Genomic DNA, 144,179 nt, shown 5'->3' with positions numbered 1-144,179 from the left:
TTGGGATTCATTCATTCATTTATTTAGTCTACATCTAAACAGATAACACTGAATCAAAAATTTGACGCCACAATACACGGTTCGAGGCCGCATCTCTCCATCCTCGGATACGCCTCACGCTCGCCAAGTCGTTCTGCACCTGGTCTGCCCATCTCGCTCGCTGCGCTCCACGCCGTCTCGTACCTGCCGGGTCGGAAGCGAACACCATCTTTGCAGGGTTGCTGTCCGGCATTCTTGCAACATGTCATGACCATCGTACCCTTCCGGCTTTAGCTACCTTCTGGATACTGGGTTCGCCGTAGAGTTGGGCGAGCTCGTGTTTCATTCTTCGCCGCCGCCGTGGTTCATTCTTCGTCTTTTTCCACACTGCCAAAGATGGTCCTAAGCACCCGTCTCTCGAATACTCTGAGTGCTTGCAAGTCCTCCTCGAGCATTGTACATGTTTCATGTCCGTAGAGGACAACCGGTCTTACTAACGTCTTGTACATGACACATTTGGTGCGGTGGCGAATCTTTTTTGACCGCAGTTTCTTCTGGAGTCCGTAGTAGGCCCGACTTCCACAGATGATGCGCCTTCGTATTTCACGACTCCGCGACCGACACGCGATCCGAACGAACTGGAGTTCTTCTTCCTCTTCTTATTGCCATTACATCCCCACACTGGGACAGAGCCGCCTCGCAGCTTAGTGTTCATTGAGCACTTCCACAGTTATTAACTGCGAGGTTTCTAAGCCAAGTTACCATTTTTGCATTCGTATATCATGAGGCTAACACGATGATACTTTTATCCCCAGGGAAGTCGAGACAATTTCCAATCCGAAAATTGCCTAGACCGGCACCGGGAATCGAACCCAGCCACCCTCAGCATGGTCTTGCTTTGTAGCCACGCGTCTTACCGCACGGCTAAGGAGGGCCCTGAACTGGAGTGTTCGCCCGAAATCTTCACACAGTTTTGCACACCATCCACCATTGCTTTGATCAGTCTGGTAAGCTTCCCAGGGAAGCTGTTCCTGTCCATAATTTTCCATAGGTCTACGCGGTCTATACTATCGTATGCCGCCTTGAAATCAACGAGCAGATGGTGCGTTGGGATCTGGTATTCACGGCATTTTTGAAGGATTTGCCGTACAGTAAAGATCTGGTCCGTTGTCGAGCGGCCGTCATTGAAGCCGGCTACGGCTACGAAGCCGGCTTGATAACTTCCCACGAACTCATTCACTAATGGTGACAGACGACGGAAGATGATCTGGGATATCACTTTGTAGGCGGCATTACCCGAGTAGACGAAAATAGCTCAATAATATCAAATGTTGATAAGATAGCAAAATGAGATATGGACATGATTGATATAAGAGATAAAAGATCAGACGATAATATCAAAATTTTGCATTAAAATATCATCAGAAGATCTGCTATGCTATTTGTAATAAGTGATCAATATCATGTGCCATTAGTTTGTTCTTATCCATAGCATATCTTGATATTTAAATGATATTTCGGTGCAAATTTTTGATATTGTTGCCTGTTCTTTTATCTCTTATATCAATCAAGTCCATATCATGTTTTGTTATTCTGTTCATGGTTTCTGCCCGGGTAAGGATGGTGATCGCTCGAAAGTTCTCACACTCCAGCTTGTCGCCTTTCTTGTAGATGGGGCATATAAACCCTTCCTTCCACTCCTCCGGTAGCTGTTCAGTTTCCCAGATTCTGCCTAGCTTTTCCGGGCCCATCTTGATGAGCTCAGGTCCGATACCATCCTTACCAGCTGCTTTATTGGTCTTTAGCTGTTGGATGGCATCCTTAATTTCCCTCAAGGTGGGAGCTGATTGGCTTCCATCGTCCGTTAAACTGACGTAGTCATCTCCTCCGCTGCCTTGACTTTCACTGCCTGTACTCTAAGCGCCATTCAAATGTTCCTCTAAGCGCCATTCAAAATCACCACACGTTCGTCCGTCAAGATGCTCCCATCCTTATCCCGGCACATTTCGGCGCGCGGTACGAAGCCTTTGCGGGATGCGTTGAGCTTCTGGGAGAACTTGCGTGTTTCTTGAGAACGGCACAGCTGTTCCATCTCCTCGCACTCCGCTTCTTCCAGGCGGCGTTTCTTCTCCTGAAAAAGGCGAGTCTGCTGTCTCCGCTTCCGTTTATAACGTTCCACGTTCTGCCGAGTAACTTGCTGCAGCGTGACCGCCCGCGCTGCGTCCTTCTCCTCATGAAACTGTCTGCACTCTTCGTCGAACCAATCGTTCCGTCGACTTCGTCCCATATACCCGACGTTGTTCTCCGCTGCGTCGTTAATGGCTGCTTTGACTGTATTCCAGCAGTCCTCAAGAGGGGACCCATCGAGCTCACCTTCTTCCGGCAACGCTGCCTCGAGATACTGCGCGTATGCAGTGGCGACATCAGATTGCTTCAGTTGCTCTAGGTCGTACCGCGGCGGTCGTCGGTACCGAACATTGTTGATGACGGATAGTTTTGGGCGCAGTTTCACCATCACCAGATAGTGGTCAGAGTTGATGTTAGCGCCACGATATGTCCTGACGTCGATAATGTCGGAGAAGTGCCGTCCAGGCGGCGAAATCAATTAGCCGTAGGCCGTTTTCGTTCGTCAGCCGGTGGGCGCTGAACTTTCCAATAGTCGGTCTAAACTCCTCCTCTAGGCCAAACTGAGCGTTCAAATCTCCTATGATGATTTTGATCGTGGCTTGGGCAGCTGTCGTACTCACGTTCCAGCTACACGTAGAATGCGTCCTTATCATCATCAGTGCTTCCGGAGTGTGGGCTATGGACGTTGATTATGCTGAAGTTGAAGAATAGGCCATTGGGGCAAACGGATGCAAGGGATTTTAAAATAGGGTCAGAGCCTGACAGAGTCTGACATTATTCGGGTAGTCGCTAATGTGAGGCAAGGATGCATTTTATCTGCACTGTTACTTCTTAGTGTTATCGAAAAATCTTGATGGGTGCGATTGATAGTGTACAATACCTTGAGCTGCTTTGGTAGTTGATTGCTGTGGAAACGAATGTGTTTAGGCAAAGATAACGCAGATGATGTCTAAATTTATAATTCTATCTGCCTTACAGCTGGATATCGTGTGCCGAGCAACATAAAAGCCATTGAGCGCCCTCAGGTCCTCTTCAACTGCAAAAAGCCATCGTGTACGCGGCCTTCCACGAAGCCTGCGGCCTCTTCCGGGTTCTCTACTAAATATTAGCTTCGCTTGACGTTCTTCCGGCATACGAACAACGTGTCCAGCCCACCGTAGTCTGCCGTGTTGTATAAGCTTAATCATATCCATCCCTTTATACACCTGGTACAACTCGTGATCCATGCGACGCCGCCAGATACCGTTTTCCCGTTTACCGCCGAGTATTGTCCGCAGCACCTTATGCTCAAACACTGCGAAAGCTCTCCGATCAGCCTGCTTTAACGTCCATGTCTCATCCAGCACCATTTCGCTACCACCACCACTAATGAACCCACGTTGATTGCCAGCAACCATGTACTTCGTTTTGCTGGTATTGATCGTGAATCCAATCCTCGCTGTCAATTCCGATAATATCGATATCGTCCGCAAATCCCAGGAGCATATGCGATTTTGTGATAATGGTACCGCTTCTTTGCACACCAGTTCTCCTAATCGCTCCCTCGAGCGCTATATTGAACAGTAGATTCGAGAGTGCATCACCCTGCTTTAATCCATCTAAGGTAACAAGTGACGTCGATATTTCATCTGCAACCTTTACACTTGATTTCGATCCGTCCAACGTTATACGAATCAGCCGTATCAGTTTCGCCGGAAAACCATGTTCAAGCATAATTTGCCATAATTCATTCCGTTTCACTGAATCGTACGCCGCCTTGAAATCAATAAACAGATGATGTGTCTGCAAGTTGTACTCCCGGAGTTTATCAAGGATTTGTCTCAGGGTAAACATTTGATCCGTCGTTGATCGGCCCTCACGAAAACCTACTTGGTATTCGCCGACGAAGGACACTTCAAGCGGTCTCAATCTGTTGAACAGAATACGGGACATAATTTTGTACGCCGAATTAAGGAGGGTTATTTCTCGGTAATTGGCGCACTCCAGTCTGTGCCCTTTCTTAAAGAGAGGGCAAATGAGGCCGTCCAAGCTAGCAGGCACTTCCTTGTCTTCCCATATTTTCGACATAATATGGTGCAGAACTTCATAAAGCTGCTCACTGCCATGTTTGAGAGGTTCAGCCGGGAGCTGGAGCTTCCCTGCAGCCTTATTATTTTTCAGCTCTTGAACAGCTTTTTCAACCTCATCTAGTGTAGGTGACTCCACAGCTTGTCCATCGTCGCTAATATTTATTCTGTTCACCGATGCACCGTAACTTCCTCTATTCAACAAAGTCTCGAAGTGTTGCTTCCACCTGGTAGCCACTTCCGTTTTATCTGTCAGCAAATTCCCTTGTTGGTCGTTGCACATGACGGGAGATGGCGCTGTCTTTCTCCGCACCCCATTGACAGACTCATCCCGAGCAGCACAGGTCAATCAGAATTGGTTGCAGCAACTTGATTGTGACCAAATCTGATCACATATGAGTTGCAGTAACATACGTGCAACATGTGTGCTGCTAGGGATAGACCCTCCCGCATATCGTTCTGCTCCATTTTTTTTACTGCGCCTCACTAATAACTTGTTCTTCGTACTCTTTTTTCTTCCTGCGGTGGGTTCGTTTTTCGGCTGCTCTTGCTTCCTTGTACCGATCTATATTCGATCGGGTACCCGACACCAACATCCGGCTTCTGGCAACGCTTTTCTCGTCTGTCACTCTCTTACACTCCACATCGAACCAACCCTTCCTGGGTCGCCTCTGTGAAGTGCCTACCACTTCTCGTGCTGTTGTGCTCACCGCTCCATGGATCGACTCCCATAGATCGTTGATGTTGTCGCTAACGTTGATTGCACTTATCCGTTCGTCGAGCTTCTGGCGGTACTCAGCCGATACTCCTTCCGCCGACAATCACTGGATATTGTAACGCAACGTTCGCTGTGATCTTTCGTTCGATACAGTTGACAAGCGTGATCGAATTTTACTGACAACGACCCGAGCAGCACAAATCAGACAAAAATTGTTGCAGCAACTTGATTATGACCAAATCTGGTCACATATAAGTTGCAGTAATCTCTGTGGAACATGTGTGCTGGTAGGGGAGGTAGTGATCAGAGTCAATGTTTGGATCTATGAATGTCCGCACATCGATAACATCCAAGAAACGGCGCCCATCCACCAGAACATGGTCTATCTGGTTGCAAGTTTCACCATTTGGGTGTTTCCAAGTGTGCTTTCGGATGTTCTTTCGTGAAAAGTAGGTGCTACTGATGGCCATCCCTTTATCAGCAGCAAAGTTTACTAGCCGTAGGCCGTTGTCATTGGTAGCGGAGTGAAGGCTCTCCCTACCGATTATGGGACGGAAAAAGTCCTCTCTACCGACCTGAGCGTTAGCGTCTCCGATAACAATTTTCACGTCATGCTTTGGGCACTCTCCATAGGCCTTATCAAGACATTCATAAAACGTGTCCTTCACGTCGTCGGATTTATCGTTTGTCGGTGCGTAAACATTGATTAGGCTGTAATTAAAGAATTTGCCCCGTATCCTCAACACACAGATTCGTTCGCTTATGGGTTTCCACCGCATCACTCGCTTTATCTGCTTGCCCATCACTACGAAACCAACTCCATACTCTGCTTTTTCACCGCCGCTGTGATAGATGTTATACTTGAATACAGTGTTGGTCGTAGGGTCCACGGCTCGGAATTCACGTTCTCCGGATCTGGGCCATCGGACTTTCTGAATAGCGGCCACGTTCACTCCAACCTTCTGCAGTTCGCGAGCCAGAAGGCTCACTCGTCCAGGTTCATTTAGGGTCCTGACATTCCAGGTACCGAGTTTCCAATCATAGTCCTTATTTCGTTGCCGGGTCGGTTGCCAAAAATAACGTTCTCTTTTTCTTCTATCTCCATTTTTCGTGGTATTTGAGAGGCTTCAGTAAGCTACCTTACCGGGGTTGCGTTACCTACATCGCGATGATGGGGCTGCCACCTTAGGTATAGCTGACGCGATACAGCATTTCGTTAATCAGCCGCTGGGTACCAGGCAGACGCTGTTTGAGCCGCACCTCCTGGTGAACAGACGCTCGAGGCGTACCTTCTTACTCTAGCTGATGTCAGAAGGACAACAGTGCCCAGGCTGCACTACCAGCTAAGTACACAACCCTTAGCTGGCGGTCTTTTGTCATCGGACGACCCGTGGAAGCGTGAGATAGGGACTTGTGGGGACCAGAGCTCATAAAAATATTGAAAAAGTAAAATATTGAAAAAGTAAAACGAGAACAAATTCCGCCTAAAAATCTGACTTTAGCGCCAATCCTCAGAAAAGGATTGCCAAATTTCATTTATGGTTGCCCGCTAGCTAGTCGGCCACGTCGTGGTCCGAAAACTGTTCATACGGAATCCTTTCTCTCTTTCAATTCAACAATGGAGCCACAATTACTTTATTCATACTTAAAAACTATTTCGATTCAAACTATCTCACCACATTTATAAACAAAATTGAGTTGACTCAGCAACTCCAAAGTACCGACCGCATTGCGGTCGGTTCCAGTTGTGCGTATAATACCACTCGCCCCTTTCAGCCACACCGCAAAATTATTTAATTACTCTTAGAATTTCGGGTGTAGTGACAACAATGTTTAAGGTATATCTACGATATCTCACGACGCTTAAGCGGGGCGAAGATGAATGCAACGATGCCTGTGAAAGACGCGAATGATCAGTTATTGACCGACCCAACTGACCAGCTGAAATGCTGGTTCGAGCACTTCGAACAACTTTTTCAAGTGCCAGCCAGGCCATCACCACCTCGGCATGATCTGCCTAGGATTCGACATATAACTCGCGTCAATGGCGAAGCTCCATCACTGCTAGAGATTTAAACAGCCATCCAAAGCATGAAATCTAATAAAGCCCCAGGGGTCGATCGCATATCAGCCGAGATGCTCAAAGCTGACCCCATGACATCCGCTCAACTACTGCATCGTTTATTTCGTAATATCTGGGACACCGCAACTTTCCCGGTCGACTGGATGCAAGGTATCTTAGTAAAGGTGCCCAAAAAGGGTGACCTGACTGTATGCGATAACTGGCGAGGCATTATGTTGCTGTGTACCGTTCTCAAAGTTCTGTGCAAAATTATCCTAGCCCAGATTCAGGAGAAGATCGATGCGACTCTCCGGCGGCAGCAAGCCGGATTCCGTGCCGGAAGATCCTGTGTGGACCATATTGTCACGCTCCGCATCATTCTGGAGCAGGTCAACGAATTCCAAGAGTCCATTTACTTGGTATTCATTGACTACGAAAAAGCTTTCGACTGTTTCAATCACGAGAATATGTCGGGCGCCTTGAGACGCAAGGGGGTCCCTGAGAAAACCATTGGCCTCATCGAAGCACAGTACGAGGCCTTTTCGTGTAGTGTGCTGCACAATGGGGTTCTGTCCGACCCTATCTGGTTCGTAGCTGGTGTGAGGCAAGGATGTATTCTTTCACCAAGGATGTATTCTATATGGAGAATGTTGAAAGCTTCCTATATCTCGGAAGCCAAATGGCGTCAGACGGTGGTACCAAGATCGACATAGGCGCACGGATCAAGAAAGCAAGGGCTGCCTTTGCGAGTTTAAGAAATATCTGTAAAACCAGGCAGATAAGTGAACGCACCAAAATACGAATGTTCAACTCTAACGTGAAATCTGTGCTGTTATACGCTAGCGAAACATGGTGTGTATCAGTTGAGAACACTCAACGGCTGCAGGTGTTCATTAACAGGTATATAATTCAGGCCTGGTGGCCTCACAACTGGATCTCAAACAACGAGCTCCATCGTCGTTGTCACCAGAGGCCGATAGCAACAGAAATTCGGGATCGGAAGTGGGGCTGGGTCGGCCACACTCTACGTAGGGGCGGAAAAGATATCTGTAAACAAGCATTAGACTGGAACCCAGCGGGACATCGCAGCAGAGGCAGACCCAGAGGCTCATGGCGGCGAAGCCTCAATAAAGAAATAAAAGAAGTCGACCGAAATCTAACCTGGCAACAGGTTAAAGCGATAGCCGGGCAACGCTCAGGATGGAGATCTTTCAAGTCGGCCCTTTGCACCACCGGAGGTGTACAGGATCCATTAGTAAGTAAGTAAGTATATTTGATTAATGAATTGCAAGGAATATTGATGTTTGAACCGCTGGGAGCATGTACCATATCAAAAATACCCATAGAAGTTAGTTTATGCATGGAGGCCTAAAAGCCTAAACTCCAGGGAGTTCGTAGAAGCCCTAGAACATGTGATAATAACATATCCAATTTGGGTTTTTGGATTGCTGTGATTATGATTATTTAAAATTGTCCAAAAAATCAATTAATTAAGTAAAAAACTAATAATTTAAGCAAAAACTCTTTTTACATCATATTCTTTTACGTCCCCCCAATATGTGCCGTAAAAAGAGGGTTGAGTGTAACATTATCACTCCCCATGGTTTTCTGTTTCCCACATTCTACATTACCTAACCAATACTTCACAACGTACATTATCAACTAACGATGTCACGCCCGGCGTAATTGACCCTTGTTTCAAAACTCTCAAATAGCCCACATGAAATTGTGTCATTTTCAATTGAACCCCTACCGGAAGGAAACGAACCAAAAATTTGGGAGTATCCACCCCATGGGAGCATCCCGAAATATAAAAAAAAGCCTCGGGAACGGACTGGTGTCTCCTCCTCGTTTGACGGTGATGGCGCCTGTGTGTTGTTGCAACCAGTATGGCGCCTCCTCTCCTTCTTTGCCGTCCCGTCACGTCCAACACATTGATTGTTGGCTGCCGTTGTCAAACCTTCTCGCCCAACCGTAGTGAGAAAACCGAAAAACCAGTCAGCCAGCGGGTGATGATCAAATTCGTCCTTGCCCCCGTCGGGGTGCTGCCACATAGCCGCAGCCACTAAGAGAGTGACAATTTCTTGTGAATGTCGTCGTCGCCGGCGTGGCGCAGCTCCCAATTTGTGCGATTGTGGGAAATTTGAAAAGGGGTTTGAATTAGATAATGTTCCCACCAAGTTGGTGTTATTCAAGCCCGTATCTATACTGCGGTGAGACATTTTCAAATTGTATCTAATTGGATTACACCGAGAATTGACAAGCATTGGAAGCGCGTGAGTAACTCCAATGGCATTCAGATATTGTTTATGATCAGTAACCGTTGAAGATAACTTGATTAACTGATTGAGTTGTGTTGGTAGGTACTAAATTTATCGGAAAGTAATGGGAGGTTTTAATTTTAGATTTAATGTAGATTTTGGTAGTTGTAAGTAGATTAATTACTTAACATTAAACACATTCATTCTAAACGGATGCATATACCATAACTCCTTCATTGCAGGGTCTTTTACCATTGCTGTTGAATTTATGTTAAATTTTTTTTTACATTTGGTTAGTTTGATGGAAAATTTGTTAAATTTCCGGTCTGTGTTATAGAATTTCGAATTTTCTTAAATTGAATAAAATTTATTTAAAAATATGTGAAGTATTTCAAATAAAGTGAATGTTTTAATGTATCGATATTCAGATATATAAAATAAGTCGTTTTAAATCCATCAATATCAAAGGTAATGTCGGTCGTGTTATCTACCAAGTAAAGCAAAAGACTCCATTTGGACTCTTGGTCGTGCCTCGTCTGACAACGGGTACAATGATGAGAAAGTGCCCGCGCATGTGCAGTTAGAATTTCAATTAATTGTATTAGCGGTTGTAGAGGTTGCTCAGCTTTTGTTTGGGTGTAGAACTAGATCGGCCCCTTTTTGTTTCCCCCATCCAGAGCCCTAGAGAGGTCATGCTGTTTCTTAATGGGACTTTTTGTTTTGTTGTTCGGGTGGAATAAATAAAATGTTATCTCTACGGTATTCAACCGCAGAATGAAAGACAAGCCTTGCCACTATAGATGGGGTGGCCATGCGCCACTCTTGTCGTTATCATTGTTTTGTGTATTGTTATATCAATTAGCATTCGGATGGTTGGCATACTAATTGATTCTAATGAGGGTCAAACGCCGGCGCTGGTTTCTAGCACTAGATGGTATGGGGGTTCTAAAATTGAAAGAACAGCCAAAAACATTCATGTACGTAATACAGTCCTGGGAACCTAAGGTGACTTTCCTGGGCATAAAAGTATCGTTGTGTTAGCCTCATGATATACGAATGCAAAAATGGTAACTTGGCTTAGAAACATCGCAGTTAATAACTGTGGAAGTGCTAAGTGGAACACTAAGCTGCGAGGCGGCAATGTACCAGTGGGGGATGTAATTCCAATAAGAAGAAAAAGAACACATTTCCAACGTGATTCGCGGGGTGTTTTTTTAATTGGGATTTTCTTCGAAAAACTGCAAGATCAGAATCATCATCCGGAAAGTAATCAGTAATTTATGTATATCTATTCTATTTAAAAGTTCTCAGACGATTTTAAGGATTCCACTCAAGCAATCGGAAATATGGTACCTGGTTGCACTGTTTATTGTATTACAGCGCTTCTAGTGGCACAGCAAAATGTTTGGAAAGCTCAACTCTTTCAGTGAAGCCTCATTTCAAGAGGCCCGGAAGCCTCCTTTCAAGAGGCCCGGAAGTCTCCTTTCAAGAGGCCCGGAAGCCTCCTTTCAAGAGGCCCGGAAGCCTCCTTTCAAGAGGCCCGGAAGCCTCCTTTCAAGAGGCCCGGAAGCCTCCTTTCAAGAGGCCCGGAAGCCTCCTTTCAAGAGGCCCGGAAGTCTCCTTTCAAGAGGCCCGGAAGCCTCCTTCAAGAGGCCCGGAAGCCTCCTTTCAAGAGGTCTGGAAGCCTCTTTCAAGAGGCCTGGAAGCCTCCCTTCAAGAGGCCTGGAAGCCTCTTCAAGAGGCTCCAGCCTCCTTTCAAGAGGCCCGGAACCTCCTCAAAGGCCTCCTTCAAGAGGCCTCGGAAGCCTCCTTCAAGAGGCTCAGAGCCTCCTTTCAAGAGGCCCGGAAGCCTCCTTCAAGAGGCTCTGGAAGCCTCCTTCAAGAGGGCCTGGAAGCCTCCTTTCAAGAGGCCCGGAAGCCTCCTTTCAAGAGGCCTGGAAGCCTCCTTTCAAGAGGCCTGGAAGCCTCCTTTCAAGAGGCTCGGAAGCCTCCTTTCAAGAGGCCCGGAAGCCTCCTTCAAGAGGCCTGGAAGCCTCCTTCAAGAGGCCCGGAAGCCTCCTTTCAAGAGGCTCCGGAAGCCTCTTTCAAGAGGCCTCAGGCCTCCTTCAAGAGGCCCAGAAGCCTCCCCTTTCAAGAGGCTCAGAGCCTCCTTCAAGAGGCCCAGAGCCTCCTTCAAGAGGCTCGAGGCCTCTCCTTCAAGAGGCTCAGAAGCCTCCTTTCAAGAGGCTCAGGCCTCCTTTCAAGAGGGCTCAGAGCCTCCTTTCAAGAGGCCCAGGCCTCCTTTCAAGAGGCCCAGCCTCCTTTCAAGAGGCCTGGAAGCCTCCTTCAAGAGGCCTCGGAAGCCTCCTCCTTTCAAGAGGCTCAGAAGCCTCCTTTCAAGAGGCCCGGAAGCCTCCTTTCAAGAGGCCTGAAGCCTCCTTTCAAGAGGCCCGGAAGCCTCCTTCAAGAGGCTCAGAAGCCTCCTTTCAAGAGGCTCGAAGCCTCCTTCAAGAGGCTCGAAGCCTCCTTTCAAGAGGCCTCAGAAGCCTCCTTTCAAGAGGCCTCGAAGCCTCCTTTCAAGAGGCCTGAAGCCTCCTTTCAAGAGGCCTCAAGCCTCCTTTCAAGAGGCTCTGGAAGCCTCCTTTCAAGAGGCCTGGAAGCCTCCTTTCAAGAGGCTCAAGCCTCCTTTCAAGAGGCCTCAGAAGCCTCCTTTCAAGAGGCCTGAAGCCTCCTTTCAAGAGGCCTGGAAGCCTCCTTTCAAGAGGCTCAAAGCCTCCTTCAAGGCCCGAAGCCCCTTCAAGAGGCCTGCCTCCTTCAAGAGGCCAAGCCCTTTCAAGAGGCTCCAGGCCTCCTTCAAGAGGCCTCTGGAAGCCTCCTTCAAGAGGCCTCAGAAGCCTCCTTTCAAGAGGCCTGGAAGCCTCCTTCAAGAGGCCTGGAAGCCTCCTTCAAGAGGCTCAAGCCTCCTTTCAAGAGGCCTCAGAAGCCTCCTTTCAAGAGGCTCCGGAAGCCTCCTTTCAAGAGGCTCAGAGCCTCCTTCAAGAGGCTCAAGCCTCCTTCAAGAGGCCTGGAAGCCTCCTTTCAAGAGGCCTGGAAGCCTCCTTTCAAGAGGCCTCGGAAGCCTCCTTTCAAGAGGCTCAGCCTCCTTTCAAGAGGCCTGAAGCCTCCTTCAAGAGGCTCGGAAGCCTTCTTTCAAGAGGCCCAGAAGCATCCTTTCAAGAGGCCCGGAAGCCTCCTTTCAAGAGGCCCAGAAGCCTCCTTTCAAGAGGCCCGGAAGCCTCCTTTCAAGAGGCCCGAAAGCCTTCTTCAAGAGGCCCAGCCTCCTTTCAAGAGGCCCGAAGCCTCCTTTCAAGAGGCCGGTAAGCCTCCTTTCAAGAGGCCCGCAAGCCTCCTCTCAAGAGGCCCGGAAGCCTCCTTTCAAGAGGCCCGGAAGCCTCCTTTCAAGAGGCCCGGAAGCCTCCTTTCAAGAGGCCCGGAAGCCTCCTTTCAAGAGGCCCGGAAGCCTCCTTTCAAGAGGCTCAGAAGCCTCCTTTCAAGAGGCTCGGAAGCCTCCTTTCAAGAGGCCCGGAAACCTCCTTCACGAGGCCTGGAAGCCTCCTTTCAAGAGGCCCGGAAGCCTCCTTTCAAGAGGCCCGGAAGCCTCCTTTCAAGAGGCCTGGAAGCCTCCTTTCAAGAGGCCTGGAAGCCTCCTTTCAAGAGGCCCGGAAGCCTCCTTTCAAGAGGCCCGGAAGCCTCCTTTCAAGAGGCCCGGAAGCCTCCTTTCAACAATCCCGGCAACTCCTTTCACGAGGCCCGGAAGCCTCCTTTCAAGAGGCCCGGAAGCCTCCTTTCAAGAGGCCCGGAAGCCTCCTTTCAAGAGACCCGGAAGCCTCCTTCCAAGAGGCATGAATGCCTCCTTTCAAGAGGCCCGGAAGCCTCCTATCAAAAGGCCCTGGAAGCCTCCTTTCAAGAGGCCTGGAAGCCTCCTTTCAAGAGGCCCGAAGCCCTCCTTTCAAGAGGCCCGAAGCCTCCTTTCAAGAGGCCCTGAAGCCTCCTTTCAAGAGGCCCGGAAGCCTCCTTTCAAGAGGCCCGAAGCCTCCTTTCAAGAGGCCCGAAGCCTCCTTCAAGAGGCCCGGAAGCCTCCTTTCAAGAGGCCCGGAAGCCTCCTTTCAAGAGGCCCAGAAGCCTCCATTCAAGAGGCCCGAAAGCCTCCTCTCAAGAGGCCCAGAAGCCTCCTTTCAAGAGGCCCGAAGGCCTCCTTTCAAGAGGCCCGGAAGCCTCCTTTCAAGAGGCCCAGAAGCCTCCTTTCAAGAGGCCCGGAAGCCTCCTTTCAAGAGGCCCGGAAGCCTCCTTTCAAGAGGCCCGGAAGCCTCCTTTCAAGAGGCCCGGAAGCCTCCTTTCAAGAGGCCCGGAAGCCTCCTTTCAAGAGGCCCGGAAGCCTCCTTTCAAGAGGCCCGGAAGCCTCCTTTCAAGAGGCCCGGAAGCCTCCTTTCAAGAGGCCCGGAAGCCTCCTTTCAAGAGGCCCGGAAGCCTCCTTTCAAGAGGCTTGGAAGCCTCCTTTCAAGAGGCCCGGAAGCCTCCTTTCAAGAGGCCCGGAAGCCTCCTTTCAAGAGGCCCGGAAGCCTCCTTTCAAGAGGCCCGGAAGCCTATTTCAAGAGGCGCAGAAACCTTTTTTCAAGAGGTCCGGAAGCCTCCTTTCAAGATGCGCCCGGAAGCCTCCTTCAGAATGCGCCCGGAAGCCTCCTTTCAAGAGGCCCGGAAGCCTCCTTTCAAGAGGCCCGGAAGCCTCCTTTCAAGAGGCCCGGAAGCCTCCTTCAAGAGGCTCAGAGCCTCCTTTCAAGAGGCTTGGAAGCCTCCTGTCAAGAGGCCTCGAGCCTCCTTTCAAGAGGCTCAGCCTCCTTTCAAGAGGCCTGGAAGCCTCCTTTCAAGAGGCCTGGAAGCCTCCTTCAAGAGGCCTGGAAGCCTCCTTCAAGAGGCTCAGAAGCCTCCCTTTCAAGAGGCTCAGAAGCCTCCTTTCAAGAGGCTCAGCCTCCTTTCAAGAGGCTCAGGCCTCCTTCAAGAGGCCTCGGAAGCCTCCTTTCAAGAGGCCCAGCCTCCTTTCAAGAGGCCTGGAAGCCTCCTTCAAGAGGCCTCAGCCTCCTTTCAAGAGGCTCGGAAGCCTCCTTTCAAGAGGCTCGGAAGCCTTCTTTCAAGAGGCTCGGAAGCCTCCTTTCACGAGGCTTGGAAGCCTCCTTTCAAGAGGCTCGGAAGCCTCCTTTCAAGAGGCCCTTTCAAGAGGCCCAATTTGCAAAAAAGAGAGCTAACCGCGGTGGAGGTTGGAACTCGGATTCTGATGGCTTTTCCGCAAAACGTGACCTTTAAGTGGTCTTGTTGTGTAGGGGTTATCACGCCTATCTAGAGAGTAGGAGTTTGAGGGTTCGAGTCCCTCCAAGACACGTGGATTCTTTTTCGCAAATTTCATATCAATTTGTCCATTTCGAAACATGTGCTGTGCATATGCACAGCCAAGATATTTAACAAAAAAATGAATGAATTATTGGCAGTGGATGATTTTCTACCCGCCACTGCTACATCCAGGCGCTATAGTATATGCGCAAAATAGCCAGCATGAGTTAACCGCCCGAATTTGTATGGCGAAATACATCTAATGTGAGTTTTTTTCAAAATTAGGAACTCTCCATAGAAAAATATTTGGTACCGGTTATGTAGGAAGGTGTCCGCTACTACGCCTATCAAATATTTTTTCGATGAAGATGCTTAATTTTGAGAAATCGAACCTTAAATGCCTTTCGCCTTACTGATTTAACTCTGAGTTAACTCCTAGTGTGCAGCTGTAAGCACGTAGAAACACTTATCAAATTATCACAAAAATAAAGAACTGATTTCTACCAGATAAACACAAAAATTGTGAATTGGCATAAACTTTTCTACATACTGTATGTTGGACGCTCTTTCCCAGATGTCGTTTCACGAATGGAGCTCATGCGTTTGATATTTGGGCTGACGGAGTTCAAGCCTGTGTCATGGAGCCGTACACTTATTACGTATGCAATATTTCTGGGTTTTTCGAACCCCCATCCCCCCTGTAAGATGTTTTCCATATAAAAGATTTTTTATTTATATGGCGCGTAAGATATTGACAGACCCCCCCTCCCCCATAAGTGCTTACGTAATATGTGTACGGCCCCCATTCGGATGTTTGCGGCTGAATCGTTTTCAGTATGGTTCTATACTGCTCATGATAGCATATTTGTAACACTAGCATTTTTGTTCATTTTGTAAACAGCCTATGAATCGTTCAGAAAGCTCAATTTACTGCATCTAATCCCATAACAGTAAAATAGGCTTTACTAACATGCTTTTTACTTTACTAACATGGAAATGATTTAGTTTGTGGGGAGGATTGACAAATGATTTTCTAAATCATATGAAATGCAGATATTACAAATATGCGATCATGGGCAGTATAATTGCTAGCATCTCTCGTAGTCATGAGCCGACAAGCACAGTTTGGCATCGCTTAAGTTTAGCGCACTACTCCAGGCAGAAAAAGTGTATCCTAAGATCCAGGAACTCATTTGACCACCGTCGCCGAACGATGATTTTCGGACCGCCGCACACCTCTAGAACAATTGTGATTCTAATATTTGTTTAGAAACACTGCGCCAGCCATTATTTCATGAGGTACCACTTGATGCAAGAACGCTGTCTACAAGAACAACAGCGTGCGTGCTACAATTGGTGGTATCGGTTTCACGGTTTTAATGGAAGCGGCCATATCTCAGGTGTTTGTTGTCCGATCTGTGACATCAACATATCAATCAACTCATGAAAAGCTCTAGTTTCTAAAACATATAAAAAGGGTTTACATTTCACCCAAGTGAAAAATACAAGCGCTCTAAAAATAGCATTTTTGACATGACCTTAAATAAACAGGATTATCTCTCGTATCCAGCGGTCTGACCATGGATTTGAACTAGTTTGCCAAAACTTGATTTATTTCCCCGTCGAACGCTGTCAGAACCAAAGAAATCGGTTAATGTTTCATGGAGTTATAGTAATTTGAATTTTGATAAAATTTTGCTTGTCCCGATCATTCTGTCCAACCCCTGTACATGTATTGTTTACTTTTAGCTATAAATCCTCTCAGCATATCTACGTATGCTAAACAGCATGTTTGTTGTTTCAGTTGGCAACTAACGTGCCAGTGAAAATGCTTGAAAGGCACTTAAACATTCTATCAAAATAAGTAAATTGTGTTACATCTCTCTCTATATATTCAATCATGCTGCTATACAATCACCCATCTGCCTACGGGAATGTTCAATTAAAATGCATATCGATTCTATGAATAGCAAATGAAACAGACATCAAATGAATTTTAAATTGCATAGTTGCAGTGCTATTCCTGCATCAGCCCACTCTCTGAAAAGATCACAGCCTCCAGTGCAGTTGGCAGTCCCACCGGCGCTGATGTTTGCCAATCACACGGGCACATAATATAACACTGGTTTGAGAAATAACAAAAATTAAGATCCCTTCTGTTCTGTTCAATAATCCCGAATTTTTATTGAACCGAGCTATTGCCTCGGACATGGCTGACCACAGAAATTTATATACCACTAAATTACAGAAATGCCACTTCAAGCAATTCTTTCCAATGAACTACTTCAAGGCTAATGATAAAGACACTTGTCCAAAACATATTGAATATATCTAAACCATAACGATGTAACATTACTATCCGGAAACATTTTTGGAATGTAAAAATATTTTAAGTCAGCATTTTGAACACATTAAAATTACGTCTAAACCACGGACTGAATAACACGATATTCAATATGATATGAGATGATAAATTAATAACATGATATCAATTTAGTGCAAATGTCGTATTCAAAAATCCCGTAAACTGGTGTAATTTGCAGGTGTTTATACATAAATATAGAGAAAGTATACATCACTCTCGCCCTGGATAATGTCCAGCTCGATCATTGCCATGGTAGCACCCGAGCCATGCCGTTCAGGCAGTGATCGTTCAGAATGCAAACATCGTGCTCCTTTTCCCCGTGGGTGCCCTCCCAGCCGACCCAAAACGGTGTTGACGATGTTGACGAACAACGAGCGAAACCAGCACGCCTAGTGCGCTTTCCGACAAGACATCCAACTGGTTTTATTTGGCTTCTCTTGCTCTGCTGCTGCGGCGGACTCTTTCACGCCCCCTTTCGGTATCTTCTCACGGCGCAGCGAATGTCTTGTCTGGGTGCACTCTCCCGTTTTGGCTTACTCGACCAACGCGCATGCTTCCGCACGCCGCAGTCGTCCGTCGTCATCGCTGCTGCAGTCAGCTCGCGAGCACTCGTCATGGCAAATTAATTCATGTTTCGTATGCCTCTGGAGTCGTGTTTCTGTTTCACACCCGCCCGGCTACAACTGTCTCACTCTTGCTATCCGCACACTATATCTACATACATGGCGGTGGTTGGCATCACTGCGGTTATGCTTTCCTCGCTAGTCCCGCTAGTCCACCCACCATATGCTCAGCCAAAGCCAACCACCAGGCGGATGAGCAGCCAAACGAACCTCGAAAAACGAGAGAGAGAAGCCACGAAGTAGGCAGGCAGATCTGGAAGTGCGGCGTGCTCAGCGTGTCATGGACGGACCTGGAGTGGAGTGTGGAGTAAACACAACAACATCCGAGTGGGCGCGGTTCTTTCTCACCCACCACTGTGCGCGTGGTCGACCTGCCGCGTTAATGTTTGCATTGAAACAGTAGTTACTAGTTAGCGAGTGAAGTCCGTAAATATTTTAGAAACATTAGATGCTATTCATTTTCAAACTTTGATGTACATACCTATTCTAGAAGGAATGTAAACATCTGAGTTTGAAAAAATGATTTAACCATTACCATATCATTGTAAAAAGCGTTAACTTCACGCAGAAGTAATACACTCATCTCAATAATTGAAATATATATTTACATTAATTGTTGCTTTCGACTGTGATTGATTATTGACGACGGTATTTTTCGGCTATTTCAGTCTTTAAGATAAGCTAAAACGGATTTTGCGTCAACTGTCCGACGTTTCGGTGTTTATTACACCATCCCTGAAGAAGGTGTAATAAACACCGAAACGTCGGATAGTTGATAGACTCAATATATATTTACAGTATTGGACAAAACATGTACAACTGATAGCTAACTAACATGAAAATCTCAACAAAACATTTATTTTCAAAAAACTGAAAATAATTATCTTTACCAGAGGCCGTATGTATCGTGTAACATGCACACTAGACTGGCCCAGCTTAGTATGGGGAGATAAAAATGTTGTCAAATTCCACGAGGCACCCCCCAGGATTGTGTCTTTGGGTGATAAAATGAATCTCTGAAAATTTCAGCTCAATCGCTTGTTGCATAAGCTGGCGCATTTGATTTGAAGTTTGTATGGAGATTTCAGCCAAAATGTATAGGAAAATACAACTCCGTCACTCAATCGATCTGGAAAATGGTTCTGGTTGCTCGATTGACCTCAGAATTGCAGAAACAGCAGTTGGTATGCTACAGAACAATTTCACAGAACATTGTATGAAATTGGTTCTGGTTGCTCGATTGACCTCAGAATTGCAAAAACGGCAGTTGGTATGCTACAGAACAATTTCACAGAACATTGTATGATGATTAAATGAACTTTTATATTGGTTTCGGGTGATTTATTAGGAGCTGAATTGTGTATTTTTCGATTTATTGATCGAATCGCATCAGCCGAAACTTATATAAAAGTTCATTTAATCATCATACAATGTTCTGTGAAATTGTTCTGTAGCATACCAACTGCCGTTTTTGCAATTCTGAGGTCAATCGAGCAATCAGAACCAATTTCCAGATCGAATGAGTGACGGAGGTGTATTTTCCTGTACATTTTGGCTGAAATCCCCATAGGGGCTGTCCATAAACCACGTAGACTCTTGAGGGGGGGAGGGGTTTCGAAAAAGTCTACGATAGTCTACGAAGGGGGACGGGGGGGGGGTATACCAAAAGTCTACGTATACTTTTTAATTAAATGTTTTTTAAGGTGACTCGGGGAGGCATTAAACACCGTGTTATTTTACCTATCTTTCGTCTCTTTCTAGCATTATCACCTCACAACTTTGAAGCGGCGTATTTCGGTTTTTTGTTGTTTGATGTTAACTGTAAATGTATCAGCATGTAGATTGCAAGTAAGCACGCGCCGGTGATACTTTTTCATTATAATATTTGTTGTAGAAAAAAAGTTAAGCATTCAATGGTGAAAATGATGACGATTTGATGATTGTTAGTGCTTCCCGTGTCACCGTAAAAGCGATTTATACAGCAGCTTCGTTTCGCACTTGTTTTCACTTGTTTGATTTTTTAAGGAAGTTCCGTTTTTTTTGCAAGACTTTACCGAAATAATCTCTTGCATTTCTCCTTAAAAATTTAATGAATTTCACTAAAGTAAAAGTCTGAACTACGGCTTAAAACTATCATGGATTTCACCATGAAATTCTTCTGTGTTGAGCAGGAAAATTATTCTATAAAAGTATTTCATAAAAACCTTCGATTTTTTTTTCCAAAATCTTCACCTGGATTATACTGCAGATTCTACTAGAATTTCGTTTGATTTTCGGCTGGAGCTTCTTTGCAAACTATGGAAATTGTGTCGTACTTCAACGGATTTTGTTTTAATTTACAAAGGAAGCATTTTGGAATATCCAAGAAAAAGACTTTGGAATGCCCAAAAGATATTCTTTGGAATTTGTAAATGAAATTCTCCTAAATTTCCGCGAGAAACCCTTCAAAATATTCACTGGAGATTTTCAGGGAAGTCCCCGAAATTTTTTGCTTAATTTCGGAAATTCTTCGGAATTTTCGCAAGGAATTCTTTGCAAAATTATTCTAAATGCCCGTGGAAAATTCTCCTTCGTAAATTTCTTCAACAGTTCTAATGCAAATTCTTTGGAAACATCGATGAAAAATTTCCGGAATTTCTAAATGAATTGTTGAAAGCTTTCACGAGGAATTATTTGAATCTCCCACCAAAAACAGTTTAAGTTTCCACAAAAAAATGCAATTTTTGTAAAAAAGCCCTTCTAATTTTCATGAAAATTTATTCGATTTTTTTACGAGAAGTTCACAAAAAGTTCAACTGAAAATTCTCCATAATTTACACCGAAAATTATTCAGAAAATATTTTTTGGAATGCCCATAAGATTTATTTAAATTTCCTCAAGAAATTGCTCCAAATTTGTAAGCGAAATCAAAAAATATCGTAGGAAACCATTCTAAATTTCCACGGGAAATATTTCGCAATGTCCGTTTAAACTAAAAATTACTTCGGGAAATAATTCTAAATTTTCACGGAAAATTACTCGGTTTTTTAACGAAGAAACTTTTGGAATTTAGAAGAAAAATCTTGGGATTTCAACAGATGATTATTCAGCGGGATATTACATGGAATTTTCAAGAAATGCTTCGGAATTATCACGGAGAATTCTTTGGAGTATTTCAAGGTTATCAATTGGGAAATTTTACAAAATTTCCACGCAAAACTTATTGGAATGTATACTTGACATTCTCGAAATTTTAACTCGAAATTTTTCTAAATTCTGAAAATTCACGATTTTCACAATTGTGAACCGGCGTTGAGAATTATAGGTCCGATGCGTGACAGATTTTATCAGTGGCGCGCCGATGCAGAAATGTAGGCGATGGTGGTGCACACCTCTATGAGGAATTGAATTCAACAGTAATTAAAATAATTGGCTTCGAGATTTGATTTCAGGAGTTATGAACAGAGGATTAAATTTGATTTCGTTTCAATTTGATTTTTGTTTTGTTGGATTTTGTTTAGTGTGATTTTGTTAAGTTTGAAATTCGAATTTTTTTTGTAATGTTTACATGGAAATGCAATTGAATAGCTGAATTGCTTAAAACGTGGTTGATTTCCATATTTGTCCAATTACATGTGATGTTTGGTAAAATTTGGTAAAGTCTACGTAGACATCATGGGGGGGAGGAAGGGGTTTTGGAAAAGTCTACGAAAGTCTACTAGGGAGGACGGGGGGGTTTGAAAAAGTGAATTTTCGGTCAACGTGGTTTGTGGACAGCCCCGTACAAACTTCAAATCAAATGCGCCAGCTTATGCAACAAGCGATTGAGCTGAAATTTTCAAAGATTGATTTTCTCACCCAAAGACGCAATCCTGGGGGGTGCCCCGTGGAATTAGAAAACTTTTTGTTTCCTGGGCCAGTCTAATGCACACATGAGCAATAATTCGATAAATTACAGCTAACGGACATGTTTTTGTTGACAAACGTAATTTTGCGTTGGACAAAACAAATGAAACTTCACGGTTTTCTTTGTTCATTTGTAAAGTTTATACAATCAAAGTCCCAAATTTGTCATTTTACATCATCAGTCATCTCCGGCCATTGAACGGTAAATATTTGAAGCTTTATTCTAAATGTCCCCATTAATATTTGTCCATTAGGAAAATCGTTCTCAACAGTCTTGGATTTGAAAATTGACCAAGAGTTGATGCAGCTTTTCAAGAAGTATTGATAAAAAATAGATTTGTGACAAATATTGTGTGCAGAAATCGACAAAATCGCGATTTTGTGCCGAATTCCGTTTCACAGGAAAGGTTGTGATGAATCAGAAAGATGGGAAATCATTTCTATAGAAGAACCTATGATAGTAAGGTGTAAAAAAATGATTCTTCAATTGATACAAGGGTAGGATAGAATACAAAATACAGAAAGAATTTCAATTATTTGATGCAAAAAGAGGCATCGTGTGACCATATGGTATCCTAAAGGAGGACATGTCCTCCTTTTTCATTAAAAATCAGATGTCCTCCTTTTGCACTAAAATGTCCAAAATGTCCTCCTTTTTAGATATTATGAGAAAACAGTTTTATGAATAACCTTTTCTGAAGAAATTCTAGTTTATTATTATTGAATTAATAAACAATACTACAACAGAGATCCATCCGGAGCACAAAAAAAAAAACGTTGCACACGTTTATGCTTTTTTGGTCTAATCAGATATATTTTCCTTCATAGGTTTTCGAATAAGATCTATGTGAATATCCTATATAAATCAGTAAGTTACAGTAACACAGGTGTTGAAGATATCAAAAAGAATCGGAATTGTAAAAAATGGATTAGGAAAAATTGCATATACTTCTCACCCATCAAATTGCCCTTTGAACGCATCGCACGGTACGTTTCTTGAATATGTGACGCAAAGAGCAGTCGCTAAGTTATGCCTAGAATGGAATGGAAATCTGAACTAATTAAAACAGTTTTGGGTTTCTTCTGTTTAAATGCAAACAGTTTTAAATTTATTCATTTGAGGTGGAATGGTCGTACAGTTAACGGTATCATACCCATTCGCATGCCTTAAATTGTGATTCTCAATGGCATTGAAAAAAATCTTCACTGGTCTACTAGGCATCTAATGTTGACATGTTATCTATTGCTAAATGTTCATATTCTGTGTAATATCGCCGAAAAGGTCAGCATGAGGATATTCAACATTTGTTGACTGTTGATCTTAAAATTAGTTGAAGCTTGAAGCTACCATTTTTCTATTATAAAGATGGTGGTTGCAGTTTATAATTGGAAAGCACTTGAGTAATGAGGGCTGGAAATGTTCCATCTGGAGATGTAATGTTAATGAAGTAAAAGAAGATGCCGTATTTGCCTCTAAAAAACTACTTCCACTAAACTTTAATGTGCATAAGTCTAACAAATCATATTAAAAACAAAAACCGATCGATGTTTTTTATGTCCTCCTTTTTGATCAAATGTCCTCCTTTTTCGCTACGATTCTGGTGAATTGTCCTCCTTTGGGAAAATTTCATATGGTCACCCTAATCGTGTACGAAGTTTACGGCCTCTCCCGGGTACTCTACTGAATATTCAACAATATTCAACCAGTCATACACCTAGTATAACCTGTGATTCATGCATCACACCGCCAAGCGGTGCCCGCAGAACCTCACGCTCTTCCTTAATGTTCAAGTTTCATGGTCGTATCTAGCCACTAGAAGGGTCAAGATAGTATACAGAACAAATTGTCTCCCACAGCAGGTCCACACATTTTGACGTAGGATTACGTCTTTCCGGAACATAGGGGGGTCATTCTGCAGTTTCAAATCTGAGACCGTCACGAAAAGTGGTCAGGAAGTATGGGCTAATAACTCAGCCGTCTTTCAACCGATTTTAAAGATTTTTTAAACTACATCTCATTTTTTCATCATCGTGTGATGATAGTGCCGTTCCTCTGCACACCAGATCTCCTAATAGCGCCTTCGAGTGCAATGTTGAACAATAAATTCTAATGTGCATCACCCTGCTTCAATCCGTCTAAGGTCACAAACGAGGTTGACACTTCGTCTGCAATCCGAATACTTGATTTCGAGCCATCCAGCGTTGCACGTATCAGTCTGATACCACTCCTCTCTATATCGATCACGTAGCAGAATTTGGTAAGATTGCATCTAAAAAGTTTATTGTTAAATTCAATAATAGGCCTATTATTGCATTAAAAACATTTTATTGTGGATCCAACAATGTTTTATTAATGAAACTACAATAGCATTTTAATTTCAACAATATTTGATTTTGTTTTGAACTTGCCTAATTACGAAATTGTGTGTAGTTTTTTTAATTGTACGTCATTTCATTTATTTATTTAGTTTACAACTGAACATAGAACACTGAATCAACAATTTGACGCCACAATACACGGTTCGAGGCCGCATCTCTCCATTCTCGAATGCGCCCCACGCTCGCCAAGTCGTTTTGCACCTGTTCTGCCCACCTCGCTCGCTGCGCTCCACGCCGTCTCGTACCTACCGGATTGGAATAGAACACCATCTTTGCAGGCTTGCTGTCCAGCATTCTTGCAACATGTCCTGTCCATCGTACCCTTCCGGTTTAAGCTACCTTCTGGATACTGGATTCGCCGTAGAGTTAGACGAGCTCGTGGTTCATTCTTCGCCGCCACACACCGTCTTCTTGCGCACCGCCAAAGATGGTCCTAAGCACCCGTCTCTTGAATACTATAAGTGCTTGCAAGTCCTCCTCGAGCATTGTCCGTAGCGTCTTGTGTCTTGCGTCATGTCTTATCACCGTCTTGTACATGACATATTTGGTGCAATGGTAAATTTTTTTTCACCGCATTTTTTTTCTGGAGCACGTAGTAGGTCCGACTTCCGCAGATGATGCGCCTTCGTATTCCACGACTAACATTGTTATCAACCGTTAACAAGGATCCAAATAGACGATTTTTTCGACCACTTCGAAGGTATCCCCGTCTATCGTAACACTGTTTCCCAGGCGGGCCCTGTCGCGCTCGTATCTGCCCACTAGCATGTACTTTGTCTGCGATGCATTCACCACCAGTCCAACTTTTGTAGCTTCACTTTTCAGGCGGGTGTACAGTTGTCGACCGACCGGTCAACGAAGCCGGCTTGATAACTTCCCACGAACTCATTCACTATTGGTAACAAACGACGGAAGATGATCTGGGATATCACTTTGTAGGCGGCATTAAGGATGGTGATCGCTCGGAAGTTCTCACACTCCAGTACACTCACTCACTCTAGTAGATGGGGCATATAACCCCTTCCTTCCACTCCTCCGGTAGCTGTTCAGTTTCCCAGATTCTGACTATCAGTTTGTGCAGGCAAGTGATCAGCTTTTTCGGGCCCATCTTGATGAGCTCAGCTCCATGACCATCCTTATCAGCTGCTTTATTGGTCTTTAGCTATTGGATTCCATCCACAACTTCTCTCAAGGTTCCATCTCCTCGCACCCCGCTTCTTCCAGGCGGCGTTTCTTCTACTGAAAAAGGCGGGTCTGCTGTCTCCGCTTCCGTCTATAACATTCCACGTTCTGCCGGGTACCGTGCTGCAGCGCGACCGCCCACACTGCGTCCTTCTCCTCCAGAATCTGTCTGCACTCTTCGTCGTCTGTCGACTTCGTCCCACATACCCGACGTTGTTCTCCGCTGCGTCGTTAATGGCTGCTTTGACTGTATTCCAGCAGTCCTTAAGAGGGACTCCATCGAGCTCACCCTCTTCCGGCAACGCTGCCTCGAGATGCTGCGCGTATGCAGTGGCGACATCAGGTTGCTTCACTCGCTCTAGGTCGTACCGCGGCGGTCGTCGGTACCGAACATTGTTGATGACGGATAGTTTTAGGCACAGTTTAACCATCACCAGATAGTGGTCAGAGTCGATGTTAGCACCACGATATGTCCTGACGTCGATAATGTCGGAGAAGTGCCGTCCATCAATCAGAACGTGGTCGATTTGTGATTCTGTCTGCAGTGGTGATCTCCAGGAGTACCGATACGGGAGGCTGTGTTGGAAGTAGGTGCTGCTTCTTGGAGGCGGCGAAATCAATTAGTCGTAGGCCGTTTTCGTTCGTCAGCCGGTGAGCGCTAAACTTTCCAATAGTCGGTCTAAACTCCTCCTCTTGGTCAACCTGAGCGTTCAAATCTCCTATGATGATTTTGACGTCGTAGCTTGGGCAGCTGTCGTACTCACGTTCCAGCTGCGCGTAGAATGCGTCCTTATCATCATCAGTGCTTCCGGAGTGTGGGCTATGGACGTTGATTATGCTGAAGTTGAAGAACCAGCCTTTGAACCTCAACCTGCACATTCTTTCATTGATCGGCCACCACCCGAGCACGCGCCTTTGCATATCGCCAATCACTATGAATTCTGTTCCCAGCTCGTGTGTATTGCCACAGAATGATGTGGCCAGCCTGTGTAAATCTTATGGAAGGGGGTCGCGACCCCCCAACTTTGGGAATCAATAGTTTAGAGGATCTATACTAAAAAAAACGAGCAATGGGTAATGTTTTCAACATAACCGCGAGTAGACGTAGGACTTGTATAAACGTAACCTATTTACATTTAACTTTTAACTTTTGGATCTATAGAGTTTGATTATAGGTATTGATATTGGAAAGACAACTTCCATGCTGTGTAGAATTATTAGCAATTTGTGTATTCAAAACTTCTGGAAATAAAACTAATAATTAAATACATAATAAGAATTGCTTTGTTTCTAACTATTAAGCCCTTATTTACTCAAGCAAGTGTAGGGCATTTATAGATCTCTTATTGATGATAGTATTTGAAGTTAAACAATTCTATTAATAAAATTTTCAGACTTTGGCAAAATGTGCTATTTTGGGGGAACTGTCCCGTTTTCCAAACAAAGAAATGCAGCACCAATTTTGTTGCTTCTTTTTGCTACCATGCGTGCTTACTGATGAAAAAAAAATCACAACAATAAGAAACAAGTCAAGGAGCAGTGACCATACTATAATAGAGGAGATACTGCTAATACATCAACGAAAAATTATATAATGTTTTGAATCCAAACTCCATGTCTACGTCAAGTTTATAGATACAATTTCTCAGAAAATAAAAAACAAAGTATAAGATAAAGTTTATTTAAATATTCTTCTGGAAATTATTTTTTGCGGACTTTTTTAAAACATTTACATGTAATTTAGCAAAATTTTCTAATCTAAAATGGATATTAACACTATTGCTGATTGTGCATCTTTAATTGCTAATACCTTCTGCAAATAAATGAAAGATATTATTTTAATCAAATTTTTATTTTCATCAGTGTAGTTGATTTTTTTATATGAAATCAGAACTGTTATAGTATAACCATGTTTTAATGTACATGTCGTTTAGTACCAAGCACAACTTAACATTTGGCAGTCATATGACATGACTCGTTCTCATCCCGGGATCATTTGAATTATGAAACCAATCACGTGAATGAGCAGACCAAATCTCTCTCATTTTATTCTTCTTCATCCACCACCGAACTCCGGGCGATGCGATGGGCGATTGCATCCATCGCAACCGACACCATTGCACGCGACCATCATCAAGCACAGAATGACAAAAAAAATCGCCCACTTCTTTCATGCATATTCGCAGACCCATCGGCAGTTCTACCGCTGGTGACTGCATGCTGTCGCTGTATAGGTAAACACAGCGAACGAACGAACGAAACGAAAAATGCGCGTGCTAAAAGCACGCGCTGCTGTCACAAATTGTAATGACTCGCACGCGGCAGGCACTTCTTCTTTTATACACAAAGAAAATCTTCCGACGGACCCGTAGGCCTGTGACATACCGCATTCTGATGTCCGTGTAAGGAATGCACGGGATTGGTTATATATGAAATTTTTGCTGCCTTTGACAAGAATTGAAATATTCAATAGCTTATCGTTAATAATCTTAAGTTTCAGTGAAATAGGCAAAATGCTGGAGAATGTCCGAGTCGATTGATATATAAATCTTCAAAATCCATCGAAAGATAAAGGCGCTAGTAACGTTCAAAATCTTCCCTTCCAGCGTAACGCTCTCGATTTCCAAAAATCTAAATGACACCCAGTATAGTAAAGAAAGACGTAAGTCCAACGTCAAAAATACGCTAGAACAAAACTACTTTAGTTCTTGATAAAACAGGAGGTGATCAAGTCTCCCCACCTTCCCCTAAGGTTTACCAAAACGAACCCTGCCACACTTCCTATCCCATATATCCAACATCCCAGTGATTTCTCGTGGAAGTGCAGGTCACTCGTCGGCTTCTATTCAAAGTGAGTATCATGTCAACATTTGAATACCTATTCCTTAATTCGGACACGGCCGGCGCTGGTATTGATTATTTTTGGGTCACCAGTTCAAACACATTGAAGATGCTGTTATATATAACATATTTCTATCGACGAGTACTGTCTCTAAATTTCTAATATGACATCTGCATCTAGTCGAATAGGATTGTTATTGCGCAGTTCTGTTTTTTCTATGCGTTCGTCTCATTACAACTAACTTAGATGTCTCGGAGCGAACAAACCACAGTAAAGGCACTGCTGCTGTACCGTTGACCAACAACAGTTGAATTGATGGATCCCCCCACCAGGGTTAGTTCACGCAAGTCGATGTTTTCAATTTAGCTGCTGCTGCCATTATCTTTTGGAATTTATCGGGGATTTTATCTGGGTAAACATTTGACCCCTCAGAAGCCCGGAGCCTTCACAAAAACCGTCTTGTTATTCGCCGATAAATTACTCTAGTAATACATATGTGTAATGTAAAATTTCTCAGTACTTCATACGCTAACAGCTGATTGCAAAGACGATTAAAAATGCAATTCCAACCATTTTTGCAGGTTTCCGGAAATATATTTATTGACCTGAAATTCCGAACTTTCCATAGTATCGATTGTTTGCGGCAAACATGCAGCTGAACGAACGCAAACGGGCTTTGGTTGTATTTTTGGAATTTGGATCTGACCGCTGCTGATATCTGCACAATGCTCCGTGATAATTACCATGCTGCTCCATCGTGCAGCTGGCAGCTTTTACAGGGAACAATGCACCGCAGATCGGTTAATTAGTTTTCTAGCATGGACAGTGCGTGGAGCCACGTAGTACATTATCAGTGCTTCCCAAACTTTTTGGATATGCGACCCATCTAGCAGAGTCCTACATTGCTTGCGACCCACCAGGTACAAAATGTATGTACATTTTCAGAAATTGGATAAACATTCGTTCGAGTTAGATTAGACAAATAATAACAAATGACAATTTTATTTATACCCCTTCATAAGGCAAAATTCTAGCAATTCTGATTCTCTTTGAATTTAATTTTATTTAATCTTTTTTTTTTGTCTGAAATTTCTGAGGTAGACACCAAGATTATGTTATTATTTTTCTTACAGAATAAATTTGTACTGGATGGCTTCAATCTCCTTAAAAAAAAGTAATCCATCATTTTACAAAGAATTTGTTTGGGATCGGTTGAGCCATTCATAATTTTGCTTTACATACCATTTAGGCTCGACATACCTATTATTTATTTATTTATTCAGACTAAGGCCGAAGTCGCCTGTGCGGTATATAAGAGTCTTCTCCATTCGGCTCGGTCCATGGCTACACGTCGCCAACCACGCAGTCTACGGAGGGTCCGCAAGTCATCTTCCACCTGATCGATCCACCTTGCCCGCTGCGCACCTCGCCTTCTTGTGCCCGTCGGATTGTTGTCGAGAACCATTTTCACCGGGTTACTGTCCGACATTCTGGCTACGTGCCCGGCCCATCGCAGTCGTCCGATTTTCGCGGTGTGAACGATGGATGGTTCTCCCAACAGCTGATGCAATTCGTGGTTCATTCGCCTCCTCCAAGTACCGTCCGCCATCTGCACCCCACCATAGATGTTACGCAGCACTCGACATACTTAATGAAGTCTATGACCTTGCTGGGTCGAATGAGCCAGGCTTCATAGGGCTGTAGAAGCCCTTCTCCTAATATGCGGTATCTGATCCTCATCACAATCACAGAGCAGATGCTAAAGTTTGTATCGGTGCTGACGAAATCGAGGTGGTAGAAGAATTCATGTATTTGGGCTCACTGTCGATCTCCAATGGCGATACCAGCAGAGAAATTCGGAGACGCATCATGGCAGGAAATCGTACGTAATTTAGACTCCGCAAAACGCTCCAACCAAATGGTGTTCGTCGTCGTACCCAACTGACTATCTACAAAACGCTCATTATATCGGTAGACCTCTACGGACACGGGACCTGGACAATGCTTTTAGAGGAACAACGCGCACTTGAAGTTTTCAAGAAAAAAGTATTTCATACTATCTATGGCAGGGTGCAGATGGACGTACATGGAGGAGGCGAACCACGAGTTGCAACAGCTGTTGGGAGAACCATTCATCGATCACACCGCGAAAATCGGACGACTGCGATGAGCCGGGCACGTAGCCAGAATGTCGGACAATACCCGGTGAAAATGGTTATCGACAACGATCCGATGGCGAAGTGCACAACGAGCAAGGTGGAGCTCGATTTGCGGACCTTCCGCAGACTTCGTGGCAAATGGTGAAGACAATTTTTTACTGCACAAGCCACTCCGGCCTAAGTCTGAGAACTTAAATAATAATAAGAACATCCATAACTTGTACTTTTCCTGGAACTCCTGATAAAATTTTGCGATCAATCCCTCCAGCAAATCCGGATACACATTTGAGGCGTACTTAGTCCAATACATTTGGTGCGGATTGTCCTCAAATCCGATCAACTGCTCCGGAGTTCTTGATCCAGGCTACCACCACCCACTGGTTTAGAGGGCACCGTTTTTCCGAACGTTTACTCAAAATCGCCGAACTCTTATGCAGCACCAGACTCAGCCGGATCATCTGCCCGTGGGCTAGAATCATTAAAGTCCGCGTTATTGGACTTCTGACCGATACAATGGTGGTACCGGATATATTCTATCCAGATCCTCTAGGACTGCATTGCTTGCAGAGGAGACTTGATATTCAATTTAATCTTTTTCTTGCCGACTGCGTTCGATGATGCGGAGTCGAGAATCTACCACCAGAATGTGTCGAAAGGGTTGAAAATGTTTGACGAGTGGCAGGGCTTTTGGAGCGTTCTTCATCGCGATATCTATTGGTATGAAGTCCGTTGGAATCTGTGTCGGAGTCTTCTCGCTCTCCGCTGATAGTCATATTCATAACGATATTTCCCTTCGTTATCTCGCAGCTATTTCGATAGCCACCGTACCGTATGAGAAAGACAGAACTGTTAAGCACATGCTCTACCTATACGAACGCTATCACAGTTCTATAAAAATATAATATTAGAAAATCATGGATGATTGTTTTTAATTTAAGTAGTGTTGAACTTAATTTATAAATTAAAAAAACACGTTAATGTAGGAGAAAAAACTCAATTCAATCTTCGATTAGGTAGTATGTGTTAAAGGAAATTTTTTAGTTTGTATGTAGTAAATTTAAAATAATCGGAAACTATCAATATTTTAAATAATGTTCACAAATCATCACGCACAAGCTAAAAGCACATGCCAAAGCTGGAGGACCCATATCCGACAAATCGTTCGATCGGAATTGAGCCTAATATATCATCTAAATGGCAGACGACACCAATAATGTACGACGATACTGGCAAAGAAACAAAAAATGAAATTCCTCTTTCGATTTTTTCCTGTGATGATAGTCGCCGAGACGTGACCCATTCATAACTTAGACCCGCGTCAGAAATGCCTGAATAATTAATTGCTAATTTAGAATTATATTCCAAACGATGCGCTGGCTTGAATCCCTCCGCAAGTCCCACTATTTAGAATATCAACCAAATTACCAAAAATGGCCTCCTCCTGCAAGCGACGATCGACGGCAATCTGGGGGCAGAAACAACATACAGCCCATTGCCCGTCGTGGCCACATGAATCAAAACTGGCTCAAACATTTGCCAAAATTTATCGTTCTCATTATGGCTACAAATAAGGCGCATCCATAAATAAATAGCAATCATATTTCGCTGGCAGTTGATGTTGTCCGGCCGCAGTCAGTCCCAGCCCCAACCAGTCCCATCATATGTCAGTTTTGCGGAGCGCGGACAAGAGCTACAACTGTCACAAATGGGGAAACGGAATAGCAGAAGCGCGCGTGGTCGGTCGTCTTCGACGTGGGTTATCAAGGGCTGTCAGTTCCGACCTGGACTCAATAAATTCCACTCCGGGCAACCAGTGAACAAATCAGTAAGTGTGTTATGTTTACATAAATTAACATATAATTCAATTTACATACTTTACATAGCTTTCGTTGTTTTTCTGCTCATGCACTCCGGTAGGGTGGCCATTCGAAATGTTAACAAAGAAGGAAGCAGGAATTCGTTTCGATGTAGGGTGGGGGGGCGGATTACAAAAAAGTAATTAGCAAATTTCGTTTTGAAGAAGTCATATTTATTGGCTACCCTACATGGATCAGATTGGCTCCAGGTAACCACGTAGCCGGGACATGCAAAGTGGACCAATTTTCAAATGGTACTGGTAGAAGTAATACCCGGTTGTTAATGTAGCTTGTTCGTTTCCACCCTATAAGTCTCGTTCAGTGTTCTTTGGACTTCTTCTGGGGCATGTTCCTTGATCGAAGTCGGAGCCGGAATTATTCGCCTGCGCTGAATAAATAATTTTAATATATGTTTGCCGAGGTGCTTCTTTTGGTTTTTTTTTTCAGCTCGCTTCCCTGATGGGGTGAGTGCCGAAGAATTATTACTCATGTTTATGAGAAATACGTTTTTTTTTCTTTGGATTCTTAAGCATCCAGAAATAAAGAAGAAACTTCCAAAAACCTGCTCACTGCAATTATTTTGCCATTTTGTGTAGCCCATGCTTTATGGGTGCGCACACAATCGAAATGGAACCCATAATGAGTATTGAGGAATTGAAACAATTTACAAACTGCTTAACTGTTGATTAAAAAGTTTAAATTGAATACATTAATCTTCAGGATATTTTTGGTAGTATCCAACGGATTATGCTGCCTAGCAGGAGATTCAACCCTAAGGGGGCACAAAACAGAAGCTCGATTTTGATTACTGCGCAGCAAGAGGAGGTTTTGAAGTGTACAAACAATTGCATGGAATTGCATTCTTTAATTGTTGGGGCCCTCCTTAGCCGTGCAGTAAGACGCGCGGCTACAAAGCAAGACCATGCTGAGGGTGGCTGGGTTCGATTCCCGGTGCCAGTCTAGGCAATTTTCGGATTGGAAATTGTCTCGACTTCCCTGGGCATAAAGTATCATCGTGTTAGCCTCATGATATACGAATGCCAGAATGGTAACTTGGCTTAGAAACCTCGCAATTAATAACTGTGGAAGTGCTTAATGAACACTAAGCTGCGAGGCGGCTCTGTCCCAGTGTGGGGATGTAATGCCAATAAGAAGAAGGAGAAGAAGAAGAGGAATTGTATGTGTGGACTCTTAGATTGAAAATATTTTATTGTTTTCTTAGTACATTCCATTTTGTATTGTTTTTGGAATAATGATTTTATCTTGTGATCAAATCATTGGAAAATTTTATCAATAATAGTCGGGACATACGTAGATTAAGATAAAATCAAATGAAAAAATATTTTCCAATTTGGCGCTGGAAGCGAGTTTCCCTGAAGGCCTGTTTCACGTTTCCCTGATTTGGACACAACTCACGAGCGCAATGCCTACGACGAAGTTGACGGCCTGGTAGAACAGATGGACTTCAAGAGCCAATATTATTCGAATCGTTACATTCTCTAGCCACTCGAAGTGTAACTGGTTATGAATTTTATCGACTGATGAGCATTGTAGAGTGGCATGAATAAAGTTCTTGAATGATAATCATGATTTCATGATCTGACAAATTTTCTAATCTCAAGATTTTATTTTATTGCTTTCGTGTAGAGCGTTCACTGCCCCACGAACTCTCTTGCAATAGGAGTTAGTCAACGGCATAAATGTTTATTTTAGTATAAACCTGGAATTGAACTCACGACGTTCTGCTTGTAAGGCAAAGCGATAGTCCTCCGGAAACTTAACGAGAATTGTCCTACGGGGGTTAATGTGAGACCCTGCACGAAAGCCTCTTCCCCAGTAACATTTAGGTTTTATAATGATCTTATGGAAGTCCTGTAGAGCAAATAATGGGATTCAAGACCGTTAAAATGTTACTTGGGTTAACCGATGGGTTAACCAACACGAATTTTTTTCGCCGTTTTTCAACATAAACTTTGGACATACTGCTTCAAAAACGAAAGCAAACCATGAAAATGTAGAAATATATTGTTGAACATATTGTTTTGAGATCTTCTAGGGCTTCCAATCCTTCCTTGAGTTCAGATTTTGATGATCTACATGAACAACAAAGCGTTTTACGGGGCCGCAATCCTATTTCTATATTGGCAATGTTACTTGAGACATAATTAAATTATTTTTATCAAATCGCAGTATAACCAGAACATCAGCGGTACTCTGAACTATTCTTGAGTTCAAATTTTTTGATTCATAGGTTCCTGAGCATGTGTGTTAGTTTGGAGCAACCCCATGGAACATCATTACACCAATATATACATAATACAACATACCCAGAATATCTACGATACCCCAAGCAGAGTGTAAAATAATCGATTTTTTTTGGTGAAGTACATTTTTCTTCATTTGTCAGTTCACTTCCGACACATTCATAGTCGGCTCTGGACAGTCAATATTCAGTTGAATATTAGTAATTGAATATTTTTGCACATATTACAAATTGATAAATTATCTGAAATCTGAACACGTTTCAAATGAGTAAAGTGATTTATCACACAGGACTGAATCTGATTTTCATCCACGAGGCACTTTCAGCGATAAACATCAACATAAACAATGATAATTATGTTTTTTTCTGCACAGAGTAAACACATTCAGTGACAGTCGAACGAATGAGTTCGTGGAGTAGTCGTCTGACTATGTCATTCTTTGTTTTGAATATTCATGCGATGTTTGTCAAAATTCGGACCGAAGTTGCTTCATGAAGCTGAATATTCTAAGCACTGACCCCAAGCCATTCTTGATTCGGAGAAATGAGCGAAAACGGAGAGCTGTTCGCAGAATTTTGTGGTAATAACGACATGGTGATCGGGGGCAGTACGGTCGCACGGCAGATTTTTTGGTCGTGTTGCTGTCATTTATTTTTGAAAAAATGTAAAATCTTCTAAAGGGGTGGGAATTTATTGGTCCCAGAGGTTTCAGTGCTAGTCAGCAAGTTCCGGAGCAGATTTCCCAAATCAGCAGTAGTAGCACCAACTGGAAGACAATTTTGAAGATATATATCGACAGTCGGCAGCTCTTGATTAGGAGGACGGTTCATATTCCGAGTCCAACGGTGAGCAGGTCCAACCGAGCAATAGAGTAACCCGAACATTGCAAGCCAGCTCGGGATTGGATGTCATCGATACCTTTCAATTAAGAAGGAACGTTCGTTTGTTCCGTTCTGTTTGTTCGAACACTTTATGCCAAGAAAGTAAAACAAGTTCGCGGAGAAGATACGACATACATCGAGAAGGTCCAGGCGGAGAAGAACATGCAAGAATGTTGTCAAAATTGCTTCCATGCACCAAAAACACGAACCTCGATGGGAGCCGGATACTGGATGACGATTGAGGACGACAAGACTAGTGGTACATTTCGATAACCTACCTCACGTTGGCTTCCGATACGAATTCTCACATAAGGAATGGTACTTGTAAGTCCAATCCAAGTTTGGTAAGTCCATTACATTTATTACTATCGTCATCCTCATTACATTTCTTATATTTTTTCTTTTAGTTATATTAATAAAATTTATTATAGCCGATTCTCCATGAGTCGGTGTTTAAAACTTCACACATAACATACTCTGAAAGCTCATCTTCTCATGCATAAACGTATTTTTGGGCTGCCGTGGTACCACTTTTTCACAACACTCAAAGCCAATTTTTCTCAATTTCTTCTAATTTTCGTGTAAATTTAATGAGATTCAATATTAAATGAGATCGAATTAACGAGGCATTTACTGACGACCGGAATATACAGAATCCGCTAAAGCTGAACATCTGGATATGATATACTTGATCGTTTCTATTTGCTGAATTCCCCGTAATTTCCATTTTCATAACACGTTTCCGTGCTATGTATTTGCCGTAGCGTCAAGAAATTAATCAGTTCACAACACTAGTTTAAGAAAATTAGTATAGTATTCGAATACTATTACAATCACATATCTTACCTATTCTTCAACCTGTTTTTTATACCCATACATGTGCATCTCTCTTATTTTAATTTTCTCTATTATTATCTTTATTATCTTATGTTTTCAAAAATGTTTATATAATTTCAAATTTTATTATATTTCAAATATTAACAAAAATTGCATAATTGAATATACTACATAAAACACAAAACAACTATATAAGTATATATTTTTACTGAAACTAAGCTTCTAGCTGAGGTGACTCAAACAATATTTATCTACTTATAGTATATATTCATACTAGCAAACCTGACGATCGTTTCGTCTAAAATTGATTTATTCTCTGATTAGTTCTTGGGTTATGCAGAAATTAGTGTTTCATTTGAATGAGGCCCCTTTCCAAAGGGGGGAGAGGTCTCGAACCACTTTGAGAGCCTTCTCCGGCCCCAGAGGCTTCTGCATACAAATTTCCACGCTGATCGGTTCAGTGTTTTCCGAGTCTGTAAGGATCAGACAGACAGAAATTCATTTTTATGTATATAAATAGATAATCCCATTCTTTTTAGTCTAGACCAATCCGAGAGTTTTGTACGCAAGATGAGACATAATACTGATGATGTTCAATGTATAGATTTTATTCCTTAACATTATTAAAATTATTTTTATTGTATTCATCATATAGCTTCTAATTCTCATCGTGTGAGTTTCATGAATGAATGATTTCTGATTTGTCTGTTAAAAGTCCCAATGTAAATAGTATATATTTATGATTTCCAATATATAAAATTATTACTTCATTATATTCATTGACGCAAACTTTTGTGCCACGGAGCAATGAACCCAAAAAAACTATTTATACACTAAAACCTTTTTATATTCTTTCATATAGATATAGAATTTGTTTGTATGCTGTTTTTATATTTCCTGTTTTATGATATTCAAACTACTATCATTGAACTAAGAATGCTGAACTGGACACAAAAGAAATACATTATCTCCGGATTGACGATACTAAGCCTATGTTTCCAAGGATTTTGGAGACACATGATCATCATGTTTATATTTTAATTACATTATTCATCGTACTCCTTCGATTCGTTTTAATCATAATGTTATAATTGTAGTTCCATTCAAACATATCGCATGAGATTTATCATTGCTATCAATATAGTCATTTATACTCCTTTCAGGTCAGTGACACCGTTACAAAAGGTGTTTTAAATTAATGATTATTACAGTTTGATTTATAAAATATCGAGTAATCAAGTATCGGTCGCTTTGTAGAATACATGTATTATCTTTCATAGACATTTGCTAACCAAGCTTCTGTTGGAGATATGTTTAGACCGTTTCGGGTATTAATCGACCTAACATTCTATTTATAGACTACATAAGAGTCCTTCGAAAAATGCCAATTTCATCAAATTAGCGGTATTCATTTGGACGTGTTAAAGCATATCTAAGGACATATTCGGATTCGGCGAGCCGAAGTCTACTGGAGCCACATCATTTCGTTCTGAGGACACACAAAAAGTTAAATTTTGTTCCCCTGTATAATCATTTTGTCAATGTACTAACGACTACTAGGGATAATTTTTCCGATATAGGCCCGAGGTCCAATGATACCGGTATTCTTCAACCGACACACCACTTTATTGCATTGTGCTTACATGAAGTACTAATTAATAACCTAAATGTACGATGAAATTGATGTTTCAGAGTGGAGTATTGGAACAAAGCAGCTTTTTAGGATAGACGATCACTATTTCATATATTCTTTTTACAATATTGCTTATTTGACTGTACATATATGATATGGGGTTGGGAGGGTGCATCAGGGCATCAAGGAAGTTACAACTGGACAATGAAGTGGTAGCCAATCGGAGTCAAGGGAGGAAAGTATTAGTCGTTCGCGTCTATTACCTTTATCTCCAACAGTTGTTAACCAGTTGACGCGCCCTTCTTCAAACAAACCATCCCGTGGAAAGCTTGACAAGTATTGCAAATTTCATTATTCTTTTGTTGGATCATTCTGCTGGAAGGAGATTCTCATTTCCCCGTGGGTTTCGTGTAAGTGTCTCTGCTTACAGGTCCACCACCCCCATTTTTGGCCCTTCATACAGCAACATGTTGAATTCAAACTCATATTGAAATTTGACCTTACTGTCAAGTGGAACCGCATGCAGAGTAAGACTCTAGCCAGGATGGTGGCTTACCACATACATACATACATACATAACGACATGGTGATCGGGGGATCGCTCTTCCCTCATCGACCGGTTCACAAGGTCACGTGGGTCTCCCGTGACGGCTTTACAGAAAATCAAATAAGAAATAAAATGGCCTTCTTGATGTACGGAATAAACGTAGTGCCGATATCGCGTCCATCGGAAATCAGGAGGAATGGTCCTTCGGAAATTTAGGGGGTTTGGTGTCAGGCCCTGCAAGCCAGCCAAAAAAAAACTCACGCAACGAACAATCAACAAGAGAGTACGGACCGGAACCATCGGCGAAGACCACTGCGACAAAAGGGACTAGCGATTGGAAACTCGGTTCGTGGAACTGCAAATCTCTCAACTTCATCGGGAGTACACGCATACTCGCCGATGTGCTCAAGGACCGTGGATTCGGCATCGTAGCGCTGCAGGAGGTTTGTTGGAAGGGATCGATGGTGCGAGCGAACGTTTAGAGGTAATCATACCATCTACCAGAGCTGCGGCACCACACACGAGCTGGGAACAGCTTTCATAGTGATACATAGGCCTACTACGGTATCTAGAAGAACCTGCGGTAAAAAAAGATTCACCACTGCACCAAATGTGTCATGTACAAAACGCTGATAAGACCGATAGTCCTCTACGGACATGAAACATGGACAACGCTCGAGGAAGACTTGCAAGCACTCGGACTATTCGAAAGACGGGTGCTTGGGACCATCTTTGTCGGTGTGCAAGAAGACGGTGTGTGGCGGCGAAGAAAGAACCACGAGCTCGCCCAGCCCAGAACCCAGTATCCAGAAGGTAGCTAAAGCCGGAAGGGTATGATAGGCAGGGCATGTTGCAAGAATGCCGGACAGCAACCCTGCAAAGATGGGGTTCGCTACCGATCTGGCAGGGACGAGACGACGTGGAGCGCAGCGAGCGAGATGGGCAGACCAGGAACGACTTGGCGAGCGTGCGGCGTATTCGAGGATGGAGAGATGCGGCCTCGAACCGTGTATTGTGGCGTCAAATTGTTGATTCAGTGTCGCGACTTCCCTGGGCATAAAAGTATCATCGTGCTAGCCTCATGATATACGAATGCAAAAATGGTAACCTGGCTTAGAAACCTCGCAGTTAATAACTGTGGAAGTGCTTAATGAACACTAAGCTGCGAGGCGGCTCTGTCCCAGTGTGGGGATGTAATGCCAATAAGAAGAAGAAGAAGAAGTGCCAAACATGGGCCCTAATTCGCCGACCATAGATGATCGGTATATAATACTATGAAGCTCCGATACATCTAAAATATGTTTGTTTTTGGAGAAAACAAATAGCCTTTCGGTATACTTTGTGTCCGAGGGAGACAAAAAGGGGTCTTTTGAATCAAATATTAGGCAATGATCCGCGCATCAAATAACCATTTACAGGTCCTTGCAATCTCTTCTTGGTAACGTGTTTCCGTTTGTTGCTGAAGATTTTCTCCTGGAAATTCGCGATTTTTGCGTTACGTAATTAATGGATTATTCCTTAAAGGGTGATATTCTGCAAGATAAATTCCTTTAGGATAATGCTGATGGAGCATTTTAACTTGTTTTGCACATGATCTTCAATGGCAATTGTACTAGAACGAAGCGTTTTATCACAACGTCGCACAGAAGAGTAACTAGAACAAATTCGTGGACAAAAACCCAATTTTTTTTTTCAACATTTATACATTCTTATATTTTTTTTAGATACTTAAAAACATTCTGCATATTATGGCTATTTCATAAATGACCCAACATTTGGTAAAAAAATATAATTAGGGCTCAAAAATGGGGTATTGGATTGGATTTTATCTACTTTATTTGTGGAGTCTTTGGAAAATCTGATTTTACACAACATAAATGTTATCAACAAGCTATTATTAGTACACAATAAGTAGATTATAGTTGTATGTCTCCATTTCGTTCATGTTTATGGTCAAATTATAAATTTTATGTTTCAGGTGATGAGCACTTGAAAATCACTATTTTTATTTTATTTTTTATGGTTTTTTTCAGAGGAAAAGTTAATCTATACGGCAAGATCCGGCAAAGATAAATCACTTGGGTGTAACTTCAAGATATGGACTAAGCATTCCACGTGAAAACTCGTCCGCAAACGTCCGCAAATTAGATTCTGAGCTATTTGAATAAAATGCGATTTTTCATAATTTTGAAACAAAATTTTAACATTTGTTCATAAATTACCACATATAACGAATCCCGGAAAAAAAAACTAAAAAGCATGCATTTTGTCAAGACACAAATGGAATAATGGGTCTGCCATGAGTTGCGTTGATATCTTTTTGGAAACCTTATATTGAAATCGCTTATCTATAAATTCTTCATTGTGAGAAATCTGTTACTACCTAGATTTAGAATGAACACGTTTTCATTGAAGTGATCATAATTTATGAACGGTGACTTATTATGATAGTTTCGTCATGGCTAGCTATGATATCCTGTGAGCTTCGACCTTTTCAGACCCTTGTTTTTAAGGTTAAGGTTTAAGTTAAGGAGAAAAGAGTGTTCAAACAAAAAACAGTGTTTACTTTTGTGCATGCGAACAACAATTTTTCTTTTGGGATCTTCGGCATGGGTTAAAATAAGTTATATGTTTTTTTCCTTTGTAAATGTTAGAAAATCCAAATCCAAGGATAGAGCTTTAACTACGGGCTTCTTGCTACTTTGTGGAATATAGCCATTTTAGAATCGTTCGCGTAGCGAAAGCAAGAGATTTTACATAAAACGCGAGGTTTTATTTTAAAACATATGTATTTTGACATATTTATCTGGTTTTACACTGTTAGGTGGATAGATTTATCCAAAAAATTGCATTTTCCTGCATAATTGGCAATTATTACTTCGTCCTAGGAATATCATGCCCAAATAACCGCAAAAAATAGTTTTGGCCAAGAATTGGCTTATTTACTCTGTTACCGAACGGTAACTATTTTGGCAATTGGTGTGGGGTCGTAGGGCTAAAATTTGTATAGCTAGAGATCAACGGGCAATTTGAAATTGGCTCGTTTGGCTGCGGTGAGTGTTGCTACCAAAAGCGCTGATAACGAGTGATGAAGGAGATAAAAGTGATAGCTTTGCGAGTCATGTAGCGAGAGTGAGAACCAGGATCAAGAATTAAAGATATTGGCGGGAATTTTTGGATGTATCGGCAATTGTTCGTAAGGTCTTTCGATGGTGCGGTTATATTTTCACCAACGGAAAATTGTTTTTTGTTCGGGTTAAATTTCAAACCAAACGGTTTATTTCTGGAGGATATTATACTCCAAGGGCAAAAGTGTTTCAATTAAACCGCGAACGGAGGCATACAAGCGAAAATAACAAAAAGCCACGTCGCCATTGTGCTCCGTCTGGCTAAACGATAGCACGGACCTACCACGCCAACGTGGCTTCTGGCCCGACCTTTTGACGTCAGTACCCGCTGGGTATAGGCCATTCCATGCTGCCATCGACATTCGACTGGCCGTCTACGAGACGCTGAATACATCCGCCGTGAACCCCGTCATCCGATAGGCCACCCGCCAACCACAAAGCTGCTACCCATCGTCGCCTCTACGCTCCTGCAAACCAAACGTTCCCGGCCATCACCGTCACCGCATCCAAGCCATTCCTCGCCGACGCCGCCGCCGTCCTGCCACGAGACTGTATTCCGCCGCTGCAAAGCCCGTTTCTTCGCCTTCCGCCTCCTGCCAACCAAGCCGTATCAGTCATAGCCGTTCCTCAGCCGGTTAAAATCCGGCCAGCACCGAAGCTATTACTCGCAACGACCCCTTTATCAACCCCCTCCCACAACCTAGATACGCCACATTGTTAAGGCTCTATAAACCGTAATCAATTCGATGATGAAGATGAGTTTGTTCTCATTCGCACTAATACTAATGCAATTTTAGCCAAAATTCAATATTTCACTGCTATTCACCAACTTACCTCTGTCAACGTATATTCATGATATTTTCATATGAATTTTTCACACACCTAGCTAATTAATTATTAATTAACTGACTGAAAAGCGCTTAAAACTGCTTTTTTCCTAGACAAATTATTGTATACTAATTGTACACACACCAACTCCGAACGATCGAAACACACTCATACACTTATTTTGAACATGCACTCAGTTTTTCACTTGTTCTTTTTTCGCCGTTTTCTTGATTTGGTCACAACTAAACATAATTCACTACATAACTTTCACTTTTGTCTTTGATGTTGAACACCAATTTCTTCACTTCTTGTCGAAAAACCAACGAAAACAGCTTTAAAAAATTTGAAGTGGGAGACAAATTTGACGGTCGTATTGTGAATGTTGCAAAATTCGGAACACCCAAATTCACTACCGCATTAGGTGAAATAGTGCGCTCAAAATCTCGGCAAAGCAACTTAGAAATATCAAAACAATACATCGAATATGCTAGTCGACACGCAAACAACTTTATGCATATCAAGCTCTATCTGGAATAAGGGCGAATGTCGCAAGAGAGAATTCTCTTCGCCGACTTCCCCTCTTTTAAATTAAAGTGACAAGCGGATGATTTCGTTGCGGTTTTTCCCCTCAGAACGAAAGAAAACACTGAAAACTTGCATTCTGAGGTGATAAACCGCGATGAAATCCACTGCTTGTCACTTTTATTTAAAAGAGGGGAAGTCGACGAAGAGAATCCTCTCTTGCGACATTCGCCCTTTTACCAGATAGAGCTTGAATATACAAGAAAAGAATCATTATTTCATCGTTGCCAGATTTATTTAATCAAATAATTATTGCGGTTTGCCGAATAAATCAAATTAACCAGAAAAAAAAGAAAAGGTTATGCAAGCTTGTGTGGGCAGGGAGGAGAATGGTTTACATTTAATTTTACCAAAACAAAACCACGACAGCCGCAGCAACAGTCACGACCAAGCAGACGACAACACATACTTTTACCATTTTCTCCCCCCACAAACAATGTTTTCTTAGAATAATTTCTCAATGTATAATCGGTTTTGATGGCAAATATACATTTCATTATTCCTTACTCATTTTATAGATTAGAACTAATAAATCAGTATCTGTGGCTAGTACTCTTTTAAGGCTGTGTGCCACAGCCTAATTCAACTCGATTCTGTTCTATTTGCACTGCGCACAAGAAAGTGTGGATGGATGGCACGAGATTCACGCAGCAGCAAACAAACAGTCTGCGGATGAAGAATAAAAAAGACATAATTTCGTCTTACATTAATTTGGGAAACTGTCTCAGTGTGCTTAGTGCACGAAATTTTACCGTATAAAATGTAAATATTCGGAGAATCAAAGGTTTTTTTTTCTTCTATTTTTGACACAGACCTGTTGATTCATATTTTGCCAAAGTGTCAATCAAAGTGTTTTACTGTACTTTCCCTAACACTGTATGTTGAAAGCCCAGTGGTGTATGAAGAATTTTAAAATAAGTTTCCATATATTAAATATTTCATAAATGCTCAAAAATAAACATTGTGTTGCATCTGGCAACATTATATAGCAGCTGACAAGCTTTTACCACCCACTTTCCACCCACCTCAAATTTTCGTCACTTTTTCGTAGGGGAAACTGGACACACGTGATCCCCGAGGACACATGATCCCCCCATGTTTTCTCGAAAACTAATCACATTTTTATACCACTGATATGTGTAAACAGATCCGTTAGACAGATAACTGAATCTGAGTAATATTTGATGTTAGTTCCTTTATGCATATGGGTTTTAAAAAGGTTTTATTATTTTAGCGTTCTCGATTCTTTTTTTCTGCAAAGGTAAAAAGTTTAATAACTTTGAATATATCCAGCCAAAACGTGTCAAATTTTTACTGGACGTAGTTTTATTATTGCAGAATTGAATAAGCTAATTAAATTGATTATTGGTCATTTCACATTGAATGGAGAAATCAACCAAGATAAATACTCAACATGGACACACTTGATCCCCCACAGTTTGGACACACTTGATCCCGATATTGCATATATTAAGGCGTTTGTTGTATTCCATTTCATTTGCCTATTATTGTATTACATGCAACTAATTGATTTGTTATATTTCTGGTTTAAAAGTTTAAATAGATTGATTTACTTCCTTCAATTTTATCATTCAGGCACACGCGTAATTAGAATTTGCCAATAGCCTTATCTCATTATTAACTAGAACAAAGTGCAGTAAAACATGCTTAACTTTGATTAGTTTTATTTAATACGAGTAAATTAATTAACATAATCTGCCAAGATAATCAAAGATTAAATGAAGTTTTGAAAATACTCAAGAAATCACCGGGTGTAAAATCAGTACCGTCAACTGGGGGGAAGATGATCATTTTTAAGACAAAACATGCAATAACAATGTGTGTTTACATTTTAAATCGAAACAAATATTTTCAAAACATGTACTGCTATACGTTGCAATAATCAACAACTTTAGTTTTCTGAAATGCGTTCGCATTTATTATAATAAATTAAATTATCACACATTTTTTGAGTAATCTGGTTTGGGGTGAAGTTGATCAAGACAGCTCTACTAAAATCATTATGACCTAGTAGTCAAAATACACTAGGTTATTTGTATGAATGTTGAATTTACTACATAAAGAAGTCTACGAAGTCAATATTTGAAACGAAAATAGTGTCATTTATGACTATCTCTCTCTTTCTTCCACAAAATACATTTTCATGATTATAATCGAAAAACTCGGATTTCTACCTAGCGGTAACATTACTTGAACGGAGAATATTGTTGACTACCGTTTCATAAAAAAATTGGCACTTTTGACTGATACATCAAATGATCATCTTCACCTCAATGATCATCTTCCCCCCAGTTGACGGTACCTACTGTTCGATCTACTATTCAATTGTACTTTCTCTCTTTTAAATAGGGTAAGTTTATTTAGAATCACTATTTTACTTGTATTTTATCGCTAGTCTTCCGTTCTGTTTTTCTAAAGAACTTTTAACAATAGGCTAATTCAACCGTTTCTACATGTTCAGTAGTCGAAAAGAAATCATACGCAAATATGATGTTTCAGGCATACGTGACAGTTCCACAATGATGTATGAGGTTACCAGCCTGGTATAATCACGGTCGTGGTATTGGTAGTTGTCTGACGACCGCGATGCATCACAGACCTTTTTTGTTGGTCCCAAAATAGGCACTCTAGGATATTTACCACTGGCCATGGGTTTTGATATACGGCTAATTTTTAAAAATAGATACAGGATAACTATATTTAAAAAACAAAAAAAAATATAGGTATTAAATATTTATGTTTTCATTCAGTTTTGGTATCATAACTGTATCAGACACACAGAGAGATCCTCTTGGAAACATCATGGTTGTCATAATATGACCTCTACCTTTGAGTGGAATGGATTGCTTGCATAAATCATTATCAGCATGCCAACTTTGTTGGTAACTGTCACTGTTACTCTGTTTGAGAACCAAAATCTTAATTTTTACTTAATTTTTGCACGACTGTTTTTACGTTAGACTATAAATAATAGCTAGGATTAAAATAAAACAATTTGGCTTTTCATCAGATTTGCAAGAACCTAAATATATTCAGCTCATAAAGGGATCAATTCCCCCCGATATGGGGATCAAATCTACCGCAAGTTTTGAAAATGCCAAATTTTCTATCTTTTAGAAAAATCAATTTTTTGATAACTTTCATGCAAAAATAATTCCTTCCAATGATGTTTTTGAATAACTGATTAAATTGTTCATCAAGTCCATCTTAAATCGTCTGAATTTAAGCATTTTACATCGAGAAACATCCAAAACAAAAAGTGGGGATCATGTGTGTCCAGTTTCCCCTACTAGTTGCATCACCAATACTAACAAGCAAAAACGTCATTAATTTTCAAAACAGAGTTACGGAGTCTTGAGCCTTAAGATAATCATACCCGAGCAGCGCAAATCAGACAAAAATGGTTGCAGCAACTTAGGGATCGTTCAAAAATGATGTCACAGCTTTTAGGGGGGGAGGGGGTCTAAGATTTTGTGACAGTCCATGTACTAGGTATACAAAAAAGCGTGACAGAGGGGGGGGGAGGGGGTCTAGAAATCTCAAAAAGTAGTGGACGTCATATTTGAATCGCCCCTTATTTGTGACTGAATCCTGTCACATATAAGTTGCAGTAATCTTTGTGGAACATGTGTGCTGCTAGGGTAGTGTATATTATCCTACTGAAAATAAAAATTTAGAATTAAAAAAAATTGAAGAAAAAAAATACTCCGGATAATCGAGTCTAAAATTCCGGATAATCGAGTCCGACCTGTATAGTTTAAAGTCGTCAGCAAAGGAGAGCTTAAAAGATTCAAGTTACATACATCATACATCATTGAGATAAACCAGATATATCAACGGCCCCAAATGACTTCCTTGCGGTACACCTGAGGTGGCGGGAAAATAAACTGAAATGGAATCACCAATCTTAATGGCCATTTCACGGTCGCATAGGTACGAATCGAGCCAACGAAGAAATGATCCAGAAAATCCAAGGCGTTCGAATTTGGCAATAGCAATTTTATGATTAATCATAAAATCAAATGCTGCCGAGTAATCAGTATAGATGGAGTCCACTTGTTGTCCTTTCTGTAGAGGTTACGTGATGAAGGATGTGTAGACCAGAGTCTATTATATAGAGTTGCGCAAAGAGGATCTTCTTACACTTATTCTGAACGATCTTCTTGTTATTCTGTTTGCAACTTTAATTTTTGTTCAACCCTTAAAGTGACTTCACGGGAGTGTTCACTGCTAAAGCTTTTTAATTCGATAACCAAGTCAACCACAGAGTGCAAACACGTGAGTTTCTTGTTGCTACTTTATTGGGGGGTGTATTGAAGTTTTTTGAAGCTGTTTCTAGAACAAATCTAATACATTTCAATTCATGCGTTTTAATTCGCCATAATAATCATTAGGCGATAACAATACTTCCGCCTTACCAACAAGCATTTGTTTACTTTGCTCGATAGGTAGACGATTTGACAGTTCAATAGGTAGATTTGGCTTCACTCTTTGCGTAACTCTATATATAATAGACTCTGGTGTAGACAATCAGATTGGTATTTGTTGACCGCTTTGGCATGAACCCATGTTGGTGCTCGGAGATAAAGTCTTTGCAGTTGTGGAACAGAAAATTGTATACTACCTTCTTCAACAACTTTGGGATTGCTACCTTTTTAACAGACAGGGAAGATATACGATTTTTTCCAATGATTGGGGAATATTCCAGCTTTAAGCGATGCACTAAGGGGTAACTAGACCAAAATCCTGTTCAATCAAAGTTAATTGCCTATTTCCGGGGATTAAACCACCCGACTTGGACGTTAATTTACAATGTTATGGAAACTCATATGTGAATATGTACGTTATGTGGAAGATATTGATTTGAAAAATGTATTGGAGGTAACCACTTTCTCTTCGATGGGACTCGAACCCATGACCCTACAGTACGCTAGACTGGTGCTTTAACCAACTAAGCTACGAAGGACCTCCGTCGGCCTTCGCAACCTAGCGGCTACTGAGCGAGCTCGAGATTCCCAAATTGGACGCATAGTCAAATCACTCGCAACCATTTCTCAAGCCAATACTTCCACATGTGTATTGTACACGTCCACATTAGAGGAGCGTGAGTAGGTATTTAATTAGGCAATTAACTTTGATTGAACTGAACCGGAGTTGCGTGCTCTTGCCTACGCAATGCGGTCGGGTCTGAGCTTGACGACCGACTGGCAAATGCTTACACAACCTCACTTGATCAGTACCGTTGCTGATGAAGAATGTGTATAGCCGCCAGACATTCTAAATACTCACGCTCCTCTAATGTGGACGTGTACAATACACATGAAAGTATTGGCTTGAGAAATGGTTGCGAGTGATTTGACTATGCGTCCAATTTGGGAATCTCGAGCTCGTTCAGTAGCCGCTAGGTTGCGAAGGCCGACGGAGGTCCTTCGTAGCTTATTTGGTTAAAGCACCAGTCTAGCGTACTGTAGGGTCATGGGTTCGAGTCCCATCGAAGGGAAAGTGGTTACCTCCAATACATTTTTCAAATCAATATCTTCCACATAACGCACATATTCACATATGAGTTTCCAAAATCCTGGCCAAAATTATATTTCGGCGTTTTCTGGTAGGTTTTGCATCTATTGGGGCTGTACACTTATTACGTAAGCATTTTTTCTGGGTTTTTAACCCCCCCATCCCCCCATGTAAGATTTTTCCCATTCGAATATTTTTTTTATTTATAAGGAACGTAAGAAAATGGCAGACTCCCCCTCCCCCCATTAATGCTTACGTAATTAGTGTACAACCAATGATGCAAAAAATATAGTGACAATTGATTTTCGAACATTTTTACAGGTGCAAATTCACCTACCAATGATAAATTATCTTTCTTGATTTGTTAAAAAATTGAACAAAGTTATTATACACTGATACAGAAGCGACAGCTCCATGACAGCTTTTGTTCTTAATTCGCGTGGGAAACGTGAAAAATGAAAAATCTTGCGTAGCTTTTGCTAAGGGCCTATTACAGAAAGGTAAACATTAATCGATTCAAAACAAAACATTAGATTTTCAACTCCTATTTTACAAGCTTATGATATTTTTAGCAGCTAAAGCTTCCCAGAACGTACAATCTAATCTTATTACTCACGCATAACATCAGTTGCATCGGAAACTTCGAAATTGATTAAACAAAAGTCTGGCTACTATTTTTGCACCCTTAAAGGTCATTCAGACCACACCACGGCAGAGCATGAAATATTCATCTTCATGAAGCAATTTCAGTCCAAGTTTTGACAAACATCGCATGATTATTCAAAACATAGAATGACATAGTCAGACGACTACTCCACCAACTCATTCGTTTGGCTGTCACTGAATGTGCTTACTATGTGCAGGAAAAAACATAATTAGCATTGTTTATATTGATGTTTACCGTTGAAAGTGCCGCGTGGATGAAAATCGGATTCTGTTCTATGTGATAAACTCTTGGATAAACTACTTTACTCATTTAAAACTTGATCAGATTTCAGATAATTTATTAATTTGTAGAACGTACATAAATATTCAATGACTAATATTCAATCGAATATTGACAGTCCAGAGCCGACTATGAATGTGTCTGGAAGTGAGCTGACAAGTGAAGAGAAGTGAACGTCACCAAAAATTTTCGATTATTTTACACTCTGCACCACGGTATGTAAAACAACAACATTACGAATGACAACAACATTGTCCTCTCTTGTAAATATTGGAACAAACTCAACTCGCAACAAGCGTTTGTCTCAAACTGCATCAGAATAGCACAATGATCGCTTGCCGCGCATTTAGAGAAGTAGTCGGTTTTTGATGATGTTTTTAGTTAAATAAGTATCAGTTATCAATGCTTAGACATAAGCTTAACCATCTGTCAACGTGATTTGTATTTTACCTCTGAAATATACAAGTTATAACATTTTGAAAAGTTCACAAAAATTACCTCTCCATGATTGTTGCAGATAAAATGGAACGCAACATTGTTTTTATCCTCTGCAGATGAGGACAAAGACTTATCGCTATTCTCTTTTGTTGCTTGTTTTTTGCATTTTTCAGTGTTTCTATTTAAGTTGAAGTGGCACCTGCCCATTTTATCCCCTACCCCATATTATGTCTATGCTCCAACTTGTCTACATAATATCAACTATAATGTGTTTAAGTTATATCGAGATTTACATATATGTTGTCAATGCAATCGCAATGCATGCGCAATGCTATGTAGAGATTCAAATGAGCAGCAGGTGCCCCAAACTAACATTAATATCCGAGCGATTTTTTTTTACAAAATTGTATTAAAAAGTTTTTTTTAAATCGGCTCCGTAACGCCCGACAGCATTTGAGCCTATCAAATGAACGAATGAATAACAAAATAAAGAGTATGTTACTATTGTATTCAATCATGTCTATGTGTCAAATGTCTCGAAAGCCAGAAAAACTTATCTGCGAACATTTTCTGCCTATATACTGTTGAAAACAATGGCGAAAAGTATGAAAACAACCTATTTTGAAGTTACTCGCAAATTCGTTTGCGTTCGAGTGCGGATGATTTTTAACCTGCAATAGAAAGATGAAATCCTATATTTTCATGTGCATACAATCTTGTAGCGGAATACGAGGGAGTACTTCTACTTTTTTAATAATAAAGTTTGTTAAAAAATGTCAATGTTATGTCCATGTTATTTTTGTTTATGAAAAAATACCTTAATGTTAAATATAATTCATTTTAACTCATGGAAGTCCCAGGGCAGTGCATAAATGATGTTTTGTGTACTATAAACCTAACATTATATGTGTTGTTCAGATTTGTCAGCAGTAGTAACTGATCTTTGTCTTACGGCATGCTAAGAACCATCAAATTAACTTGATTTTTGATAGGTTGTCATTAATACCAATAAGGAACAAACGTAAAAATTTCAATGACACATAATGAAGATAATATTAAAGAATATTCTAAAAATGTAATACCATGCAAAAGTTCGAAAAACGAGAATGGGTTTTTGGCCAGCCATTTGTTCTAGCTACCCCATCGTGCGATGTGTTGAATAGGCATGACAATGGTACGGATAGACTACTCGAACATTGTTTTAATACGAATACTGATATACCATCTGGTCCAGGATTAGTTGAGGTTTTCATGGAACAGCACATATTGGCTATTGTTTGTGCGTCAACTAAAGGATGGTCACCTACTGGAGGACGCGGGAGAATGAAGTTGGCGGCTTTGGAAACATGACTGACACCAAGTGATTCTTGCGTAAAAACACTCGAAAAATGGCTTAGGAACAAATCGCATATTCCTTCTGGAGATGAACATTCGTTGCTTCCCTTGAACATGACTGTAGTTAGACCAGACTCGTTCCTCTGTTGATTGACGTAGCTCCAAAAACCTTTTAAATTGTGACGAAGTTTCCGTTGAATTTGCGTGGATAGGCGAAAAAAAGTTTGTTGTTCAGGCGTTTATAGCGGACATTCATGGAGTTTGCACCGGTGTGTTTTATGCGTAGAATATTTACGCAAAGCAGATCGTTTCCCACGCCGTAAGCGCTTGAGATAATTGTTGGTCCACGGTGGATTTAGCGGAGGCTTCCTAGATCGTTTTGGTACGAATTGGTCAATAGCATATAACACAATTTTGGAAAAGACAGTAACTGATAAGTTGAGGTCTTGATTGAATAATTCGAGCAAGTTGATATTGGAGAGAAAGTTGTTCATCCCAGAATAATCGCCGTTTCTATATTCGTAATAAACTGCTTCTACTGGATCATTGAATACACAAGGAGAAATGCTACGTACTTCGACTAACAGTGGCATGTGGTGAATCGATGATCGAACAAGAGGGGAAATAATGCCGTGAACAAGATAAATGCTAATAATGCAAAACTACACTACAGATAGAAATCGCACGAGATACCGTACGAGACCGCTTACCGGACGTAACGAGTAAAAGACAAACTAAACGTGAGTAAAAGAATGACAGAATTTGAGCTTTAAGATCGACATAGCTTTTCGTTAAATTTCAAATTGTTTGCAACAATTACAGGAAAAATTTAACATACAAGTCAAATACAGTCAATACAACACATATTTAAGCGCGTTTGTTTAAATTCTCTTATACGCCGTTAACTGGAAAAATACCAAATACCAAAAGTTGGATTGACACATATATAAGCACTCGATAGTTATGACTATTGAATCATAGGACTATTTCAGTTTATATACTGATTGCATTTTTTTATCCGTCTGCCACATTAAAATATAGCATTCGTACTGCTTTCATTTCAATAATAATCAATCTTCACTTAACTTTACGTGGTGCTGGTTATACTAACGGTCTACATTATTACAAACCAACAATATCAACTTCCTGCTCTCGCCAAACAGAAATCGATCACGACCACGTCCACCACCAAACTTACCCAAGATCTATTCCTTATTGGTGGACCAGTAACCGTACACGATCCTAATTACCCCTCCGAGAGATGACAATCTTTGCAAAAGGTACGCTCGCGCACTTGCCTTCTCCACGACGAGGTAGGACGAACGTTGCGGGAAACCGCGTTGCGTTTAATTAAAATCGTAACATGATCACACCTCCGTCCATGCCTGCTGAGGTGCAGAGTCTCAATGGTTGACCCGTTGACAACCATCCAATTCCAACCCAAGAAGGCCAAGTGTGTGCATATCAACAGTCGGGCTAGTCATTTTTTGTCTTTTTATATCTTTCAATACCATAGGGTGGTATTACAAATTATAATAATATTTTAAAGCCAGGTTTTCAAGACTTGAAAAGGAGAAGTTTATTGTAGAAAAAAAAACTCGATCGATTTGCTTTGTTACAAGTGGTGATTTATACAGGTAGCTTATTTCTGGTACGTGACGGCCGAAATAAATATTTTTATAGAAAAACCGCTTATACTTAGAATTTTACGTTACAGAGATTAAAAATCAATTGAATTTAAAATTAATAACTTTCGAAAGGGGCAGCGAAACAAAATAACCTATTGTCTAATCCGAAATCTGTAAAAATAAACTAGAGCAAAACGAAACATTCAGACAAAATCCGGTATTACCAGTTTCAGTACAGTCGGTTAGAATACCCTATAGACCGCCCATGGCACAGCAGCTGGATTATTAAAGATCAACGCACCTTGCAAGCTTGTTATCTATTTCATATTCATTATAAACAAATGCCGTTGTGGTTGTCCCCGAAAACCTTTCAACAACTACGGTCGCCGGAAAAGATGTTACCACTCAATTATCAAATTTACGCAAACAAAGGAGGAAAAATGACACCCTCCCCGGCCGACGAGACGACGCTAACGCCAACCGAAGAAAGCGCGTGCCGCGTCGTACCGTGCGCTGCTGCGCAACCAGCGCAGTTGTCACATTGTCAGCGTTGACCACGCCACTTCACGGTGCGATCAGCAATGTGTGTGGACGAGGAGCACTACGCGCCGCGTCGCTGGAACGAAAAGAAAGAATTCGGAAAACGGTACCAGAACCGGGGAGGAAGAATCGAACAGTCCAGTCCCCGGCTGTGAATATTTGACTAAGGTTGACAAATTTGACAAATATTTTAACAATAACAATTTTTGGTTAAATTAATAACGGAGACGAACGGCTGTAATTGGGACGAATTGCGAGTGAAGGAAGGAGAAAGTCGGTGGGAGAGTGGGACGAAAGAAGCGGTTGCGGTTTCCAGTTAATACGATACGGGATAAGAGAGGATAGCAAGAGGAAAGAAGATAGAATAAAATGTGCGTGATTGCCGTCGGTTACTTTGTTTCACCTGGAAGGAATGGAAGTAAGAGAGAAAGCGAAACGTTTCACGTGAGAATATACAAATGGCTGTGAATGAGAGGATCTTTACGACGTAGGTCTGAGCGAGAGAAATGTATTTTCGCAGTGGCTGCAACCGTTGCGAGATCCAATCATGCAAGCGAACCAGGCAATGAGGGGCGTGGCTTAACAAAACAACAACAACAACGCTTGGCTCGCTCTCCTGCTCTGCCGTACCGTCGAGCTGTCAGTACGCTACCAACGTTCGTCGGCTCAATAGGATACGGGGATTCCTGTAGTGAGGTCAAATCTTGATAGAATTTTAGAGTTTAGTCCCGCTGCGTGTGTCGTATTGTAAACACCATACTGCTGTGGCTCCTCACAGCGCGCTTCGAAGTGAGTTGTTTCAAGAGTTTTAACGGAGGACTACTGCCGTCGCTCCTGCAGCAGGATTCTGCGGCGCTAGTGGTGATCACACAGCGTGAAGGAGGCAATTCCTCAGGTTTCGTGAAGGATTTTCAGGTGTCGCGTGCGGTCGCGAGTCGTACGTCTGTGTCCGGTCGTGATAATGAGAATCGGTGGGTTTTAAGGTGAAATGTATCAGTGACAGTGGAAGGAGTCGAAGAACATAATCGGGGCCAACACAGCGCATGAAAATAGTATAGTACTTATAAAGTGACGACAACAGTGAGAAAATTACGTGTTAACGTAATAGTGACAAGTTACTATTAGAGAAGAAGTGTGGTGTAAGAAATTCGGGTTTCGAGATGATGATGAATGCATTTATGGACTCCAGTTCAACGGCACATCACACTCATTTGGCAACGTTCGGGATTAAGATGTCTCCAGATCATCTGGAGCACAGTGACATTGAATCCACTAGTACCGGGAGCATGCTGCCACCATCCACTGGAAGTTCCAACGCGCAAAGTGACATGCTGTCATCACAGTCCTTCTATCAATCATCAGCCAACGCGAGCAGTGCGTATAACTCGCATCATTTATCACCGCCTTCGCATATGAGTCACATGGCTTCTTATCACTCGAGGGATTTCCTCGCGCTGAAGCGTGACAATGATTACTTTAGTTCCTCGGCCAGCGCCTCTGCCGACCCAACCTCTTTATTCCACCATCCTGCCGTTCATGACAACTTGAATCACCACTCAAGTACATTGAGTAATCATCACTTTCATCAGCACTCGATGCGAATGGGTCTTTCGGCTGATTATGCGCATCCTTACCATCAAAGTAACTACCCGACGGTTCATCACCAGCATCTAGCCAATCTTCCCGTAAATCCGGGAACATCAGGCGCATTCTTCCGATACATGCGTCATCCACCTTCGATCAAGCAAGAGATGCAATGCCTGTGGGTGGAACCAGATCATCCACCGCACCATCTAGGATTAGGGCTGACTGCACTCAGCGCCGCAGCCGTAGTGGCCGCATCCGACGGCAGCCGGAAGACTTGCAACCGAGTGTTTCAATCGATGCATGATATCGTTTCGCATCTTACGGTAGATCACGTCGGTGGACCGGAGTGTACGACCCACGCCTGCTTTTGGCTCGGGTGCACCCGCAACGGACGGCCTTTCAAGGCCAAGTACAAGCTGGTCAACCACATCCGAGTGCACACCGGAGAGAAACCGTTCCCGTGCCCGTTTCCTGCCTGCGGCAAAGTGTTTGCCCGATCGGAGAATCTCAAGATTCACAAGCGCACTCACACCGGTAAGTGGCTCTTTACTTCTTTATCGGAATATTTTCAATTACCCACTTTCGACACTCTCCTTTTACGACACTTCGAGCGCAGAACAATGAGCACCTACCTTCGCAGAAGGCAGGCAGTAGGCCTTGAGCGGCAATAAAAGACCTTCCAACACCGACGGCAATCACCAGTAGGCTATGACTTTTCGACACCAAAAAACGCCCCGCGAAGCTTGTTTGCCTGCAGGCTTACTGGGATACTTCACAACAATCGCTTCGTACCACACCTTTGAAAAGTGTGGAGCGCGGTAATTATTAAATTATGCATGCCTTGTTGCTATAATTACCTCCAGCTTGGGTCTTGTTCTTTCTTCTGAACGGAGCCAATTTCGCTTCGCTCCTCGCGCTCGAAATTTAATTAACGTGTAAGCATCAATTTCCCGCCTCCGCTTCGAACGGATTTTGACGGTTATCGATCCCCGGGAATGCGCTATGCGAGCTGCAAGGGGAGAAGAGATTGATCTTAATTAATTTCTGATTGCCTGGCTCGTTTTTCAAAGGTGATTCTCGGCGTCGAAGATTGATTGATAAACAAACCGGACCAGTACGCGGGAGATGGTAGTTTGGCGGGGAACTGGCGAGGGACAGGTGAAATCCCGGATTGCTCCGATGAGTGAGCGAGTGGTGTTCGATACGGATTAGCTGCCGGATCGTTGGCGTAGCCAGGGGATTGGTTGTGAAGCGTTAACAGTGGGAGCTGCGTTTAAGCAAATAATAAAAGATACAATTTTGTTTGTGATATAATGATGCTCATGTTAGTCTGATATAGTGCAAAAAGATCAGTTGGCAAGCTTGACATCATATCTAGACTAACATTTGAAAAGGGCGTAACAGCCAAAATTTATTCCTTTTGATTCTTCTTCCACACATATAGTTTTATATGTAGACGAAGAATCAGAAGGAATAAATTTTGGCTGTTACGCCCTTTTCAAATGTTGGTCTAGATACTAGCCGAACACTAGACAAAAATCCTACACAAATTCCTTTATATAATCAAATTTATATTATTAATGTTATACCACAATGAAGCATTAAAATTGAAAAAAAAAATGCAATTATCTTTCGCTTATTCGTAAAAGAAGTTTGTTAATTGAGACATTTTGATAAATGCTCATGGTAATTAATATGAATATTTGAAACGATTTACAAGGCAGTTTTAATCGATTATGTCAATGACAAAAATATCTCATTTTAAGATCAAATCTTGACATTATTGAGTCGTGCTACGATAAGAGAATCGGCTATACAAAAAGTAATTAGCGATGATCTATTGTAATACAAACTCGTTTTCTTGAATTGCAAGGTCATTCCGCCAAAAACGTTCGATGCCAACTTTATCATAAATTGTTAGCACATCAACAAAAAAAAAGATATAATCAATTGTGACCTTTGCACGAGATTCTAATGACTTAACGTCCTTGTATTATTTCTTGCTACTCCCATGTTAACGTTGGATAGTGGTGGCAGGTCCCGCTTCTGCTTCGGAGCGCCAGAAATGAAAACGCTTGTTCGACTAATGCACTGTGGAAAAAGTGATTATTCGGTTAATTGAAACGGGAGAATGAGGCGCGTAAAGCACGCTACTACACTCTCGGCTATGACCTACCGGTGGCGTGTCGAGTAAATATTTACATTTAGTTTTAACCTCACTTCGCACCCGGAGTCCGGATTCCGGAGACGAGTCTACACTTGCCACGATGGGTTTGCTGCGGTTTGCGTACGGTGGTGATGGTGCTGGAGCAATAACAAAGCACTCACCATTAATCAAAGCAGGCAGCTGAGCGCGAGAGTATTAAAGCTTGGTGGCACAGGTTGCTTCGGTTCGTCGCCTTCTCGGTTTGACTCTGTCATCCCCCGTTGAAGAGTTTAAAGCCACAAAGGCATTGTTTCCAAACATACACACAAATACCAGCGTCCGGAGCAACCGGGTAGTATCGATTTTTCCATTTACGACCCCTCCTCGGGCTCGGGTGACAGTCGTCCAGCAGGACAAAGGACCAAGCCGCACCAACCTCAATAATATGGCACAATTGCAACTCCTCCCACTCGAGCTCCCAGCGACGACGACGACGTATGAAAGCCTAACGTTTGTGTGTTCCCTGTCAATGGCATACACATGCACGTGGGTGGGGTAGTCCTGCACTACGCCGGCCGTGGTCCCCGGAAGTTCCTAGATAATGCTGTAGGACAGACAGACAGACTAGTGAGCAGGGACCAACGAACGATACAACGAACGAATTTGCTCTGGACCAAACAATTAAATTGAAATCATACAACAAACACAGAGTCAGGTATTTCATACATCATCGTCCGTTTTGCGAGACTGTGGGTCGAAATTAAAACGTCAGCTCCTTTTGCTCCCTCCGACAGTCCTATTTTGGTGGTGTTTTGATGTGTTTCAATCAAGATTAAATATGTTAATTTAAACCGTATATGTGAAAAAAAAATGTAGATTCGAAGCGCTTCATCAATCTTGATATTACAAAAGTAGATTTATTTCTACAATTAATTTGCTGATTGGAATGTATTCAAAAGGATTCCCAACGTTTAACAAGTGTCATTTGATGTTATCAGATGCTCTTGAATGTACTTTTATGCCATTTGGCTTTTTTTTCTTTTCTTAAGACCGGTTTTAATGTGATTCAAAGAAAATCAGATGGTTTTCAAAAAGTTCTGAAATTTCAGTTGGACCGAGAAATTAAACAAATTGATCCGCGTTGCCAGTGACCTTGGTATATGTGTTTGAATTAAATTAGTGTTCGGTTTTCTCTATTGAAATGCATCGATGTTGAAATCAGCAAGTGATCTCTTTATTTATACACCTTTGACGCCAATACTAAATAATAACTAAATTTAAAATCTGACGACTCGTAATATAACAAAGTGACCTTTTTTGCAAGTGCTTCTTAGATTGTGCAGTTTGGTTAAGATTATTTGTTAAACATTTTTATCTATCTTGAAACGCAATTAGCCATTTTGACTTACTTAGTGTTAGATATTGTGATACTTATTTGCCATTATGAACATTTTCGGGGCATAAAGTGATGTAATCTGTTTCATTACGTATGGTCTTTGGTAAAAACTATCATAATAATGGATCGCATCTTATTAAACACTTTCCCTAGTTTACAAGAACTGACTCGCGATTTAGACAAAGGTCTTCTTTTGTAAGTTCTTGAGACATCTTTACGACCATCTAACAACCAGGAATATCCTTTACAATGAATCACCCGATATATTTTTAATTCTCAGTTAACTTTTTGTACATATTTGTCTGCATGGGGTTCTTGAAGTACTCAAATAAAAAAATGCACGAAACGTAACGCTTTCGACGACATCGTTTTGCGTATAACTGTTTCACTGTAATTCTTAAATACAACCAAATACTGAAGCTTTTTTCTTAAATGAAAAAAATATTTTGTACATGTCCTTAACTAACATTTTTCATCCTTTAACTAATCATTTAACTAATTTTGTTGTCTCAGTCGATTATTTAACTTAATTTAAGTCAATTTTCCCAAAGAAACCATATTTTTTGACGCCTCTAACTATTACAAAAATCGAAAACAAAAATCAAAAAAGTGCTGCAGTGTGAATCGGCCTGAACAATGAGATTGATGCTCTCCAAAACTAGATTTCAGCGCTTTTCTTACTTTTTTTATTTTGGTGTTTCACTATAGAATCAACAAAACAGAAAGTTTTTTGGAAAGTCTACCTGTATTAGTTGGATAATCGAAAATGTTGACGTTGGAGTTATAAACCAATACGAAATGTTAACGGGAAAGGCCAAATCAACATTTTATGTTCCGTAATGATCAATTTCGGGGGCTTTCGAAGCTCGTGTTTTCATTCCAGACCAGTATCTTTCGACCGGCCGCAATTCTGGTGATTTTGGGGTGACAGGCAAAAAATTGGATTATTAAAATCTTTTTACTACTGGAAATTTCGCAATGAAACTAACGCAGTGTGGATAACACATGCTGAAGCCGTCTTCCACAAAATTTCGTTAAAATCAGCCCAGGAGGCGAAATGTTACCGATTTTTGAAAGTGATGCAATTTGATTCCGTACACCCTTTACTTTTTGAAGAAAATGTGTTTAAGTTACTTGCTGTAATTTGGCGAGAATTCCTACAAAATGTTCAAAACATCAAAAAGTTCATCAATACTTTTATCAAGAAGTTTCGCTTGATGTTACTCTAAGAAGCTTTGCATAAGTTTTTCTTAGAACGTTTTCAAGAAATTCCAAATATATATTTTCAAAAGTATTATTAATTCATTCGGCATAAGTTTTCCTTTCACGTCATAAATTTCATCACATTTTGATAGCTCAATTGGTTCATTTAAATTTTTTAGCTCAACTTTCCCGATGAATCCATATTATTTGACGCATCCAACTATTATAAAAATTCAATTCAAACGGTTAAATGCGTATTATTTCGCGGAATTTAATAATTGGTATCAAATTAGTTCAATATCGGATTGCAACCAATAAGATATAGATTCTTGGGGAAAGGTACTTTAACTAAGGGAAGTTTTCCCCAAACGCAATATTGAAAAACCATCATGATGTTTAAAGATTTCTTTTGAAGTTCCATAAGATCATTTGGTACCAATTGAACTTTTGTTGTTGCGGCCTTCAAATGTTTGAGACAACTTTTCCGCATAATCTATCGGGAAAGTCGGTGAAGCGTGAAAAAGGCGAGAATTCAAAGTCATCGGGAAATACCGGGAATAGAAGACAAACACAGGAAAAATGCAGTCAAGCTGCATCCAGAATTGAGAGGAGATTTACTTGGATTGTACCCCTGTTCTGATTCCAACGTTCATTACTTAGGTGCATTAATTTCGAGTGAGAAGTACAACATATTTATGGAGAAAACTAAAGCCAATATCAAAACTGTGTCTTTTCACACATAACTCTGCGACAATCTGAAAAGTTGCATTATCAGGTTTCCAAATAGATCTTCTCTCAAAATTGAAAATATGTGAATGTGATGAAAGAGAAAGATAGCACCTGCCGTTTACTTCTTAAGCAAGTATTCAATGGCTTTGAACCATCGAAGTAGGCCTGATACTGATAATCGAATTAATAATAATCATAGTAGTCGGGGAAATCGGTTGTCTGTCAGTCACATGTGCTGAACCTTAGAAGGTGAAACGTTTTCCTGAATCCTGGTGACTTCCGCTTGACTATTAACAGACTAAACACAGTTGTACCTTGGAGGCCCTTGTTTTGACACTTAATCTGCTTTTCATCCCAGCCTTCCATCGGTTTTCAATTGTTTAGCCAATTAAAATATTTCTGATTCGCGAAAGTGTAAACTGAGTTTCATAATGAATTTTATATGATGCCTAGAACACAAATTCAAAACTGTTTAATATTACTGTTTGTAACACTTTCAGAACGGAAAAATGTTTCCAAAACGCGCTTGGCTGGATGCAGATGAAGTTATATTGTTTCTTCTTTGTAGGTCAGCCCAGGTATCGATATGTCATTATGCGCATTACCCTAACTACAGGGGGCCATTAGCCCCATATAGGGCCGAATTACGCATATCCCACACTTAGATCACATAGGCGTAACTACTCAGAAATAATTCTCTTCGTCGTCTTTCTCTTCTATTCACTACTGCACCCAACCAACGACTGGTAAGCCCGCAGTCCACTGTTTGTCATATTGATAAATATTTGTCAAGTTTATCCGGACATCTATCAGACTGATTGAAAATCGACATGGATTTCAGGCTGACTTGACATATATTTGTCATCATGACAAACACTGTACTAAGGGCTTTAGATGTAGAACCTTAACTATATAAAAGTTTTTTTAGGATAAGCTTGATTGCCGATTACTAGCACGGACCATACACGAGTTGTTTGCACAAAATGGAGAGCTGGACTAGAGTGAATGGGGAGCCGCTAGGAAAAATATTTTGCTAACAATTAGCACTAACTACGTATGAGCTATTCGCCCAAAATGAGCAGCTGAACTATAGGGTACCGAATTGGGTACCGAAAATGAAGACATTGTAATCGCCTATGACAGGCGTGAACAAGAATGTACATCAACTTCCGTTTGAAATGCGCATTTGAACGTAAACAAGAATGATTTTTTTTTTTCAATTAGGCCAGAATCAAACATGCCCATTTTAAACAAGTTCCTAGATTCGATATGTCAGTAAATAAACCAGAAAAGTGGAACTTTAATAAAAAGAATGTCATGGTGACATACACTGAGATTGCATAATTTACATTTTCAACACTTCTAGTGGCGAATTGGAAAAATCGCAAACTTTTATAAAATTTCAAACACCCCTAACCATTAAAATGAATGTTGGTCCAAAATTAAATTTTTACCACTTCTTTTCCTTTCGCTCTCATTTTTTAAAACAATCATATGCATGAGAATGTATGTTCATTGGAAAAGTTACTGTAAATAATTGAAGGATAAAAAAAAGTGAAAGATTATACGCTTTTCGTTCAAAATATGTGACTCTTGAGATGAGAGATAGTAAATGGATGCTAATAGTCTAAATATGATGTTTTAATCAACAATAAATGAAAATGTTAATATTTATTTTAAAAAATCGTGCAAAATATTCTCGGAAAGCTTCTTCAGTAATAATTATTCCAAAAATTCATGATCTAGATCTAGAATTTCCCCCTTTATAGAACGCCCTATAAATGCTTTTGGAAGTTTCAACGGTTCCTCATGAATCTGAGTTAACTTCCAGGAGTTGATTTAGAATTTTACTAGAATAAAAAATGGAAACATATCATTGCCTCATCTTTCCTTCTAGACGGTCTTTCCGAACATTTTGGCTTTCAAATCAGATTTTCAACGTATTTTGACACGTATTTCGACCTCACCAGTAAGGTTGCTTGTTTTTTTTTTATCAGTTGTGTGAGCTTGAGAGGTCTACATTTGTATTACTTGACTAATTTTAAATCTTCCCATCCTACGACCAATGGTTCTTTTTATAGCTGTGTGGCTCAAATTAGAATGGATAAAACTTATTTCAATTTTTTTGATAGCTTATTCCGTTCTATTTTATGACCTGATGCTCTGGACACAATTTCAGCCAAATTGGTCCACGTTTGGGCGAAAATCAATAATTAAGCAACAATTTACGATAAAGAACATTGATACTTGTTCTTGTACAATTGAATGCAGAGTGTTAAACTAGTAGATTAAAGCTTATCCGGCATTTATCTGAAGTGTATTGATATATTAGGAATTATCGTCAAACGGGGTGATTTGCTACAATGAGTGGGGTGAACCAAAATATCTTTTATCAACACGTGTCCCTAGTTTGCATTGTATTTGTTGTGCCTGTGACTTGCAACAGTTGATACACAATAGTTTTACTTCTCAAAAACTGCAGATTTAGTTTTAAACATTTGCTACACCTGATTTTCTGTTACAGAATTTCTTTTACGACCGGAATTATACCGCGAAATTACAAGAAACCTGCCGGAAGCAATTTTAAAAGAAACTTTTGACTTACGCAGCGGTAAAAGTTAAGAGAACAAATTTCCATCCGGAAAGTCGCTCGGCGGTACGATTTGTGCCCAATAACAATTTCATGTTATCTAAATACAGATAAAAAGAATTAAACTATTTAAGCCATATGATGGTCAAACGGTGTTGACTCCTCAAAAAGAGCCAACTCTGATGGATGGTTTGCTACTTGCAACGGAGTGGAAAATGCCTTTTTTTTAAAGAATGATCTCAAAGTAATCCGGAAGTAATGTTTAGATAGCAGGAAATAAAAGGATAACATTTTTAAGAACCACTATCTAGGATCTGACTGATGGTGTACATCTTTCTTAAACCGACATAAAGAACTTTCGATTGTTTGAACCTGAAAAGTGTTGCAAGTCACCCTGTTTGACGGTACATATTAATCTCTTTGATTGAGCAATATTTTTGGTTACCAAAGAGTTGATCATCAACCTTTGTGCTTTGCAGTTCTGGTTCTGGTCTAATAAACTGTGCGTTTGAACCTTGTCTAGCCAGCTCTTCTGCCTTTTCATTCTTTTAAAACAAGAGTGTCCCAAAACCCAGTATAAATTATAGGTTTCTTTTGGTGAAATACTTGAAATAATGTATTCCCAAAAAAGTTTTGATGTACATTCATAGCTTTGCGTATGTAAAAATACATATAATTATCCATCTATATTTTCTTTTTAGGCAGATATTAGCACATTTAATTATTGCTCATTGCCACTGAAATTGCTACCCCAACGAAGGCTCCTGTTGTTGTTCCAATTTCTGAGCCATCTATTAATGATTTTATGGAGCTGTCGCAAGTAGGACCTCCGTATATATTCATCGCTTATTTTGAAAAAAGAAGTATTTAAATACTCACATGGGTGATATCTTACGACACACTCAAATGTCTCTCGACTCCAATAATTTCAATCGTTTGAGTCTTAGCGTATTCTTTTCCGCTCCCAACTTCACGAATTCGTACGTAGATTTGGAATTGCGATTTTGAAAGGGTAGATCAATCCTACTTTTTTTGTTCATGGAAAACTTCTTATCTTATCTTATCTTATTTATATATATAAAACAAAGTTGGCATTAGTACGACCGCGCATCACTTAAGAATAGACAGCCCAATTTTTGCTTATTTATATTCCTTCTCTTCTTCTATTTATGAAAAAAAATGTTATGATGAAACTGAAATACTTTAAAGATCAATGCTCAATCTTATCGTTGAAATGTTTTTTTTTGCACAATGAATCGCCTGCTTTGAGCGTACTTACAGCGGCACAGAAGGAGTTAACTTTCTGAAATCAGTATGGCGAAAGGCATCTACGGTTCGATTACTCGAAATTAAGCACCTTAATCGAAAAAAATATTTGGTAGGCGTAGTAGCGGACACCATCCTTCATAACCGGTACCAAATAGTTTTTCATGAATAGTTCCTAGTCTTGAGAAAACCCGCGTTAGATGTCTTTCGCCATACAAATTTCTGGCGGTAAACTCATGCTGGCTATTTTGCGCATATACTGTAGCGCCTGTATGTGGCAGCGGCGAGTAGAAAATCAGCTACTGCCAATAATTCATTCGCATGAAATTTTTCAATTTTGATCATCTTTATATATAAAACAAAGTTGGCATTTGTACGACCGCGCATCACTCAATTTATTATATTCCTTTTCTAGAAATAGAAATTACGATGAAGCTGAAATAAATTGAAAATCAAAATCCAATCTTTGCGATGAAATGGTTTGTTGTGCATTTTGTATGGTCATTTCAAATCTTGATTATCTGTATATACATAACAATAAGTTGACTTTATCGTCAGATAATGGAAAGCTCGATTTGTGCTAATTTTGTCGTCGTCTAAATGTCGAAAAAATGAAAAACTATGTTGAATAACTGGTTTGTTTTTTAGATAAATTGTGTACGTAAAAATATATCAGTTTTTGGCGAGACAAAGTTCGCCGGGTCAGCTAGTATTATATAAACTGCTCGTACTTAGGATCATAGGGAGCGTAATTGTATTGATCGATTTTTTCTTTCGTTAATAATTCAACTGAATTGAAAGCTATAATCATGATTGTTGCTTCTGATGCAGGATGCAACCATCCTTCATCGCCTCCAAATCAAAGGGAGGTGAACTGTTGAAATGTGCTGCATTGATAAGTAGAAAACATAGATGAAGAGATATCGATCAATGCAGTTAAGCCCTTAACTGTGATCCTAAGCGCGAGAACTACCTCATTGCATTTTTTCAATATTTTTTAAAACTTATTCCTATTGATTTTTAGTGGAAATTTTTTGTGAGGTCTTATGGGTGGGACAATTATTCAATGCAAATTTGTTTTATTATTAAGAATTATAATAATAATAAATTCTGTTCTGTAAAAATGTTCACAATTTGCTAATTTTTGTTTTCTGAAAAACTCTTTTTAGTTTATGGAAATGAACTACCTGGAGAAATTTTATATTTATTTATTGCTTATACCCCGATTTTCTTATCCACAATTTCCTAATGTTTAATAAGAAAATTATTTACTTTTTATGAATATTTAATATATTATTTTTATTTTACGAAGTATTTACGTATTAGTAATTTCTTTCAACTTTTTTCATTCATCCTAGAAATTTGTATGACAAATTTAAGTTTCTCTAAGAATGGCCATTTTGCTGCCGCTGATAATTTTCCGTTTTAATTTTTTCAGTATTTAATTGCGAAAAATATCAATCACTTTTATTTCTAGCTGCCACATCGAACAGTCGAATAATTTCGAGTTTGAGATTATAATGCACCGCAATTCTTTCAGCGATGAACGAAATTATAAATGTGCACTATTCTCAAGCATAAATTCAGTTTGTTTCAACTAATTTTGAATTTGGCACAATCAAAATATTAGTTTGCTTCAACCATGTTCATTAATTTAATCAAAATAAAAAGCGATGTTGGAGTTCGCACATATTGACAGTTCGAATCAACTTATATTAGTTTAAAACAACCTCAATTTGGTTTGTTTCTTTTGACAGTGGGGCGAAAAAAGAACGTTTGTGGTTGTTTCAGACTAAGAATAGTTGCTTGAAGAAATCAAATTTTAGTTTGTTTCAAGCAACTATTTTGTTTGAAATAAATAATAAATTGTTTTTTTTCTTTCTTCATTTTTTTTTACACAAATCAGTATGTATTTATATTTATGTATTTCGCCAAACATAATGCAGACTACAAAAAAAATTATAACTATATATTCTATTGTAACGAAGACTCCTGAAATATTTTCTTACGCTCACACGACGAATGACTAAATCAATTGCTTCACAATACTGATTGTAAACAGACATCGTTTGATTTATTGGACTAAATTTTGCATAGTTCGTTCGATGATGACTCGTGGCAAATAGGTTTCGATTGCCGAGTGGGAGTGGAAAATTTAAACAAGATAATAGTTTAGGGGAGTAAAATTTTGAGTTTTCCTGTTTTTAATGAAAATGAGTCGGATTCGTCTCAATTTTTAATAGTTCATTTTTAGCGTGTAGCTCCGTTATTTGTTTTATACTGTTTGTTTTATTAGATCTTACCTTTTACGTCTAAGTTTTATTTAGTCAACACCTTTTTTTAAGTTCGTTTATTTGGTAGGCTCAGGCGAGTATAACACTTTAAGGTGCCATGGTTCTTTGTGATATATACAATCAATATCATTTTATTTTACAGTTAGTAAGACAGGGGTAAAGCTAACGAACTCGTGGTGACTCGAGGTTAGTTTGCAATGTTTAAGGATGGACTGGGCTTAAGATTTGGGATCGGGGAATTTCAGCTTTTCATCCGGGCCTTTGGCGTCAGAAGCGATGTCGTCGTGCTCGTCGTGCTTGATGGTGTAGCGGCGAGAGAGAAAATAAATTTGATTTTATCTTTACCAAACCGATCAAACAAATTTTTAGTGAAAATAGATCAAATTTTGTTAAAAACAAACTAATATATTAGATTAAAACAAGCATAATGCATATTTTTAGGTTTTGCTTCTATGTGCTTTCAAAGGCGCGATATTTTTTATTCTTATATTTTTGTGGGACCAAAAATCGGCATACATTTAAATTTGTATCTTAAGATGAAAAGATAGCTTGTGAGTAGACGAAGAAGTAAGTTAAAGCCTTCATTTCAATTTCTTTTCATTCTAACTTTTGCAAAATCAACCATTCAAATATCGATCGATTGTGGTGAGATACTGAGTCGGGTGCACAAAGAAACCAGTCAACGGAAAAAAAAAATCCATCCCACCCAAATCGTCTGTTTTTGTACCGCAAAGAAAACCTGTCCCCGAGCAAATTAATATCTTGTCAAATACAGAGCATTGTCAACGCACAGCCAGCCGGCCCGCTTGGCCGTTCCATTTCCGCGCGTTGCCAATTTCTCGGTAGCTCTCCTGGCAAGGTGGATCGATAAATCTCAAGTTTTCCACCCATACGTCATAAACACTCCCCACCAACAACACACGCGGCCCGGCGGCTAAACGAAGATGTTTCGCACCAAGGACGAACGGCGAACGCGAATCAATTTCGCTGACGGTACTACACAATCTCTCTGGGGGCGTGATAAGTAGGCGGCTAAATTATACATAAGCGCGCAGGGTTATTATTATGTAGTTATGGCAACTCGCCCCGTCTGCGCTGCTTGCGAGTTAAGTTTCTGCTGCCGAGCTGCGGCAGCAGGCTCCACACACACAGGGCCTTGGGTGAAAAACAGAATCAAGAAAATCGCGTTCACTCGCGGCCCGGTCCGTTCGGAACTGACCACACGGTTTGGACTTGTGCAAATAGCCGTGGGCTTTTCTACCAGAAGAAATCCGTGTAGGGTTGTGGGTTGTTTCGGGTTAATGCTTTGTCGTCCAATTTAAATACGCTAAGAATCAATAGAATCGAATGTTTTTACAACTCTTTAATTTGGAAACATGTGCCATCAATCGTACAGATTTCCAGTTCAATGATTCATTATGACTGTGTTGCACATAAGACGAGAATTAGTACGTAACCCAACCAGATTTTGAAACAAAAGAAAAACGTGCAAATCGGCAGATCGTTGCCGTTTGCAAGAACAACTTCTCAAATTATACCTTCTTGTTGGTAACTAAATTAGATTATGGCCGTCCGTTCGATCGCAAAGAAAAGGGTTCAACCCCCCGAAGGGCCAAATTAAGGCATATTAAAGTTGCGATATTCGATACACTCCTCCCCTTTTAGGATTAACGTTTCCTATCTATACTCCACCGATACCCCGACCCCGACAAACGAGCAGTGTGATCAAGTCGTGGGAAAAAATGTGACAGATTCGTCACCCGTACAGGCTTGCCCTGTTGGAAACTAATTCAAGTGAAAAGTAACCCCTTTTGGATGCTCCACTAACCAAATGGAGTTTCTTTTTTTTTCCTGGCTGCACGTAGAACTTTTCGCCAATTTTTCGTTGCCATGATGTAACAACCACGTTCGTCGGGGACTGTATTTTTTGGGGTATGAGCTAAACCGCAAAAAGGGCACAAACAGTGTCGCCCTAGGCGGAGCGTTTTGCCCTCTTGCAGTGCATTGTTTACACTTGGGTGGTTACGCCGTTGGCTGGTTGTGGCTGATGACAACATGGGCAGCCATCGTCGTTCTTCTGGCCGCATGGCTGACGCTTGTTTTTTGTTGCCACAGGACTATTTTTAAGTGTTTGCGGTGGGGCGAAGTTTTCATTGAATTTTCCGCTCGTTTAAGCTCATGGCCACGGTGTTTTCGTTCCTGTTTGCTGCGGACCGACCATATTTGGAAGGAATGAGTTTCATCGTTTATTAAGAGATTATTGCAGTTTCATAGTTCACTTGTTGAAAGAGATTGATTGACTTCCATTTACTGCTTGCAAATGGCTGCGTACTTTTGGGTAAGAGGTATTTTTTTAAATTGCATTAAGAACAAAGATATCAGAATCTATATATTCTTCCAGCTTTTCTAGTGTGCCTTTGTCTTGTCTTGTCTTGTCTTAGCACATGCACAGCCAGTATCCAGCTTTTCTAGTGTGCCTTTTAACAGAAACAATTGACCTTAAATCACTGAGTATCGAATTTCATCGTTGGTGACGCCACCTTCTTTATCTACCGCGCTTATCGATCCGCCTGTCATGTCGCTCACTATATATGCCTCAACTAACACAATCTTTTTTCTCTCGAAAACCCTTTTTGTATTATCTTAATCGGGTGTCATGTCAACCAATTAGACTTCTTGTTGCCTGCGTAGCTACCTTATTTTAACATCTCCGTTCTGAAACGTTGTTTTTTTTTATCTTAGTGAGTAACCGTGGCCTCCCGGTATCGCGAGGGGAAAGAAAGAGTGTCAAATGGTTTTAAAACAACATCCACTTAAGATAAGATTTTGATTGCTCCTTCTGTCCATCGTCCTTCTCGGTGTCGGTTCTGTGTTTTCTCTCCGCCTCCTCTTGGACGTTTAAGGCTAGGATCACATGTCACGGGACTCACACTTCGGTTCGTAATCCGAGTGGAAAAATTCAGTGAACTGCGAGTGACGGACCGGCGATACCGAGAGGTGCTCGTCTCGCCAGATTATGTCCACCCGACTGGGTGGGAAAATCGCCTCGAACAGGAAAACAAATAAATTATTTTCTTCATTAAAATCCGGAATGATTTGAGTGCACGCCATAGCAGTTTGCCTATCATGGCAAACACGAAACAGAATGGGGATGTGGAAGAATCCAACCCTCGATTACCATTTGTCTGTCCTCGCCCCATTATCGATTGCTTAACGGCGATCGCACAAAGAAATCATCGGAAAATGGCCTCCATGCTTTCCGTTGGCCGGGACTAAAAAAAGAAATTTTCTTAGGGCGAGTAAAACTTTTTTCCCTCTTGCAATCGGGGGAGTGAGACACATCCGACAGAAACAGACCGGATTCCGGATGAAAAATGACCAACCACCCATATATCCGTTTCATTTTTTCTCAATATTGAGCAATCCATCTAATGTTTGGTTTGATTTTCTTCTTACTTGATTCTACCTTGGTTTTCTGTCAGTTTTTTATTTCTTGGCTGAATTATTGCTTTTTATTAACTCATTGGTCCAATTGAATTATTTCAGTTACATACGTACAGACAAACATTTCACTTTCATTCACGAAACGGATCAGCTAATTCGGTTCGTTGAGTCGAATCCTTTCGCAAGAAGCGAAAACTCAAGAATACTCGACAAGTTGTTTGTCCCAGAGGCGCAAAAAAATAGCTAGCTTTCGAGTGGCCATTGTCGTCGATTTGCTCGGGGTGATTGCGATTATTCATCTCACTAGTCAGCATCGTACCACCACAATCGACATCATCATTGAAGGAAGAATCCTACAATGAAAAAAAAAACGAGAATCGAATACACATTGTCTTGTGCTGTTTGCGAATTTCTTTGAGCTGCTGGGGCGGCCTTTCTCCTTCAGTGACCTCATTCCGTCCTTACAGGGGGTTTTGTAGGTTCTAAAGTTTGACCCGCAACCGACGACAACAATGAGGATGACAGTAAAGAGAGCACCACGGAACAACGGCACTGGGTAACCTACGACGACAACAAAAGCGAGAGCATTGTTCGCAGTGCTGGAAAGGATCGAAGATCCCGACCTATAGAGGGCAGAGAGAAGAGGACACTGTGCCTTATGCGAGATGTGCACAACAAAAATTTTCACGGCTTGATGACAGATGGTTCTGTGTGAGGTTCAATTGTTCTAGCAGATTTGTTTCTGATTTCAAGCGACCAGGTGAAGAATGGTGCCGAAGCTACTCCAAAAATTGAGCGACATATCTTTTTTCCATGAATCAATTTTTGCGTTTCGTCTGGCCGAAATGGTCACTTGGTCGTTTGTCCAAAAATTTATTTTGGCCAAAATGGACGGTCGTCAGAAGGCGCCTTTTGGTCCAACAGGTCATACCACAATGATTCCATTCCCATAAAAAGGTGGTCATAAACACAAAATACTATAAACAAGCTATTTATTTTTATGCTTCGCGTATATTTTGAACTAATAAACTTATTTTTCAACTTAATGCCATATTTTCAAGGCTCAGTCACGTGTAACACTTTGCAGAGCCGATTTCAGTATTGTATGAAAATGAACAATAACTTTAATTCCAATATTTTGCAGGTCATTTGTTGATGAGCCTATTCGAAATCCAACGTTGATAAATATAATGCTTTTGAACATTGCAAAGCTCCTTAATTCTCAGTCTTGAGTGATGTTCCTCCAGTTCTCTCGATCCCAGCCTTCCACGAAGGCCTTCCTATTCTCTTATAAATATTGTTTTCGGCTATTCTTTCTTTCTATATTCGCCTGAAATGACCAGCCCTCTTAAGTTTGCCATATTTTATACGATTCATATTTTTTTTTTTTAAACTTGATACATCTTGATATTTTCTGATGTTTCGTTTACTTGGCCTCAACAAATACAGATAGGATTTGTTAGGATCTGGTTTACAAAATTTGAATCCACTTAAATTACGTAAAGAGCCGAAAGCGGATTGATCATTTTTCGTCAGTTCTGCTAAGCATCTTCTCCTTGAACGTTTGCTACAATCTTCAAACTTCTTTCTTGGACAACCACGCGGAAGATTTGATTTACCTTCCTATTTTAGAGAAATTTGAATACTATCGTCCTGCCGAAAAACATTTTATGTGATCTTCAACCAATTACCATGTCGCTTCATCATTCTTGATTTGTTCCTGAAATACGTCTTCCACATAACCACCAGTTTTTATTTACAAACATAAACAATCATTTTTTTCCAATTGATCTTAATTTTTTTCGGGAATTGTTTTTAATATCTTCATTTTTCAGAATCTATCCGAGTGAGAGAAATGTAGTAATTTTTTTGGATAATAATTCTGATGACAACATTTCAAAACATGAGCAACACGTTCGGAAATTGACAATTTTTGACAGTGTTGTTAGTAAAAACCTACTGATAGTCTACTGCGATGTGCTAGAAAAATGGGCTATTGACTTACCATAAACATAAATATTTCCAACTGCCTAGTAATTATTCAGACAAAAACAATCGCAAATGAAATAAGCTTTAAAAGCCAAGTGGAAGTTTTAAAATTAAAACAGGGATTGTTCAAGCAGGGAAATCGATGGGAAAAAAATACGATCATATTCTGCAGAAATTGCCGTTTTTGACTAACAATTTCACTTAAGTTCTTCGTTCACTTTTAACTTGGTTGCAGACGGTTGCGATCCCTTCAATTACCGCTGAGATCCTGGATTATTACTCACAGGGTGTTTCAGAAGGGGAATCGTGAGGGAAACATACTTTCTTAATGGATACAAAAGGTCACATTCTGCAGAAATTAGCATTTTTGATCGACAATTTAGCTAGGGGAACAGACGGCTTTGGCAGGTTTTGTTCTATTATTGGCAGGGGGGTTTTTGTCGACCGAATTTTATGAAATTTGGCCACAATATGCTTTGATATGCAAAGAATGTTTGGGCCAAATTTGAGCATAATCAGTCATAAAAAACCCCCCTGCCAATAATAGAACAAAACCTGCCAAAGCCGTAATTACCCCTAGCTACATTTTTTGATTCACGATCAACTTGATTGTAGACGGTCGTAAAAAAATTAAAAATAAGGAGTGTGAAACATTTCTTACTTCTCACTTCGTACTTCTAACTTTTCACAATGAGAAGTGAGAAATGAGAAATAAGAAGTGAAAATTGAGACGTTTCACTTCTCACTTGTCACTTTCAATTACTTCACAATTGTTCGGCCAAACGACGTTTTCGGCACGATCATCAAACTACATTTACAGTCGTATGTATAACAAAGAAAACTGAGAAGTCAGATATCTCACTCCTCACTTCTCACATTTATATTTTTACCTCTCACTCCTCATTTCTAACTTCTCACTTCGTTCTCCTCACTTTCCACAATGAGAAATGAGACATTAGAATTGAAAAGTTAGACTTCTCACATACACTTTAAATTTCTTTCTTCTCACTTTCAATCATTTCAAAATTGTTCGGCCTAACGACATTTCCGGCCATATGACCCGTTCAACAAACGACACTTACGCTCGTATGACTCGTTCGGCCAAACGACATTTTCAGCGCGTTCGTCAAACGACATTTACAGTCGTATAACGATCGGTCAAGTTTTCGAGAGAAATGATAATTGAAAAAAAAGAGTGAAAAGTAAGAAGCGAGAAGTCAGATGTCTCACTCCTCACTTCTCACATCTATGTTTTTACCTCTCACTCCTCATTTCTAACTTCTCACTTCGTTCTCCTCGCTTTACACAATGAGAAGTGAGAAATGAGACTTTAGAATTGAAAAGTGAGACTTCTCACTTACACTTTTTATTTCTTGCTTCTCACTTTCAATTATTTCAAAATTGTTCGGTCAAACGACATCTCCGGCCATATGACCCGTTCAACAAACGACACTTACAGTCCTATGACCCGTTTGGTCAAATGACATTTTTAGTCATATGACCTGTACGGCCAAACGGCATTTTCGGCTGAATGGCCCCATCTTTCGATCGACCATCTCTTCTCAATGTCATTTTCGGCTAAATTACCAGTTTGGCCTTTAGGGCCTTCCTTAGCCTAGCGGTAAGATGCGCAGCTATAAAGCAAGACCTAAGGTTGGCTAAGGGTGCTAAGGGTGGCTGGGTTCGATTCCCGATGCTGGTCTAGGAAATTTTCGGTTTGGAAATTGTCTCGACTTCCCTGGGCATAAAATTATCATTGTGTTGGCCTCATGATATACGAATGCAAAAATGGTAACTTGGTTTGGAAACCTCGCCACCTTACCGTAAATCAGTCTTACCTGAATAGGAAATCAAACAAAGCTGTACCAAACTTTCGTTTATCGGTAGTATAGCTTAAAAAGGGAAACTATAGCATAAAAAGCAGCAAGAGGAGCACAATATAATTCAAGTCTGTGAGACCTCATTCCAAATTTCAAAACCATCAAATTCCAGCAATTTTAATAACTATTTCGAGTTCGCTGCTAAATTAGAGAAAAATGACAACCCAAAAATAAGAACCAATTCCAAATGAAATGAAAATCACTGCCACTGACTACCGTGCCATTCCGGGAGCGAGCGCTGCAGCCCGCATGCAAGCTGAAGCAATTCGAGAAAATTAAGCTCAAACGATACTCGGAATTTGACGTTTAATTCTGTGTGTCATGGCTTGCTGCCATTTATGTGTACGCTCTCCCACGAAACCCACCAAAACCGAGAGCTGACTATTGCGAGAGTCCGGTTAACTGACTGACTGACTGACTGACCGTTTTGTGTGCCCGATTGTTGCGTGATCACTATCGGGAAGCTGGTGCTGTTGCTGCTGCTGGTGCTGCCACCTCCGACGGACCCCATCAAGGTGGAGACTGTGGCTCTTTGTGCGGCGCAGAGGGTCCACCGAGATGGGGTGTCAAAAAGAGCAAAATTGAAAATAACAGCGCTGAGTTCGTTTCTGTTTGATTAGACAACATGGCACAACAACCACGCGGAGGAGAGTAGATACGCGGAGCTTTGACTTCTGACATGTCCGCGCAGTCCGCAATCTGGATGGAATCGAAAACTTTTGGGAACAACGTCTTGTTGGTTGGAAAAAAATAAATAAAAAATAATGTTAGAAAGGAGTTTCATATCAGATTAAATCCCTCGACATGTTTTCCCCAGCCCTGGTTCCTGGGATCTAAACACAGGGCTACAACTTTTTTTTTTCTACCTAGCCCTGACACAATGGCGAACGGGGCTGATGGCTTCGATTCGATGTGTATCACGCGAGAGATGGAGCGACCTAACTGTCATAAGCATCAGCCGTTTTATTTTCTTCTTTTTATGTGCTTTCGTTTTCAATTTTCGGAGGAGACAGCACAGCGAATCGAACGAAAATGCGATTTATTTTGGTCTTGTTCATTTATGTTTAATATGTCCTAACATCAAATAAACATAATCAAACCATCTTTTCGGTGCACGTCATCTAAGAACGTTCTGCCCCAAAGCAAGAGATTCGTTTCAGAGCACAAGGTTGCTTTGATGATTCCTAAACATTTAACTGCGGACCACTTATTCAAAATCAAAGCATAACATTACGTATTCGTTTGCAAATTGTTTGTTAGAAAGTTAACTATCATTATTTACACTCCATGAAACAAAGTTAGGATATTTATGGAGAGTTCAAACTACAAAAAATAATAAATTTAAACTGAATTCTTATTTTTTTTCTGATACAACTGGTAATCTAACGAGAAAGTTGGGCGCCATTATGTAACAATTCAATTTATTTTTCACGCCTTGTGCTGTCTGCTAAAACCAATGTGAAACCCCTGTTTTTGATGAAAAAGAAACAACGAGAATTGAAAAAAATCCCAACATCAAACCTACAAGTACACAACAGTGTCTAAAAATTGACTTCTTAGGTAATTTCAATTTCCAAAGCTGCTTCCTTCCATAACTATACAGCATGACAAGCTCCTACCGATGAAGCTGGCCCGTGATGTTTCACTCCCACTCACCAGCCGTACGAACGCGTTGTGTTTGTTCTTCCTTCATGTCGAAAGCAGATTGTAATCTTCCGCTCACCGAGGGAAAGAATTCAAAGCCTACTCTTTGCACAGGAACGACTGCAAATGCAAAGCCTGCTATCTTAATTTTCTAATATTCCACGCCAACTGCGATAGAGATCTTTCGATGATCATGCAATTTTCCTCATACCTCCGACAATGTTTGGTCGTGTTCGACCTCCGGAACGGGACCCGGAGAAGAAAATTACATCGATAATCTTTGCCCATATCCGAGACGATGCTGCCTGGCCTGGCGGCGGCCCAGCATTGCATGTGGTTTCGCAGCTAGAGGTTTGCGGCTCAACTTTTCGCACTCAACTCACACCACACATTCCTTCGCAGTTCCGAAAACCGGAGTTGTTGGCTTTTGTTCCAGCAGAACAAGTCGGATTAGCAGTGTCGTCATCCTCTCATCTCGGAAAAAGTAAACTGTAGCAGAAAGGTGTCCCGCTCTCGGATCCTATCCGATGGGATAAGAAGATGCCTATTTAATAATATACTGCTAATCACCATCGTCGAGCCTGTTCGAGTTGTTCGGTAGGATCCTTGAGAAAGTTGAAGGGTCCTCAGCCGTCCGACAGCATCTTTGGCCGTCGTCATCGATTACAAAGAGAAAACGCCCGCTTCCCCGTCGCACCCGGGAAGGATGATGAATCGAGCCTTTGGGTGTTTGTGTGCGCGCGTTTGCCAGGGAAAGGATCAAACAAAATAAATAAACATATCGCTTTTTGTTCGGCCAGGTTGTCTACCTAGAAAGTGTGTTTTCGTTAAGCTACTTCAGAAATCGGGATTAAGATCACACGTTGCTGCCCCGGTTTAGTGAAGTTTTTTACCGGCCAAACGAAAAGTGTCACTGTCAATGTATCCTTTTATGCTGGAAAGGATAAAGTAACGAAGGACTAGGCTGCATTATGTAAGGTGTTTGGGAATCCAGTTGAATGGGGAATTTGCCGACGGATGATGATTTCTTGCAGGTATCATACTTGTAGATTAGCTCAATGCGATGCCGGATATGAATAAAGATATTTTGGAATGAACTTTGAAAACTCGGTTTATCACATCCACACTAGGACAGACATACATACACACGTACAGACATAAATTTGGCGAAAAACAGCCAACCCAATAAAAACATATTTGGGTCTAAAATTTGATCTATAAAAGTTGAATTTTTCAATTTTAATAATATTTGTTAAAACTTACTAAGTTTTTTTTTCAAATCATCTCAAATTTTTGAAGGATACCCAGAACATGAGATCGAATCATTTGAGCATGGTGGAGCAAAAGTGAATTCTTTTTTAAGGTAAAGCAATTTCAATTGTTGGCAATGAAATTGTTTTACTCGATAACCAGACATCAAAATAGAAAATTCTTAATGTATTGGGGCTAATTTCTGTTTGTTTATAGTTTCAGTTTCAAAATACTAGAAACTGGCTTAACACAAACATTGAGTTTGTGGCCTTGACATCAGGCAAAAAGTTTATTAACAGTTTGCAACGAAATCAAAATATATTACTGTGGTGTGGCAATTTTGATGAAATCAATGCACCGCGAAAAAAATCTGGATATGAGCAATTGTCATTTAACATTGCCAAACTATGGGCTATCTTGTTGAAGTCAAAATGCAATCTTATCGTGTGCTTGATATGCTCACAAATACGTTCTCACGATCTATTCCGAAGTTTGTTGTTGCCAAAGAAATCGAGGACTATTTTTATTTTCCGACTTTAAATATACATTCCATATATTTGCTTTTTTTTTAGTGATAATCGGAGCCGGATTTAGCCGGATGGGGCCCCGGGGCCGACAGTTTGTGGGGTTGGTTGGTTGGTTTTGGTACATAAGATTTGTGGGGGCCGGGGCCACGCATCCACCCCCCCCGGACCACCCCTACATCAGGCCCTGGTGATAATCAACTAGTGGCCATGTGTATAAAGTGTTTAACAGTTGAAAGTTTGATTCAGAGCTATCCTTGATCATTAATGTAATATAGACCGTCCCGATAATTATAAATACACTAAGAAATAGCCGGCAATTGGAATGGCGCTTGATATTTCATGAAAATGTCGATTCCTTTTATAGATTACATCATACTCTTTCACGTGATATATTAGTTCCGAATTTTTTGCCGAAAATTAAGAAAATATGAAGGTTTGATTTTTGACCAAAAATTTAATTTTGGCACAAAATGAGTTATTTTTGAAACGTGTTTTTTGATAAATTACCTAGGAAAAAACGTATAACTGTTAAATCAATATAATTTTCAATTTAGATACATAAAAATGTCTGTCTTGTCGCATTAACGACGAGATCTGGTTGAAAAATGATTTCAATGACCTGAAAATTCCAAAAAGCTCAAAAATTATTTCGAAAATAAAATAATCCTCATGAGTACTTATATGGCTTTAGAATCAGACTATTTTCAGATGCGGTATATCTTGGGGTTTGATCTGGACACTAATGACATAGACCACATTGCTCAAAAAAGTAAAAAAAAAAGCTGGTTGGATTAGTGAAAACGAGAGCTCGAAATGATTTTTAATGTTTTTTTAAGGCTAGTCGCTGTTAATTTGAAATTGTTCTAATTCTCGTCCGATTGCAATTATTTAATTTTCAAAATCCACAATGCTTGTTAAATCAGTGCCAGACACAGATCGTATGGAGTAAGTAGAAATATTTATGAAAAATTTGCAATGGGAAGTAAACATTCATAGAACATGATGAATATTCGAAACATTGTCGAATACTCGATGCGATATGAAAGTAAATAAAATTTTGGGCCATATGTAACCATAAAATAGAGAATACTTGAAAAAAATTGGAATTATTCAATTAACCAAAGTTTGGAATGAATAGAAACCAAACAACAGAAGCCAAAGACAATCACGAGGAGTCCAAAAATGGCTGCCACAATGGCCGTTTAACTCTCACCTCGACTCCTTGACAGCACACATGTTAATGAATAGTAAGCTAACACATCACCACTTTAAAAAAAATGCAGAAACCTTGGACATTCGCCATACATCTTTCCCATAAACTGTCCAGGCTGATAAATAGATTTTTAATCTGATTAGTTACAAAAAAAAAAAAAAACAATAAAAACAAATATTTTGATTGCGTCCTGCAAATAAAAATGGAAATCATCAAGAATTCTCTCAAGAATTCTTCCAGGAGTTTGCCAGAGAATACCCCGAGGTTCCTCGCCCGGGCAGGACCGACGACCTCAATAAGAGCAGTTGATATTAACTTGTCATGCATAAGATGTTTAATACCAAATTTTTTTACCAAAAACTAATATGCGAAATACTTCAGGCATAACATGCTTAGATGTTTTAATACCAAATGAATAATAATTTGTGATCAGCGCCATAGCGTGTGGTTGGCCTGGTTGGCGCTCGTCAAGAGCTCCACTTCTTAGGGGGGCGCCAAAATCAAGAATTACGACATGTGAAACTGAACATTTTGATTAGTTACAGCGCCAATTAATAACAAACTGACTACAAAAGCCAAAGGGCTAAGGTGAGGATGTTTTTTGTAATGTAAATCTAACAAATAATATTTTTTTAACCTCAAATCAACATGTCAAATAATTTCCTCTTAGTTTTTTGACCGCTATTTCAGTTTCTCTAAGACTTTCGGAACCGGTTACAGAGGGGCCCGATAAAGTTGGAAAACTCTAAAAGTTATTTGAAAATTGTGGATGGGAGTATTTCCATTTTTGGACACTAACTGTCAGTTCTGGTCACCAAATTTCGAAGGGTCCTTTTGCTCTAATGAACCAAACATTGGATGCTGGTAGTGCGCTAGTTAATGGATGGATGGCTAAGGATGGTATAGATTTAAGATAAAATTGCTCGATTCATTAAAAAAAAAACTCTATGTAGTTCGAAAAGTTATCATTGTGGCCGCATTTGGGCGGATTTCAGGAAACCAGAAACTTAAAAGAGAAGTTCGATAAGTAAAAATGCGAAACTGTTATATATATACGATTACAGTGATAAAATAATTCTTAATTCTTTTCTAAAATATCTACTTTGGTTCAAAGTTGGATTTTATTGACCCAACTTGTACTTCAACAGTGCCTCCAAACCACTGACAGACCCATTACAAAGTAGGACTTTTTATCCGAATAGTTTTGATAGCAATTTCGTCCATCGATCGATTCTTTCCTGAGTTAGACTTTCTTGACCCAACCAGCAGAAATTTGTAAAATGAATTGTCACGATTTTCAAATCTCCCTTCTCCGGGATGTTGTTTAAAGTACGTTAGTTTCTTCAGTTGAGTGCATAAAAAAGCCGCTATGGACAGCTGGAAGGGACCATGAGTAAAAAACGTTTAACAATTTTATTAATCTGGGTGTTTTTACAGATTTCATACAAAGATCCAGAAATGCGCACTACTCTGCATGATCCCTTACATATATCGCCATATTTTGCAAATACTGAAAAAACATCACAAAATTACAAAAACTTTCCAAGGCGTACCGCTTGCTACCGTATTCTGCTTGCTATTTGAAGTATCTTCAAACCACTAAACTTTTTAATCTTGCTTTTAGGTGAGATTCAAAATGTAGGTAGATTGAATGTAACATCTGTATTGCATTTCTGTTTTCTTAGTGAAAGAGGGGCGCTCCTAAAAGATGTTAGAGAAACTTTGCTAGGGACTTTTGTCTGCCCTTATCGTGACCTCAGGGTCGTTTTCTGGTAGCTCTTTGGGAGAAATTGGGGGGATTTTAGGCGGAAATACTTCCCTGAATAATAGGCAAGGTGGAGTAATCGAATAAAAAATTTAGGAAAGTATAAATAGGAGGAAATGACAAATAATGGGCTATAGCAGAGGTAATTTGATTTTACATTATATATTCAGATGATTGGTTTTATGATTTTATGATTTCCGTTACAGTGTAGGGTTATAATCGTAAAGAAATAAGAATATTTTCACATACCACATTGATGTTCTGGGTCGAGTTGACCGACGCGGCCTGGGTACCTTGGTGCGAACCACTCATGCTTCCACAGAAAAAAATAATGAAAACTAATCAGCGCGTAAAAAATGCAGACGCGGAAAGTTACACTATTCTGAGCATACATGAATCTTTCCCATCAATTTCACCCTAAATGTATGCAATTTGTATAGCATTATGCCACATAATCGAATAAATAGTGGCATAATGCAATACAAATTGCATACATTCAAGCGAAAATATCGTTTAAAATTACGCTCTTTTTGGCATTCCCTTTATGTGCATTACTTTCGTGTAAATTTCAACAACTTTTTCTATCTGTGTCGGCTGACCGTCTAGCAGCGTATTGAGTCCTGCGTTGCCTTTCTCGGGCGGATGGTCCGGTAAGGCACGCGGTGAGGGAACGTTGGTCGCTTGAAACACACCATCTAGTAGGGTCCACGTGACTATTTCGACACACAGCCGAAGAAAACTGCCACAAATAGACACGAGGCTAACGGGAAATCAGGCCGAAGATGGCACTCCGGAGGTGAATTACGGTTCACTCAATCGCAGTCTTTCACGCTGCTGAAACGCACTGGGAACTTCCACTCGCAAACACCAAAGTTCTTCTTTTCTGCGACCTAGGGTCAATTCCGTGGCGGTTAGGCGTTTTTAAAAAAATTGAAAAAATACTTCGTGAAAACGCGGACTATTTCCTTTTATGATGGCGGTTCACCTAATAATCAATCCTCCAACGATGACAACCGCTTTTTATTGGGTCTCGCGTCGGTCGTCGAACATCCACTCACCGACTGTCACGTCAGTGGTATACTGTGGCCGCCGTAACGGCGAGTGAGGATTAGGGATGTGCAAGGAAGTGGGAAGGAAATCTTTCGATCTTTATTTTTTTTATGAATTTAATACAATCAAATTATTTGTTCATTAATTCAAATTACCTGAGGTATATTTACAATATTTACAAAGCAAATGTAATCATTTAACGGGTTACAAAAATTTCGCTAAGGGCGCCGGGAATCCACGCTACGGCTCTGCTGTGATGCGTTTGGCATTTTACCTCTTATGCAAGGCAAGTTCACAACATAATTAGGTACCAATAACAGAATTAGTGTTATTATTGAGATATTTTCTCCTGCTCGGGTCCTACAGTTTCCCTGAGATTCTTAAGGAATTCTACCAAAAGTTTCTTCAGGAATTCCCCGAGATTTCTATCTGGATCGCTGGACAGGACCCTGGGCGCTTGGTATCGGTGGACTACTTAAATCGGATCAAACATCTACCAGTCGGTCACTGTAGAAATCCAGAACGGAACATCCTTCTCCCAAGTCGACAACAACCATTCTTGGAATCGGCCATCACCAGGTCTCGGGCATTTGCTTCACTAGCGTCAGGAGCACCATGGTTTTTAATGCCTTACCCAAATCCGGCTTAATGGTGTCTTATCGACTTATCTGCGGCGTCGATGTCGATAGTGAACCGGCTGCTGTGGTCAACGAATAGTGGCCCCTGAGGCAGCTAGCCCATGCCGATATCGCTGGCCCTTGACAGTTCCACAGTCGAAGTGACTAGAATACCCCGTTGGTTGTATGATCATGCCTATTATACCAAACCAGTCTCGAGAACTCCTAAGACAACGTGAGACGTAGGTGAAGCCCTTAAAAGAGCCAAAAAACCTTTAGCTCCCGGAAGTGTTCCTATCTCCGTACCAGGAAAGCTGATCATTTCGAAGCTATGTCGTCGTACCAAGTCTACTTGGAAGGCTTTCTAGAAAAAAAAGCAGTACCGGACTCCGAGTTTGCGAGGTTTCAAGGTGGAGCGATGTACAACCAGGAGTTCAGACTCACAGAGCTAGACTTTTCCCTAAGAAATGGCAAGAAGAAGTAAACAAGCCCGGACGAGATCGGCTACCCAATATTAAAAGACCTGCCATTCGGTGTAAAAAAGCTACTCCTGGACGGAAAAACAAGAGTAGATGGCCGGTACTCCTCCAAAGGAGTAGAAAGAATAGCCTCGTCGTTCAAATCCTCAAAAATCTGGCACCTCTCCTAGCGACGTGAGCAACTACCAGTCTCACCGCGCTCTCTAATGTTACCACAAAGGTGGTCAACTGGCAGCTAACTGAGTACCTTCAAAACACTGGCCGACTTAATAACCGTCAGAACGCATTCGGCTTAGGACCCGGACCAGTACCTACCGTGCTTCTTTTTCTATATATTTTTTTAAATGACTTCAGTTCTTTACTTCAACTTTGCCTCTCTAAACCAGATCCTCCAAGATGCGATAGGTGCCGGTCACCATCTAGAGATCACTGGACATGGGCAATCTCCAGTCACCTCCTGCAGTTAATTGAAAACTTCCTTCAAGACCGCACCTTCTAAAGCCAACTCGGTGTCTCGAAATCAAAAATTGCAAGAGAGAAAACCGGGGTTCCACAGTGCTCAAGCTTAGCGTAACGATAACTGTTCCTGATCGCAATACAGGATGCCTTCATCCAACTCTCCAATGACATTTTCATCCTCGTCTACGCGAACAAAATCAGACTGCTCGGCGTTACGGTGGACTGGCATAAATTTAAACGACTTCTTGGCAGCTGGCCTCCTTGGCCCCCACCTACTACAACTGGTCGGTAAGGATTTTGTATCTTGACAATTACCTTCCACACCGAGAGACACTTCCTCCGTTGAGTTTGAGGTACTTCCTTTTCGCCGAAAAATTACAAACGCCTTCTGCCAAAAAAAACAGCAGTTTCCACGGAAAAACATATTAAGCAACAGCCCTTGCAATCTCCAGGGGTCAATAAACCTGGCTCTATATCACAAAAGCTTTTGACAAAGATCACCGGCCTCCTCCCCTTGGGACTAATAAGCTGTTGCAGGACCCAAAATTGAGTTAACTTTAAAAAACAGTCTCAGGAAAAAATCAGGCAAACAAAAATCCTTTGTTAGAGAAAGATTTTTTGGTAAAGTACGCTGCTGACATCCGATGTAGCAAGTGGACCCCGACCCTACGAACTGCCCAAATTACAATAGACCCTGGCTAAAACCTCAACGGATACTCCCTGGAACCCATGCCCTCACTGGCAATAACAAAAAGCATTTATTAGAACTTGATGTAAATGCTACAATGCACCTATTCACTTCATACAAAAGAGACAGGCCGGCCTCAGGCTGAAAGTCAATAAATATTCATGAAACAAAATCTTTTAGGAACTTCCAAAAGAATACTTCAGGAGTTTGTACAAGAATTTCTCCAGAAATCCCATCAAAAGTTCATCTAAAGATTTCCCTTAGAATTTCACCCAGAATTCTCCCGAGAATTCCTTCACGAATTCCCCAGGGAATTTCTAGGGAAATGGTTCTAGGAACCTTCCCAAAAAATCCTCCAGGAATTCCATCAGAAATTGCTCCAACAATTCCACCGGTTTTTTTTCCGGAAATCATCTCGCAATTCAACCGAAAATTCTTTCAGGAATTCACCTTGATTTTTTTCCGAAACATCTCTAGGAATTCTTTGGGAAATCACTCCAAAAATTCTTCCAAGAATTTCCGTGAGCGATTTTTCTGGAGTTCTTCTAGGATTTACCCCCGAAATTCCTCCAGGAATTGGCAAAGGAGTACCCCAAGAATATTTTCTGTAGTTGCTCCCGGAATTCCTTCAAAAATTCATCGAGGAATTCTTACTGATATCCGCCCTAAAACTATTATGGCAGTTTACCCAATTATTCCACCAAAAGGTATTCCTATCGGACTTCCTGGAGGATCCGTCTAGCGGATGTTACACACAGACGAAATTGATTAGGTATTCATTTACCTAACAGCTTCGTTTTTCATTAGTCAAAGAATATGTCTAACTACAAACAAAATAAATCAAATTGATCATAACAAACCGATTAGATCTGATCTCGCAATGAAGATAAATGTTCCGAAATCTTTCCTTCGGTGGCATTGAAAAATCCGCATCCGAAGACACACACGCATACGGGACAATAGACACGGAATTATTTTCCCTTTAGCAAGAAATCCCCGTCCCGTCCCATGTACTCCGTCTGTGTCAAAATACTTCCGACTGATAAAATATTGAATAATATATTAGCTATTAGTTTAGCACTTCATAAAGCACAAAGGAATTGTTTACATCGCAGCCTTCTGTGACGAAACCGATGGCTGTAAGGCACCCTTCGCACCATTCCGACCGAACCTGTCTGTCATTCCCGGAGCTGTTTATTGGCCTATTTGGTACGCATACTCGCATCCCGATGGTAAGACCCTCTTTCTGATGTGGTGGTGGTGGTGCGTCACACACGTATAGTAGACTTCAACTTCACCGAAACAGCGAGGGTCAGCAGGCGAAAATTTCAAGGGAGGGGATCTTCCCAAACATACCTACTCATCTTTTCAGTTTTTTCCTCGATTCGATTGAAATAGAAACCCATATGAAAAAAAAAATGAAACGTGAAAGATCATCATGATTAGGGCGCTTATGAAGCGTGAAGTACAATGACGTACGGACGAGTATCATCCCATCACGGAGTTTTAATTCTCGTATACGACAGTGTTGAGTTGAGACGGCAATAAATACGAACAAACGAACGGGTTTTTGGCGTTTTTGGTTGGCACAGAAGGATTTGTATTTTAATAACATTTTGATCATCTGTTCTAATTTATTTCCTCCATCGGGTTCTTTCAAGTGGAATAACATTTCCATTTTGCGAAAATTCAAAATGAAAACGATTGACGAGCGGGCGGGCCGCCATTGGCTGCGTTCTTTCCATGCCGTATGAAATCATGGCCTGCTTATCGCCCTTTGACCTGGGCCAATGGTTTTGACAGTTCTAGGATGACTGTGGCCAGAATATGGTGCCCGTGTAGAACAATGTGTAAAATATTTATTGCCCCAGTGCGAATGGAACAAGTTCGGGGCGGCTCTTGCGTGAAATATTGGCGTCCATTCGCTGTACGAATGTAGTTGTTAGTGGCCACCACAGCTTCATCGCGCGAATAAACACGGCGACTATTCACAGCCCGAACCGATGACCACGACAAAGTTGTGGCGTGTGGTTTCAGCTTCTGACTTGTTGGCCATTCCGCTGCGCTGGTCAGTTCACTTTGCATTCGAGCATTGCAGAAGGGGATCTCTGTCTATGAACTGTGAATCATTTGTATGTATGCGCTTCTTCTGTACAGGAAAATGGGCACTAAACGGGTTAGGGGTATAAATTATCTCAACACAAAAACAAACATCTGCCATCCGTCCCATCGTATACGTACCCGGCAATCGTTTGACCCCGGTTGGTGCTGGTGTAGGTGTGAGAAACATCCATAAATCAGACTATTGATTTTACCATACACAAGTTCTTATTTGGATTCTGTGCTGACTCATTTGATGGATTCGAAATGCAACAGTGTTGCTTCGGTATCGAGCATGCAGCCAGCTGCTGCTACGAAAGATGGCGACACTGTCTGTCGCCCAAGTCGCTTAGTTTCGGAAAGAGAACAAGAAACGTAAATTGAAATTTAGTGGTTCTCCACTAGGTAAATTACCGATAAATTACAAAGCTAGCAGCTCATTCAGTCCGTGGATGATGTGTATCTCCAGCGAAGTGTGCTTTTTATGGGCATGGGAAAAGAGTCCACGATCCCGAATCGATTTAAATTTAGGACGCATTTAATCGGCTTTTGGAGGTCGTTAAAATGTGCTTTGTCGATTGATTTACTGGAGTTGGGTGCTGATACAGTGGAATGGGAAAAAATTAAGCGATCACTTGGTTATTTTTCTTTAATGGGATTCGATTTCAGATGATCATAGACAGTGTTTTGAATTGTGTCTATTATATGATCCATTTAAGGAGATTTGAACCACTCATGAGCAAATTTGTTGACTTTTGAATTTATGCCGGAGATATTTTTTTTTTCACGAATTCAACTTTGATACGATCAAGTCAATTGATCACCAGTGAAAGAGTGGATTTAGTCACCAATATTCACAGAAATAAATAAGAAAATCAATTGATATGTTGGACATTCTTTTATTTGGCAAAATAATCGTATTCACAGTTTAGCACGCAGATATTTCGTAAGGGTCTGCTTGGAAACAAGTTTCCAACGGTAGAACGATTTCAAAAGGCACTTCAGCATTCACGTTCCATAAGGCACTTCATATTATTGCATTCCTACTTCGCACGTCTCAGCAAGTGTGAAGGTAATCACCATTTCAAGTGCGCGAAAAGCTTCCATTTATGCTGCCAGTCGCAATTCAAATTATGGCGTGTTGCGCCTATTGGGTAATCGGCCCACAATGATTCCGATTTGTGCGAGCAATGGACTTGCAACTTATGTGCGTGTTCTATCGAGTGGCAAAGGCGATTCGGAATTAAGCTATTAGCCATATTTACAAATCAGTGCGCATTATCTACCCAAACTAATATGCAAGTGCGAAACTGTTTCAAATCGCGTCCTTCACGATGACAGCCCTCCTCGTTGACTTGCTGGTGGTGCTCGACTAATGACAGTGAATGGCGCAAAAGTATGTTTATATTTAATCGCCTTTTACCCTTGCGCACCCCTTCGTCACATATAGTCGTTCTCGCTTCAGCAGTTACCTTCGTTTGTTTATTGTGTTGCAGACCCCTTCTGTCTCTTTTTGACACAAGCCTAAATGCAAGATGGCCGCAGTGGATTAAAAATAGTAGACGCACAAAAAAATGCATTTGACAAGTACCTTTTTCAAAGAACAACCAGCCCGAACAGAACCATCTGTTTGTTTTGATGCTACCTTGAAGGGCGCAGGGCAGCAGCGCACAGAAGTAGTTTTCTCGCAAAGTTACTGTTTCCTCTGGCAACAACGGGCAAAATGATGAATGAAGTGAAAACAGATTCACATTGTATTTGGCTTGGGTAGGGATATTTTTATACGTTTATATTTGTCAATAATCCCCTCATTTCCTCAGGGCTCTCGGAGCACTACGGGGTGAAGGGAGAGGTGCGCGCGATCCTTCCAAACAATGACAGCCACAGTAAACTGGCAAAACGCAGGGGTCACACCGAGGATCGGAACCGGGAATAAGAAAGGCATTTAACATACAGTGGTTATTAGCCGATTGTTGTTGGCTCGACAGAAGGAAGGAAAATCGGCGCAAAGGTTCACCATTATTCAGGATAAGATATTAAGTATCATCGTCGAGAGAAGGAAGGCTCACTTGTCAAACCCGGGAATCCGGGGATGTCAGAATCGATTTCGTACGGCACACTTTACCGTACGGGCGTTGTGGATGGCGGAAAACGTAGCATGCGGTTCCCATGGTTTTAAATTTCAAAACCGCAGTGGCTGCGTACCGTTTGTTTGCAAAACGATCGGACTACTTGATGCGACCGTAAGTAAGTATAGTGAGGGAGTTTTTTTTGTGCTCGACTCTCCGTATGATATATAAAATTGCTTCTGAATCGTAAACAAAAAAATCAATTATAATGATTCGATTGATAGGAAAGATTCCGTGAAATGCAAAAACCGTTCCACGATGGAATGTCACAGATATGAGCGGGCAAGAAGTGAAAAAAGGATCAACCCCCTTCTCTGACGTCGGAACAAAAAAAGTGTTGAACCAATTTTGTATCAAATCGTGCCCGCGAACACGCAGCGCGAACAATATCTGGAAGTATTAAGGAATATCAAAAAGCTGTCAAAATTATCATTCAAGCGTGATGTTTGGTTATAACACGCGTTGTCAAGAATTTTCGTGATTTCTCCTCCTTCTCGTTCGCTTCGGGTTCGCTAACAACTCGGCTGACAGTGGAGAAGGGAACGGATTTATTAGAAACGAGTAAAATTAGGTTCCACGCGGCCGCTTGGTAGCCCCCGACATCGATCAAAGTCATGTTTGACGGAGGCCGAGGGGTCATTCACGCACCAAACTGAAAGGGGATTAATCACGCCTGAGATTGTGATATATGCCTGCAACGACGGCAGCTGCTAATCAGTTCGTGAGAACGTATACTAATAGTTGGACTGTCCGGCTTGCAAGACAGAATATGTAACGTTGTCCAAAGTCGATGTCAAATTTGTGGCTGCGTCAGTTACCTTTGATGGACCAATCAGTCGCAGGCATCGGCAATTGCAGTTCAGCAGAACATGCAATTGCGAACAAAAATGAGCAATGGAGAACCCCGGGTCGCGCGGGATATCAAATTACGTCGTAAAGGTAAATCATTCATTTTAGTGTCGGTACTCATCGACGATATCGGTACCGGCCATCACACGCTCGTCGACTGCGACCGAACCGGGTAAGTACCACCGATCATTCGGTCAGGTTCAATTTTATTGTTTCTCCATGAGGTTCGCGCACATATCGTCGCTTCGGGGGAAAAAGAAACGGCACTAAAAGTAAACATTAAAACATTACACGCAGTCTCGGTGTGTGTGTGTGTGCGCGCGCAAAAATGGCCAAAGGGTGATGGTGATTCCGTTGGCCGCAGCACGTCTTTATTAAGTTGTCTCGGATCTCACATCACAGATCAGCCAGCGGTGTGTTAAGCCTTCTCATTCCATTGTGGACCTTTCATCGTCACATTCTTGAATGGTGGAAGCTGGCTGCGTACCATCAGGAAGTGCAGTGCCTGCTTTTCTCGCGGGAGGTGCGTATTGAAACGTCATTTCATTGGTTGCCCTTTTTCAGCTTCGGAAAGAGAGTCGGTAGCGTTGAACGTAGATCGGGCTGAATATATTTGCATAAAACAAATATAATTCTTGGCTTTTTGCAGGTGAAGGGATGCTCTTGTGGATTGCCACTCGAAAGGGTCTTGATTGGGAGAATGTTTTGTAAACTGGCAATATTTCAAAGTTATGATAATGAGCAGCTACGTTGACTGAGTTCAATTCCTACTCATGAAAACATAATTTTTAATTGAGTTTAAAATGCATAATTTGATTGTAAAGCGTGGTAAAGCTGTTAGCAATCAAGTTGAAGTTGCAATTAGAGTTGTATGCAGTTGGTGGACCATAAATTAATCGAAATGTCAAATGTGCAAACGATGCTATTTTCTGATGCCTAACTCTAGCTGAATCATCAATTTCATACAAAATGCACATAAAACATACAAAAATGTAGTTACCAAAACTCATTTAAAATCATTTTTTTCCGGAGGTCGAACCCTCCATCTTATTACGCTGGATAAAAAGCTTTTAAGAATGAACATTTATTATTGTATGACCGGATTGGATTTTTTCCAATCTTTAGACAATAATTTCTGTTTCTGTTCAATTGCTTTCTCGGATCTTTTTTTTATCTTTATTGTCTCCTCAATTTCAGCCCAAGGCCGGCTCGTCTCCTTTCTCGGATCTTCTCACCATAACCAAATGCCCGCATTTTTATCTTTTGGTTTTAAGCAATGGCGTGCGACATGTTTTGATACTGTTTCTTCAAAGTCTGGCATCCATGATGGCCCAAAACTTATGAATGAAGTTCCGGTGAGTTCGGTGGTATGGTATGATTTTGATATGAAGGCAACAGTATTGACCTGGGAGTATTGACCAGTTCAACATCAGCACCTGTATAGGACTGAAGTAAGGGTATACGGCGCTTCTGAAGGTACCTGTCCCGCAATATCTTCCTGTTGATGAAATTCGTCTTGATATAAGGCCGCAAATAGAAAATCTATCAAATTCGGATTTTTTTTTGGCGAATTTGTCCTCTTTTGTCTTTCTTAGATGCTCAAGAACGCTAAGACGTCTGCTGGGGAAACTGCGGTGTGTGCTTTCGCATGGTACATCAGTTTTATTCCCAGGCTAACTGAATGATGATTTGTCATTCGAGATGTGCGTTACGACGCCGCCGACATTTTTTTTTCAGCGCGCCGCTGTTTCTTGCACTGGTTGAACATTCCGAAATATTGCCCGAGTTTCAAAGAATTTTCTCGAGGAAATTTCGAAGGAGCTTCAATGTACTTCCCAAGGAATTTCGAAACGTTATCGAAAATTTTAATGTGAAGCATTTTCATAGGAAATTTTGAAGCGTTTCCCAAGGTAATTCCGAAGCGTTTCCAAAGAAAATTCTTGAGCGTTTCCAAATTCCTAAACGTTTTCCAATTAAATTCCGAAGCGTTTCCCAATCAAGTTTCGAACAGTTCCCCGATGAAATTCCAAAGGGTTCTCTAAGGGTTTTCGAGGGAACTTTGAAGCGTTTCTTATGGAAATTATTTAAAAAAACTCGAAGCTTAGTTCCAAGCGTAGTTTTAAAGAATTGTCAAAGTGTTTCCAAAAAAAATCCGATGCTCCTCCTGAGGAAATTCCGAAATGTTTCTAAAGGAAATTTCAAAGCATTTCTCGAAGAAATTTCAAAGCGTTTTATGAGGAAATTCTGAAGCATTTTCTGTGGAAATTTTGTCGCAATTTCTGAAAAAGTTCCGAATATTTTCCGAAGGAAATTCAGAAGCGTTTTTCAGAAGCGAAAATTCTGAAGTGTTTCCTTGATTTGATTTCGATGATTTTCTTGAGGAAATTCCCAAAAGTTTTTCGAATAAATTTTGAAGCGATTTTCAAGGAAATTCCGAAGCGTTTCCCTAATACATTTTGTAGCGATTTATGAGGAAATGCTGAAGCATTTTCTGTGGAAATTTTGTCGCAATTCCCAAATAAAAATCCGAAGAGTTTTCGAAGAAAAGTCTGAAGAATTTTTCAAGAGAATTCCGAAGCGTTTCCCGAAGAAATTCTTAAGCGTTTTCCGATGAAATTTTGAAGCATTTATCGAGAAAATTCCCAAAAGTTTTCCGAGTAAACTCTAAAGCGATTCCCAAGAAGATTCCGAAGAGTTTCCCTAGGAAAAGAGTTTTTGAGGAAACCCCGAAGCGTTCCCCGAGGAAGTTCTGAAGTCTGCCTCAAGTTCCCCAAATAAATTAAGTAAAGTTTTACGAGGAAATTTTGGAGGGTTTTCCGAAGAAATTTAAATGCGTTTTTCGAGAAAATCCCGTAGAATGTTTCGAAGATATTTCAAAGATTTTTTTCCGATAGTTTCCTGACCAAATTTAAAAAGTTTACCGAGGAATTTTTGGAAAACTTTTCAAAGAAATTTCGAAGAATTTCCAAAAAAAATCCGAACATGTGGTATGGTGTAACAGTGGGCTCTTATTATCTTCTATCAAAAGCTGCATTGCGGATTCCAGCAGCGATCGTGTGGGGTACATGCCCCTCCTTTTTTGGATAACAATCAATGCTGTTCCTGAAATCTAACAAACCGTTCAAGAAACCTACGTTTGTCTTATAAGCGAATGGTCATGGCTTCGATTTCCAGCCCTTCCACAAAACCCTCGCCAGTCTCCGGATTCGCATCTCATACTTGCTTAAGGCGTGGTTGCTACAGTCAAACCTCCATGAGTCGATATTGGAGGGACCGTCGACTCATGGAAATATCGAGATGTGGCATAGAAAAACCTTGAGTAGCTGTTGGAAAGACTTTCACAGTAAAGCCCTAAACGCAATGCAACGGAACGGCGACGGAAACGGCAAATTTAACAGAAAATATATGGGCTAACTGTCAATTTTTCCGTTTCCGTCGCCGTTCCGTTGAATTGCGTTTGGGGCTTAACCTAGAAAAAAAATTGTTTGTTTAATTTGCTTCCTTGAGTCGATATCGAGTCATAGAACATAAACTCATGGAGGTTTGACTGCATGTCATACAAGCTTGTGATTCATCAACAAAAAAAAACTTGATACCTATAACATGTTGAAATTCGTCAGAAGTTTACTCAGTGGAATGTTTCCACAAGTCACCTTAATCATTCTTCCTACTAGGGTCACATCTGTGTCGCGTTTTCTCGCTCATCGCGATGTTATCGCAATAACCGAAAGAACGTGACTTGCCGTTCTTGCGGCTGCAATCCTAGCGACATCTTTTCGACTGGATATTCAATTACTTCCCCCCACAACAGCTTCGCCTTTTTTTTCTCATACGTTGGAAGCCCCACGAGAGACGACGTCCACACATAATTTATATTGCACACTGTTTAAAATGCTTATTGCTCGGTAATGGAAATAATAATCGTATATGCAAATGCTGCTCCGTCTTCGTCTGCGAGTCGAGGGCCAAGTAAGGTGCATTCCCAACAATAAAAACAGAAATATATTGCAAATAAATAAAACAAAGCAACAAAAATATCCCGCGAAAACGCCAATGCAGCATGATAAAATGCCAGTGCAGCAGGCCGTGGAAAAAGTGAACGCTCGAGAGGCGCAATGGCTTGCTGCGGTTTTCTCGCCGCTCGGAATTATGATTATCATCGCGCCCCATCATCTTCACGTCCGTACGTCATGTATGCCGAGCTGCACAGCATACCGCTCGGTATGCCAACAAAGTACGCAGCCAACGCTGCTTTAACGGAACCAAGCGCGAAGTTTGTGGCAAATATGACACAGAGAGAGAGAGAGGAATGATATCAATGCACGATTTTCCAACGAATCGAACTGGAAACCGGGTTACAAGCGAGGGCATAATCCAGAAAACAATAGATCGAGATTGTTAATTTTTTTACACACATTCGTTCGGGTGTCTCTCCCGCTTGGTCTCGGTTGTCGCTGGTGTCTCGATCGCGCGGGGCTGTGCCTTATGGCGAGTGTGGTGCAAGCCAAACAGGCAGAAATATGGCTTTTGCGACGACGGGCAACTGCGGCCCAGAGGAAGAACAAGATATTCTCGGCCCGATTTCAGAGGACAGAGGTCGTGAGTAGAGTCGTGCAATTTGATTTAAGGGAGTGTTATATATTTTTATTGATTTCAGTCGATTTCTCGGTTTAGTTTCCACGAACCGCTCTCCGGCTTTCTGGAAAAGGAGTGAGCACTCGGACAGAACACAACGAGAGTGAGCTGAGCAGCTCTCGAGCAGCGTGCCACGACATTCGACGAACGACCGGCTCTCACGTGCATATGGACATAAATTTTATCTCTTATGAAAATAAATTATTTATTTTACAATTCGATTTTTTTCCACGGCGAACCCTGGCACGCAAATTGTTCACTTCTATAAAAAGGAAGATACGAATTGACTCCGGCCTGCCGGTGCACAAGTTTCAGGCAAATGTGAAATGCTCCAAGGGAGTGAGTGTGTGAGCACAAGGCAGAACGAAACAAACTACTTCCAACTCTATTAAAAGATACATCTCGTTTAATGCAATATTCATAGCGCTGTGACTCTTGCCAAGTTCCTTACAAATTGATGGCAATTTTATTGCACTTTTATTTCTACATTTGTTTCAATCTGTTACCGTTGGCACGTTGACGGGTTTCCGTCTGCTCGATGCCAGCTAACCCTGGCACTGGGTAATTAATGGTCCCGTTTGGCTGCGTGCCGTCACGAATTTTACCGTTGCGAACGCGAATCCGGAGCAATTATGTTCGAAGGCGCGTACATTCAATGCAAGATTTATGGGCCTCTTCTCCTCACCTTCAGCGCCACCATACAGCTGGATTGGATCGATAGCAGTACCATATATCTCGCTGATGATCGTTTACGATCTACAGACGATTATCTTGTAAAACATCCCCGGGATCTTCGCTCTAACAACAAAAGCACTAATAGCATGAAATATGATACTTTTCGATCTCCGGCTGCAATCGATGGCCGGCCAGCCTGCCTGCCTACCATCTCCGGCTGGCTCCATTCAGGGGGACCTGTCTCACGGCAGAACCGCACGTAAGCGCTGCTGCTCTCTATCGGTGAGCCACGATCTAAATGAGCAAAGCAAAATAATTTAAATCCATTAAAAGATACGTTTACTTGCGCGCACGTACGCAGCAGCAAACACAACGCAACGGTGTCATGCCCCTTGTCTGCTTACTCTCCGTCCGTCTGAAACCATGGCAACCCTGTGAGAAGTGCGTTTTTGTTGTTTTGGCACTGTCAACTGCGATGTTCGATGGAAGGTAAGGACAACCGTATGCCTCCAACCGCATCTTTGTCAAGTTTGACAAGGTGCATACAGAACTACGATGAGAAAGGTGATCTTCAAACATCCCATGCGTGCGTTTAGGGTATGGATAGAGAATGTGGTTTAATTGTGTCGTCAAAATACTGCCACTGAACTATGGATTTATCAGAATAACTCTGAATCTACTCCGATTCTACTCGAAGAAAATTCAAAATTGATCCAAATATAACCAGATATGATTCTTAGGCCTTTATGTTTACATTTTTATTACAATTTTCAATTTCATAAAATTTCGCATAACGGAGAAATAATAAGAAAATGTAGTTTTAATTTATTTCCGATAATTTCTAACTTTTACCGAATATTGGTCCATATACCCCATATACCTGACTCATCCAGGTAGCGCTCAACAATCTACCAATCCAACGTAAGTTGATCGTCCAAAAACTCACGCAAAAAGCATTCACGCTCCAGCCGCAAAAACAAATAAACAACCGAGCACGCTGCCCCATAACAGCAGCCAGCGGGCGCAGCGATGCAAACGCGTACATCAAGAAACAATTTGAGTCGAAGTGATTAATTTACACGCTATTTGTTTGTTGAAAACTCATCCTGACATCGTGTCGGGGCGCGTGCAGGCAACAAGTACGGAAAGTGGTACCTCGCGTCACGTCACCTCCTCCGCCTGCACCCCCAAGCCTTGGGAACGTGCATCTTCTTGGCTTGAAAAATGTAAAAATTTCACGTTGGATTTACGTTTCTCTTCTCGCACGGCTCTCCTATAGGCACCAAGTGAGCTAATTGATTGCGCCCGCACAATCCACGAAGCGTGTGACAAATGGTTTACATAAATCCGGGAACAAGGCCCCTCTATGCAAGGTGCACACACGAGCGCCTTCGCTTGACACCGGGTGCATTAATTTAAGTCAATTAGCCCGCTGTACCCCGCCTGCAGCACAACCGCACATCGATGTCGATTGACAGCTCCCCACAGATGGCTGCGTACCTGTCCCATTGTTTGGCGAGCGGCGATTGATTGTTGTGACTCACTCGCGTGGCGTAGATTTTGACGAGATCGTGAGCCAGACACAGCATCACCGCTGACACCTGGACAAACAGCGCGATTAGTAAAACGTGTTGCAGGCATATGTAAACAGAAACATGATTCGAGTTGGGTTCGAACATTTGAGCCTTCCCCCATATCCATCGATGATAATCGGACGGGCATGATTAATTGTGGCGAGTACGCAGCCGGACGGCAAACCAAGGTCTCACGAGGGGCCGATCAATTAGTGTCGCGACTGAAATCTCCACGCAAATCCACCGAACAAGAAATGTAGATCATAAATTTAGATAATTTCTTAATTAGTTTTATACGCGTTTCAAATCTTTTGGAAGGCTTAAGGCCAAATCGGGTATTCAAATTTCCAATCTCGCGCAATCATAACACCGCGGACAGACATGTAGAAATCGAAAAAATCCTTCCGCTCCTCGCTCCACCCTGCCTCGGACAAGTTCTTCGGAATTCCTCGGACATGACGCTCGCGCCCGCGTTTCTCCGGGCAAGAATTCCACGGAGGGTTCGACACAACAAAACACCAATATCTCGTTTCAAGATACATGTGCTTCGTTTTGTTCTCGGGTTTTGTTTACGTTTTTTTTCCTCCGTTGTTCTGTTGTTCATTTCTGCACGGATCGTGTCTCTTTGTCTGTGCTCTTCACACAAAAACCGAAACTAACCGAAGAAAGAAAAAAGAGGATCTTGTTCCATCTGCCCCATTGTTTAAAGGTATTTGAAAAATCTTCATCAATACGAATAAATACGATGCCAGGGCGCGCGCGCTCGCACCCCACACCCCTGATCCGGACCTCTTCGGACTCGTACCGATAGATACTGCGGAGCGGGTGCTGGAGGTTTCGCTGGAATTGAGAAATCATTAATCATACGCACGTATGCACATCATGTAGGTGAAGGCTGCCATACAGAGGTGCGCGATCCCGAAGCCAGAAAAATAGCTTTAATTCGGTAATTAATATTTGACCCTTGGGCCTCTGGCAACCAGGCTGTCAGCCACCCACCCAACGAGTTGGTTGATTTTCGGGTCACTGACAGGCGTAAAATTCGTGGAATTGAGATTGAGTCTGCGCTGGGATTGTTAGTCGATCAAGATCGGGTATAAGGAGGTTTGGGTTAGATAGGTCTAGAGATTTGCTCACAAGAAAACTGTGGAATGTGGTCTTTTGATGAAACGGATTTGACCTAATTATATGAAGTATGGGAACTTGAGCAGAGTTGCAAGTTCACTTACACAGTTATAAAAATTCAAAATGAAATTTTTTCAACGAAGGTGCCTGAGGTTAATGCAAATCCTGACCTTACTTTTGCTTATTTTTTCTCAGATTGGAATCAAGTTTATACCTTATCTTGACCAGATAAGAAAAATAATAATCTAAATCAACTCAACAAATAGTTCAACTCAGTATGATTTTAATTGATTCAACAGAGGTTGATTAGATTTACATAAGACCACGTAATCAAAATTTTTGGGAAGGTTTACTAAAATCTTGACAATGTTTTTCATGCAATAAAAATCTACTTTAAAAGCGAATTTCAGCAGTACCTTATCGAAAATAGGTGTACCAGTAATTGAAAATTCTTTCCTAACATCTGTTCTGCCTTCATTCCACACAGGTACGACACAAACGGGCGATTCCCACCGCAAGCGTTCAGAGTTGCTTAGAACATTCTCCATCTAAGCATCGCACATAAGAACCACCCAGACTTGCTCCAACTGGAACGAACTTGCAGGCGAAACTTCCTTTTCGTGACAGCTAAATCCTCCTGTCGTCGACCCAGCCCTGTCTTTGACGGCAACCCACCCGTCAACGTGGGATTGGAAGTTGCTTCTAATGTACAATTTATGTACACCGTACTGGTGGCTTTTGTCGTTCCTCTGGCCCAATCGCACGAACGATGCACACGTACAAGCACACGTGTACCAATTTTGCGCGAATCTAAACGCACCGACTAACAGGTATGACGTCGCCTCATGCTCTCGGCATTCCGGCTGGGAACTGCTGTAGTAGCAGGGCTGTGTATAAAACGATAATCACAGAAACGTTCTTGCCGCACCCTCTGATATTCTGCAAAATAACGGAACGAGGGTGAGGCGGTAATAATGATAACATCATCGTCGTCATCATCATCATCATCATCGCCATCATCACGCTTTTACTACGTGCGTGGCGTTCGTATTTGTGCGGCAATGAAAATCTTGATTATGTTGTTGTCAAGAGGATCATCCACCCCTGGCGTGCTGGCGTCGAAAGAGGCGCAAAAGCCACCCCAAAAAGTGAACGTTTATCTGCTGGTGACGTGCGCTCATCGTCAGAACTTCCCCTCACCCAACACTCCCATTACGCACACAAACACACAAACAATAAATACACTCGCTGGTGTTGCGTTTGATATAGCATTTATATTGCCTTTCATAAACATTTTGCTTCCCCTCCCTGGTGCTATCACTGGAGTTGGGCGACAATGTGACCGAGAGAAAACGTGACGAGGTGGCTGCGTACTTGCCCTCAGTGCTTCTCCCGCGCCAGCGTCTATGCGGTTCTCCCATTAAAGTTGATAGCCTAATTCATTATCAAGATCAAGTGAAATTCGAGTGAATAGACGACGACGACGACCGGCTCCCGCCACCATAATTCATTTGCATGAAATTAATATGCTCGTTTTCGGGGAGCCATCATGACAAAGCGTCTATTAAAACGAATCCTCTCGACGGAAAGGTGGCTCACATGGCATAAAGAAAACTTTTACTCGGTGTTAGAACTACGGCTTGAGCTGTCTCGGAGGAAAGTGCCACATGGCAGAACCTGTCAAAAGTGGCGCTTTCCTTCTCTCTGCTGGTCTGATGAGGTGTATGGAAATTGAACCCGATACCTTCCGAAAAGCCCCGGGCTTTTCGGTTCAGGGCTCAGGTGGGAGAGCCTATAATGAGCCGGGTGATTTAAATCAAGTTTTATGGCCTCAACCGCAAGAAATCGAGCGTCGTCTTCGTTGTTTCTCGGGCGAAAGGTATTGGAGAGGGCAAAACACAACTCCGTCGCCCTCCCGAAAAATTTATAGCACCTTTATGACTCGTGTGCGTCGTTATAATAATAGCGTTTTAGGAGGAGGCTTTTGGTCGTTTCTGATTTATGGGTTTCTACCCGCGATCCGCGATACATCCTACCACACCGACCGCCGGCCAGCAGCCCCGGTTCGCACCGGAACGACAGAAATTAAAAAATCTACAAGCTCGTAAATCATCTCCACCGATGTTTGAACATAAACACGCGCAGTTCATAACGAAAAATCTGCCGCGGACCCAAGCAGTCGCGACAGCCCCAGCGCAAACAACCAAACCGAACGAAAACCGAGAAGAAGTTATTATCACCTCGAGATTCAGCACGCCGAGCTTGAGTTGCTGGCTGCTGCTGTAGCGACAAAATTCGCAAACAGGCTGTGTGCTGCTCTCAAGTTGTCGCGCTGTCGCTTTGCGGGCCGTCGTCTATGGCGTGGCGGATGACTAGATGGCGAGTTTGCGATTATTGCCCGGAAATGGCGCGATTCGTTTTCCGAGTGGGTCCAATTCCAGTTCCAGCATTTTAATGCGCTTGGGCTGAAAAATTGAGATGTTTTGGCAGGGTCCCAATTGGAACCGTTTGTTGTTGGGGGATTAGTGAAATATTTCAAAGTATGAGGATTGTTTCCGGGGTAAAATCGTAACGCCGTTTGACTGTTGTTGGTTTGTGGGTTATGGTTTAGTTAGATACATCAACAAACAACTTAGGTCCTGATGATGGCTCGTCTTTTAAGCGAAATCATCTTTTCCATCGCCCTTTTTCCAAACAGGAAATATTTTATCGGAGTTCCAAACGGACTGAGAAATACAACTGGGCAACGATTTATTGAAAATCAACTGAATGGCAGCGAGCAGAAGCTCGATGTGCCTTTTCAAAAATACAGACATAATGCCATCAAATCCTAAACCAGCGGTTCTCACAAGAAGGAATGACTAATTGATTTTTCATTTGGCTTCTATTCCTTTGGCATAATCTGTACATATTCGTAATCTCTTCGTAGTTCGGAAAAGTTTCTAAATTCAATTTTTCAATTTTACAGGCTGCTGTCAAGCCTAGGAATATCTTTATTTCACTAAGCATTTGATTGTTGGATCTTTGATAAACATAGTTAAATTTGGACAGAACAATAGAGTTTCAATGAATTTAGAAGCCCTTTGGTTTATATAAAACTTCTAGATTTTCGATGTTATTTTTTCGAATCCTAACCAGTGCTAAGGATTTCATTTTCATTCCGAGTAGTCACGCCGCACGCAAATCTTACATGAAGCACATAAACAATGAAAAGAATTAGCATTATATTTTCATAGATTTTTGTTTCATGAAAGAGCGTCAAAGTATTGTGAACAAGCTGTACCTGTTAAAATAATGTAAGTAGAAAAGTTGTATCCGAGACACGACTGCCAATTGGAATCCTACGTTCTACGTAAAGTGTCAGATATTAAATTTGGAAATTCTGAATATGTTTACTGGTCCTGAACTTAGGATGCTGTGACCGCTATCGAATTCATGATTGTGATACTTTTACCCCCTAAACGCGATAGACCCCGTCCATGAGAATCAAGGAATGTAAAAGAACAACATTGCCAATGACAACAACATTGTCCTCTCTTGTAAATGTTGGGACAAACTCAACTCGCAATAAGCGTTTGTCCCAAACTGCAACAGAATACGACAATGATCGCCTGCCTCTCATTTTGAGAAGTAGTCGGTTTCCGATGATGTTTTTGGTTAAATCTGTATCAGTTATCATAGCTTAGACATAAACTTAACCATCCGTACACATGATTTGTGTTTTACTTCTGAAATATACAAGTTTTCGCAGTTTGAAAAGTTCACAACAATTACCTCGCCATGTTTGTTGCAAATAAAATGGAACGCAACAATGTCTTTATCCTCTGCAGATGAGGACAAAAAGTTATCGCTATTCTCTTTTGTGGCTTGTTTTTCGCATTTTTCAGCGACAATTACATTCCTTGATGAGAATACATTTTTGCAGCGTCTCACAATCTTGCATGAAAATTTCACTTGGCTGCTACTGACGCCAACGTCAGTCACTCGATTATTTGCCGCTGAAACGCGGTAGACACCAACCATACGAATTTATTTTCGACGAGTGCTTGTGATTCTGAAACCAGCGGCAACTTCTGTCGTAGCCAAGCAATTATGATTAGCCCTTTGAAGAATATTCGTCTCAGCTAAACCTTCTCTTGTGTAAACTGATGATTCAATAGAGCGCCTGTCCAATCACGAACAGAATGAAACCAAAATCAGATAGATAGACACCATCCATACAAATAAATTTTCACAGTGTCTTCCTCCGAGGAGCACTTGCGCTGCTACCGACGATTATAAATTGCACTTTGCAGAAAATTGCTGGACCTTGGTTTGGTTCGGGAGCACTGGCATCGAACGAAAGAAAGGCGTAGCCAGCGAACGCCAATGGGATCGGACACTGAAGTGACGGGATCTCGGTCTTCACTGCAATCGGATACATGGCACCGAAACCGGAAACTGACTTCGCATCGAAGGAGATTAGCACGTGAACAGCTTCATAAACGACATCTTCGAGCGTATCGTGGCTGAGGCCTCCCCTCTGGCGCACTACAAAAAACCCTCACCAACGAGCACCAGCCGCGAGATTCAGACCGCCGTCCGCCTTCTGCAGCCGCGCGAGCTGGCAAAGCACCCCATGTGCACCAGCTCCAATCCAAGTGAACGAGAACGAGGACATAGCTTCACCAAAAACGGCCCTTCTCTGGGCGCCAGCCGCGCTCACAAAAGAGAGGGATATAAAATTTTGTAAGAAAATTCCACTTCCCTGCTACTGACGCCAACGTCGGCCACCGTTAGAACACGATAGACGCCATCCAGGCGAATATTTTTAATTTTGACGCCATTCATTCCAAAATTTTTAATTTTTCGAATATTTGCTGCATCTCCCTCCGACGAGCCCTTTTTTTTTAACTAATTTTATTTGCTAATTATCTAATACATGCATTCATCTCTTAGACTAGGTGTTCCGTGTTTTCTTAACACTATCATCCTTATTTGCTATGTTATATTTTTAGTTATTATTAATACATTTCAATTGCCTCTGGCAGTTAGAATTTTTCCTCTGGTTGAATTGAACCATGTAGGAATTACAATGTTTTCAACTTAAACTAATATTAACCTATTTTATACTAAGGGTACAAGGAGTTAATCGTTGCAATAGAAGATTGCAACGATTTTTGTCTAAAATTGGAAATTATTTTGTTGGACATTTGTTGCAATGTCTCAATATTAGAAATTCTATGAAGTTCATTGGTACTATACCACGGAGGCAACTTCAGAATCATTTTCCCTTTTATTACTACCAACTCCAAGTTTCTGCAGGCACTGATCGTTTTTTTTTTGCAAAATTTGCATCGGCTCTACCTTCTCTTGTATAAAATGATGTTTCTGAAAAGAACCTATTTTCATTCCATAATGAACCTTGCGTAAAAAAATTATTTCCCTGCTCACCATTCAGAATACATTGTCACTGATGTCCCGGAACCGCAACCGACGCCAATTTTGCATTCAAACCTTTCGTCTCATAAAATGCTGATTCTGAAAAGAACCTAATTTATTCTCACAATGCGCTTTTCTTATCACTAACATCAAACAAACGATTGTTCAAACATTGCGTGGAAATTTATCTTGAGTTCTGCTGCTTTTGGCGACGGCCTCTCGATGATCCGCTTGCTGCTGGGACTGCTGCCACTGGCATCATCGTTGCGACAACACTGTGCGCCCCCACCCCCAGTCCGCTTCCCGCAAAATCTTAATCGAACTGAGGATCAGAGCCCAGTCCGTAAGTTACACGATTTTGATGTTTGTGCTTGTGGTGCATGTACAGGATTGGTTGGCTTACCGATGCCTGTCAAAACTCAATTTCCTATAGATTAGCGCTTATAACTCATTGATTTTAATAGTTGAGCAGAATCTTAAAGAGTTCGTCGATCGATTGATACCAAAATCAAAATCGGATGAAAGATGGCTGAGATATTAGCCCATACTTCCTGACCACTTTTCGTGACTGCATTCAATTTGAATCTTCCCGATTACGACAATCCTACGTCGAAAATCTCCCACATACCATCTTTGTATAAATTTATGATATGCAGCGTACCGTGAGAGACTTTTTCTCGCAAGCTGTCATGATAAAGTACTGATACTTACTTGATACTTAATGGGCTACAGCTCTCCGATGAATCTACGCCGAATGGAGCATCCTTCTCCACTGGGCTCGATCCTAGGCCAATCGCTTCCAGTCGCCCTGAACATTGAGCGCCCTCAGGTCATCTTCAACTGCAAAAAGCCATCGTGTACGCGGCCTTCCACGAAGCCTGCGGCCTCTTCCGGGTTCTCTACTAAATATTATCTTCGCATGACGTTCTTCCGGCATACGAACAACGCGTCCAGCCTACCGTAGTCTGTCGTGTTGTATAAGCTTAATAATATCCAGCCTTTTATACACATTGTACAAATCGTAATTCATGCGACGCCGCCAGATACCGTTCCCCTGCTTACCGCCGAGTATTTTTCGCAGCACCTTACGCTCAAACACTCTAAAAGCTCTCCAATCAGCCTCCTTTAGCCGTATAAAGTCACCGGAAGAATCAGAGTAGTATACAGCGCGAATGTTGTCATCTTCTACTAAATTGTTTGGTGTATGAAAAGCTGTTCGTAAAAATCAGACTTTTTTGATTATTTGATTACGATATCAGACCTAAGTCTGTTCAAGTTTCAGTTGTAAATCTGTTTTTTTTTTGTTTTGTCGAGTTACAATACTTCGTAGAATTCAAGCTGTTTTTCTCTGACAAATACACAATATTATGATACACGATCACAGTCGTAGCGTTTTGTGCCCTTGGCGAAACCTTCATTGTTCGTCCCTTTTCTAAAAAATAAAATAAAAGTGCAATACTTATCATTTAGCAAGTAAAGTGACAAATCATACAGAAATTTCAAATGTTCAAAAAAAAAACCTTGACGAGAGGTAGAGCAGTGGTCTCGTAAAAATCACCTATTTAATGATTTACTTATGATTTCTGCACCCAACAAACGGATAGCATACTTCAATACAGATCTGCATAAGAACCTCACAGCAACTGTATAATATTTTAGAATAAAAAGGTTCGAAAGATTAAAATACAACCATTGTATTGACATTTTTTAAATTGTATTTCAATATAAAGCTTATTCGCGTATTCTTTTTAGTTCTTGTACAGGTTTTGGTAGGTTCTTATACAGAATTGTTAGAAAATCTAACAGTCACTGATTGGGTGTATATTTCTTGTATTAAAACCTTCCAGAATTGAATATGACAAGATTTTATACAATTATTGTAAGATTTGTTTTTGGGGTGTTCTTATACAGAAAGCCAAAAAAATCGAAAGCATTAATCGCATTATCGAAGGTCAACAATCGAAAGCATTAATAAAAAATCGAAAGAATTCTGGTCGATGGTCAGAATCACTATGGAACCTAGTCGGATCTAGACAAATCCAACCCTGGAGTAAGCTTGTATAAGGCAGGACTTGCCATCGGAACCATTTGGACAAGAAAAATTCGACTATGAGAAAGGTTTGGGATTTGGAGCTAGTTAGGTTAATTATAAAAGCAACTCTTCAATAAGTTTATCGAATTCAGATAATTTAATAATTTTTTTTCAGAGGTTACAGTTCGTTAAAAATACAGGAAATGAAACAAAATGGTTAAGTTACAGGAAAGTGTTAAGAAATTCTTTAATGAATAATCATTAACAATATTTTTTTGTTAAATATCTTGGTTGTGCATATGCACAGCACATGTTTCGAAATGGACAAATTGGTATGAAATTTGCGAAAAAGAATCCACGTGTCTTGGAGGGACTCGAACCCTCAACCTCCTACTCTTTAGTTAGGCCCTACACAACAAGACCACTTAAAGGTCACGTTTGCGGAAAAGCCATCAGAATCCGAATACCAACCTCCACCGCGGTTAGCTCTTTTTTTTTCAAATTGAATATCTTTCGGATGCTTGATTTGCCCAATCTCCACATTTGCTTTACTGTTGTATATCCACAGCCAAGCGAGTGCACATTGTTTATTAAACGAGAGGATCGCACTCCATGCCCCCCAGCAACGGACTGGGCGGGACGGTATAGAATGCGAATTCAATCGCACTCTGCTGTGCCAAAGGCTTGCTTGGCTAAAGCATTTGATGAGTTTGATTGCCTTTACGTAAACGGTCGCGTGTACTCAGACGACTAATGACGGTGAAAGACCGACACTTGATTACAATTAATTGCATATTATTCGGCAACTCGGCCGTACGAAAACCATTTTTTTGTTAAATATCTTGGTTGTGCATATGCACAGCATATGTTTCGAAATGGACAAATTGATATGAAATTTGCGAAAAAGAATCCACGTGTCTTGGAGGGACTCGAACCCTCAACCTCCTACTCTCTAGATAGGCGTGATAACCCCTACACAACAAGACCACTTAAAGGTCACGGCCAAACAATGTGCACTCGCTTGGCTGTGGATATACAACAGTAAAGCAAATGTGGAGATTGGGCAAATCAAGCATCCGAAAGATATTCAATTTGCAAAAAAGAGAGCTAACCGCGGTGGAGGTTGGTACTCGGATTCTGATGGCTTTTCCGCAAACGTGACCTTTAAGTGGTCTTGTTGTGTAGGGGTTATCACGCCTATCTAGAGAGTAGGAGGTTGAGGGTTCGAGTCCCTCCAAGACACGTGGATTCTTTTTCGCAAATTTCATATCAATTTGTCCATTTCGAAACATATGCTGTGCATATGCACAACCAAGATATTTAACAAAAAAATGGTTTTCGTACGGCCGAGTTGCCGAATAATATGCAATTAATTATAACAATATTTTGTTTCAATCAATCAATGCTCTACTAATTTTAGTTAGGGATCGTACACTAATTACGTAAGCACTTATGGGGGGAGGGGGGGTCAACCATTTTCTTACGTTCCATATAAATAAAAAAATATTTATATGAGAAAAATCTTACAGGGGGGGAGGGGGGGTTGAAAAACCCAGAAAAAATGCTTACGTAATTAGTGTACGGCCCCTTAAATCAATTTAGTAATTTGATACAATTGATCTTATTGAACAAACTTCGTATGGTTGGTGGCGTCAGTCGACTTTCGTATAGCGTGTTGTGTAAATTTCCTGTCCGTTGTCTAACGCAAAATGTTAAATATTCAGTTCATCGTTATTCGTTTTCCATCAAATTCATTCATACAAGTTGCTGGTTTTGGATCATGAATTTATCATCACTGGAACGATCAAAGGCGGCTGTATTAATCAATCTTTCGGTCCTCGCAATACGAGATTCTAGCTTTATGATTTTAGAATTACTTTAACATTTAGTATTTTTGTAGTTTAACAAAAATGCCTGACCAACAACACTCTACTGCGCTGTATACAATAAACCAAGCTTTCTTCAAAATTAAGCAATCCGTCTCTTTTATCGCCTCGCAATACCCTCGCAGCACAACACAGTGACGTGACTCGCCATTTTCTTCTGTAGGATTTTCGAATAAAATTACACCTTTTTTGCACTTACTAGAAAGCACGTTTATTCCACTTAAAATTTTCCAAACAAACTGACTTGAATCTCCGCGCCTGCTGCGATAAACCATTTTTTCAGCCTTGCGCATTTCGACACAGTTGTTTCATAAGGGCCAATGTCGCAATGAGCTCGAATGGAGAAAAATGGGTTCGAATGTTCCATGACATGTTTTCAATTATAATTCGAAAAGTAGATGGTATTTTAAATGTTAATAGTATGCATGAAATAAATCAATATCTAATCATTGAAGTCACATATGAATAAAATTTGCTACGGATTGATTTCGGTTTGAAAATGTGATTGAAGAACTAGTCGTCCTTTTTTTTCTAACAGTGTACACTTGCGCCCTTCAGAAATGCGCCATAATGTTTTTCACAACATCCTTTTCGCCCAAATTCCACGCCCGGCTGTCAACCTATTTGTCAATATCGCCTGTTTGCATCGCCCCGTTGTGTTTTCAAAGTACCGTTTAGCCCTTTTGCTCACATGTGTTTTTGATGCAAGAACGAAGTGTCATAATGCAAAAATGAAACACAGTTTAGCCATTTTGCTCTTATGGAGAAAACGGGGCGTAATCGCACCAAGAAAAAATTTCAACGAAAATGTAATATCGCCCTTCTGTATTTTTCTGTTTTTTAAGAAAAAAACTACATTTTGTACCATTTTGAATATGCTACATATAGTACATTTCCAGGAGGTTTGATCTATGACATAAACTCGATTTGTTTACATTTGCGACTTCGGCCCTTATGAAACAACTATGTCGAATTTCTTTTCAAATCGCATTTTTCGTTTTCAAATCGCATTTTAGTTTTCTGCTATTCACCAACTAGCATTTATTTAATTCGTTTATGCATATCCTTTCTTGCCTTTCTCATATACTAAGTATACGTAAAGGCTTTATGATCGCTCCAAAAACAAACTTTTTATATAAAGCCCGGTGACCCATAGTGTTATATACTGATCGACTCAGTTCGACCAATTGAGGTGATGTCTGTGTGTGTGTGACGTAGTGAATGAAAATTCCAATTCCAAGTTTTATAAAAGTCCATTTTATATCTTCTTCTTCTTCTTCTTATTGGCATTACATCCCCACACTGGGACAGAGCCGCTTCGCAGCTTAGTCTTCATTAAGCACTTCCACAGTTATTAAGAAAAGTTACCATTTTTGCATTCGTATATCATGAGGCTAACACGACGATACTTTTATGCCCAGGGAAGTCGAGATAATTTCGAATCCTAAAATTGCCTAGACCGGCACCGGGAATCGAACCCAGCCACCCTCAGAATGGTCTTGCTTTCTAGCCGCGCATCTTACCGCACGGCTAAGGAGGGCCCCTATCTACTTATCAATATAAATAAATCAATCAATCAGATTGCGAGGTATATCTCGACGAAGGATATGTGGCTCAATATCAAGGCCTATTCTAAACGCCACCCGAGTAAAGCAAGCGTCATTTTTTTGAGTCACATTTTTGAGAAGGGTTTTATTGAACCCTCGGATGTTTGGATAACTTCTCCCAACAAGGCAATAAACTTTATTCGTTTTATTATAACTTACTGGGATAATAATCATAGTCAGTAAGTTCAAAACACTCTTCAATATTGTTTTAGACTATCTGACTTCTACTATACATTAAAAAGGGGCCCGCCACTATAGATCAAATATCTGGTCGTAGGGGATATTGTACCCGACAGAAAGAAAAAAAGAAAGCGTCAGACAAATGTTGGCCAGTACTTTAAGACAAAAGGAGTTGGGGAAGTATATTATCAAGCATCATTCCGATCCACACAACACATATTTTCTCAATACATATTTATAGTTTGCCTGAACAGTTTCAGCGGATAGGCTTTCCAATCTTTACCTTAATTGGTGGCATACGATTCTGATTTCTTTCAATTCGATTCTAAAAATAGGACAAGGAACTGTCAAGAAATTAATCTGCTGTTGAAATTCCGTCAATACTAGGAGCTTGTGAGTGGATCAAATTCTGTAACGCTCATTTAAACTTGAGTCGTCAATTTGTCTTGTATATACATAGACTTACTTGCATATACTTTCCATTACATGGCAATTAAAAATAACAATTTACACAAATTTTCGTCGGCAAACAGTACATTTTTTTCTTTTCCGCTCTCCTTAATTACTGCGGACTAAACTGAATACCTAAATTTATATTTTCGCTCAAAATTATCTTTTATTGTATTAAACTTTTTGTGGAAAAATACTGAACTCTCGCTCTTCGAAGGAATATGAATTAAAACTGGGAAGTATTACAACAGTACGAAGCTGACAAGTAGAGAAAATTTCGTAACAGTAATAACACCTGCTGGGTAAAGTTAATCGAACTGTCACTTTTCCTTACGAAAAAGTGACATTTCTCCCATACTGATCAAATTTTTCGTAAACTCATCGTACTAGGCTATAAAAGGGTGATGGATACCCGGGTACCAAACCGCCTTACAATGGGTCTTTATGTAGCTGTGGGTGTTTGTAAAGGTGTATGTTTGTGTGTGTCGCTGTCTCTATGTGTGTACATGTATATGAGTATGGTTTTAAAGGAGTATGAAACCACCGGATGGTCCCATGGAAGATCCGCAGCATCCATAAAAATGGTCATTTCATGGATGTTGCTGGTGTTCAAACATGTTTATGTTTAATATTATGAAGCCCGAATTCATTATTGTTCTGAGATCTGATTTAATTGCGTTGGGTGTGTTGGAGTCTTACCTTCATACAGAGCTCTAAAGAATCAATATTTCAAGCAAAACCACCAAACTCGTATCTACTTGATTCTTGAATAATGAGCGCTGTGTAGCTTAGAGATTCGAGTCATCAGCTCTGAAACTTAAGGTTGTTTGAGTTGCGATTGGACATCTAATGGCAAATTGTAGTCGATCCTTACTTTTCCGACCATAACTATTTTTTTTATTCCTGTTCAAAAGTGCCAATGCGACCAGTTATTAGATCTACCATGCCATACTCATAAGTATTAACAAGCATGTTGTCAAGAATAGTAGAACCACAGACAAACAGACGTAACAGCTAGAACAATTTGTTTTAAAATCCATCGCCCAGCTTTTTTACCACCACCTAACGTGCATGTTGTACGAAACAAAGTTTAGTACGACAATGTCAACAGAAGGCGCTAGTGTGAGGTGTCAAATACAAAGGTATACGATGCGCGCGCCCCTGGATGTGAAACTCGCAAGCAGTTGAATTTAAATAGACCGTTAAGCTCATGGTCGATGGGAATTTTCTCAGTGTTACGTCTGTTTGTCTGTGGTAGAACTGTGTGGTAGATCTTACTCCGGAAAATACCGTGTATCTACCTAGTTATCACATATTTAATGAACATGGAAGTTGTTGGAAGAGTACTTAGTTGCGAGCAAGAAATGTCTTTGCCAGATTTGGTTGAACACATCCCTCCTATGCAACCGTTGTTGTGATCCATTATTATTATAATAAAATAAATTGTTTGAATTGCAGGAATTTATCTTTTTTAAATTTTTGTGGGCTTCGTGGCCGTACGGTTAGCGAGGTCAATCTTCTAGGCGCATATATTTTGGAGTATGGGTTCGATTCCCGCTCCGTGAGTAGGAATCTTTTCGTGATCGAAAATTTCTCCACTGGTCCACTGGGTGTTATATGTCCTGTCCGTTGAATCATGCTAGGTGTTAAGAGCCCCGCACATAGGATACCTTTGCGTTGCGTTTGATACAAATATGTCAAACGCAACGCAAAGTATCCTAGGTGCGGGGCTCTTTAAGTGTTCAGTCTGTACGACTTCTTGTCCAAGGTGTTCCTGCCCTTTAACTCTGGCAAATTTTTCTCTATCGTTTGATATCATTATAGTTTCAGACTTCCGCCTATAAAATCGAGAGATTGAAATTGAACAAACGCGTTTTTAATCAAGAATTTTCAAATGTACATAAGTCTCTTTTGCCGTCAACCACGAAAATGCTCTACATTTATGGGGGACAGAAAAGCTACTGCCGTTGACACACCGTTGGCAGTTGTGTGTCCCTTCATACGCTTCCACATTTTGTAAGGCGTACGACGAACGCACTGCTACGTTCCTTGCCTTGAATAGACGGCGATGGTCGGATCGAATCGTTCTGGCTTACCGGGTCCGTATAAATGGTTAGACTACCGCCGCCGTCGCCGGTGTGTGCGAAGGCTTTAATAAAACATTTTTGCGGATGATATATAATCATAATGTTTAGATTTCAATTCAGGGGATGACGACAAACGGTGGCCACCGGCAATGCCAGCAAAGTCGACGACAGAACGGAGAAAATAAAGTGATCATTTGAGAGCGGTTTATTGAGTGTAAAATCCGCTTTTAGCATATCGGAAGGGTAGGCGCGCTGTTGGGAAAGGCAGCACAAAGTCAAAAGAAGAAGCCCGAGTAAAAAGAAACAATGTTAAGAAAAACAATGCAAGTTGCAGAGTCAAAACTATTGAAAAACGTATATGATTTATTTAATTTAATTTAATTTTGTTGTAATGCAGTATTATGAATGCTTCTTTCGGAATTGGAAAATTGTTCACAAAAATTGAAAGAATGAACAATTCGTTTCTAAACGTGACGTTAAATAACTGAATTGGAACCTTTAATATTTCGCTACCATTGAAAACTCTTTCTCCGGGGCTTCGAGGAAGAAAAAAAGAAACAGTTAAAACAACGCAGAATAAGAGGAAATAATGCCTTCCTTTATCCTTTCGCTCGTCGTCGGAGGCCCAGGCCAATAAAAAGGATCAATTGAATTGTGCGTGTTACATACCCAGTGCGATGAGGACGACACATTCACTCGCATTCGAAAGGCAAGAGTTTGACGAAACGGACTTGTCAAGAGTCATTTGAAAGTTATTTATTGCCTTAATCGTATCGCCCCTTTGAACTGTTGATACTGATGATGATGATGATGCTCAATCGACGATTGATCCGAAGCCCGCTCTCGAGGGGAAGGAACCCATCGGAAAAATTTACGATCAAACTCGATCGTCGTCTTCGTCCTATAAGGATCCTCTAGTTATAGGAACCGGCGCGCACATTTACGACCGAGGGAATAATTTATTTTGGGAAAAAGCGAATCTTCCCTTCTTCGGTGCGACGCCCCTCCTCGCCCATGGCGGGATGGGAGTAAGTCGCGCGCAAGTGGACCCAAGAGAAAACCAAATTGGGCAAACATATTAAATCGATCATTTATTATATCGTCGGGTCTTCGCTTTTTGGGTTTTGGCTCGGTCACTGGTCGGTTTTGGTCTTTTCTTCGAGGTCCGAAAGCGAAGCGAGGAAAAGGTTGATTTTTATTTTGATTTTGTCTTTTGTTACGGCCACAGTTTGGACCGTCGGCTGCACTGGGACCCTCTTCCCATGAGACATTTTATAGAAAAAAATGTCGATTTAAAGTCAAGGTGTATCCTTTTTCTTTTGTAAATTGGAAATGCTAGGCTCGACTCTTTCTAGGAACGACTATAGTTATTACCATATTTTATAACCCTGAAGGCAATTGTGGGTGGACAATTTCCAGTTGGAGGACGTAAATTTAACGCCTACAAAGAGTTAGAAGTTAGTCATTTGAAGTAGGGTTGGATTTAATTATCAATCGAGCAGGGTATACATAATTTTGCTTTCGAATTTTTCAGTCATATGACCATGTAATTTTTGGCATCGGATTGTAATTATCTATATTTTCATTAGAAGATTTATTTGGTTGGCTTACTCAGTCATCGATAGTAGATTCCAGAGTTAGCTTATAACATCCAATCCGGTGCTCATCCATTGGTCACTATGGATCCTCCAATCTGACCATCAACAGTAAATTCTAAAAATAAGTTTTGTTAATGAGATGGCCACGATACCTTTTACTCCTGAATTGGATTTCATACCAATGCTGCGGTATAGCCAAATTTCCACACTGCATCCAAAAATTGGTCATCATAACCATCAAAATGTCTTGAGATTGAATTAGTTTGCAATCATGATTTCAACCTATAGTGAATAGGCTTCACATCATACTTTTTTGGAAAAGCCAAAAAATCCAAAAAGCCGTCATTCACATCGGACAATTTTCCGTCCACAGTAAATCCCCCTCCCACTTCTGCTGAAACCCGAACGACGTCGGTCGGCTGTGGAAACCGTTTATTATGTATTCAAAACCAGATTTTCCTTCACCCACAAAACAACAATTTACTCGAGTGAGGAGGGAAAATAAATGATCCCCACAATATTTTTTTTTGCTACTGCTGTAAATATTCACTCGTCGTATATTTTTCTAGCCCATCTTCGTCTACGTTGAGGAGGGCAACGCAACGTCGTCACCACCATCGGGATCCCTTTGGATGTTTGTTGGGTTTTGTTGTTATTATTATCGTCGTCATCCCTTCGTATCATCCTTGCTTATCCTTGGCCGGATTCTTCCTACCAGCTGGGATTTCAATGCACTGTGGGATATTTGCTTGACATTTTAGTAAATTTACAACATTTTTGAAACATTTTTTTTTGCCATAACACTACTCGAGTGATTTGAAAAGATTTCAGTAGGCATTTAATGATGTAATGATTTTCATATCATTTCTAACAAATCCGAAATGTTTTCTATGACATATTTCTTACAAATTATTCGAACATACGAATGCTTTGAATATTTCTACAGAAATCACCAGGGATCTGATGTTTGTCTATTTGCCATATTAGGACTCATTATTTTAAAGGGGAGAAAAGACCATCGAATCATGGAAATATCGATATCAGTTACGTCCTTTGGAAGTTGTTTGGAAGAACCACCACAGTAATTTGCATTCATGAATCAATATCAAATTAAAGATTTATCGACTAATGGGCAGTACTGTACCATGTACTGAGAAATGGTTTCCAGAGTTTTGGCCGCCTGACATTCCGCAGTACAGTGCTTGAAATCGTCACTCGCCAGAGTGAGGTCGTCGTCGTCGTCGTCGTCGGAGCTGGCGTAAATCAGTTTTTTGTGCACGCGTTCCGGAGCAGTTCACTTTTGGCACCCTTGCCATTTTCGGGGAAACTCCGGTTGAACGGGCCCAGCGCAAAAGTCAGGGAAATTCAACTTGTAAAGCCGTGCCGAGAAATCTAGATGAAGGTCGACCGGGCGCTTCTGGGGTAGGTACCAGGAGGCAAAAAAGGATTACCCGGATGACATATTGATCTTGCTTATTGAAATAAATAGCTGTCGCCGACGGACGGCAGACACACCGTACCGTAAGCAAATGATCGATAAATTTGAATAATTTTAATTAAATCATTCTCCCTCGGGCTCTCGGGTTGCCCGGTCCCAAACACCATCACCGACATAAAGTCAAATTATTTATGTCAATCGATTCTGGGTGGAGCGCCGGGTCAAGTTACCCTCGCTTTTGCTCGATTGTGCGTTCTCTTCTCACCAGACTGCTTCGATGATTCGTCGAACAAAAACTCGCGACGCTGAAAAACGAATTCTTCTGACTACAACACAGGCCAGAGAGTCGAGTAAGCAAACCCAAAGACGAAATAATTAATCGCTATTTCATCGTCGTCTTTTGTCTTTGTCTCATTTCCTCTCATTCCCAGATCTTCCAGACGTCGTTCTGACGCGTACGGTTAGACGGCGGGTGAGATCGATCGCTGTTTCGCTCATTTGAATATTAGACGCCACATCGTCGATTGAGAGCTGACACTGAATCCCGGCCCCTTTCCTGTTGGAGGAATTAAACATTTTTGTTGGAATTACTGTCTCCTAATACCCAAAGCAGCGTTTTCGGTCCAAAGCGCGCGCTTACACGTAATCTCCGATCTTAATTTGACGAGATTCATCTTCTTTTAATCGGGCATTTGTTCCCTTGCACTTTGCTGTCATTTTCGTCGTCTTCGCCGATGAGACGTGTGGCGTCAACAGACATTTTATCGCGCTTTCACTTGTCCGACAACTCATAGACCGTCCCGGGCCGGGAGAGTTATAGATCCTCCTCTATGGTGTTTAGGGTAGAATCGACGTTCAGCGATGGGAATCGATAGATAAAAGTATCTAATTAATGAGTGTGGTTTAATTATTACAAATGACCGACGGGCTCCAGGAGTGAAACCGGATCGATGGTTATCACAGATTTAATGACACTCCATCGTCTCGACGATGATGAGAATAGACTATTTTGATGAGTTGGAGCTCATTGAAAGGGGTTTGTGATACTTAAAATTCAGTGACGCTAACGGGAGCTCATTTGATTGACCGGAACCATGTAGAGTAAAAAACCTATGCAACAAATTTCAGAGAAGTCTTTCCGGTTATAGTTCATTGTCGTGTATTCTTCTCGAGGCTGTCCGACTGTCGATTCATTCAATCATTTTAAATCTATGTAGATTAACATGAACAAAGTCCTTGGAACAAAATACAATTATTCGTTAATGAGTTATCTTCATAACATATCTTGAGTAAACAAAAATAATGAAAGTTATATGGTACTATGATTTGACTCTGGCTACATCCTCTTCATTAGTTCTTTCCTAGGCATTCATCCCTTAAACAGAACAAAAAAATCACCATTCCCGATAACCTCCTGCCAGGAGGTAGATGACCTTCACTTTGTCATTGTGGGATGCAAAACGATTCCTTTACCTACATAACCTAGAAAACACTCAAGAGGCAAAAGAAAACCAAAAAATGTGAACGAAAAAAAACTTTACAGTTAAACCATAATTCAAATATTTGCAATTTCGAAAGTTTTCGAGTGCCCCGGCGGACAAGGCCATCGAGCACATCAAAACAGCACCTCATCATTGGGCAACCGAAGCAAAAAGTCAAAAAGGGATTCCATGCTCGCTCCGGTCCGGCTAGGTGCCATAAATTCTAGCCACACCGACCGACCGACCGAACTTATCCTTCCGAGGAACTTAACTCACCGGACGACAAGAGGAAGCGGAAAGAATCCGAAAAATGCGAAAGAGAGGTTTCCTTCCTCTTTGCGTTGGACCTTCTCCATGCTGGTTGGGCTTCTACACAAGAGATCTTCTGCGCTCGAAATGATTTATGATACGCTTCGCAGAAAAATTTGAATGAACAACAACAATAACACTGGGACTCGACTGAGGGATAAACTAACCACGCTACAGTGAAAAGAAGACGTGACGCGCTTACTGGCGATGACGAAGGATAAACAAAAGAATCTGACAGCTGTGATTGGCTGCGTACTTGTTGCATCATCGTCGTAATCATTCCACAGATCACGGATCGTGCAATTTCTCATTCCCTTTTGTCTTTTCTTCTCCGTTTCCCTGCAGGTGAAAAGCCGTTCAAATGCGAGCACGAAGGCTGCGATAGACGATTTGCTAATTCATCAGATAGGAAGAAACATTCACACGTTCATACATCTGATAAGCCGTATAACTGTCGTGTTAATGGTTGTGATAAATCTTACACTCATCCATCATCGCTGAGGAAACACATGAAGGTACGTTATAGTAATTCTTTTCTCCGTTTCGACTCGAATATTTCGTTCGTATTGGACGGTTGTAAATAAATTGTTTGTCGAGATTCTGAAGTGGCGATAGGGCGTTTCGCTTCACGGAAAGAGAGCTGATTTTCAACTCTTTCTGTATGTTGAAAGTTCCATCGCTCAAAAGACACTATGGCTAGCAAGCAAGGAGCACGGTCGTAATCGTTATTCATTTTGTTTCGCTCTGACAGGTCCACGGAAGTTTAGGAGAGAAGTCTCCTTCGCACAACTACGACAGTGACGGCGAGGAATCGAGCTCGGATAGCATCATAACAGGAGGAACGCAGACCCCGCCGTCGATCAGCCGGTTGCACGACAGCCATAGCTCAAGCAAGCTGGGCAGTGAATCGATCAATAACAATAACAATAGCAGCAACAATAATAACAACACGAAATCACCATCGACCAATCATCTGCTGTCACCGGTCGGAGGCGCCTCAACGACATCCTCCTCAACAACTAATAGTGCCCTCTCGCATCTAAGCCAAAACCAACATCACAACCTGCATCATCATTCGCATCACCAGCACTCCCACCACCATCACCTCCAGAACCATCCGAGTAGTCTGGGACCCCCTCAGCTGCAGCTCACTCCAGCCTCCTCCGTATCTCCACAAGCCACGGCCACCGCCTCATCGATGCTCGTTGGTCATCACAACCACCCGCTCCTCTATCACCATCCGCAGCACCACCCCAACGATTGGTACTCGCCAACGCCACCTTCCGGCCCGGACTCTATGAATCCGTTGAACCACTTCAGTCACCACCATCACCATCTGGTGCATCACGGTCCAACTACGGCCTATTGAGAGCAACTGTTGTTCGATGAGCTCTGTTTCAACTACTGAAACCATGGCGGCGCCACTAGGCTCCCCGTTCTATCCGCCATTTTGCTTTAATCATGACAGTTCACAAGCCCAAAAAACCCCCGCAGAAGCTCATTCATCAAATTTACTAACTTAAAACAAGGATACGTAACTTTAATAAGCAAAACCAAAAACCAAATGTAGCTGTTAGAGAACCAATAACTCAATCATCCACATTTTTTAAGCAGACGAATAATCGGCGAACGTAAAGAGTTAAGTCACACGTTGAAGATAGTCGTCAATATAGATAGAAATATCTACCATTTTGTGCCTGCTTGAACTCTCCCGCTCCCTTACACACAAACTCACCCAATTACAACTAGATCTGATCAAAGCCAAAATTTCGAGTGCGTGAAACAGAGAAGCATCCCGTTTTCATTTTTTCTAGGCAACAATTAATATATTGTAAGCGATAGTGTGAATAGCTCCCTGACAAAGAGAAATCTATTTCAATGATTAAAAAAAATCTGTGTGATACGGACCTTTCCAAGCAGGTCTCAATGTTCCCCTCGGGTATTTTCCTTCTCCTAAAACTAAACAAAAATTGTAAATAGACTAGCGAAATTGCATAAACACTGTACAGCTAAAACAAAAAGAGAGATGAAGTTGTGTAATTTTGACCAAGGCATGCAAGTTGACAGGTTTCCTTCGTCGTCGTTTCCCGCGTTCGGTGGCAGTGACAGGCGAAGCAAATGTTACTCGGTGTAGATATAGTTGTGAAACTCGATCAAGGGCAAACACGCTTGGTGCAGAAAGAAATTTTATGATTTTATCGTATATAATAATGTATTTATTTTTCTCATACGATTGGTTTGGTACTTAGAATTGAACCGAGGATGGTAGGTCCTAGTGATCGAAAGTAGGGCTGTATAGAATATGTTAGATTTGTGAAATTTTAGGTTACGGAGTGGCAAAACATGATGGATCATTTTTGGTTCAACGAATGACGTATATTATAGCATAGCAATTCATTTATTATCGGTAATATAAATATTTTAAACAATGTATGAAACTGGTTGTTTTTTTCTTACTCAGTATAATATCATTTTCAACAGCAAAATACACTGCAATCCAAATGAACAACAGTTTGTGCTCTCAACTTATTCTACGGAATGCTCGTAATCTTATTGGTAAGTAATATCACCGATAACAGCGATTTATGATAGAACAAATTTTATTGAAAATCCTGTGTTGAATTGAAGCTGGCCCACTGCTGCCATCTACTTAACTGATTGCGGAAGTATATACGGATGCAACTGATTAGTAACCATTAGTAACGCAGCCAATGCATTTGACAGTCACATTTGGGCTGCGTTTTTTTATAACAATAATCTTTGCGCCATCTTCAAACAATTTCCAAATTATGTACATTTGAATAAACGGTTTCGAATGTTTACGCACGTATCGGATGACATTCTAAATATCTTTTATCTGTGGTAATATGTCCTTTTTATGTTGATGCATTGATATATGTATCTATAACACGAGCTTCGTTGTTTTTCAATTCTAGTAGATCATACCGACGCTATGAAAATTCGAAGCCAAAACAAAAACATTACCAGAATCAATGCAATTAACAATCTGGTACCATCTCAAAATTGTAGACATTACTGTACCAAGTCGAGTAAAGTACGAGACACTGGAGACGACCTTACAGTTGAGGTCGAAATACGTATATGTAAAAGTAATACAACTTGTATTATGAATTGGAATTAAATGGAATTGTACTAAACACGTCTTATAATAGTGAAAACATTCCACTAAAAAGAGCTAAATAATTTTCTTGATTACCACGTGATTACCAGCCGCCACGTGGAGGATTGTGACGATAAATGATAACCCGTGCTATTTGTACTGCGGATAAATTTTTCACATCTTTCAGAGCATTGGAAAATGATCACGAAACTTGTCATTTTGTTGCAATGCACATTATAAGGGGATTGTTTTTGGTCGAATCTCATAAAGCCAATAACGTACCATGCGTCCGCTTCCTGTTTTTAGTATAGAAAGCATGGATACATTTTCATGGCTTGGTAGTCATATGGCTACTGCTTCTGCATCATACGCAGGAGGTCGTGGGTTCAATCCCAGGTCCGTTCCATACTTTGTACCTTTCTCTATATTTCTCATGTTCTAGCAATCGCTAGAACTGGAAATGGACTTCCATGCCGTTTCCATTAGGTATAGAAATAACCTTCAACTTGAGTATTCTAACAGTAATCTGCTAGAATTGGAAATGAACTATAGAGCTCGTTTCCTACATCCAATTAGAAATTCCATCAGGTGCCTTCTCCTATCTATCACATTGGCAGCTCGTTAACCAAGACGGACCTCTGCCTCTCGAACCTAACCCAAAAATTCCAGCAAATTCCGCATAAACTCGTGGCTAGTGCAGAGGTATATTCAGCTTGCAGTGGGCGAGTGATTGCATCATCATTTCCTCCCCTTCCATACATTGACTTGCATTCTGACGTGGCAGGCGCCAGTATGACCTAACAAATGAGATCACCAGTACTTGTACATTGAAGATGTGTGCTAGTCCTAAGCAAACATCTGTTGGTTCCCTGTGGTCATAATGGAGTAGCAACTACTAGCAGTCAATCAAGCACAAGCTCAAACTCAAGCTAGAAAGCATAGATGCATTTTCAAAGCACTTGCGCATTTTTCTTCATTTAGCCGAAATATGGCTCCACCCAACAACATTCCTCAAATACAGATACTCCAAATATCATGGTCCATGGCTGCACTTCGCCAACCACGCAGTCTGCGGAGGGTCCGCAAATGGTCCTCCACCTGATCGATCCACCTTGCCCGCTGTGCACCTCGCCTTCTTGTTCCTGTCGGATCATTGTCGAGAACCATTTTCACCGGATTACTGTCCGACATTCTGGCTACGTGCCCTGTCCACCGCAGTCTTCCGATTTTCGCGGTGTGAACGATGGATGGTTCTCCCAACAGCTGATGCAACTCGTGGTTCATTCGCCTCCTCCACGTACCGTCCGCCATCTGCACCCCACCATAGATGGTACGCAACACTTTCCTTTCAAAAACTCCCAGTGCGCGTTGGTCCTCCACGAACATCGTCCAGGTCTCGTGTCCTTAGAGAACTACCGGTGTTATAAGCGTTTTGTAGATAGTTAGTTTGGTACGGCGGCGAACTCTATTCGATCGGAGCGTCTTGCGGAGTCCAAAGTACGTACGATTTCCAGCCACTATGCGCCTCCGAATTTCTCTGCTGGTATCGTTATCGGCGGTCACCAGTGAGCCCAAGTACACGAATTCTGCAACCACCTCGATTTCGTCACCACCGATAGAAACTCGTGGTGGGTGGCTTACATTGACCTCTCTTGAGCCTCTTCCTATCATGTACTTTGTCTTCGACGTGTTGATGACTAGTCCAATCCGATTAGCTTCGCTTTTCAGTCTGATGTAGGCTTCCTCCATCATCTCAAAGTTACGTGCCATGATATCAATGTCGTCGGCGAAACCAAATAACTGGACGGACTTCGTGAAAATCGTACCACTCGTGTCAATCCCTGCCCTTCGTATTACTCCCTCCAAAGCGATGTTGAATAGCAGACACGAAAGTCCATCACCTTGCCGTAACCCTCTACGCGTTTCGAAGGGACTCGAGAATGCCCCTGAAACTCGAACTACGCACATCACCCGATCCATCGTCGCCTTGATCAACCGTATCAGTTTATCCGGAAATCCATTTTCGTGCATTAGCTGCCATAGCTGGTCCCGATCGATTGTATCATATGCGGCTTTGAAGTCGATAAATAGATGGTCTGTGGGCACGTTGTATTCGCGGCATTTCTGCAATACCTGACGTGTGGCGAACATCTGATCTGTGGTAGAGCGTTCACCCATAAATCCCGCCTGGTACTGCCCCACGAACTCTCTTGCGATTGGTGTTAGTCGGCGGCATAAAATTTGGGTGAGTACCTTGTAGGCGGCGTTCAGCAATCTGATTGCGCGGTAGTTGCTACAATCCAGCTTATCGCCCTTTCTGTAGATGGGACACACGACACCTTCCATCCACTCCTGCGGCAGAACCTCATCCTCCCAAACCTTGGTTATCACCCAGTGCAGCGCTCTAGCCAGTGTTTCACCACCGTGTTTAAATAGCTCTCCTGGTAGTTGGTCAACTCCAGGGGCTTTGTTGTTTTTCAGCCGGCCGATCTCCTCCTGGATTTCCTGGAGATTTGGAGCCGGAAGTCGCATGTCCTGCGCGCGTGCTCCTAGGTTCATTACCATACCGCCACCGTTGTCTGCCATATCGCCATTCAGGTGTTCTTCGTAGTGCTGCCGCCACCTTTGGATCACCTCACGCTCGTTTGTAAGAAGGTTCCCGTTTATGTCCTTGCACATATCGGGCTGTGGCACGTGGCCCTTACGTGAACGGTTCAACTTCTCATAGAACTTGCGTGCGTTATTAGCGCTGTACAGTTCCTCCGTCTCTTCACGATCTCGATCATCCTGCTGGCGCTTTTTCCTCCGGAAAATCGAGTTTTGTCTGTTCCGCGCCCGTTTGTATCGTGCCTCGTTCGCCCTCGTGCGGTGTTACAGCAATCTCGCCCATGCTGCATTCTTCTCCTCAACTAACTGCTCACATTTGCCGTCATACCAGTCGTTTCTCTGATCCGGAGCCACCGTGCCTAGTGCGGCGGCTGCGGTGCTTCCAATGGCGGATCGAATATCTCTCCAGCCATCTTCAAGAGACGCTGCGCCTAGCTGCTCTTCCGTTGGAAGTGCCACTTCCAGCTGCTGCGCGTATTCTTGGGCTAGTCTACCGTCTTGCAGCCGCCCAATGTTTAGCCGCGGCGGACGACTCCGAAGCGTGTTGATCACCGTCGAGAGTTTTGAGCGCAGGCATACTGCAACGAGGTAGTGGTCGGATTCAATATTCGCACTGCGGTAAGTGCGTACGTTCGTGATGTCGGAGAAGAATTTACCGCCGATTAGAACGTGGTCGATTTGGTTTTCCGTCACTTGATTAGGTGATTTTCATGTGGCCTTGTGGATATTCTTGCGGGGGAAGAAAGTGCTTCGGACTACCATTCCGCGGGAGGCTGCAAAGTTTATGCATCGTTGGCCGTTGTCGTTCGATACGGTATGCAGACTATCCGGTCCGTTGACCGGTCTATACATTTCGTCCCTTCCTACCTGAGCGTTCATGTGACCGATGACGATTTTGACGTCCCGCAGTGGGCATCCATCGTATGTCTGCTCCAGCTGCGCATAGAACGCTTCTTTCTCGTCGTCGGATCTCCCTTCGTGTGGGCAGTGCACGTTGATGATGCTATAGTTGAAGAAACGGCCTTTTATCCTCAGCTTACACATCCTTGCGTTGATTGGCTGCCACCCAATCACGCGTTGGCGCATCTTTCCCAGCACTATGAAGCCGGTTCCCAGCTCGTTGGTGGTGCCACAGCTTTGGTAGAAGGTAGCTGCTCGATGCCCGCTTTTCCACACTTTCTGTCCTGTCCAGCAGATTTCCTGCAGCGCTACGACATCGAAGTTGCGGGATGTAATTCATCGTAGATTATCCTGTCGCAACCTGCGAAGCCTAGCGACTTGCAGTTCCATGTTCCAAGCTTCCAATCGTGATCCTTTATTCGTCGCCTAGGTCGTTGCCGATTGTATCGATTCGTATTATCTTCTATGTCGTTCGTAATAGTTGTTTTAAAGGCGGCTTCTTGGGCCTGCGCAAACCTCCTGTCTCGTCGGAGGGCCGTCGTGTCAGGGCTGTTTAGCGTCCCACCTAACACCAGGACTTGGGCTTGTGCGCTTTGAGCGGCACACGGTCGCTTTGGCGGAGCCTACTTGCGGATACATGCAGCTTTTTATAGAGGTTTAACAGGGCCCACTGTCAAACCCCACCACATCCTAGGCAGGCGCCACAACTCGCAGATGGCCTGGGGAGGGATTGTCAAGCCCTTGGACATAGTCCCTGCTGCCCCCCAGTTGCAAGTTGTACTACCGGAATTTATGAAGGATCATCTGCAAACTAAACCTGCTTGGTATTCGCCAACGAAGGACTCTTCAAGCGATCTCACACTCTAGTCTGTGGCCTTTCTTATAGTTTGGAGAATGCTCACTCAATTCTTGCAAAATTAATATATAGAATGTTATTCGACGCGAATGTTATTTTTCAGTCAGCACTGCGGAACACTTTTCGAAACACTCTCTCATGCGGATCAGAAGCTATTTTTTTTTTCGAACAAATCGTTTTCTCCTAACGACTGAATGATTGGCGCAAACATTTTTTCAATATGTATTCTCGACCTTATTCCACTACGACTCTACGACCTATTATTTTCAGGCACTTATCCTTAACCAGATCGGACTATGGACTCGGAAGCTATGCCCAAAATACTATTTTTATAACTCACGAGAAATGCTCCATCACCTCTTGGTGGATTAATCTGGGTTTTTAGTAGACTACGACGTTTGTAAGTAATAATTTCCCGAATCTCGGTAAAAAATTATGTTGATTATTTTGATGTTTACTTATTTTTCCTGAACAAATAATTAAATCCGTAAATTGCTGAACAGCACAAAAAGTCCGTAGAAATTTATACAGCGCTATCAGTGAAAAATGAAAATTTACGGACTAGCCTTTAAAAAATATTAAACGCGGCTGTAGAGTTTCTCGCTCTTGTTTTTGATAAGCTACGCCTTTGAGCTAAAAATCCATCTGCGAATTATTTCCCTCGTACTGGTTGAAGACGCGTTTTCAAAAGTGAACTTTTTTGTGGTTTACAATGTTTTACAAAACTCAGCCACAGATCGCACAGCTGTGTAAAACAAGTTTGAATGAATCATGAGAACCGGTGCCATTGCAACTTTTTAAAATAATTTATCATGAAGCATATAGCTTCCCGAATTATTGTATTGAACATCTTTTATATTATACTACATATGCTGATGATGATAACAAGTGAGAGATTTTCTTTTATTCAATCTTTGCCTGACATTGATAAATTAAAATCTGCCAAAATCTGTCTTTATTTCTCCATACTTTTATTTTATGCAAATAAACATTAATTAAATATACGTCCAGTCAATAAAATACTCGCACATTACTTATGTCGCTGGATCGGGGACATGTGAAAAGGATGTGCTCAGCCGTTTCTGTCACGTCTGGGCATTGCGGACAGGCGGGAGAAGCCGCGTGTCCGAACCTGTGTAGGTGCTACTTGTAGCATCCGTGGCCTGTTAAGAACTGGGTCAAGCCAAAGTTTAGCTCTCCATGAGGTCTGCTAATCCATGCCGACACACTTGGGACTAGGCGATGGGTTCACCTTCCCTTAGCCGTGTTGTCCCACTCTTTCTGCCATTTGGCTACCGTTGCCGCCTTGATATTCCTTCGAGCGTTATCGGTGCCCTGGGGGCGTAGCACTCGTCGTTTTTCTCCACCACCAGGTTGATAGGCATCATACCCGCGAGTACACATGCCGCTTCACGAGATACGGAGCAATATGCGCTGATGACTCTCAGGCACATTAGCCAATGAGTACTCTTCAGCTTTCGCACGTTGCAGTTTACGCTCAACACCGATCCTCAAGCTGGACCTCCGTATCGTAGTATTGAAACCGTAACGCTTGCCAGTAGCCTGCGCTTGCTGGAGCACGCCCTAGAGCTGTTCGCTATCATCCTCGATAGTGCCGCTATCGCCGTCGACGCGTGCTTGCAGGCGTAGTCGACGTGACGTTCCACAGCAATGGACCCAAAATTGATCCCTGTGGGACACCTAACGTGATGGGGGCGCTAGCCAAGCCTTCGTCTGTCTCGTAGATCAATACTCGATTCTGAAAGTAGCTTCCCAGAATCTTGTACAGCCCTACCAGCACTCTCAGCCGAAGCAACGAGTTCGCGATCTCCATCCCGCACCGCTTGCATTCGATGGCGACCTTTGCAGTGTCAACCACCAATTTAATGTCACCCAGAGTAGACCTTCCTCTCCGAAAGTCGAATTGCTCGCTCGATAATCCTCCTACCTCCTCCACGTACGGCGACAGCCTGTTCAGGTTCTACTTCTCTAGTAGCTTCCCTACCGTGTCTATTAAACAGATTGGTCTGTACGCTGAGCGGTCTCCTGGTGGCTTACCAGGTTTTGGTAACAGGACCAAACGCTGTCTCTTCCATATATCCGGGAATGTTATCTCGTCCAGGCACCTGCGCATGGCTAACCTGAACATGTCCGGATTAGTCATTATGGCTGCCTTTCAACGCGATGTTCGGAATCCCGTCCGGACCAGGTGATTTACTCGGGTCGAGAGACTTTGCCACCGTCATTAGCTCCTCGTCACCCTCGCCACTGCTTCGTCATTTGCTCCTACCCTCGCTGCTGGCGGCCAATGGCTTGGGCCGTGGTGCGGGAACAGTACTTCGATTATCGTATTCAGCCTCGTTGGACATCGCTCGGGAGGTGCCAGTGCTCCTCTTGTTTTGGCCACTATATAGGCATCTCATGGGTTCGAGTTAGCGCTACAATTAAGTGGTGGAATTAAATGGGATCGTACAAACTCATCTTATGACAAGTGAATTAACTTTGATTGAACTGAACCTGAGTTGCGTGCTCTTGCCTACGCAATGCGGTCGAGTCTGAGCATGACGACCGACTGGCAAATAGCTGACACAACCTCACTTGATCAGTACAGTTGCTGATAAAGAATGTGTACAGCCGCCAGACATTCTAAATACTCACGCTCCTCTAATGTGAACGTGTACTATACACATGTGGGAGGGTTGGCTTGAAAAATGGATTGCGAGTGATTTGACTATGCGTCCAATTTGGGAATCTCGAGCTCGTTCAGTAGCCGCAAGGTTGCGAAGGCCGACGGATGTCCTTCGTAGCTTAGTTGGTTAAAGCACCAGTCTAGCGTACTGTAGGGTCATGGGTTCGAGTCCCATCGAAGGGAAAGTGGTTACCTCCAATACATTTTCCAAATCAATATCTTCCACATAACGTACATATTCACATATGAGTTTTCACAACATTGTAAATCAAAAATGATTGTTTGTAAATTGAAGACATCATCCCGCAGCATGAACGACCTCGGGATATTTTGGATGGCCTAAAAGTCAATGTGGGTGATTTCTTTGATTATAGATAAGTTAACTAAAACTGTGCTGTAAATATAGTTTAACGGAATCAACTATCGACTGTTCTCAGCAAATCATTCAACAACACATCGCAAAAATGCCAATTAGTCATCGCAACAGCTATCGGAGGAACATCCGCTCGTTTTGCATCCCCATTTCAACGGCTTTGATTGATCGTAAACTATACCGAACACAAACATTCGAACGGCAATACAGTCCCTCACAATAATGATATGCCACGACGAGATGACAGAAATTGAATCAGAACCCGCTCCTCCAGCTGAGGGAGTTTTATTCGCCGCTGCTCTGAAGATGACTTTTTCCTCAATGAAAGCGCACTTTCCGCTCTCCGTTCAACGATGACAACCACCGCGAGAATCGTTGGTCGACGGCGATTACGATTCGCGTTCTTTCTGCCATTTGTCGAAATGTTTACTGTCCATGATATTGTAGAACCTTTCTATAGAAATTGCTGAAAAAGATTTTTGATTGATAGATTGTTGAAGAGCCTGCGTGGGCAAGGTATTTTTTTTCACAAAGTTTGAAATGTGGCGAATAATAAATTAGAGTAATTAATTCTTTCAATATCATACATCTGCCATGGGAAAAATTATTTCTATTCACCCAATTTTCCGGGACTTTTATCGTTTCTATTGCAAAACATTGTAAGATTATGAATTATATCCCTAATTCCGGACTATTGCTAATTGGCAGTGTGATATGGTTTATGACAAATTTATACCTTATCGAGGGCTGTTACTTTACCTGTTCAGACAGATGAACTGTTCAAAACGGCGGTGACGGTGGCGGCGGGTGATGCTGAAACTGGTTATGACAAGTATAATTTTCATAAATAATATTTTACTATTCGCGTTTATGCTAATGCTGGCTGGTCGCATTCGTTTCGTTCTGGGTCAGGTGGAGTCTGGTTGGCTGTCTAACTAGTAAGGTGCCCTGATCCTCGTCAGTCAGTCAGTTGGATTGGTTGGACCGTCATCCCGCGGTATATGTACAATCGTGTGTTTCGCTTTGAGTCGCGAAAATGCTGTGCGCGGATTCGTTTTAATGTAGGAAGGGAATAAGGAAAGACCTTTATCCCGCGTGCACTACACGGTTTCTGCTATATTGCGGCTTGGTTATGAATGATGGCAGAAATTATGGAGAATCATTTATAGCGGACAAATTGAATGGTGATTGGGAATAGGAAGGTGTTCACTATAAAAGGCATATGACATGACGGGTAACGATACGATTGACTTGGATGGGGTTCGATAAAATAATGTTTGAATGGCGCTCAGTGAAATATCTGCGACAGAAAAGATATTGTATTTATAATTAAACTTTGAAGGTTAGATTAGTTCTTTTTGTAATAAAGATGAAAAATAAATTAAGGAATATTAAATGAACCATCTATACGTCTATCATCCAATCTTTTTTTTATAGATTCTTCACTTTTTTGGAATAAGGGTTAAGTGAACTCTATAATCGGATATCTGAGAAGTTAATTCTTGTATTGTGGGAATGGGACATCTTTACCCGACCTACTAAGATCCTGTTGCTATTACTAATTTGTAATAACTTTTTCAACGGTTATTTACAATTCGGATTTTATTATTAACATGTTATGCTCAAAGGATCCTAGAACTTTGTCAAACAGATCGTTGTTCTAAATATAAAGAACACAAATTGGTACTTGGGATTAGTACCTTTTCCTATATAGTAGCAGTTGTATACCTCGCCACGTCCTTACACTCACGGAAGGAAGGGATGGTATGTTAGATCAACATCTACTAGTAAAGATGCATGTTATCTTCATAGATGTCTCGGGAAGGAAAGTTTGTGTAAGTGGCTAAGGTAAATAATAGGGAGCTCTGCAGCAACAAAACAGCATTAGCGAGTTGAAAGACCGCGCTAGCGAGCGGGTCGACATACTGCGCTGTTGTGCATGTCAGAGGACCGTGTTGGAAGACCGCGCTGCTATGCGGGTCGTTAGACCGCGTTGCTAAGCGGGACAGAAACTTCGCTGCAGAGAAGGAAGATTGCGTAGCTGAGCGAGTTGGAAGACCGCGCTGAACAAAGTTTAACTTGTTTCAATAAAATAGGACACAAGATCCTAGAAGATACAGAAACAAATGAGCAAATTGCATCGAAGTGAATTAATCAAATCGCGCAAAATAGAAATTACAAAGGATGAGAATGGCTGGCCCAGACTAAATTGTTATTATCATAATCGTCTCTTTCTTTGTGCTAGAGACTAGAAACATTAGCAGACAAGCACCCATTGTGAGTACCCACTCCACGGCTCATCCTTGCAGCAGGCGTTGACTTCTCCTCTTTCGCCTTTCATCCATCGTACAGGTAAGATGTGCCAGAGCGCACAAATCAGAGCGGTCCCTTTTTCGATAATTATTAGATACTCACAGGTCCGATTCCACCGCGTGCAGCCAGCGTGTTCGTGGCTTTCTACGAAGTCGCCGGCCCCTATTTGATTCTCTGTTGAATATTGTTTTCGCTATTCTTTTTTCCGATATTCGCACTAAGTGACCAGCCCACTGAAGTCTGCCGTATTTTATACGATTCACAATATTTTCTTCTTTGTATACTTGATACAGCTCATGATTCATGCGTCTGCGTCACACACCATTTTCTAGTTTCCCTTCGAGTATTGTACGCAGCACTTTTCGCTCGAAAACCCCGAAAGCTCTCCGGTCAGCCTCTTTTGTTGTTCATGCTTCATGTCCATAAAGGGCCACTGATAGAATCAGAGTTTTGTATTGAGCAAATTTAGTTTCCGCCTGCATGTTGCAGGACCTAAGCTGGTTACGTAATCATGCGCAGCAGCAATGCGTATTTTCATTTCACGGGAAACGTCATTGTCACATGTCACAAGCTTTCCAAGATAAACAAATTCTTCAACAACTTCAAACTCATCCCCATCAAGCACTACCTCTGCACCAACATCACTAGGCTTCCTCTATCCCTACCTGCCACCATGTATTTTGGCTTGGTAGAGCTAATGGTTAAGCCTATCCTCGCCGCCTCTTTCTTCAATGGGACAAAAGCCTCCACTACTGCTCTGCGATCGATTCCAATAAGGTCCATGTCGTCCGCAAAACCCAGGAGCATATGCGACGGTGTGATGCTAGTGCCGTTCCTCTGCACGCCAGATCTTCTAATAGCGCCTTCGAGTGCAATGTTGAACAATAAGTTCGAAAGTGCATCACCTTGCTTCAATCCGTCTAAGGTCACAAACGAGGTTGACACTTCGTCTACAATCCGAATACTTGATTTCGAGCCATCCAGCGTTGCACGTATCAGTCTAATCAGTTTCGCCAGAAAACCATGTTCGGACATTATCTGCCACAGCTCATTTCTCTTTACTGAATCGTACGCTGCTTTGAAAACAGATGGTGAGTCCGCAAGTTGTACTCCCGGAATTTATCAAGGATCATCCACAGGCTAAACATCTGATCCGTCGTTGATCGGCCCTCGCGAAAACCTGCCTGGTATTCGCCGACGAAGGACTCCGCAAGCGGTCTCAGTCTGTTCAACAGGATACGTGACAAGATTTTGTACTCCGAGTTCAGAAGGATAATCCCTCTATGTAATTGGCACACTTTAGTCTGTGCCCTTTCTTATAGATATGTATTAGTATTAGAATGATGAAAAATCTCCCATACTCCATACAATAAGAACATATAATATGAATCAGATCATTTCATAAACGGAATAAAGAGAGGTTGTTATGATTTAAAGAGGATGTACTTTTTTTTTCCGTGCTCCCGTTATATTCGCCAAATAAGGAAAAAGTTTTAATTTTATGATTTACCATCTGAAAAACAGTTGCACATCCAAGAGAATTTTTTTTCGAGCATCACGGACGACAACAAGTGAACCGATCCTGTTATTGGAATGCTTTGGAATGCGCAACGTCTGTTGCTGAAAAGGAAACATATCAGAACGAATGAACCATCACCATATAATAACTGTCAAAGGTTGAGTAAAGTGCCCTGCGGTGTTTTGCTGGTTCTATCACAAACGCCCGAATGACACTCGCCCGAATTCCATTCGCCCGAATAGACCAAACGCCCGAAAAGACCATTCGCCTGAATGGACCATTCGCCCGAAAAGACCATTCGCCCGAATAGACTATATGCCCGAATAAACTCTTTATCTTACTTGATGAAAAGATTTTTTGAGACTAATAAAAAGAAATAATATATTTGATTTCCTACTTAGCTCATATTTTGTTGTACACGTCTCATTAGAGTGGGGCGCAGTTGTATGGGAAAACGAAAACTTCGTCCGATCAAGTGAGATCAAGGTTTTTCTGAATCGTTTTGGGACCCAAATCAACTGTGCAAAATATGGGCTCGATAGGCTGTGACCTCGCATGCCGCATCGCGTTTTAAGTTTACATGGAGATTAGTATGGGAAAACGTTCTTTTTTACATTTTTGCTCATAGCGGCTTCAATTTATCATCAATCACGTGACTCAATACGTTAGCATATAGCCTGGAAGATGCCGAAAGACTTTGCCGAAGAAGGTACGCAGCTGGAAGGTCTGCAAAAAAAGTTATTACGTTTCGAAAATTGATTGTTTAAACCATATGCAAGAAATCAATGTTTCTGCCAGCACTACCGGACAACCTGTAATTGTCAGAGGGCAAAACCCATTTTCCTTCCAGTCGAAATTTTTACTTTGTGAAATCATTCCGAATATCTCCCATTGACTCCAAAGTCCTATAAAATCAATAATTTTGAAATAACACTCAGTTAAATTATTGCTCCACGTAGTTCGGCAGTGCTGGCAGAATAAATGATTTTTTGCATATGGTTTGAACACTCAATCTTCGAAGCGTTATAACTTTTTTCGTGGACGTTCCAGCAACGTGTCTTCATTCATTTATTTCATTTTTATTGCTTTCCATTAACTTAAGACAATGTCTTTTATGTTTAAGATTTATGATGATAACATGATGTGCGTCGTTTAGAAGATTTGAAAATAAGTTACTTCTTTGATTGACTTTACATTGATCTTAACAGGATCAATTCACTAGCTGATAAACTACTTTCTTGAATGCTGATATCGAAACGAGATTTTGTACACTTGATTGTAAACTCTTCCAATTATAAATACTTCTGACAAAAAAGAACGCGAGTAGTATGCCGTCCTAGATCTCGGCATTAAAAACTTTATACCTCTTTGACTTCTCAAACGAACTAGTTTTGAATGTAGGTATTGAGGACCTTTTTCCGTTACAAGAGAATGAAATAAAAGCAAGGATCTTACTTGAGAGAAATCGTTCCATGAGCAGCCAATCAACGAACTTTGCAGATGCGAAACCCGAGCATATCGATTTAAGCCATATACGTACCTTATGCAACAGTTTAAAGCTACTTTAAGTTTATTTAAAACAGTTATGGATGCTTGGGAGGTAATGAAATCACAGAATAGGAAATGAGGGTAAATCAAGCTCTTGAATAATTTTAATCTCGTGTCTTTTCGTAAGAAATAAGCATTATAACGCAAAGTGCGCAGCACCGAATAAATTTTTCCGCATTGTTTCAAAATGAAAGTGTTCCATTCAAAGCTATGTTCAACAGTCACACCGAGACTAACGACTCTATCAGAGTAAAAATAGGAGCATTATTGAGATATATTTCTGGTTTACCATAGTTCCAATTTTGGCGTGTGATAAAACAAGCTTGTGATTTACCAGCATTAAGCGTCAATGAATTTTCAGAAGCCCACAAAGCAACTTTTGAAAGATTTTCATTGATCAATCTAGCAGCGGTCTCACTAGTCAAACCAGATACATCCACATACATTTGCACATCATCCGCAAATAAATGAATCTGACACCCGTTTATTCTCAGCGGCAGATCATTAATGTACATGGAGAAGAGCAAAGGACCCATTACCGACCCTTGGGGAACCCCTGAAACTATCGCCAAGTAATCGGAAAAAGAGTCGTTGACAAAAACAGTTTGAGTTCTATTAGTCAAATAAGAACGAATGAGAGAAACAGCATCAAAAGAAAAACCAAAGTTTTTCTGGAGTTTAGAACATAATATATCATGCGAGATCGTGTCGAATGCCTTGGAAAAATCGAGTAATAAAAGAACAACAGAACCAGCTTTATCCAAAACCACCCCTATGTCGTCAACCACTTTTATCATCGCCGTTTTAATGCTATGCCCTTTGCGATATCCTGATTGGTATTGAGTTAAAAGATGGTTTTCAGAAAGATGATTTGTAATTTGAATTTTTAGCAACCGCTCAAAAGCTTTAGATGTTGCACTTAAAATGCTTATAGGTCTAAGATTCTCTAATGAGTTACTGTTGGATTTTTTCTTAATTGGTATTATTTTTGAACATTTCCATGCATTAGGATATATCCCACTTCTAATAATACTGTTGTAGAGATGCTTTAACGGCTTAAGTAGCAGTGGAATAATCATTTTAATAAATTTAATGGGTATATCATCAAGTCCCACAGCATTCGACTTAACATCATGAATTGCGTTCACAATTTGATACTCTTCGACATCATTGAATCGAAAATAAGACGTACATGTACTACCATCGTCAGAGGCATTAGTATGCGAGTTTTAACTAAAACATCTAGAAAAGTGAATGTTGATTTCATCTGGATTTGTGCTTGTGAAAGCTGTCTCTTGATTTAGTAATGTTTAATGAGTTTAATTTTTCCAGAGATCCTTGACAGTAGAAGACTGAGATATTTTAGTGTTCCAGTAACTTTTCTTTGCACTCAAAATCATTGAGGTAACATTATTTCGTAGTATTTTATAGGCTGCATGATCTTCTGCATTTTTAGTCAATTTCCATTTTCGAAAGGCTAAATCACGATCGACTAATGCCCTAGAGATTGATGAATTAAACCATGGGTTGTGTTTTCGCTTAATAGTCTTGGTTTGAATGGGGATAACACTGTCACATATTCGTTTAACATGATAATTGAAAAAGTTAAGTAATAAATCTGGATGGTTGATTAGATAAAACTCTTCCCAATTGATTTGATTGAACAGATGAATCGCTAAGCCAGGATCAAAACTTCTGTAGTTTCTAAAACTAACTTGCTGTACGGATTGAACGATATCTACATCTAAGGAGGCAAATAGTAAATCATGATTTGACATGAAGGGTGCATCGATCTGGTTGAAACGTAGAACAGAATGTTTTTTATTAGTTAGCATAAGGTCTATTTGCGATGAACCTGTACGGTGGAAATGGGTTGGAACATTTCCTAAAGACGAAAATGATAAATTTTCCATAAACGAATTAAATTGCTTTGTTTTTCACTCGACGAGTTTAAGACATTAGTATTAAAATCGCCCATCAGTAAAATGTGATCAAATTGTAACTCAAAGTTAGAAAACTTCTCCGCCAGTAGCTGTGAACAATCAAACTCTGGTGGATTATAAAAACAGCATAGTAGTATTTTTTGACTATTAATTTTAAGTTCTAGAAAAATATATTCGGTCTCACTTTGAACGTAGTTAGATTTTTCGATTACCCTAAAATGGAAATGTTTTTTCATGTAAACAATTATACCCCCACCTAGTCGTCCAATTCGATCATTTCTTATAGTGGTATAACCATCAATATATAAAATATCGTCTGAAATCTTATCGTTCAGCCATGACTCTGAAATACATATCACATCGACGTTAGATACAGCAGTTATTTTTCGTAGCTCATCAAGTTTCGACATCCTCCTAGCGCAGATACTTTGGCTGTTCATACAACAAACAGAGAGCTTATTTTTAACAAAGGCAGATCTCATGACGATACCTTGCGTACTCAATTTTCAGAAGTATTTACATTCGCACGATTTGCCATTATGACAATTACAACTTGCAGAGGCTAAACCGATACACAAATCCAACAGTTTAAAAGAAAGTAAAAACTCAGTGCTTTACGACAAAATAATATTCGAATTCAAGAACTACTAACAAAAGAAAATCTTATCTCTATGACGCATACAGCAATAATTAACACAATGTTACTCAGCGAAAAAAAACAATTATCCGATTGCGATACTCAAAGCTAGTTCCATCAGCAGCACAGCAACAGAGTAGCACCAACAGCAACAGCCCAATACCCACACAGCAACAGCCCCAAAACTTTCAGGAGTGGAATCATGGATATCTAAAAGGAATGGAATGGAAGGACGGAGATAGCGATAATAGGAAAGGTTAAAAGTTGAAGCAGTCATTCGAACCGCAGCAGCTCTTCCATGGATTTCACGACGATGTTTTCTTCACTGCTAGGCTCCCGGACGAAAATCATGCCTCCACGTGAAAACACGTATGCCAATTTTCCATTCGTCTTCAACTCGATGGCCTTCGATTTGATTTTCCTTGCGATTGGAGTCAAATTCTCATTGATGTACACTCGCTTGTTAGACTGGAACCCGATTTGCGCTAAACTTAGGGATCGCACCGCTAGATATTTAGAGAAGAAATCATTGCGCTGATTCGTTATAGCAAATTGCACCAGAATGAGGCAATTGCTACCGGCTTTGAGTGGTATCCTAGTCAATCGTCGAATGTCGACCAGAGGTATTGCGTTGTCAGCATATCCCATAGCCAAACACCAACAGCGAAAATAATTGATCAGATCTTCTCCTGTGGTATACGGTACCCCGCTGATTATGAGATCATCTAGTAACTGCGATCGAGCAATGGTCTCGGCGTTTCCTCCCAGTTCAGATTCCACTTTTCGAAGTCTACGGTTAACATCGGATAGTTCGGTTTTGATGTCCTCAAGTCCCTTCGACAGTTGATCATGAAGCTGAGTCTCAAGTTTATCCATTCGATCCTGCATGATTTTGTTTTGGCTTGTGATCATGCGAGCTATCTCATTGTTCGTTACCTCAGACGATGGTGAGTTGGACGTCTCATCTGGCTTTGCTCGCTTCGTATTGTTGGAATGAGGCATCGCGTTAGTTTTGCTTCTTGTCCACAGTTGATACGACATACACAAACTATTGGAGCTGTCAATCACAATATCACGATTCCGAGTACTTTAGGAGATGCCAAACAATATTTGATGAATTATTTTCACTAGAGCGGATTGCAGCGACTGTTTTATTGATTCACAATAAGTGGGCGATTATTGGGCGTAAAAATCAAGCGTTAATTATTAACTGATATGCACCACACTAAATCCACTACCACTTCATTGTACCACAGTACTCAGTCTTCTTTAGCAAAGTTTTTCGGCATCCTTTGGGTTAAACTTAATCACAATGTGCTACTCGGTTTACGATGAACTGAAACCTCTAGTACTAGAAATGCAAAAATATACGTTCTCCCATACTAATTTCCATACAAACTTCAAACGCAATGCGGAAAGCGAGGAAGCAACCAATCGGTCCCAAATTCTGCACAGTTGTTCAGGACCCAGAATGGCTTCGAAAAACCATTGATTTGAAAAAATGACCATGACGCCCCACTCTAACGTCTCATGTACATGTATTTAAATAATCATTTCGTTTACCGTAATCCGGGGTATCATTGATCAATTTTTTCAATGTTTTGTAAATATTTCCTCCGTAAATTAAATGATTGCTTTTTTCATATTTTTAAAACGAGTACTGCTACGTGTAGAACGTTTGAGGCTATTGTTCTTGATTATTTGATAATTATAAAATTGTTTTAAAAATCTGTTTTGTCTAGTTTTTCGAATTTCCAATTTGGGGTAACTTTGATCATCAATCATTTCACTTTGTTACGTCTATAAAGCAAGCGTTTGTAAACGCCTTAAGGTAAACAATTACTTTTGAAATCCTTATACTGAGGCGAAGCGTATTGATTGTTTCAGGTAAGGCATCATGACCGCTAGGTGAATTATCTGGTTTTCAACAATAAAAATCAAAATTTTGAAACAAAAATATGGATAAACAAAGAAAATAAGATTACTTATCACCCAATTGTAGGTACGATCTCAATTTTTTGTTATTATGCTTGTTTTGAGTGCTTTTTGGCAGCTTACTGTGAGTTAACAAAATGATGTTGATTTTATTTTTCAAACTATGGCAAAAATTAAATGCAAATTCTAGTGGAGATTATATTATTCGGTAGCAAATTTAGTCAAGATTAAAATACCTAACTCATAATAAGTAATCGTAATAACAGAAAGTAATACTTTATTCATCTTTTGAAAATGGTTCAACTGATCAATGTTACCCCGCTGATCAATGTTCCCCCGGATTACGGTATGTGTGAAATAATAAGAAAAATAACGACGTTATGTAGGGGGAATGACGGCTTTGGCAGGTTTTGTTCTATTATTGTCAGGGGGATTTTTTTTTATGACTGATTATGCTCAAATTTGGCCTAAACATTCTTTGCATATCAAAGAATATTGTGGCCAAATTTCATAAAATTCGGTCGACAAAAATCCCCTGTCAATAATAGAACAAAACCTGCCAAAGCCGTCTTTTCCCCTACTTTCTTTTTCATTATATTAAAATAATGACTTGATTTTCTTTATATACGTATGCATAAGCTTCACACCTCGGGAATTTGATCCGCAGATTTTTTCGCCTGGGCACAGAGACCAAAATCCGGCGGAAAACTTTCCCGATGTGTAGAGCCCCATTTAACATTGATTATAAATAAAAGCTACTCATCACTGTCTTGCAATCCATTCACATAGAAAAAAAGTCAGTTAGTTAATCACTTAGCATTGTTGAGAGAATCAGATATTAAAATAAGTTTTATGTATGCTGGTCACTTCTACCGGTCCACAAACATCCTGAAATGAATTAAAACCTGAATAATTAGAGCTGTAGCGAAAAATTACGTTGCAATGGTATTCATTTAAACTAGAGTCCTATAATACTAATGACACACTGGTGGTATTCGTACCATGGTACAAGTTGTACCACTAGTGTGTCACCTTGTACCATGCTGGTACAACGTGGAAAACCATGGTACAATATGTACTAGGGTATATAACCGTGGTACTTGTACCATCAGTGTGTCTTTAGTATAAGAAGAGTAACGTCATGTACCACGTTTGACAGGTCTCCTGCTCGTTTGGAACGCGCATTTGTATGGAACTGACAGACGATTCTGTTCCAATTTCTGACACTTGACGACACTGTTATTATAGTCACTGTAATTTAAACCAATCGTCAAAAATAAGAGGCGAAATTAGGGATTCACCCCTCTTTTCTTCATACATTATTCTTTCTAAATGTATTGAAGACATGATTTCTTCCTTCAGTATTAAGGTTCAAGCAAGGTCCTCATGCAAAACTTCAGATTGGCCCTTGGCCACCGGAGATGTTCCGGGTTTTTCGAGGGTATGTCAAAAATGCATTTTTTCTTCTGCTTGTCATTTTATGTGACGTTTACTCGCATCATGTTTTATGGTTTCCCCAGAAACTAGAACTAATATGCTGACCAATGCTGGCTGCAGGTCAAAAATCCGTTAGGTATAAGCGGAGATATGGCTTTTTTCGTGAAAACGGTACGGGATGGGCCATACACCCTGAACAAATGTCACTTTCGCAGAACACCCGGAATCCGTTACAAATTGACCAGAGAGTCTTACAGTCCTTAAAATGTATTTTAATAAAGATCCTATATTCATTGTCTTTGGAAAACATGAATTTTGACACCCATATATACATGGTTCCAGATGGTGCTAAAACCGGCTGATGCGATTCGATCAAAAAACCCAAAAATACACAAATCAGCTCCTAATAATTCAGCCGAAAATTATATAAAAGTTCATTTAATCATCATGCAATGTTCTGTGAAATTGTTCTGTAGCATACCAACTGCCGTTTTTGCAATTCTGAGGTCAATCGAGCAATCAGAACCAATTTCCAGATCGAATGAGTGACGGAGGTGTATTTTCCTATACATTTTGGCTGAAATCCCCATACAAACTTCAAATCAAATGCGCCAGCTTATGCAACAAGCGATTGAGCTGAAATTTTCAGAGATTGATTTTCTCACCCAAAGACACAATTCTGGGGGGTGCCCCGTGGAATTCGACAACATTTTTTCTCCCCATAGTAATCTGGGCCATTCAATTCAACTACTTTATTGTACCTTTGACAGACACTTACTTCGACCTCAACAGTAAGGTCGTCTTCAGTGTCTCGTACTTGCCTCGACTTGACGAGTATGACGATATCACTAATCCACACTTTCGCTCCAAATGGCTTACCGTTACGGCACCACTTCCAAGTGATTGAATATCGCACAAAATACATAAGTAATAATATAATGAGAGATCGATGAAGACGTATCCTTCTGTCTATTGCAAGATGCACTTTATACTTATAACCATCGTATTCTTCCAAATATGTCATAAGTTATGAAATCTTTTCAAAGGCTCGCTCGTTTGAAAATCGTGCCTATTTTTCATCAGTTTCATCTGTCGTTCAGATAATTGTTGAAACTCCGACTCATTCTTTCTCAAATCCCTCTACAAAACCGTTGCAGTGTGATCATCACACCGCCGAACGACGATCGCATCCCGTCGCACGGATTTAGAATTTGGTGCTCTTGTTCCCAAAATTTCGTTAATTTATGATTTAAAAATAATATGAAATCATTTTTTCGTCTCCGCATCTTCTCTTCTCCCAACCCAACCACTGCGCTCTTGCAGTTGCTTGTTCGTTATGAGAGGGTGGACACACCGGATCGTGAGTCCGATTGCAGAGACAACAGACAACAGCCTCCTTCATATATGAAAGGATGAAGAGAGAAGAAGAAATATTCTGGAAAAATTAATATTTATGAATATGGACATATAATTAATTAAATATTCATAAAACAAGACCATAATTCGAGTTTTTTCTCCGTTCAGGTGAAATTAATTCGAGTGACCGCAGCTCGGTGTCGAATCGTTTGTGTCCATTTGTACCGAAATTGCGTTTGGCGAGGGAAACGTTTAGAGGCAGCTTGTCGAATGTTTCATAATAAAGGAGAAAAGATCCACATTGACTTCAAATCTGTCAACGATAAGGCTTGTATTTTGAACATCGAATTTAATATGGATAAATAAAAAATCAAAATGTTGTTCAGCGTTGCAAATATTTAAGAATTTTCTACGAAAAAAATGGCACTTAATTAGCAATATAAACGATAACGATGGTATATATCATGTTTTTGACACAAATGTATCGTAGTAACAAATGTTTCGTCAAATTCAAAGTTTTCGACAATCGCGTTTTGTTTCAACCAATTGGCAATTTTGTTACTTTTCATAAAAAAAAGTGCTAACCCATGTAAATCGTATACATTTTCCGTGCGGAATTGAAAGAGAATTTCCGTTCCGAAATGCCGCCGACAAATCAACTCGATGATGATTGATCGCGGTTTGATTCACTTGCCACGTAGGTATAAGTAATTAGTTACCTCCATACGGATCTGGAATGCAGCGGGGCCGTTGTTTGGCTTGTACTGCTGGATGACAGCTTCAAGGTGGAGCAAACTCTGTGCATCGGGCCGCCGCCAGTCTGTATGGTGATTTACTAGCTTCGGCAGCGAACAGCAAACCGGCCGGAATTAATTAATCCAGTGAGTACCAATACCTGTCGGCTGTTTGGTTGGTTGGCTAATAATTGTTGTTTGAGTTTACGGATGGGCAGTAATTAATCAACCGCGGTAGTGTTTTCGTCTCATTATTCATCGAACGTCTGCGCTTTTCAATGGATGTTTTAAAACATCAGCGCGAACAAAGATGTTTCATTTGTTATTCACATGATTGAAACCTTCCTAAGTTCTGTAATTGAAGGTTGATTTTGTGACTTCATTACCATTACCATTAGATTGAATATCGTTCTTTTGAGAGAAAGCTCCGTGGTTTAATTTAGTTAGCGAAAGCCTTAGGTATGTATTTCAATTCGACAGTGAAAAAAATGTTTTTTTTTTTCAAATTTCAATACTGAATCTTTTCACATGCCTGACATTTTACCAATTCACTCATTATGACTGCAGAAGGCAATTTGCATCATTAGATTGCTTTTTTCTGCATTTGACACTACAATTCACACTGCTGTTGACAAATAGGAGAACGGTTCGGCACTTCATACCATAGCTCCTATTTCCATACCATCAAAAACAAATCAATGAAAAGGAATTTGGTTTGTTTCTTATTTTTGTGATTTTTTTCAGCAGTAAGCACGCGAGTTAGAAAAAAGAAGCGTCGAGATTGGTGCTGTATTTCTTTGTCTTGTGATGAGACGACCCAACAAACATTTGAGGCGAGTGAAGCGCTTATTAAGCCAAAAATAGTCTTCTTCAACTAAAAAACTGGCTTATTCAGCTGAAATTGTTTGTTGGGGAATATATGTTCAGTGAGATGGAAAATGGAACAGTTCCCCTAGTTGTTTGTTAATAACTCACTGCAGAGGCTAAATTACAAAATGTGTCGCATGGTACACTTATAGTGTGAAGGTTTTCCTACATGTCCGCCTTAACAGTTCGTTGTTTAAATTCCATAATGAACGAAGTCAAAGCGCTAGTAACAGTATCTAAGTTACTGTAACTGGCGCTATTCCTTCGTTATAAGTGGAATTCAAACAACGAAACAGCTGTTCGCCATACAACTTATTTTGAAATTCTGCCTCTGGAATAAGTAATTGACAAACTACTAAATGATCGAACCCTGATTACTAAATGATCAATGACATCCTTGAGCAGAATGGCAACGGAAAGCGGATTTTCCAAAAAAAAACCTTTCGCTATTTTCCTGCTATATCAAAACATTGCGCATTGCGAACAATATTTTCACAAAAGAATATATTTCTTGCTCGAAATTGGAATTAACTTATCAAAATTATTTCAATTGGGATTTTCAGATCCTTTTGTGGAAACCCAAAAATTTATTCTCCATATTCCATGTAAGATTCATCTGTGGGATCTGTAGGACGTGAGATTTCTGACGGGAGTCAATTTTTTTACTTTGAACAACGTCTCACCCGAAAATACGGGACATGGTGCAGAGCAGCTTGCATCACAAAGATTTTGAACACCAATAGGGCTGATATCTTACAATAGAATTTTGAGATAAGTATTTAAATCAAACTACTTGGGAAAAGTCTAGCAATAATTGGCTGCGTAAAAATCTACTTCAGTGTATTGTAAAATTAGAAAACTGAAAAGTTATAGAGTAAGGAAAGAGGATGCTTGGGAAATCAGAATTGAATAACTAAAAAATTAAAAACAAGAAAATTAAAAATTTTGGAGCTGAAAAAAAATAAATTTAAAAAAATGGAAAACAAAAAAAATTCAAGTTATTTTAATTTTAATTTAACAAATTAACGGATTTTTAAAATTCAAAATAATAAAGTTTAAAAAAATGAAAGTATGAAAACTTAATATAAATATCAAAAACATGAAAAGTTTTAAAGTTTAATAAAATGCTCATAATAAAAAAAATAATAGAATAAAAATTCAAAAGTTTAGTAATTTAGAAGTTTAAAAACTCAAGTTTACAAATTTCAAGAAAATATAAATTTTTAAATTTTGGGATTTAAAATTTTTAATATTTCAAAAAATCAAAAGATCAACAATTTTAAAATTTTAAACTTTCGTAATTTGAAAAAATATATATCAAGGATTTAAGAACAAACAAATTCAAAATTCAAGAATTTTTAAATTAAAATTAAAAAAAAAGAACTCATTAATATATAAATATAAATAGAGAATATAAATTTTAAATCTAATTAAAAAAAAATTGACAAATATAAGAATGGGTAAATGGATTATTTTATAACTGAACTAGAAAATTGAAAAATTTGAGATTTTCGGAAAATTGGAAAAATGAAAAATCAAAAAAAAAGTTGTGATAAATGGAAGGTAAAAAGCGGAAAATGCTAAAAGGAAAATGGAAAATAATGATAACTTCATGGGGTAATCCCTTGCTTTAAGTTCTAGAGAATCAGATAACATTATTATGTTTTGAGATGAGAACAAACAACAAGATAATTTTTATATAAAGAATTATCAACAAAGATTAATTTAGCATGCTTCTGCTATCAAATTTCCTTCATGTCAGATTTTATTTGCCTTAGTTTTGATTTTATGGCAGTCCGGAAGCTTCACTGGAGGGATTCCATTGATAATCGAGCCTTATGAATTTTACCTTTATCGATAAACGATTCATCAGCAAAATGCTCCTGAATAATAGAATCCAAGTATAAAACGAAGTGGAATTTTTTTCTGTCGGATAAGTGCAATTTTCGGATTCTGTCGGATAATGCAATTTTCCTTTGCCTTTGCAATCAAAGATGAGAACCTGCCTAAGCATTTATCAAAACTTGTAAGAGTAACACATTCTGGAAGGCAATGAAAGAATTTTAAAAATAGTTAGAGGCTTCAAAAAATATAGATTCTTTGCAGTGGCGTAGCCAAAAAATTGGTCTGGGAAGGTTTTCTGAACTTTTTTTTTTAGTTGAGAGGGTTCGAAAAAAAATTTGTTTCCCTGGGGGGGGGGGGGAGGTCGTAAGTCCAAAACCACCCCCGGGGCTAAGCCACTGGTTCGCACATACCAATAATCGGAAGCTGCTAACACAACATTCTTGTTTTATTTACACTGCATATTTGAAAACTTGGCTTGATTGCTTGATTGCCACATCCAGATCCAGGTTAGCTGCGTGCCCTTGCAGCACCGAACATCGTAACTCGCTTTTCTAGAAGAACACCATGGTATCGTGCCAGCGCGTTGCCGGCTTTCCATGTGGCCTTACCACGCCCTATGTCCTCGGAAGGTGGGAAGGGTTGACTTCGCGCCTGCTTCCCTCTGCACGACTGGTATCAAGAATGATGATGCCGCGTGCACCCCAAATTGACCTTTCTGCGATAGGGCCTATTCCCAGCACACAGAGGGACTTGCCGACGCGGTGCCTACGCCTGCCCCAGCCTTGACGAGGACCCCTTTCCGTCCTCGGGCTCGGAACTCGCCCGGTTGACCGACGCCGCGAAAGCGACGATACCATGTTGTTCTTCGCGCGGCCACTTGTTCGATAAAAGGATCGAGTTCAACCACAGAGCATGACCACCGGTATGACCCATGAAGCCGACTCCGATCCCTTGGACCACCTCTTGTTGGGCCTGAACTAGCCATCCTTGAGTCCACGCGCCACCCTCTGTGTAGCTCCGATACGATTTGGGCGATAGCCGATAAAACGGCGTTCCAGCCAACTTCATCTTTACACATCCTCCGAACTAGGTTGTCCGGGGTAGTGTCCAGACCACATGTGCCAAGCATGTGGTCATGCATTGCGCGAAAACGTGAGCACACGAACAACACGTGTTCCGCCGTTTCCTTTAAACCTGCGCACACCAAACACTCGGGCGATGCCGAGCAAGCCAGCTGCGTTACCTGCACTGTGATTTTGCAGCACGCTTAAACGCCGGGCACATCGAACCCCCCATGGGGTGCTTGCTGTTCACAGCTTTGCTGGAACAAATCAAACAATTGGGAGGGTTCGTGCAGCATTGTGCCTTATGTCCCTCAAATCCGCAGCGTCGGCAGAGATTGCTTCTGTTAGGGCCTTTGCAGTCCCATTGCTTGTGCCCCGGTTCCAGGCACTTGAAGAAAGTTCACCGCCGAGTTCACCGAGCTTGACGTCACTCCTCATGGCCTTCAAGACGTCCGAGTACTTAGCCTCGTCCGCCGTGATGAATAGGGCATCGCCCCTGGAGCGATTGGCGCCTACCCTAGACTTCTTGCTACCCTCATTCGCCTGGGCCTTCTTTTCGGCCCTTGACGTCTTCGGGTTCCTCTTGTTCTTGACCAGGGTCCAGGAGGCGTCATCCCCCTCTATTTCCCTGGTCTGGTGCGGCTGAGAGCTCTGCCGTAATCCCTTACCACCGTCTTTCCTGGGTGGACGGACCTTTCCAGGTCCTTCCTCCCCCGGTTTTGGAGGTACCTGGCCGGGGTTCAGCATCCCAGCCCCACTACCCTTGTTCGGGGTAGTAACCCTCCGCGTTTTGGAGCGGCCCCCAGAGAGCTCATCCCCTGGAGACTGTCTCCCCCGTTTTTGTGTCTGCTCCGTTGGAGCAGTCACCCCCGACGTACCCGCAAATACTTGAACCTCAGTCTGGATAGACTTGGGTACCACCGTCTTCGCTGGCACGCCTTCGGTCGACTCGACCTTGCCCGAGTCCGCGAATCCTTGGGCCTCAGTCTGGGTAGACCTCGACTCCACGGATTTCATGGGTTTACACTTGGCCGTCCCGACCGCCCTCTCCAGCTTGGCATCCAGCATCGACTTTCGAAGTCTCTGCAAGCTCCTCTTGAGGTCCTTACTGATATTATGCTTCGATGACGCAAAGTCGATGATGGCGTCCAGCTGTTCCGTCGCCACCTCGAAGGCCGAAAGCCCATCGCGTTTGCGGTTCATCGCCTCCACAAGCCATGGGTCGTCAATAACCTCTACCGGCGTTTTTTTAACCGAGAGAAAGGTTAAGTGACCCACGCTGGCGCTGCGCACTGAGCTGCCGACTATCGCCAAAATTGGGCCACACATTTGGCGATCATGCCAGGTTGTTCCTGATTGGAAATTTTTGTTTTGTAAATATTCTTTGTGCGTGATTGGGACATTTTTTTTCTTCGGTTTCGTTGTGATGTTGAGTGTGAGGGAAAAGCGCAGAAAAAAATGATTTGTTTTCTCATCGGTTTCGACTAGTACTGTTGCGTCGGATCAAATGTTTTGGTCATCGGTTTCGGCTTGTAATGTCTAAGACGCTCACGAAGAGCGTAGGATTGAATGATTTGGTCTTCGGTTTCGTCTTGTGATGTCGAAGACGCTCTGGAAGAGCGTCGGATTAAATGATTTGGTCATCGGTTTCGACTTGTAATGTCTAAGACGCT

At 41.1% G+C, this 144,179-nt stretch overlaps 1 protein-coding gene across 1 annotated transcript; it reads left to right on the top strand.

The window, feature by feature from the left end:
- The first annotated feature begins 53,614 nt into the window (after positions 1-53,614).
- Positions 53,615-117,200, top strand: LOC134227189 (pair-rule protein odd-paired). The gene is made up of 3 exons (XM_062708513.1): positions 53,615-55,090; positions 115,108-115,277; positions 115,514-117,200. Exons 1-3 carry the CDS (start codon positions 54,130-54,132, stop codon positions 116,129-116,131), a joined length of 1,749 nt encoding a protein of 582 aa, XP_062564497.1. The 5' UTR covers positions 53,615-54,129; the 3' UTR covers positions 116,132-117,200.
- Positions 117,201-144,179: the final 26,979 nt, after the last annotated feature.

The sequence above is a fragment of the Armigeres subalbatus genome, chromosome 3 (assembly GCF_024139115.2).
Source record: "Armigeres subalbatus isolate Guangzhou_Male chromosome 3, GZ_Asu_2, whole genome shotgun sequence".
Lineage (NCBI taxonomy): Eukaryota > Metazoa > Arthropoda > Insecta > Diptera > Culicidae > Armigeres > Armigeres subalbatus.
This window is presented reverse-complemented; position numbering and strand designations above follow the sequence as displayed.

What these genes read in the sequence shown, in the direction of transcription:
- LOC134227189 (XM_062708513.1), top strand. Translation starts at nt 54,130, where the DNA reads ATGATGATGAATGCATTTATGGACTCCAGTTCAACGGCACATCACACT. An exon ending in TCACAAGCGCACTCACACCG is followed by an intron (nt 55,091 to 115,107) that starts GTAAGTGGCTCT and finishes GTTTCCCTGCAG; the next exon opens with GTGAAAAGCCGTTCAAATGC. An exon ending in CGCTGAGGAAACACATGAAG is followed by an intron (nt 115,278 to 115,513) that starts GTACGTTATAGT and finishes TCGCTCTGACAG; the next exon opens with GTCCACGGAAGTTTAGGAGA.